Source organism: Eucalyptus grandis, chromosome 9 (genome assembly GCF_016545825.1).
Source record: "Eucalyptus grandis isolate ANBG69807.140 chromosome 9, ASM1654582v1, whole genome shotgun sequence".
In the NCBI taxonomy this organism is placed as follows: domain Eukaryota; kingdom Viridiplantae; phylum Streptophyta; class Magnoliopsida; order Myrtales; family Myrtaceae; genus Eucalyptus; species Eucalyptus grandis.
In genome coordinates this window covers 342417-452225 of record NC_052620.1, presented here as the reverse complement: position 1 = coordinate 452225, position 109809 = coordinate 342417, and the positions used below count along the sequence as shown (strand labels likewise).

At 39.7% G+C, this 109809-nt stretch overlaps 4 protein-coding genes and 1 pseudogene across 8 annotated transcripts; 4 read left to right on the top strand and 1 right to left on the bottom strand.

Annotated features, from left to right (window-relative positions):
- Positions 1-6599: 6599 nt before the first annotated feature.
- LOC120288172 lies at positions 6600-7943 on the bottom strand (annotated as a pseudogene).
- Positions 7944-38595: 30652 nt separating this feature from the next.
- LOC104418045 (CCR4-NOT transcription complex subunit 11-like) lies at positions 38596-59183 on the top strand. Its single transcript, XM_039301964.1, is given in 14 exon segments — positions 38596-38867; positions 39908-40018; positions 40742-40825; positions 41425-41478; positions 41648-41793; positions 41946-42096; positions 42164-42301; positions 42935-42960; positions 42962-43004; positions 43086-43159; positions 43257-43398; positions 44175-44253; positions 44593-44755; positions 58945-59183. Coding segments are annotated over 12 exon segments (1167 nt in total). The 5' UTR covers positions 38596-38867; positions 39908-39916; the 3' UTR covers positions 44721-44755; positions 58945-59183.
- LOC104417998 (disease resistance protein RUN1) lies at positions 47957-55831 on the top strand. Its single transcript, XM_039301840.1, has 6 exons — positions 47957-48202; positions 49013-50041; positions 51637-52735; positions 52828-53106; positions 54119-54919; positions 55265-55831. The coding sequence occupies exons 2-6, from the start codon at positions 49569-49571 to the stop codon at positions 55829-55831; spliced, it is 3219 nt and encodes a 1072-aa protein (XP_039157774.1). The 5' UTR covers positions 47957-48202; positions 49013-49568.
- Positions 59184-62426: 3243 nt separating the features above from the next.
- On the top strand, positions 62427-86705 carry LOC120288272 (disease resistance protein RUN1-like). Of its 5 annotated transcripts, none has more exons than XR_005546565.1 (8): positions 75263-76458; positions 77316-78379; positions 79981-81079; positions 81172-81450; positions 82452-83240; positions 83572-84362; positions 86199-86232; positions 86356-86705. XR_005546565.1 is itself a non-coding variant. In XM_039301961.1 (6 exons), exons 2-6 carry the CDS (start codon positions 77907-77909, stop codon positions 83887-83889), a joined length of 2958 nt encoding a protein of 985 aa, XP_039157895.1. In that variant the 5' UTR covers positions 62427-63027; positions 77316-77906; the 3' UTR covers positions 83890-84487. The 5 variants fall into 5 exon arrangements, 3 of the variants coding, with proteins under 3 accessions (XP_039157895.1, XP_039157894.1, XP_039157896.1); XR_005546566.1 differs by having other exon boundaries at positions 86195-86232; XM_039301961.1 differs by lacking the exons at positions 75263-76458; positions 86199-86232; positions 86356-86705 and adding an exon at positions 62427-63027 and having other exon boundaries at positions 83572-84487.
- Positions 63581-72199, top strand: LOC104446666 (disease resistance protein RUN1-like). The gene is made up of 8 exons (XM_039301963.1): positions 63581-63792; positions 63911-64925; positions 66528-67626; positions 67719-67996; positions 68919-69716; positions 70064-70845; positions 71413-71491; positions 71834-72199. The coding sequence occupies exons 2-4, from the start codon at positions 64456-64458 to the stop codon at positions 67800-67802; spliced, it is 1653 nt and encodes a 550-aa protein (XP_039157897.1). The 5' UTR covers positions 63581-63792; positions 63911-64455; the 3' UTR covers positions 67803-67996; positions 68919-69716; positions 70064-70845; positions 71413-71491; positions 71834-72199.
- Positions 86706-109809: the final 23104 nt, after the last annotated feature.

The window sequence follows — 109809 nt, the reverse complement described above, 5'->3', positions numbered from 1 at the left end:
TCACGTTATGCTAGTTCGGCCACGACCACCTCAGGCTTGGAGTGACAATTCAAGGAGAAGCCTTTCTCCCCCACGTAGATGCCAAGTGTAGAATGTGAAAGAAAGGAGGGGGATGAGGCAGACCACAATTCTTTTTCTTTATTTTATTCTCTCCTCTTTTCTCCTTTTGGGGGGAATGTTCAGTCGAAGGAACCCATTCTTTTTCCCTCACCTGCATTTTCTTTCTCCCTCTATCTACCAAGACACCCACTTCTTTTCTCCCATGTTCTCGCTTCGTTCCACCAAAACCCGACCCAATCTCTGCCCCTCGTAGCCTAGTGCCCTCATTCAGCAGCAGAGTCATCGCTACCCCGTCCCATTCGGAGCTCCCGCCGCCAATCGCAAAGACCCGACTCGCCCGACGCTTCCTTTCTCTTCTACCGGTGAAAAATCCAGGCAAGTGCGGCTGTGATTAGTGTCTTGGGTTCACGAAATGGCTATGCCTAGTTGTGCATGTGAAAATCGGGGTAAATTTCGAGGTTGGGTGCGAGAAATTTGGGAACCAAAGCTTGGTTTGGGAGCTGGAATGTGAGCAACTCAAGTTCAATTCCTTTGCACTAGACTAAGGAATTCTTTTGATTACTGGGTGAGGTGCCCTCGCACACTATCCAGTGGGTCTTCCTTTCCTTCAGTTTTGTTTTGGTTCGGCTTCGTTGATGGTGTGCTTTTTGTAAGTTGCTTGTTGGATTAATGGTCAACATAAGTGTAGAAACTTTGCAAGAAAGCTGTGATACGTTGTTTTACTTGGTAGAAGGCCATGTGTATTGTGAATATTTGCTTTGTACTGAGTTGTGGAATACTTCTTTATAAATAAAGACCTACTATGATTATTCTTAGATGTTGTAAAAGAGTGTCAAGATGCTGTAAAAGAGAGTGGTAGAGAAATTAATGGTTTGGTTGAGCTAGAAAAGAAGAAAATGGTTCAAAATGTTTATGTTTAAGAGAAATATAGGTGAAAAGCCTTTTATTTTGTGTCGCCTTGATTTTTAATGATGAAGATAATGAAAAGAACATCCATTAGATTGAGTTCAACTTCTAGTTATAGTAATATGGATGCAAAAATGTGTAGATATGAGTAGTTTTCTTGAAACAATAAGCTGTATTGTAGAAAACAGCAAGACCTTTGATGATTCCATGAATTTTCTGTAATTTTCTATATAGAATTGGACTTTGAAACCTTTATGGAAGTTGTAGGACACATCCTTAGGAATAACATATCAAAATTTGAGAACAAATGAACAAGATTTGGTTAGTGAAACGATTTTTCTTCTATAGGTACTACATCTGGAAGTTGCTGCAGAATTTTAGAAAGAAGACCGAAATTACTGCTCTTAATACATTGAGATATAGACTTAGTTTTCTTCACAGAAAATGTTAATCTATGTCTTTTATTTAACATACTGAAATTTCGTAATATTCCGATAAGGTTAGATATATTTTCTGTGTCTGTGATTGAAACTGCTCATTTCAGTCCATAGACTGCTTTGATCCGAGAATGTGCAGCAGTTGTGGTGTCGTCTTTAATGAGAGTTCCTATATACTTGAAGTATTTTATGATGTGTGTTTAGATCTATTTGTGTTTGTTCACATGCTGAAGTTGTTGGTGCTGCAGTAAGGGGAATTGTGAATGCGTGAAGTTGGCTAAGAGCCAATGTGAGACCTCGGTGTCGGATGCCTGGAGAGGGGTGACGAAGAGTAGTGGTATTCTCTCCAAAGGTCTGAGAAGGGTTGAATAGCTTCTCAGGGAACTCGTGATGCCAGATTGGGTGCAAGGGGTACAGGGTGGAGTGTCATCTCCCCCTGGGTGATCGTGGACCTCGTGATGCCAGGTTGGGTGCAAGGGGTTCAGGGCGGAGTGTCATCTCCCCCTGGGTGATTGTTGCAGCTAGATTTCTGTGGATTCAACAAATTGACAGTTTGTTTACTTATTTGTCGTGCTATTGATCAAATCCAAGTTAAGATTAACCGTCCACAAATTGAGTTTTTATTTTAAAAACTCACACTTGTTTATTGTGTCTTTCCTTCAGAGTAGGAGGCGGCTGAGGAGCACTCGATGTGTGGGAGAATTTTGTTTTTGGTTGTTTGATAGCATGTACATACTCAACGGGAGGCGAGATGTTTAGTGCTTGTGGTTCCTAGTGTTTTTTTTTTTTTTTTTTTTTTTTGTGTAGAAATTCCCCTCTTAACCTCATCCCCCTACGTGTAAAGAAACAAAGTTTTATGATAAATAGAGCCGAGTGCAGTTCAGTTTCTTATGATTAAGCTTGACTAAAATTTATTTTGTAAATCCTGAAATTCAAGCAAGTCATGTGACTTGATCTAAGATCCTGGGTGCGACAAAACTTTGTAACTATATCGTCTCATTTACTATAAAGGTTAGTGCCATGTACTCCGCCTCAGTCGAAGACAAGACAATGTGATCCCGTAAGGACGTTTTCCAACTAACTGCACCACCCGCTAGCATAAATACGTACCTTGCTAAAGGCCTGCAATCATCTAAGTCACCGGCGTGATTCGAATCCACAAAACCAGTTGTCTCACTGGCATTGCTGTCCCTCCGCTACACTATACCCACGTTTGTTGCCCCCTTCAAATATCTGATGATTCACTTGACAGCTTCCCAATGAGCTTTACTAGGACGCTTCATATAGCGACTAACCACGCTCACAGCTTGTGAAATATCAGGCGTAGTGCACACCATAGCATATATAATACTACCCACAACACTTGAATAAGGAACATGAGACATATGTTCATCCTCCTCCTCAGTCTGCGATGATAATTTATTTGAAAGTTTAAAGTGTTTCGTTAAAGATGTACTTACAGATTTTGCCGACTGCATATTAAAACGTGCTTTAATCTTCTCAAAATATTTTTTCTGAGATAAACATAAAACTCCTACAGTCCTGTCACGCAAAATCTCCATACCCAAAATTTTCTTTGTAGCACCTAAATCTTTCATCTCAAATTTAGCATTTAATCGCCTCTTCAACACATCAATATCAGATATATTCTTAGCTGCTATCAACATATCATCAACATATAAGAGTAGATAAATCAAAGAACCATTCTCCAATCTCCTATAGTAAATGCAGTTATCCATCTGACTTTTCGAATAGTTTAAACTAGCCATGAAAGTATCAAAACATTTATACCACTGCCTAGGAGACTATTTCAACCCATATAAAGATTTATTTAATAAGCAAACATGATCTTCCTTACCGGGAATAGCAAATCCCTCTAGTTGCCTTATGTAAATTTGCTCCTCAACTTACCGTGAATAAACACAGTTTTCACATCTAGCTGCTCTAATTCAAGATCTTGCGAAGCAACTAAAGCAAGTAAAACACGAATAGAAGTATGTTTTACCACATGAGAGAACACCTCATTGTAGTCAATGCCCTTACGCTGTGTATATCCCTTTGCCATAAGTCTCGCCTTATACCTCGCCGCCTCAACATCGAGAATGCCCTCTTTCCGTTTAAAGACCCATTTACTTTCGACGATCGTTTGGCTCTTAGGTACTTTGACTAGCTCCCATGCTTGATTTTGATAGATGATTCCATCTCTTCACTCATAGCCCCTAGCCACTGCGATGACTCTGAATTAGCCATCGCCTCAGAGTAAGACGAAGGCTCATCTGCCTCTACCTCATCACCTACCGTCAATGCATAAGCAATATCTATATAACCATAACGTATCAGTGATTTAATTTGCCTTCTCTGTTTATCTGCGGCTATAGTCTGCTGCGGCTTTGCTAGTTGTTCACTATCACCGACTTTAGAAATTGCGGCTTCATCTCAGTCTCAACCTCTGCTACCTTCGAGGTCTCTGGAGTCTCCACCTGAAGCTCCACTTCACTAATGACACCATGATCTATATTCTCTGCTAGTTGTGTCTCAAAACTCCTCTGTTGAAGCATTGCAATTTCGTCGAAGATCACATCTCTGCTAATTAGAAAACCAGGTGATCTGGGATTGATGCACCACATCTGGTAGCCTTTCACCTCATGTGCATAACCCAGAAATATGCACTTCTTCAGGTACAATTTTGGCTAGGGCAATGGTGAAGCAGCTCCAAGTTTGCGTAATTTTCAGGTAGAAATTGCTGCAGCTGAAACCTAATCCGTACCCAGTCACTGAACCCATCTCTGGTATTATCATCTTTGTCTGCATACAGCATGCTAAAAGACCCTTTATAGTCAGCCAAAGAAAAAGTCCAACAGATTCCAAGTGCTTCATAGATCATCGATTTGTCAGGAAAATAAACATGTGCATCTCGAACGATTTGTCTATGTATATATATAATTGGGCTTGGTCTGGTCCATCTCACCTACACGAGATTTGGGCACGCCTAGCTGGCCACCCAACCGTGATTCAGGTCTATCGACGCTAGGACAACAGCTTCCGAGTTAAGGTCAACATCCGTGAACCAAACTAAATAAGTTGACTCATAGGTTCTCATCTACCATCAATTACTTACACTTCCGGCTGCATGAATTAATGACTACTACTTCTCTCTTGGAGTGTTTGTTCACGTTAATAGCTATAGTCCGGATAACTAGACTTTATATATCACCCCTCGCAATCGAGTTGTAATAATTTTTCCAAAAGTACTCCAATCCTCTTTCCTTTTAAGCTTATTTAATGTGTTATTTTCTATAACTTTTTGCAACTTTATGTAATAGCAACCGCATTACTTGAATTGGAAATTGAAAATAGCCATTTCGCTTCTATTCCATCACAACCTAATAATCCGTATGTTACGTTGCAACAGTGTTCTATTATTCCCTATAAGAATTAAATAAAATGTTCTTTCCAATTCTTTATTTGACTTTGCTGTTCCATTCTCTGTTAGGAAATAGGGGGATGGCGTGCATTTGGAAATGAAGAGATCGCTTGCTTAATCAATCTTCGTTCTTATGGTATTCCTCCGTGACTACCATCTGTTTGCTAGAAACATTCTGGATATAAGGAGTTTTTGGCTACTTCTTCTTCTTTTGTTGATTGGTCTTACTGTATTTTTACTCTAATTTTTACTCAATTTTTTTGCTTTTGCTCTGCCTCCTAGTATGGCGTAAGAGTTGAAATCCATACATGAAATTAAATCGTTCCCACCCGAGTCCCCTAAGAAGTGGGAATTCAAAGCCCTCATCTCCCCATAGGAAGAGATCGAAAGACAACAACGTGCAGGCTGGCTCAGGCAAAAGTTGAATCAGCCGTGGGTTCTCGGAGTTTTTGTGGAGAAATTGCTGCAGCTGAAACCAAAGTATCGTCTTTGCTAGAAGACCCTATATAGTCAGCCAACAAATTCCACGCGCCTCATAGAGCATCAATTTGTCGGGAAAATAGCTCTGCGCCATTTATTCCGTGCCGCCTTTTGCTTCACCATTAATTCGGGTTACACACGGAGTCTGAGTCGATCTTCGGGGTTAGCTTGATGAAACCCATGCCAAGGCAAGGCATTCACATGTTCACGACGATTGACTCAGCAGTTCATTTCGTTTAATCAAAGAGGAACACAAGTGAAATCAGGGAATTCTCTCGGGTGGGCGCGCCTGAGAGCACGCCGCGCCATATTCGTCCATTCAAGTCGATTATTGGGCACCTCCATGGCGATCTGACTCGGGTGAACGAGACTGCCGTGCTCCTGGAATTACATCTCAAAGTAATTTTACGAAAGTAATGACGGATTAGAGGAGGGTAATTGGTAGCATGAGAAAAAAGGGAGCTGACGAGAAGTCAAACCACTACATCATCTAACAAAACAAACTCTAGTTTATTCAATCACCATCGGTGCCCATGTAGGGTCAGGATCCGATTGCCCCGACTCTAAACAACACATTTCCTAACAATGATTTCTCAATAGATTAAAAAGATTTGTTTTGTGGAGAGATGATTATGGTCGGGTTTGCGGAGTTTTTCAAGGAGAAATTGTTGCTGCTGAAACCGAATCAGTACACATTCCCTGAGCCTCTCTCTGGTCTTTATCGTCTTTGTCCTCATCCAACATCCTAAAAGACCCTTTATTCAGCCAGAAAAAAAGTCCAAGTGACAAGATTGCACGCCCTTAATAGATCATCAATTTGTCCGGAAAATAACTCTGTGCATCTCGCTCGATTCCGTGCCGTCCTTTTGCTTCACCATCAATTCGGGTAACATGCAGGGTCGAGTCGATTTTCAGGGTTAGCTTCAGTGGAAACCCAGGACAAAGCAAGGTACTCTGGATTCATGAGTATATTGATTCAAAGTTCGTTTCGTCTCATCAAAGAGGAAAACAAGTGAAAACAGGGAATTCTCCTAGGCATGATTAGAGAAATGCAAAATTTGCCCTCAACGTGATGACATTCTGGCAGGCCCGCCCGGGAAGCATGCCGCACCATATTCATCCATTCAAATCAAATATCGTTTACCTCCACAGCGATTGATTTGAGTGAAGAAGAAAGTTGTGCTACTGGAATTTTATATCTAAAATTAATTTTGTAAAATTAATGACGGCATAAGCAAAAAGGGAGCTGACGAGAGGTCAAACCGCTGCATCATCCAACAAAACAAATTCCGGTTTATTACATCGCCATCGGTGCCCATGCGGACCATACATAGAAAAACAAGAAGTTCTAAGACCTATGCTTTTCTGCCACCGGAAACTTGACGGGAACCAGCTGCCCTAGAACCGCCCGATCTGGTTCCTTGTTCTAAATTTTGGAGGACGGTTTCCTGGTTTCAGGTCGGGAACCTATAACCTCGACTGTAAACAACACAACTCCTAGCAATGATTTCTGAAAAGATTAACAAAGATTTATTTTGTGGAGAGGAGGTTATGGACGAAATCCTTGACCTTGAGGATCAACTGGGTGGACTGGGCCACCTCCGGGAATATGTAGAAGGCGTGGAACATGGTCGGGAACTCCACCAGTTCCGCCGCCTTGCCGGACTTCCTCAGCCACTCGCAGTACCTCTTCTGCCAGTCCCTCAGTGGGTCGAACCCCCCGACGAACACCACCGTCGCCGGGAATTCCTCCAGCCCCGCCACGTCCGCCGCGTTCGGCCCGCTCACGTTCACCGCCCAGTGATCCCGGTCCGCCCCCTCCGGCAAGAACGCCCTCCAGCACCAGTCCGTCCGGGGCACCGACACCAGCGGTGCTCCCGTCAGCCGGATCTCCGATTCCGTCCGCTCCTCGCCCCCGAAAAAGGGCTGGATCGCCACCAGCCCCACCACTCGGACCCTCGCGAGCTTCCGCTCCGACCGGGAGGCCATCACCGCCAAGTGGTGCGCGAGGTTGGCCCCGGCGCTGTCCCCGGCCAGGAAGCACTTGGAGACGTCGGCGACAGGGGGCAGGGCGGAGGGTTCTCGTCGAGGAAGCGGAGGACGTCGAAGCCGTCGTCGTACTGGGAGGGGAAGCGGTGCTCGGGGGCGAGGCGGTATTCGACGGAGACGACGACGGCGGGGAGCTTGCGGGCGAAGCGGCGGCAGACGGCGTCGTAGGCCGAGGAGGCGGCGCTGAGGTAGCAGAAGCCGCCGCCGTGGAAGAAGACGAGGACGGGGAGGGAAGCAGCGGGGGAGGCCGGGGCGGGAGGGGGTGAAGACGCGGAACCAGAGGGGGCGGGAGGGGTCGACGGTGACGTCGGAGGAGGAGACGCCGCGGACGGGGGCGGGGTTGGGAGGGGACTTGAAGTCGAGGAAGCCCATGAGGCGTCGGTTGACGGTGCCGTCGGAGCGGCCGCAGAAGTCGGTGACGCGGGTGAGGAGGGCGACGGCGACGCGGGTCTTCCAGGGCATCTCCGGCGAGGACGGGGCGGGTTTCTTCGCCGAAGTCGCCATTGCCGAGATTCAGGGCACGATGATGGTGGGGTTCTCTCTCCTCGGTTTATTGCAGACGACGACATGCGCGGGCGCAAGGGAAGCGTGGGGGTTGGGTACGTTGGCCATACTGCCACGTGTCGCCCATTAATGGGCCTGAGTCTGCAGGTGGGCCTCCCGTTGCGGTTGCTGATTGGTTGGTTTAGGAGGGCAGAACAGGTGATGGTGGGGCCCCATCAATAATCAAAGAGGAAACACTTGTCTCTTCTGCTTTTCTGAACCCATGCATTGTCACCGACAAAAAAAAAAAAAAAAAAAACCCATGCATTGTCAATGATGTCAAGCTCGTTCGTTGATCACGAGGGCTTCGCCGCAACGACCCGACTCTTAAAATTCACCGACCTGCATTTACGAATGATTACCGAGCAAACCCGCTTCTCGACCGTCGTCGCCTCTCCACTCTTCCACCGTCCAGCAACGACGACGGTTTGCTTCTGCGTCTCCTGGCTCCACTTCCCGATGGTCACGACGGCCTATCCTTCATATTCAACGGCTCTATTGCAACATGATCTCTAGAGGACATCATCAACTTACCCGTGTTAAATTTAATGTCTTGAATTTGAATTCGGATAATAATTTATTAAATCAAATTTGTTAATAAAGAATTTTCAAATAAAAGAAAATTCTCTGAATTTTTGGAGATTTATAATAGAAAAATATAAAATAAATGGAAGTAAAGTTTCTTTTTTCTGTGGAATCCGAAACGAAAGAATGAAATAAAATAAATTTTGGTGGGCCCTTCGTGAAGTTTGCCGAAATCCCTCTGCACGTTGAGCTGAAGCAAAGAGCTTAGGTGGGCTCAGGTCAAAGTTTGACTTGGGCACACGTGTAAAAGCAGAAACAATATTTGCAGTTCTCTCTCTCCCGAGAAAATATTGGGTGGGTTTTACCCTCCACGTAGGCAAAATGTATCACCATACAAAATTCGACACGTGGCAATTTTGGGCCCACCTGTCAGCGCCCACTCTCCCCCATTAACTTCGTCTCTCTCCCGTTTACCCTCTCTCCTCCCCTCCGTTTCTGCCCACAAAAACCAGCTGTCAGAGAAAGGATGTCGATTGTCCTCTCCCTCCCCTCTTTCTCTCTCGTCCCTCTTTCTCTCTCTTCTGCTCCCGATTTTGTATAGGGAAGAAACCAGCGTCCTCTCATGAACGGAGAAGGAATTTCGCCAGTGCCCATCTACGTGCTCTGCAAGGCTCGATCCTTCACTTCATCCAGTGCCCACATTCTAGAGAGAGAGAGAGGGAGTGCAGTAACGAACAAAAGGGAGCTTTTGCACCGTTCCTAGAGAGAGAAAAATGCGTGGGGGCTGAGCTTGGAGCCGCTGGACATGGTGGGCGTCCGGATCCCCGCACCATTTCCGAGTGCCCCATCTCGCCGGAGCCGATGCGGGACTCGGTGACGGTGTCGACCGAGCGGACCTACGACCTGTCCAAAGATCGAGCCCCGGATCACCGCCGGCAACACTACCTGCCCCGTCACCCGCACCCCACTTCTCAACTCCGCCCTCATCCCCAACCACACCTCCACCGCCTCATCCAATCCTGGTGCGTGTGCTGCCAACTGCCGCTTCGGAGTGGAGCGCATCACCACCCCGAAGCAGCCCGCCCACCCCTCCCGCGTTCACGCCCTCCTCTCCCAGGCTGCCTCCACGTCGTCCACCACCGCCGACCCCCGGCTCTCCTCCTCCTTCTGTAATAGACTCGCTCCAAGTGCCGCCGTCGGACTCGTCATCTTCCTCAAGCAAGACGATCATCAAGGTAGTGGCGGCCACTGTGGCCAGCCATGGACAACACTTGCTCGACCTAAAACTCGGAGCTTTGGTTAGCGCTTGAGTTTCGAGCTCGGCCTCAAGTATCTCACCACAAACGAAGCTCAACACGTCTCCATCTAGCGACGCGCCGTCCCTCCTTGACCTGAAACGGCCATGAGCCAACTCGAGCTCGAGCCATGGCAGACACAAGAAAAAAGAAAAGAGAAGTGGAGAGAGAAGAGGGGGAGAAATAGTTGTGGGCAGAAATGGAGGGGAGGAGAGAGGGTAAACGGGAGAGAGACGGAGTTAATGGGGGAGAGTGGGCGCGACGGGTGTGGGCCCAAAATTGCCACGTGTCGAATTTTGTATGGTGATACATTTCGCCTACATGGAGGGTAAAACCCACCCAATATTTTCTCCTCTCTCCCTCCCAAAAAGAAGCCGTCGAAGCCTACGTAGAAAAGAAGCCGCATGTCCACATCGAAGAGTACTTGCGCGAAAGAAAGAAAAGGAAGCTAAAGATCTTTTCTTTTTGGCATACGACTTGAACTGTCCTTATTTTTCTCATTTATTTTTCCGGTGATTTTACGTTGACATAAATTGCAAGATCCTATCGTTTCCGCATATTATATCCCAACAACCCGAGCGAATTGCACCCGAGATCATCAGACCCATTTCCTAGGCCCTATTGTTGATTGAACCGAGCTTTATTCATTGATCCTCATGTCTCGGAACTCAGTAATTTCTCTTTGTTCTCGTTGCCGGCGATTGTTTAGTCATCTTGTTGAACACACTATTTTTGCCGACTAAGAGCTCCCAACAACAAGAAAATTTTTACTTTCGCCGTGTCTTCCTTGGCCTCTCCTAATCCAAGTTAACGGACGGGAACTCAAAAACCATAGAGAATTCATGAGTCGAGCACCAATGATTTGCTCGTGCAAAATTATTCTTTCTCGAGAACATATGGACCTTGAGAAGTCAACGTGGCTATAGCTTCTTCACCCTTTGGCCTTTTTCTTGGTATATTAGCAAAGATAAGTTGTGGAGGAATGCTTGGTGGGGAACCTCGAGGCTCATAACTTTTTTATTTTTCTTTTGTTCAGAAAGAAAACCCTAATGCGTTCGTGTTTTTCTAAGGGAAAAGCATAGGTTCGATGGAGAGAGATCACCTTCTATTTTTGACCGGAAAGGCCAGGAGAATTCAATGACATTGTTGGCGCATTAAATTGACCTAGAAACGACTCCATATTGAGAAAGGTACATGCAGGGGTGAGCGTGGTTCCCGGATAGAACCGGGAACCGGAGAACCGAACAGCAAGCTCGGTGCAGTTCCCAAAGGGAACCGGCGGTTCTCGGTTCCAGTTCCAGTTCTTATGGGAATCGGAACCGGCCCCTTCCTAACTGGTTAGGGTTCCTTAAAATTTAATGCCCCCAAATCAACAGTTCAGTTCTCCTCTCTCATTCTCTGCCTTTGCCCCTTCCCCGCCGCCGCTGCCCGATGCCGCCACCGGATGCCGCTCGCCCTCGATGCCGCCGCCGAACGCCACTGCGCCCGTCGCTGGGCGCCGCCCCCGCTTGCCCCGCCCTTTCCTTCCTCGACGTCGTCGCCCCTCTCGCCCCGCGGCTCGCCGTTGGACATTGCTCGCCCTTGACGCCACTGCTGGACGCAGCTCGTTCCCCCAGTAGACACCGCTCGTTGCTCACCCAGCCACCCCTGACGCCACTCGCCCAGCCGCCCCCGACGCCTCTCGCCGCTCGCCTTTCATGTCGGTAATCTCTGCCGTCCCCTCTCTCCGTCGTTTTGCGAAGTGTCGCAAAATTGAGCAAAGCCCTTTGCCGTCCTGCAGATTTCAGTTCTCCTTTAGTGTCATTTTTTTGTGCTACCTATGCATTTCGTTCAGAAGAGAGGAGTGTGAAGGTGGGTATGTTCAAGGGAGCATTTACGGCATTCAATCAGGTCAAAATGTTTGGACAACGTGGAAATTGAAGGTGGGTATGAGACTCCCGATGTCTACGTGCATTGTCGGTACGTCAAGAAGCGTATATCTGAACAAGCTGAAATTATCCCCCCCTCCTCTGTATCTTTCTCAATCGTGTAGATTCAAAGCTAATTATTATGATGATTTCCAGGTACACCGAGTTTGGGGGAGCAATGCCTTATAGGCCAGCAGAGGATTTGGCATTCTCGATCGTGAGGTTCATTCAGAACAACAGTTCATTAATCAATTACTATATGGTAATCTTGACTTCCATAGCATCCGTGGCTCTGTATCAATCACTTGATTTTGCCTTTCCATTATGCTGCGAATTATAATCATTAGTTAACCTTCTTTTTTGTCTCCTTTTAAATGATTGCATACTTGCATGTTCTTTATATGGGTCTTGTTCGTTGTCTTTAGTATCACGAAGGAACCAACTTTGGCAGGACAACTGGTGGTCCCTTCGTTGCCACCAGCTATGACTACGATGCTCCTCTTGATGAATATGGTAGGTGACTTGGAATAGATTGTTAGTACCCTGGCGTGGACAAGGCTAACTTTGCTCATGTGCCTCAATTTGTTTCACTTTAAGCATTTGACGGATCTAACAACTTTAAGACTAGAGTAATTGGTAACACCGTCAGAAGTTTAACTGAGTGAAGGCAAATCTACATCTTGTTGCTTAAACATTAAACCTTTTAAAACTAAGTCTAGAAGTAATTCATGACATCCTATCATGGCGATTACTAAGTCATCTTCCTTACATCAGCATTTGCGTAAATGTTGCAGGTTTACTGAGGGAACCAAAGTGGAGTCACTTAAGAGATTTGCACAAAGCCTAAAGCAAAGTGAATGGGCTATGGTTTTTGCTAATCTAGCAGTGCTGTCACTTGGAAGTAATCAAGAAGTTTGGTTTCTCAATCCCCCTTAAAATGAATATGCATGAAAACACTCTCACAACCTTGTGGGTTGTTAATTAAACTTTTACCTGTCAAATTCTATTTTTCTTAGGCTCACGTGTTCAAAACTAGAAGCGGATGCGCGGCCTTCGGCAAACTACGGCACGAAGTATTCGCCGAATCAATTTTGGAAACGGGCAATATGACTTGCCGCCTTGGTCCATCAGCATTCTTCCGCATTGCAAACTGCTGTTTACAACACCGCAAGGGTAAGGCATAGACCATTTGGTGTCTCTTTGTTGAAGCTTTTTAATAAGTTTTGTCACAATTTTCCAAAGTAGGCAGATGATGAGTTGGCTGATTTTAGAGGATGCCTTGATATTATTCCACAGAAATGCTCTGAGATTAGTGTTTTTGAATGTCAAATTTTTGTTAGTGCTTTTCTGGACCTTGTTGTTTTGCCATTGCTATTTTGCCATCAACGATGCTGCTGCTGTTTGGACTTTGATGATGAGCAGTCCGCGTGTCAATGAGCTGCCATGGAAAAAAGTTGCACGTGTCGCTGTTCAGTTTTATTTGTTTTGTATTCTCTCTCATAAATGACAAACTTGTTTATTATTGTTGCGTTCATTTTCGTTTTGTTTAACTAAAAATGAAAAAAAAAAAACTGTTGGATCCTCGAACCGACCCCTGGAACCCGTGACGGGTAAGTTCTAGGTTTCGATATCGACGAGTAGGTTCCGGTTCCACAAAATGAGGAACTTGAGCTCGAGGGGGCTCCAGTTCGCCCGAAACCTATAAGGAACTTGGAACCGCTCACCCTTAGGTATGTAGGAGGCCATCTACATTTACTTTTTAGAGGTGAATTGCAGGTGGACCGGGGTTGGATCTAATGGAATTTTGCGGAGAAAATATTAGGTGAGTTTTACACTCCATGTAGGCGAAGAATATCACCATTCAGAAGGCAACACATGGAGCCACGTATAGATGGGGTCAGACATTCAAAATTCGCTCGAGCAGGACGTGAGCGAGGCGCCATTTTGAAATTTTTTTGCTCCTGTAGCTGCAGCAAAAGGACGACAGACCCTCTACTTTCTTCACGCCTCTCCTCTCCCTTCCGTAAGTAAATTCAAAATTTCAGGTTTCCTCTTTCCGGCGCTCGCTCGCTCTCTTCGGCACTCGTGCTCATGCTATATTTGAGCCAACATCGGTGGCAAGGCTCGCTTGACCTCACCTCCATCTTCACTGTCACTTTCGGCCTCTCCCTCGCTGCCGCTCTCCCTCCTTCGATCTTCCCCCCACCTAGCGCTGCCCCTCCGTGGATCATGCTCACAGCCATGCTATTCGAGAACTCGAACCCCCCGAAGTTGTTGTTCCGGAGGACGGCCTCCCCAAACGGCGACGCTGTCGAGGGAGCTGAGAAGGAGGCCACAGTGGAGTAGTCGAGGGACTTGACGTCGACGTGGCGAAGCTGAGCTCAGGGCTCTTGACACGGATGGTGAGAGCAAACCCGAGGAAGGTGGCGCGGAGGATGACAATCGGGGCGAGGGCGTAGACGAAGCACTTGCTGCTGCTGCGCCTCTGGTTGCGATGAGGCGGCGGCGAGGCGAAGTGGGCGAGCTCCATGTCGTCGCTTCGGAGGTGGGGTCCGGAGGGCACGATTGGGCTGGTTGGATCTTCTTTAGGCATCGCGAAAGTCGGAGTTCAAGCGAATGCGAGAGAGCACGGTCACTCACTGAGGGGGTTGATGTGTTCCTGTGTGTCGTCTGAGGTTTTTGCTGGTCGGATATGCGGGACACTGTGAAAGCTGGGTCTGAATGGGTCTGTGCTGTGCTACTCTATCGCTGTCGCTCTTTGAACCTCTGCCGGTGATGACCTGCGTAGCGCGTTCAAGGTGGCGTAGGAAGGTGCTAAAGCCCAAGGCAAGATTGATGGCAGCGGGGAGGGTGGAGGAAGAAGAGCAGATGGGTAGTCACTCACTCGAAATTTCAAGTGCTAGCTTGGTAGAGTGCAAGGCTTCAGAAACCAAAGCACATCAAGCGGCCTTGCGCCTCTTCCATCAACCATAGAAACAGTTTTTCCTTTGTCGGGAGCTTCCTCCTTTGCCACCGCCCCCTTTTCAACTTCACCTCTTGAAGGATTTGTCTCTCCAGAAAATTACAGCGTTTATGAATACCAACATAACGTGCACATATGGGGGAATCCGAATAGTAATCTGGTTTAAAACCAGATATTAGATATATGTGATATACGTCAGTTTAGTTGAGAACTACCCATAAAATTACAGGTTTAACGCATATGGCTGAGATATTCATAATAGGCCAAAGATGTGGCTGACATTTCTAGTCCCAATTTCCACAACCAACTTTTTCAAGTTGACCTTTGTTCTGCTTAGCAAGCACTTGAATTGTAGCCCACTGTGTCTTTGGAAAACATCAGTCCACACAAAATGGGAAAACAACAGAGAAGATCGCCCACAATTTTTTAGACTGGCATTCTCTGTTTGTAGAGGCATGTCCCTACATAAACAATGATGTTTAGCGTCCCTGTTGTGCATCAAGCTGGGTTTGGGCTTCCAGAAATTTCTGCATTCTCTCTTAGAAGATGCCGACCAGATTGAAATGGTTTGGAGCCAATCCAATACATTCTGGTGGTTAAAGCGAGGAAAAACATGTGAGTGCTTGATTAACATTTTCTATCTCGGATAGGTAAAGTTTGAGATTGGCCTAATCAAGTCACCCCTACTAAATTTTTATGTTCCAATCTAAATGAACTCAACAAAGCAAAACAACTCTAAATTGCTAATTATATGTTTCCGAAAGCATGGTTACTTGTTTTAAGGACCATGGCATATTCTTTTAAGTCAACAGAAGGATGGACTAGTAGGTGTTTTATGTCATTTTCTCCCGGGGGGGCGTTCTAGGATGATACATCCATGTTTTTGGCCCTAAGGGTTAAGTAATCCATGGAACAACCCACATATGACGCAAAGCGAAAGAGATCAAGCCACACATGCAGTCGCAAATGTTGCAGAACTCAAAGGCTCAGATCATTGCTCATTTATCTGCATCAATCTGGACAGCTCCTCTGGTGATAAAGATTGACCCTTGAGCGAAATTGACCGGAAATGATCTCCGGAGACAAATGATCTAATCTGCTATCCCAGATATAGATTGAAAAAGAACGAGAAACAGCAAGAAAAAGATTTGGAGAGGAAGATAGACCAGATATAGTATTATATGCCTTTAAAAGCTCTCTATTCATGATTTCTTGAATCGTATGAACATGATGACAATCATTCCACAAACCCAAAAAGAAAAGCGAAAGCACCACCATCAAGAACAGTGACCCATGCTCTATCGCATTCGCTTGAACTCCGACTTTCACGATGCCTAAAGAAGATTCGACCAGCCTAATCGTACCCTCCAGACCCCGCCTTCGAAGCGACGACGTGGAGCTTGCCCACTTCGCCTCGCCACCGCCTCATCGCAACTAGAGGTGCAGCAGCAGCAAGTGCTTCATCTACACCCTCGCCCCGATCATCATCCTTGCGCCGCCTTCCTCGAGTTCGCTCTCACCATCCACATCAAGAGCCCTGAGCTCAGGCTTCGCCGCGTCAACGTCAAGTCCCTCGACTACTCCACCACGGCCTCCTTCTCAGCTCCCTCGACCGCATCACTGTTTGGGGAGGCCGTCCTCCGGAACACCAACTTCGGGGGGTTCGAGTTCTCGAATGGCACGGCTGTGAATGTGATCCACGGAGGGGCAGCGCTGGTCGGGGGGAAGATCGAAGGAGGGAGAGCGGCAGCGAGGGAGAGGCCGAGAGTGACGGTGAAGATGGAGGTGAGGTCGAGCGAGCCTTGCCAGCGACGTCGGCTCAAATATAACACGAGCACAAGCGTTGGAGACAGCGAGTGAGCGCCGGAGAGAGAGGAAACCTAAAATTTTGAATTTACTTACGGAAGGGAGAGGAGAGGCGTGAAGAAAGTAGAGGGTATGTCGTCCTTTTGCTGCAGCTACAGGAGCGAAATTTTTTCAAACCTCACTCACGACCTGCTCGAGCGAATTTTGAATGTCTGACCCATTTACACGTGGCTTCACGTGTCGCCTTCTGAATGGTGATATAGAGTGTAAAACTTTCCTAATATTTTCTCGAATTTTGCGACATTCATAATTGGGTTTGATTGGACTTGAGATCAGGACTTGCTGTGACATTTAAAGGGTCCACGTAAAGTGTCAAAATTGAGCTTGTCTAGTCAAGCCTAGTTGGAGCTTTAATGAAAAGCCATTTTTGAAACTTGTCCAATGGTTGGTTATTTAGTCGAATCGAGTCCAATGAGCAAAAATCTTTGCCCAAGCCTGCCGAACGACGGCGGGGATATCTCCGGCAACATCACTGAGCAACCAAAAAAGGGCCGGAGTTTTGAAGTGAAGATAAGTATGAAATTTTTTTGATAAAAAAAAAAACGAAAGACTAGAAAAATGACATCAGTAAAGGAAGCTCTCTCATTCTAGGTTTGCTTGTATCTCTTAGTCTTAGAGAATCCCTGGTAAGGAGCTGTGAAAAGGGCCTGCGGACAATGACAAATTCACGATCGATTTTGTTTTCAATCTCAATCAAACAAGAAAGAGACTTTAGAGACAATGAAACTAATTGTTCATTGAACAATTGTTTGGCTTTGTAGCACGATTGGTCCACCCCTTATTCTTTAGGCAAATAAATTCTCTTTTTTAATCTAAGGAAAAGTAGAACTTTATTCATTCAACTACAGTACCTATTGGATTTTCTATAATCTTGTTTTTTTTATTCATTACTTCTCTTTCTCATAGATAATATAAAAATCAAGCCCATATCTATTGTTATAAACAAGCAAAAAAAATCCAATTGATTAAGGAGGCTCAAGATAAGGCTTCCATAATTAATGATTGAGACAATACTAATTACGTAGATTATAAACAGTAGCTTTGCCCAACTGTGCCTTGGGCAGCAAACTCGCATGAGCACAAGTCCATTTCTAATTTTCTACGATCCACCAAAGAAAGGTTCTTCTGGGAATTCATCGGATCATTGTGGAATCGCAAATTGATCCGTCTCGAACATTAATCGAAAGTCTTTTCCTATTCGGGGGCGACAAATTAAAGCAATAGATTCATTGAAATTTGAATCGATATAGAATAATATGCAAATGCCTTTTCCTAAACAATGGAAAGATCATAAGAGTGGGTGGTCCACAAATCAAAAGGATTGTGTGATCTTTTTAAGATTGGAAAGGGTTCTACATATTTGATTCACGTGTTTCCTTTATTTATTATTAGATTTAAGATATTCTAGTTTATCTGAAATATTCTGGTTTATCAATATCTTTTCAATTTTGTTACTAGATTTCAGTTATTTTGTTATTTTCTAGATGGCGACCTCCCTATAAATAGGCACCAAAGATATTGTAATCGGCACTTCCTTATTAAAAATAAACACCATCTTTTGGAATTCTTTCCAAGCATCGCTTTCTCTGCGTCATTTAGTATCAGAGCAGGTTTCTCCTGTCAGGATGGCTAATAATGTTAATGTCAATCTCCCCGTAGCTGAAGGCCGCAGAAACGAGCCTATTACACGGGATGAGTTCAACTAATTTGCGGAGCAAATCAAATGGAGGTTTCAAGAATTACTTGTCACCATCTAGCGTTTGTCTACCAACCCCATACCTGGTGTTCTTCCGGTTGAACATGCTCAGGCAGCTCGTGTCCCGGAAGCAGCTATGGAACGTGGGGCAAATCCCTGACAGAGGTGACAAGCCTATGTTGAGGACTCTGAAGGAGAAGAAGAGTTCCTGGATTAGCCTGTTCGCGGAGGCCACCGTAACTGGGGATATCGACGAGACCCCGAGCAATATCAACTTAAGGTTGACCTTCCGACCTTTAATGGCAATTTGACTATTGAAGACTTTTTGGATTGGCTTTGGGAAGTTGAGAAATTCTTCGATGCCATGGAGATTGAAGAGGATCGCCAAGTAAAATTGGTGGCATACAAATTGAAGGGCAGTGCCTTAGCGTGGTGGGAGCAAACGCAATTGACCCGACATCGACAAGGAAAAGCTCCCATCCGAACATGGAATCGGATGAAGGAAATGTTGAAGGTTTGGTTCCTCCCAACCGATTATGAGCAATAATTATTTCAACAATTTCATAATTGTAAGCAGCTAAGCCGATCAGTCCAAGCTTACACGGAAGAGTTTCTCTGACTTTCCGCCCGTAACAACCTGGCTGAGTCGAAGGCACAATAGACCGCCGGGTACATTAATGGTTTGCGACTTAATATTCAAGACCGTGTTTCACTATATCGTTTGTTCTCCGTTGAGGATGCTCAAGAGATGGCCCGAAAGGTTGAGATGCAATTAGAGAAAACTAGCCCCATTAATCGGGCTAACAATTATTCTGCTTGAGGATCATCTGGAAAGGGGAGGCAACTAGATGTTTCAGAATCCTCCAACTAGCAAACCAACACTATGAATCGAACTTCGGGAAGTAGTATTGGGGTGCGCAAGGAACCAGTCATTGCAAACAACCGTAACACCAATCAGAATGCCTAGAACCCATACGCTAAGCCACCACCAATCAAATACTACAAGTGTAACGAATTGGGACATCGTTCAAGTGATTGTCCACAGCGGAAGATGGCCAATGTTGTCGAGCACGACGATGACATATACGAAGATGACTGGATTGATGAGGAAGAAGTGGAGGATGAGGAGAGCGAGCATGTCAATTGCGTTGTTAGGAGACTATTGCTCACTCTGTGAAGAGAAGACACGCAGAGGAATAGTCTTTTTTTGTGCCCGTTGTACCATCAACAGCAAAGTTTGTGATGTCATCATCGATAGCGGAAGTTGTAAGAACATAGTGTCCAAGGCTTTGGTGGACCATCTACAACTAAAGATAGAGTTACATCCCTCCCCTTATACAATCGGGTGGATTCATAAATGGGTCGAACTCAAGGTGACGCAAGTATGTCATTTACCTATTTCAATTGGAAAGTCCTATAAGGACACCATAATTTGTGATGTAGTGGAGATGGATGCATGTCATGTCCTACTGGGGCAACCATGACAATATGATGTCGATATCACTCATAGGGCTCATGAGAACACATATTCTTTTGTGTGGAAAAAGACAAAAATTATTTTGAAGTCGATGAGTAACACTCCCCAGGCCCCAAAGAAGCAAAGTGCAGGGATTATGCTAAACGTTTGTAAACGTGAGGGCATGTATATGATTGTGGAGAAAGGCAATCAAGAAGCCATTATTCCAATTCTGGCGGCTCTTCAACCCTTATTGAGGGCATTCAGCGATGTTATTCCGGAGGATCTACCTATTGGATTACCACCTTTGAGGGATATCCAACATGAGATTGATTTTCTTCCAGGAGCGAGCCTCCCTAATTTGCCGAACTATCGGATGAATCCGAAGGAGAACTAGATTTTGCAAGACCAAGTAGGAGAACTTCTTCAAAAAGGCTTCTTGCGTAAAAGCATGAGCCCTTGTGCAGTACCCGCACTCCTCACTTCGAAAAAAGACGGAAGCATGCGTATGTGCATTGATAGCCGGGCAATTAATCAGATTATTGTCAAGTACCGATTCCCAATCCCTCACTTGGATGACATGCTCGACCGGCTTGCGGGATCAAAGGTCTTTACAAAGATTAATCTACGTAGCGGATATCACCAAGTACGCATCCGCCCTGGTGATGAATGGAAAACGGCCTTTAAAACAAGTGAAGGTTTATACGAATGACTTGTCATGCCGTTTGGCCTCACAAACTTGCCTAACACCTTCATGCGTTTGATGACTCAAGTTCTTAAACCTTTTATTGGCAAATTTGTGGTGGTCTACTTTGATGACATTCTCATATATAGTCTAGATGACCAACAGCATATGGAGCATCTAAGGGACGTCTTATCGGCCTTGCAGACGAACCAATTGTACATTAATTTGAAGAAGTGTAGCTTCATGACTGATCGACTCCGCTTCTTGGGGTATATTGTCGGAGCAGAAGGCCTTCAAGTTGATGCATAAAAGGTAGTTGCCATCCGCGATTGGCCGACTCCCAGACCATTGGGGAGGCGCGTAGCTTCCATGGGCTTGCGACATTCTATCGACGCTTTATTCGAAATTTCAATTCTATTATGGCTATGATTACCGAGTGCTTGAAGAAAGGAAAATTTCATTGGGGTGACGAAGCAGAAGCTAACTTTGCTCTCATCAAGGAAAAACTTTCCACGGCACCAATATTGATGCTCCCAAATTTTGAAAAGGTATTTGAACTAGACTGTGATGCTTCTAGTGTAGGAATTGGTGCTGTTCTTTCCCAAGAAGGTAAGCCTATTGCTTATTTTAGTGAGAAACTTAATGATGTTCGCAGGCGATGGTCTACTTATGAGCTGGAGTACTTTGCTGTAGTACAAACTATCAAGCATTGGTAGCCCTATCTTTATCAACATGAGTTTGTCCTTAACACTGACCATCAGGCACTCAAATACATTAAGAGCCAAAGACATCTAAATCGAATGCATGGACGTTGGCTCTGCTTTTTGGAGCAATTCAATTTTGTGCTTCGACACAAGGCGGGCTACTTGAACAAAGTCGCTGATGCACTTAGCCATCGTCACCATGCGCACTGACATTGTGGGCTTTGATCACCTTTGTGTTCTTTATGCTGATGATGAAGATTTTTAGGAAATTTGGGAAAAATGTTTTGAGACAGGTTCTCATGGCGACATGATTGTTCAGGACAAATTTTTATTCTTTGGTAGCAGGTTGTGCATTCCTTGAAGCTCTTTGCTGGAACAACTTATTCGAGAGCTACATGGTGGTTCCCTTTGAGGACATTGTGGCGAGATAAAATTGTTGCCTTAGTTCAGGAGCAGTATTATTGGCCTCAATTGAAATGAGACGTTGGACAATTTGTGAAAAAGTGCTACATTTGTCAAACTGCGAAAGGTCATTATCAGAATACTAGACTTTACACCCCTCTACCTATTCCTTTTGGACCTTGGATAGACATTTCAATGGATTTCGTGTTGGGGCTTCCTCGAACCCAACGAGGTATGGATTCTGTTTTTGTGGTAGTGGATAGGTTTACAAAGATGGCGCACTTTATCCCTTGCAAGAAGACTTCTGATGCTTCTCATGTAGTGAGTTTATTTTTTCAAGAATTAGTTTGTTTGCATGGTGTTCCAAAAACTATCACCTATGATTGTGATACCAAATTCCTTAGTCATTTTTGGAGGACCCTATGGCATTTATTTAGGATGGATTTGCAGTATAGCAGCTCCTTTCATCCTCAAACCGATGGGCAAACTGAAGTTGTCAATCATACCATGGCAGATATTATTCGGTGTCTTTATAGTGACATGCCAAAGCAATGGGACCAGTATCTTGCTCCTGCTGAGTTTACTTTTAACAACACCGTCAACCGTTACACGGGCAAGTCTCCATTTGAGGTTATCTACGGGCAAACGCCACAATATACACTGGATCTCGTGCCTTTGCCCAAAGTCCTAGGGTATAGTGTTGCGGCTGAAAACTTAGCAATAAAATTACAAAGAGATACAAGAGGGTGTGAAACAACAGCTAGAAGCTTCCACTGCTGTTTACAAAGTTGCTGCAGATAAACATCGTTGCCTCAAGGTATTTGCTGAGGGTGATGAAGTAATGGTCTACCTCCGCAAGGAACGCTTTCCTGTTGGTACATATAACAAGCTGAAGCATAAGAAAGTTGGTCCATGTCGAATCGTGAAGAAAATCCATGACAATGCCTATGTTGTTGATCTTCCTGGTGACCTCAACATCTCCCCGATATTCAATGTAGCGGACTTATTTGAGTATCATCCTCCAGATACTCCTCTTTATCCTAATCATAACTCGGGTCGAGTTCTTCTAAAGTGGAGGAGACTGATGTAGAACAATATGCAAATGCCTTTCTGGAAACAATGGAGCGTCATAAGAGCGAGCGGTCCCACAAATCAAAGATGATTGTGTGATCTTGAAGATTGCAAAAGGGGTTACAATATTTGATTCACGTGTTTCCTTTTATTTATTATTAGATTTCAGATATTCTGGTTTATCTGAAATATTCTGGTTTATCAATATCGTTTCCTTAATTTGTTATTAGATTTTAGATTTCCTAGTTTATCAATATCTTTTCAATTTTGTTACTAGATTTCAGTTATTTTGTTATTTTCTAGAAGGCGACCTCCTTATAAATAGGTGCCAAAGATATTGTAATCGGCACTTCCTTATTCAAAATAAACACCATCTTTTGGAATTCTTTCCACGCATCGCTTTCTCTGCGTCAGAATCAATTTCCGAAAATAACTCAAAATATCAATTTTCATTTCTACATTAATAGTTTTCGCTAAGTAAAGGAAGAGCTGGACATGATGTCAAAATATCGGCTTAAATGTATGCATTGCCAAGAGGAGTCTACTCACTAGGAGTTACTAAGGACGCGTTTGGTAATCTTTATATTTTCTTTTTCTTTTTTCATTTTTTGTTTCTTAAAACAAAAATAGAACATAAATCCGTTTGTATAGGTTTTATTCCTGGGAACTAATTTGGAATTAACAAGAAAAAAACTGTTTTTTTGTTCCGAGAATAACTCAAGAAACAAATATTTTTTATTTTATTTTCTTTTCTTTTTCTCTTCCTCCTCTTCTCCCCATAACCGGTTGCCGCCTTGGTGATGGTGACCATTGGCTAGGCAAGGTTGCCCCAATCTCGCCGGTCGCCGGCGAAGTCCCCTTGAGCCTCACCTAGCTACCGCAAGGTTGGCATCGCTTGGCTGGCCGAGGTCGTGTCACCCGGCCACGGTGAGGCCCATGGGGACCTTGCTAACAAGAAGAAGAAGAAGAAAAGAAAAAGAAAAAAAAAGAAAAATGCTCAAAATTCTTAATAAATTAAAAGAAATTTTAAGTTTTAGAGTTGTACTAAACATATTTCTGTTTTGGGAATATAAACTTTTTGCAATTCTCAAACGTTTTCAAATGTTTAAAAACCCGTCTAGGGAACAAAAATAGAAAAAACAAATGTTTATGAATAGAAATTATTCCCAATAACAGAAATGCTATCATATATGTACCATAAAGAATTTGCGCAAAGTTGTTTTCGGTGACAATGTAATATTTTATAAGGCTCACGTTATTTTCACCTCTTAAAATTTGCCTAGTTTTCAGGTAGGTTGGAATAGCTTATGCATTATTTTATAAGGCTCACGTTATTTTCACCCTTTAAGTTTGCTTCGTTTTCAAGTTGGTATAAGCAAGGAAGACTGGAAATAGTCCATGTGAAATTTTATAAGGCATAGATTATTTTCGCCTCTTCAATTTGCCTCATTTTTAGGTAGGTATAATCAAGAAAGATTGAAAATAGCATATACGATATTTTATAAGGCTCATGTTATTTTCGCCTCTTAAATTTCCTTCATTTTCAGGTGGGTATAAGCAAGAAATACTGGAAATAGTCGATAAAATATTTTATGAGGCTTATGTTATTCTCACTTCTTAAAGTTTGCCCAGTTTTCAAGTGGATATAAGCAAGAAAATCCAAAAATAGCAGATGCGATATTTTATAAGGCTCACGTTATTTTCGCCTCTTAAATTTCCTTCGTTTTCAGGTGGGTATAAGCAAGAAAGACCATAAATAGTCGATGCGATATTTTATAAGATTCACGTTATTTTTGCCTCTTAAATTCGCCTCATTTGTAGGTGGGTATGAGAAAGAAAGATCGGAAATAGCCCAATAAGTCGTGCAGGGATGAATGACTTGATCGGCAGTTTGGGACCCTAGGTTCAAGCAACGATATTTGGAAACAACTCCAAATGGACTTTGACCATTCGGGGTGCGTTTAAAAGTGCTTTGGCTCTGGACAATCTTTTAGGCAAATACAAAATCACCTGTTGATTTTTCGTTTTGTTTTGTTTTGTTTTTTTTCTTTTAAGAGTTAGGGGAGATGCATTGGCTTAAGGCAAGTTCAGAATTGCTTTGAACTTTAAATATGTTTGGCATGCAAAAACTTTTTTTTTCAGCCAATTTTGCTTTTGCTAAATTTTCATAATTTTAGAAATATCTCTACCTTACGCAAGTTACCAACGGGGATTCAAGCCACCAACGTGCAATTGGCAAGACTCTAGCAAGGCTAAATGTAGATGTTGGCAAGCCTTGCACGGTGTCACAATCTAGGCCACATCACCTAGGTGAGTAGGACTGAGACGGTTGTCGGCTGGGTTCGCGGGACCCAAGCGACGACCACATGGGTTTGTGCAACCCGGGCCGCATCACTTGAGGTCGCCGAAGCTAAGATGAGGCTACTGGCGTTAGATATAGCTCATCCATAACTATATTTGGCCTAATTGAAGTCTTGCTGACCACCGAGTCCTTTACTAGTTTCAAATTTTTTAAAGTAGAAGTTCTTTACAAAATATGAATTTTCCCAATGCCATATAAATCAAAATTAGATCTCGATGCTTTTTAAGTTACAATTTATAAAATTTTACTTGCATTTCACAAAACCACTTTGACCTAACGGTGTTTGTATTTTCTTTTGAAGAGATTCTTCAAAAGTCAAATCAAACGCATCCCATCTCTCACATACCTTTCGTAGTCATAGGTGAATACTGAAGTCCTTCGAATGAATACGTTTTCAATTGCTGGCTTTTAAGTTACTTTTCGTTTTCGAAAGCCACCAAAGATTGACATGGAATTTTGACCGTGAAGAATTGAAGGAGGTTGGGGTTGGGTCATCTGCAACACCTACGTGATCGGGTTCGATAGGACCCGAGGTGGGGCCTTAGTACATTAAAACGACCTGCCAAACGACAGGGTAACATCTCTTGGAGCCAACCATCTCGTTGGACAATGACAATAAAGACAAGAAAAATTGCCGACAAAGTTCTTTACTTATTAAACTTTTCTTAATTCAACTATAAACTTTTTAACTTTGCTCATTAAGTCATAAACCTTTTTATAATTTGTCAATTGAGCTCATCCGATTAATTTTAATCGGATATTGTTAATATGTACATCAACCATCTTATATAATACGGTCACTATTGACGTAAATAATTTTAATTTTTTGTTGATTTTTTTATTAATCAATTAGTATTTATCTTCCTTTTTTGTTCTTTTCTACCTTTTTCTTTTTCTTGCTTTTTTGGTTCAAAGGGCCAACGGAGCCGCGACGACCTTCGCCAACCACTGACTAAGGGCCAACATGGGCATCACAAGCCCTTGCTAGCCATGACAAGGGCAAAATTTTTGGCTCAACCCAATTGGCCAAAAAATGAAAGGGTGGAGCCCAAACTCCTTTTTCAATACTTTTTCAAGAAAAAAAGAAATTGTTAAGTTATTAACGTAAAAAAATAAAAAATGACATGAGGTCCCTTTGTTCCGTGGAATATAAATGATATTGAAATATTTATCTAAAAACAATCGTTTTTGTCACATATAACTGAATAAACAAAAAATATTTTCACAATTTAAGAAAATTTATGTAGAAACTAGTTGATAATATAAATATTTTTTATCAATTAATTATTTCAAATGATATTAGTGATTATTTTTAAGAAATGGCATTCCCATTTATATCGATATGGGAGAGAGGCCCGTTCAAACCATTAATTTTTCATGAAGAAACGGAGTTTAAATTAAAAAGAAAAAGAAAAAATAAAAGTTCTCGCTAACTTTGATTGAGCATCGTGACTTTTGACCCGGTTCGGAATGCTTTACCATGGGCCGAACATCCAAAGCGCATGGGCCATTTTCAGACTCGAAAACCCACTCTTTCTTTGGCACATTTGGGGCACTCCTTTCAAGTTTCACACCACCTGTTTTCCTCATAATCGAAAAGAATTCAATATCTTTAATATTTTGGAACGAAAATATATCATGTTTATTTTAGCAAAACTATAAAACTACAGAGAATTTTGGGGTTGAACCATCTGATGCTTCGTCAGAGCGATGACCCTTTCACTTGCTACCGTCGGATCACTTGAAATTTTGGCTTACTCATAACTTAACTATAAAATCCGCTTGAAGGCTAAATGACCATTTTAAGTGGCTTTTCCATGTTTTCGGGGTTGATTTCTCATTTGCACCCCTACCTCTGATACATTTCTTAATTTAAGTCCCTAAACTTCTTGTAAATTAGCTTAAAGATATCATCAATTTACACGTGTGTCTATATATATATTATACATATTTAGGCTCCATTTGGTTCAGCATTCTCAAGGGGCTTTCAGCCTCGAAAGCCCATTGAGAAAAAATTTTGGTGTTTAGTTCAGCATTTGGAGGTGTCCTTAGCCAAATGCCGACCTTTGAAATGCCGAAAGCCGGACACCGCTTTAGGCATTCAAAGATTTGCAGAATGCTAGTGCTCTTATTAATGAATTTCTTTTTTTTTTTGGACAAATATAACCATGTTTAATATCATGAAATGACTCTTTCTAGTCAAATTTGTATGAGAGGAACTTGGTTTTATTTTTCTTAATAAAGACCTCCCCTTTTATATGCGGTGCTTACTAAAAAAAATTAGCATCCACAATCGATCACTTCACCATCCACCGAATAAGTTCACTTTTTATTTATTTATCATTTTTATCTTTTGACAATCAATAGCCCAACTTTTTATCAATACACTGGAATGATCATTAATTAATAAATATGATTAATACTGCAATAATTAAAAAAAATTATTCAAAGTTGAAAACAAACCTAAAAGAACCCTAGGCCAAAAGTTGAGCTTTGCATCTAATTTATAATCAAATTCTTTTAATATAATTTTTAAATATGTTTACTAATATATATCTTTTACATTACTCTCAACATGAAAATGTAAAATGTTATATAGTCATTGTTTCTTTTTGCAATTTTAAAATACTAAAACTAAAAAAACTTAATTTGGTCACACCAAAGGGCTTTTCAAATATATGTTTACCCAACAGTCTTGTATTTCCCTAAAGCACTTTTTAGTTATAATTTATCAAACAGTCTAGTATTTCGGAAAACTCATTTTCTTTTAAGGTATTTGTATTTTTCCAAGGGCATTTTCCCAAAACCGAACCAAACGAACCCTTAATTGGGCTTGGCTCTTGTCCATCTCACCCCCACAAGATTTGGCCATGCCTAGTTGGTTGCCCGCCTTGTCAGTCAGGTTTATTGGTTAGGAATTAAGCAGTTTTGAGGGTCAACATAAGAGTATGAGCCAAATAGAAAAGGCTAAAGCATAGGTAGGTACCCATCTACCATCAATTGTCAACACTTTCGGCTGCATAAATTAATGACTAGTTGCAACCTTTTACAATGTTTGTTCATATTAATGCCTTAGCCGAGATAGCTAGACCTTATATATTACCTGTTGCAACCGAGTTGTAGTAACTATTATCAAAATACTATGGTCCTCTTTTCATTTTAGCTTCTATTAATTATTTTAAAGTGTTAATACTTGTCGGAATCGCAACAGTTGACTCGAAAAATAAAAATAGCCATCGTGCATTTATCAAGTCACAATCTAATAATCGTACATTATAGACTTGTTATATTATTGCAATTAGATGGACTGTCAATCTCTTTACTAATACACCAGGTGCATGAATATTGAGGGAGAAAAGAAAAGAAAGACCCTTTGATGTTTAGTGTTTAAAGATTGAAAATTTTCTGTAACTAATAAGGCTTTTTTTTTTTTTTGGCTTCTTTAATGTGAATATACCACTCGATGAAAATAGCGGTGAGCACAGGAACTAGGCCGGTTCTCGGTTCCTAATATTTGGAATTAGTGATAATTGATTTGGTTCTCTATTTCGGATGTGGACCATATCATCCGAATCACCCTAATAGTTTTTGTTTTTGGTATTGCCAAAAGGCCGGAGAATAGAGCAAAAACAACATCCATAGCCACACATGCACTCTGCAAGAGTGTTCTATCCCCTAGGAGAGTTCAAAAACAACATTCTTTCTAATCCCTTATTTGGCTCTGGCATTCCATTTCCTATTAAATAGGGAAAAAAGAAGAAGAAGTTGTGCCGATTCCTAAATTAATCTATGAATTAGGTTCCGTTTCAAGGTTGGGTTTTGTTCAACTTTTCAAATGGGCTTTGCATGTAATACAAAAGCCGTTTGGGAAATGTGAATTGTATTTAATAAAAACTCTTTGCAATTAAACTTTGAATTCAACAAATATTTGACAAAAAAAAAAAACTCATGTAATGGTTTGTGACCGTATTTTATATATTTTTTAATCAAAAAAGAACTCAAACCTTTTACTGAAGTTGGTAAAGGGCTACAACTGCTAACGAACTAAGTCTAGCTCTAGTGGCTGTCGGCTGAGGTTGCCTAACCCAAATGTTACGCGACCTAGGCAAGGGTCACTTAAGGTTGTGCGACCCATGCGGTAGTCATTCGAGGTCGCATGACCCTCACCAAGCCCTCACCAACCACTTGTCGTCCCTTGATCGATCGGCCCTATGACGTCCCAGTAGCATCATATACTAAACGCAAGCGGAAGCTAATTCCCAGTGTATTAATAAAACATATCTTAACCGGTAATCATGCCAATATATTCGAACCTAAATGATTACCATGTATAACATGAATATTACAAGGTCTTAGAATCTTCTAAGGCACAATCATCTCATCCCTTCAATTTCTGCCAACAATTCATCTATTAACATAAACGGTTCATTATAGATGGAGTGGCACCATTTCATTTCTCTAGCGATTATCACCTCTTCTTACTTACATAAACATGGGAAGCTTACATGTATCACGCATACATAGAGAAATTTTTACACGTTTTTAATCATAAGTGTATGCGTCAACCTTGAGAAGGGGTCGAAAGAAGCTTTAACTTCGCTACCCTTTAAGCTAACCCATGTCGCTTAAAAAGACAAAACATCCAAAACTTCCACTTGATCTATGTGCTCCAAGCACTGCCCGATCTAGGTGCTCCAAGCACTGCCATCGCCGAACCGAAGAGAGGTCCAAATAGCTCTCCCTCATGATTAATGAACCATGTCTCAAATGACATGGGGATCCAATCAACACACCCATCATCCATCCATAGAGTGGCTTCATATTGAGTGTAAGTCAAGTGAATGTCGGGGCTGAGAACATGGTGGAAGTACACGTTGATATAGGCAATGACCCCGTACCATGCCACAAGAGGAACATCACAAGAGGAACATCCATTCTAACAATCTGAAAAAAAAATGAAGGAATAAATAATGTTCAATAAAGAAATAATAGGATCCTAAACTAGGTGATTTATTACTTGCCAAGGGAAATGTAAGATTCAACAATAAGCAACATACATAGACTAGAACATACTATCACATAATCTACTCTTTTGTCACACTTATGCACCACAAGTAAAGCACAACAATATCAGCGCAAGATTTATATACAACTGACCAAGCCAAGATATGATGCAAACCACACACACACACCGAGTGTATTTAATTCATCATATATTTCAATATCCACCTTTGAATCAGATTTTCGTCGGATCACTAGCCGGTCCGATCGAGTCACTTTTAGATCTCTCGTTTGGACTTTCATGGAATCCCAACCATGGCATCTCATTCCGAGACATCTTAGTTTCACATTACTGAGGCATCCTAGTCAGACAGTTGGGGTATCTTATTTCGAGGCATCTCGGTACCATAAAGCCAAAGCATCCATAATCACACAGCATGGGCATCCCACTCCCCAGGAAAGCATCAATAATCATACAGCATGGGCATCCCACTCCCCAGGACATTTCCAGTATCACAAAACCAATGGAAATATTTTATATTCAGTTTATTCTACATATTTCATGCATCACACCTTAAAATAATCACACCACAGTAGCATGCTCATCAATTTAATGCACCAAATCACTCTATAATTCAATCCTCAAATGGACACATACGAGGTCTCATAGAACATCCCATCAATTGCATAAAACTCTCAACTATTCACAATTCAATGTCACCTTGTCACATGTAAGAGGGAAATATACCAAATGATAATGTATAAGACCATAGAAATCCCAAGGGGTTGCTAAAAATTTCAAACAAGTTGTCTACAAAAGTTTGTAAAAAATTCGGATTAGAACAGAAAGTAGGCAATTTTGAGCAATTTGGATATCGGGGTCAAAACACTAGTAAACCACTTCAAAAAATTGTGAAATTTTAATATGTTTTAGAAAAGACATTGAAAACTATTTTCCGTGAGGGTTCTAGACCTATTTTTCATTGTACAAAGAGCAGTAAGTCATTGAATTAACCACAAAAGCCTGTAAATTTTTCTAGACTCTACTGCACAATAAGAAAATGAATTTCAGTATCGAAAACTTAACCAACCACCACTAACTTTTAGTATGTTATACACAAGGACCAACCCTACAACTTTCATGAAGAGAGCAAGACCTGATTCTATCCTAAAAATAACAGAAAAATCAAATAACAAACCGATATCCCCTGTTTTTACCTATCCGCAGATTACCATCATAGAAAGCAATCACATTCTCAATTCTTGTGCTACCTCCAAAAAATCTAAGGAAAAGATACGATAAAGTATACTCAATTCGCTACAACTTCTATGAAGAACGTAAGTCTAATTCATGACAGATTCTTCGATATGAAATTTACAAAATTGCGAGACCAGAAAAGCTCGATTTTGGACATATCATCTATATCATTGAAATCCCTTCAACTTGGCCTTTATTTCTCTACACCTCCCTATACTAGCATTGTTCAAACCTTAAGCACACACATATGCTGCAATTAAACCCCACATCGAATACCAAAAGTCCTCCCCAAACCAGAATGGAGCTTGCAACCCACGAGCAAGCTACTCGCCTACCTAGATCGACATGCACAACCCTCATTATAGCACACCCAGCCATCTACTGAACCAACGGCGAAACCATAGCTCCTCTTCTATGCATATACTTCTTAAACATGCTGTGAAACCCACACGCAAGCTACAAAAAGACTATCTAACCTCACCACCAGCGAGCTAGACCCAAAAACAAAACCATCAAGGATTGTTTTTCCCTCAAACCCGCTCATCTCACACCTCACTCAACAACTGTAGATTATCCCAACTTAGTATCCTACCGCTTCCTTACCTGGTTGATCCTTGCCTTCCTCACTTGTTGGCTCTTCAAGATCTCAGATCTGTAGAGCTCGAAATCACAGAAAAATCGCAGAGGAAGGAGAAGAAGAAGCCGCCGAGCCAACAAAGAAGAAGAGGAGAGAAGAAATGAGAGGGAGAGAGGGAGAGAGAGAGATGAGTCGGAGGGGAGAGTGAGGGAGAGAGAACAATGATGAGTTTTGCCTTGAGAATGTTTTCTAAATCTTCATGAGTCCTAGGCAGCTCATAATTGAAACTTCTTTCAATCCTAAGGCCATGATGACTGAAGAGTGGCGGAAATGCCAAGGTAAGAAGAGGCCACGCGAGGTGGCTTCTTGCATGCAATACCATGCATACATACTTAGTGCAGGAAGGTTTTGGCGGTTGGAGATTTTCTTGCATTCTAATCATTAGTCCTAGTTTATCTTTATTTCATTCCAATTCTGCCCCCACTCATTTGTCCTTACAAGAAGAGATTAGGTCTTATTGATTTGCTTATGTCCAAAGTGGCATTGATGTCACAAATTGGACCTAAGATCAAAAACTAAGAGGAATTATAAGAAAGTGGGGAGAAGTACACTATTAATGCTATAAATTGTGTACAACGCTCACTTTGGTGTCAAAAAGTTCAATTGGATCACTTAAGTGCCAAATTGGAGGAAAAACGATTACTTTGGTGCCACTGGCGAGAAATTCCGGTTAAAATGATGACGTGACTTTTATATTTAAAAAAAAAAATCGACATGGCTTGAGAAATGATGTCGTTTTCTGTCCTCCTTAAGAAAATGACATCATTTTGTCATCCTAAGTGGATGGTTTCACCAAAAACGACGCCGCACGACTCATTTTGAGATTTTTTTATTTCGAGATTGAAATCGGGGTTTTGATCCTCATCGGCCGCCGTCGCTCGCCATCGACCTAGCTAGCTCGGTTGCCATTGCTTGGCAATGTGAGGTTCGCACTTGAGCGAGATCACAGCCTTCGACTTGGCTGCCAAGTGGCCAAGTCGGGGTCAGAGCCATGGCTGCCAAGTGGGGGGGCCGTCAAGGACAACGACTGGGCCATCATTGGCAGAGGCAGAGGCAGAGGCAAAGGATGTGAACGGTTGAAGGGGGAGGAGGAGGGAAAACCATCGATGTTAATGACGGTGCGGACGCCGGGGTCGCCGGGGGCAGGGGAGTAGAAGACATTGGAGTAGCCACAGATGTCGAGGCCGACCTAGTTGGAAGTGAAGTTGTTAGGGTCGGAGAGGATGGCCTAATTCAGGACCTGGAGGGCGACGTAGGCATTGCGGAGGCGCAGGTTCTCAAAGGAGGCGGAGGGGTCGACGGCAACTTGCTCACCGTGATCACTGAACTCGTTGAGGTAGTGGAAGAGGTGGTGGTGCTTGGCGGTGCCATGGGTGGCGGCGGAGAGGATGGTAAGGGAGGAGAAGAGGACAAAGAGGGTGGCGACGGCCAAGAATATCTGGCAGAATTAGGTTTTAGGGTTTTGAATTGGGGGAGAGACATCAAACGATGTCGTTTTTGTGGTTTACATGCTAATTGTACTCTCTGGCGAGCCACATCAGTATAAACAAAATTAATAAAAAAAAGTGTCACATCGGATTTCCGGTCAATCTGACTGGAGTTGGCACCAAAATGATCATTTTTCAAACTTTTTAGCACTTAAGTGATCTGATGGAAACTTTTGACACCAAAGTGAACACCGTACACAATTTATAGCACTGATAGTGTACTTCTCCCTAAGAAAGTGTTAAGATTAATCCTATGTTTGTGCATAAATTCCTAGATTAACTTAAACACGAGCAATCAAAACTTTTCATCGATGAACAAAAATCTTTTTTGCTCAAACTGGGCCTCACGCACACATCCCTAGTTCTAATGGCCCCAAATCATGGCTCACTAGGGCCTTTACTCGGCCCATTCCATGTCGGGCCTATCTTATGGTCCATTGCTTGTCCCATCAAGCCCATACTTGTGGCTCTCACATTAGGGGGTATGCAATAGGGCTAGTTTTACTTGGAACTTGGACCAAACCACTTGGAAAATGGGTCCGAGAACCGATTCCTAGTAGAACCGGTTCGTTTCCCTGTTCCGAGTGAAGACCCACCTAGGAACCGGACCGATTTTGGACTTGGTTTTCAAATATTGTTAAAAGAATAAAACCCTAAGCATTCGCCCCCTCTCTTAATCTCTCTTTTTGTGCAATTGCAATCTTGTCCCCCCCTCACTCTCAATCATAGCAATCATTCTCTCTCTCAATCTCTCTTCGAGCTCGTGCGATCTTGCTTCTCTCTCTCTCAATTGCAGCCTACGATTCATGGGAACCCTCTATACGTAGCAAGTGGCAAGCCTACGCCCAACAATAGTTGCTAGGCAACCTTGGTCAGAGGGAGGGAGTAGGGTAGAGAGACTTTCACGAGGATGGGTGGAGGGGGAGAGGAGAGGGACCGCTAACATTTGAAGTGATTTTTTGTTCAGTTCTGACTCCTCCTTATGAAGCCTTGGGCAACCCTAGATCCACAGCGCCCTCGCTAGTTGCCACCATCATTGCCAGCCGGTTCGCCTCTCATTGGTGCCCCGTAGGAACACACCTCACTATCGCCTCTCATCCACTTGTCACCTCTTGTTGGTGGGTTTGTGATTCTAATCGATTGATTGAGCTCGTGAAGTAATGGTAGGAGGAGAGGATGGATTTGGCATCAAGATACAAGGTAATTGTTGTGGTTTTTGGGTTTTTGGGTTTTTTTTTTAATCTTGTGTAGACATTGTACTTGGAGCATTTGCATTGGGGTTGCTGGGGTCACAAAATGTTGTTGAATGGTTGCTTGTCCTCGGTGATATCTATATTTGCGTTAAAAAAGGATTTTTGCGCAGGTTGTTGTCGAGCTTATTTTCAACAATGACAAATCTTCTTCAACTGAAGACAGGTAGGCTTCTCATCATTAGCCACTCGCTAGACTTGGAATTGCTACCATTGCCTTTCTTTTGCATCTCGCTACCTCCAAAGAAGCTATCTATAGCAAGGTGAGTTTGAAATTGAAATTTTTTTGATAAACCCTTTTTCCTTTTGCTTTTTGAGAGCAGGGTCGAAGGTTTGGTATGCTAATGTCATTAGTTTGCTGACTATTCTTAGTGGGATGTAGCAGGAAAAAAAAAATTAAAACTAGCCAAGTTGGTCATTTCAATGACATTTGTCTCCTCGCAAGGTCCAGTTGTCGGGGCTTCAAGTTCCTCATTCTCCTCACAAGACTTGAAGAGATTATTTTGCTGAATGAATGACGCATTTATTAAGCAATCATCTAATAGAATCAATAGAGAGCCAAGAATAATTAGACCCATCTTACAGTTCTTAAATATTTTGCCTAAGTTGATATGTGCTGCTTTATCTCCTGCACAACTTTTCTTAAATAGGTGTGTGAACATGTCCACTTTGATTGCAAATTATTCAACATACATGAGGTATTTTGCCGTTTTGCCTTTTCGATGCTTTCATAGAGAATTCCATTAACCACACTTAAAAGTAATTGGACGGGGGCATTCTGCAGGAAGGATCAATGACAAATTGGGTTAATAATTTTCAACAATTTAAGATACGCTTAGGAAATATCTACATAAATCAAAACGCAAAAACTTATGTCGAAACTATTCAACTTCATCATCTTTGAGATCTTTGTTGCCGCAAGGTCTGCATATCGACCTTGCTTCAATTTCTCCAGAGCTGATGTGAAGATTCTTATGATTTCCTTGCAGGTCTTGGTTGTCCTTATCTATGGTTGATTTGCTCTTTCTATTTTCAGTCAATGTATTAAGACTAAAAACATATTGATGGAAGTGGATGAACATAATGAAATAAGTCTGCTCATGGAATTGCCATTCCATGGAGCTGATGAAGTAGAACTATGATTGTCGATGCAACAAACAAGGTGAGGGCACCTAACTTTCATCATCCTCTGAGTAAAAAGCAAGCTAATCAGTCAATGGCTTGGGATAATTTTTCAAGAATCATAGATGAGAAAACATAGAAAACTGTTAGGTGAAGTGCATTCATTGTGGAGTTGAATATGTGTATAATGTTGATCATGGAACGTCAATTATGTGGAAGCATTTGAAAAAGTACAAAAAGTATCCTCATGCAAATAAAAAACAAATGTTGTTTACATCATGAAAGGGAGATGTGACTGGCGAGATAGGGAAAAATACTATTAGTGGTGATAGCGTCTTAACGACGTGGAAATTTGATCAAGAACGTTATAGGCGTATGCTTGCTCGGATGATTATTATTGATGAACAACCGTTTTCCATGGTTGGACGCGTTGGTTTTCGCGATTTTATTATTGAATTACAACCTCTTTTCCAACATCTTTTAAGACTTACAATGGCTAGAGATTGTATGAAATTATATTTAAGTGAAAAAATTTATTTGAAAGCTTCCTTTAATAAGCTTAAATTTAGGATTGCACTCACAACTGATATATGGAGTTTCATTCAAAATTTGAACTATTTATGTCTTACTATACATTTTAATGATAAAAATTTGAAGTTACATAAAAGAATCATCAATTTTGTGGTAATGCATAGTCATAAGGGTAGGGAAATTGGGATATGGTGGAGAAATGTATTTATAACTAGGAAATATAAAAAAATATATCCACAATAACTGTAGGTAATGGTAGTTTAAATGATATGGCCGTTGATTATTTGAAAGAAAAATTTTCAAGAGAAGGATTTTTTTATTTTGAATGGCGATGCATTACACATGAGGTTCACTGCTCACATACTTAACTTGATAGTAAGATATGTATTGAATAAGGTGCATGATTTTATTGCATATATCTAAAACGTAGTTAGGTATATGAGGAGTTCTCCTGCTAGAGCTAAGACATTCGAATTTTATATTTGAGAGTGAGAGGATTGCATACAAGAGTTCAGTCTGTCTTGATGTTGCCACTAAATAGAACTCCACTTATATAATGTTAGACATTACTATAAAGTTCATGAAAGCTTTTGAAAAGATGGAAGAATATGATTTATTTTTCTTAAGGGAGATTGACAATGATTCTCATCAAGATGAAGATTGGGAAAATGTCATCATTATTTCTAATTTTTGAAACAGTTTTATGATGCAACCAAAAGAATGTCAGGGAGTTCATATGTTAATTTGAATGATTATTTTGAGGGGATAGCTATGTTGTATAAATAATTTGAATAATGCGGCGAATTCCTTGGACCCAAAGCTTTAAGTTATGGGTATAAAAAAAAGAAGAAGTTTGACAAGTATTATGAGAGTCTGAATAAAGTAAATATGATGGTGTTGATTGCGATTATATTGGATCCTACTTAAAAGTTGAATTATGTGAAGTTTTATTTTGAACAAATTTATGATAATGAAACAAAAATTGATGAGATGCATAGTAAAGTGAAGGTTGCCTTGGAATGTTTATATATATCTTATGAGTAATCTTTTGATAGTTCTTCTAATAAATAAAATTTTAGTGGTTCAAGTGTGAGTAATAATAGCAATGCTTACACCATTGCTCTCAGCAGCGTAGTTGGCTCGGGCTCTCTCTCCCTCACGAAGCGGAGAAGTTCAAATACGAGAGACGTTATTAGGGATTCTTACCTATAGTACTGTGGTTGTGGGTCCTGCAGTCGCTCCCCTAGGGTTTGCTCGCCGGCTGTCAGCTTTCTGCACGCTTATCTTAAAGCTGAAAGTGAAGATGTTCTTAATCTTGACATTTTGATATGGTAGAAAAGTACTGGGTCAAATTATAAAATCTTATCTTTAATGGTTCGAAATATTTTGTCTATTCATGTGATTACCGTTGTTTCCGAGTCGACTTTTAGTACGTTGGGACGTGTACTTGACAGCTTTTGAAGTTCTTTGACTCTTAGAGTAGTGGAAGGTTTGATTTGCACTCAAGATTGGTTGAGAGCTATCGTGTGCCAATCAATGTTGAAGAATGTATCGAGAATGCAAAAAAGTTTGAAGCGGGTAAATCGTATGTATTTCATTCTATCTTGTAATTCATTCACATGACTATTTATTAAGTGAATGCTTTATTTAATAACTTTTTTCATTTTTAGATTTGGATTGTCTTACTGAAGACATTATCATTGGAAAATAGATTTAATTTTGTGGAAACTTCGATTTTGATAAGTAAAATAGATTGACCTTGGAACCGGATAAAAAAAACATGGTGGTTCGGATATAAAGTCTCATGCAAACAGGATTGGGTACATAGTCCAAAAATGGGGAACTGGTTATAACAGAGTCGGATACAGGGTCTAGGTCTCACACGGCCCACTAAGCCCTTAGGCTCGTGTCCCCCTTACGGCCCATTGGGCTCGTTACCTAGCCCACTTTCAATAATCCAAGCCCATACCGGTCCGTTTATAATTCTAAGATAAAAAAATCTAAGGCATCACATGCCCCTCGTTTGACCTTTGCTGGTCGCACTCACGTGAAGAAGATGAATAGTTACAAGGAAGGGCACAACCAAAACTAAAAAAATTGGCAAGAATAGTTTTAGAAGGAAGAAAAACATTTTAATCTTAATTTCAACATTTCACAAACGCTATTTCGAAAGATTGGGTGGGAATAGTATCAGGCTTTCGGTATTTTCAAGACTAGCATTTGGTTGAAAAGCTATTTAAAAAAAAAATACTTACAAAACGCTCCAACATCTCCTGTCTAAAGAGATTTTAGAGGCCGAAAAGCACCTCGAGAAAGCAGAACTAAACGTGCCCTCAGTATCGGAGGTGGGCCTGAAAACCGATCGCGCCTTCTTGGGCCGGCCTCTGCTTCGGGGAATCGAACTCCGCATCAATCAACAACAGCAAGGCCATCGCTTCCCCCCAGCTTGAAGAGAAAGGACTCGGGTCGCCTCGACTGTTGCCAGTCCACTCTCTCCCGCACGAACAAACAAACATCCACAGATCTGCCCCAACCCAAATCTCCCTCTCTCCGACCGCCTCGCAATCGAAGAAGAAGAAGAAGAAGAAGGAGAAGAGATGATAGGGATAGCGAAGGGGAGGAGTCGTACGAGCTGCTGAAGCTGCTGAAGCAGGACTCCCGCCCCTCCACGACCTCCTCTCCGACTTCCTCTCCTCCTTCCCTCCCTCCCTCCGCTTCCCTCTCTGCACCTCCCTCTTCCTCCTCCTCGAGGTATTCTTCATCACCCCCGATTCACCTGTTCCGTCCCTAGGGTTTTTGCCCTGTTGCTGGCTCGGCAACTCTGGTGTGCCGTTCCGCGTCGTGGAATAGGGATAGGATGATGGCTTGCGTTCCCAAATGGACAGATCGCTCGCTTCTTCGATCTTCGTTCTTCTTTTTGGTGTGGTTTCTGTGTGATTTAGTGTGGAGTACGCGAAGGCGTTCGATTCGGTTCTCGGCTGGCTTATGCTGCTTATCTTCGTCTCGATTAGGCGCTCCGACCGGCGTGGAGTATATAGCTACCTTCTATGCCGTCCTAAGAAAAGTCGAGATATACCTGGGCAAGACGATTTTCCCTTTTTTCTTGGCTTTTTAATGGTTTTATCCTTGTCCAGCCATATGGATGCTGCTGTTCCGTGTAAAATGGGAATGGATGCAGCTTAGCAGCCGCACAACAGTTCGCCAAGTTTAAAACAGTGTCGTGATGGAAAATTGGACTCTCATGTCTCTTTCTTTAGGAGAAGCAGGACCATATTCCTTATGTGAAACTAGCCATATTCCTTATGTGAAACTAGTGCTTGTAATTGATTTAGAAAATCTGCAAATTCCCTTCTTTCTTCGTCTCCTCTGGGGAATCCCTTTTCCTGCTTGATTAGTTGAAATTGCAAAACTGATCGTTATATTGAGGTGCTTTTTAAGTTGAAGTGTTTTCCCCCTAGATTGGTGATAAATTTGCCTTCCATAAGGAAAAATGCATTGAATTGCTCGAAAGAGGGGAAAAGCAGCAACCGGACCTTTTGTATGGGCAGCAGCAATCTGATGTCTTTGATTGACTGTGCCGAAATATTTAGGCTTATGCATTTGGGGTAGCATGGTTTTAGTTGTTGACTGTAGATAATCGCCAAACTCTGTGTCTGTGCTCTCAAGAGCACCGCATTTGGGGTAGCATGGCTGTTAACTTCGGTCTATTAGTAATTGCAAAAGTGGTACTTTTTGAGTTCTTACTGCTCTTATGTTTCTTTTTACTTACCTACTGATATCATGCCTAGCAGGACAAGATTATGCTCTCTCCTACCGAACGTTTGGTAGCTTTCTCTATTCTGCATCAGACATATGCCTCGCACCCTCCTTCTGCAAATCCATTTATACGATTTATTGTAATTGTAAGTGCTGCATCCTATTTTTACTCTGACGCTTCTTGGAAATTGCAGTATCTTTTTTATTCTTCCGCTTCCTATTTTGCACTCTGATGCTTGTAGGAAATTCTAGGATTATGTCATTTTATTATCGAGTCAAGAATCCTATGATATATTTAACTAGGTGACACTGTGGTCGTGGATTGACAATTCGGTTATGCAAAGATGCCGTGCCAGTACATTAATTTCTGGTAAACTTGAAGTAAAGACTTGTTAAATAAGCAATCTACAATGCCTTGGACCTGGGGATGGGATGGGATGGGAGAGAAGTGTTTCCTATGGAAGCTGGTGGCCCATTGCCTTTGCCCAGGGGGGAAGCTGAATTTTGAATTTTGTAATGTGTGGTTTGGGCATCTGCTGTTATAGTAAGTAATGCGGGTTTGAACATGTCAATATTCGAAGATAGTTTAATAGTAGGATGATAACAACAGCCTTGTAGATATGTACTTTTATGAAACTGTTCAACTATAGTGTTTGAAATAGAATGTCATATTGAACTATCCATACTTGTGTATTCAAGTGCTGGTGGTACGGCCTTGGAAAGATTATGTAGGTTTATATCTCTTTCTATAGTGGTTTTACCATTGATGCTTGATCGGTTCCCATGTCCCATTTGGACCTTGATTATGATACTATATGAAGATTCTGTGTAATGAAGTCCTGCAATCTCTTGTGTATTATCATGCACAGGCCGCATGTGATGATAGTGCCGAAAAATTCGAGAGGGCATTTATCGTCCAGTTGTTGGAATCAAGTTCTGGCAGTGCCAAAGAGGTGAAAATATCTGTTCAACTTTTTTTTTTTTTTATGGTGAAATCCGTTCAACTTTTCAAACTATGAATAAGACAAAAAAAAATAAAAATTGCAGTTTATCCTTACTATCTGTTGGACGTAGGTTGTGTAATTTAGTGCAATCGTCATTAGTCATGCTGATCTATTGTTCCGTTGCTGATTCTGTGAATCTGTGGCCAGGAGGGACATCTGTTATACGATGTAGGTCTTTGGTTGTTTATATTCGTCCCATGGATAAGGTCCTTAGACATTTTGCGCAACAACTCTTGACAGTTTAGGAAATATTTGTTAGGTTTGCGCATCTATAATATTCCTGAAATACCTTCTTAAAAAATTAGTTTTTTCCCCCTATTTTGCATTGTATTAAGTTGGACTATCTCATTGAAGTTTCGCTTTCAGGGAAAACCTATTTCTGTAGCAATTTCTTACATGTATTTGTTTTATCAGAGGGCAATTGACTCATACTGTGCTATGCCCACTAATATTTTAGTCCCTTCATCTTTCATGCTATGTATGAATTTGTGTTGATCGATACATTCATGCATTTGTATGAATATCTGACGGCAATGTCTCTGTTGCAGTTTTTTAAACAGTCAACTTCAGATTATGTGAAAGGTTTTGATCCCTCGACGCATGTAAGTTGTTTTCTTGCTTTTCATGTATCTTCTTAGTTGAGACATTGATGAATAAATCTGGTTAATCACCGGCTAATTTTTTGCCTCCCCCTATCAATTTTTTAGATTTGCGATGGAATTTTCTGCACCCACTGACAGATTGTGCATTCTCTTTCCTATTAATTGTCAGACTTTCCCAGCACTTGATCAGTTGCAGCAGCAGTATTGTGATGGTGCTCGTTCCGAATCATATAACTGCCTATTCAAGGATACGAAAGTGAAAAATGTGATGCCAGACCCGGATGTTCCATCTGGATGCAACAAAAATTCACCAGAGTATGTCCCATTTTTGTGAAGAATTTGTTCAGCATCTTTTGTTATCTTTAGAAGTTTTAGGTCACAGTTCTTGCACTGAGAATTGATCGGATTTCTTTTTGGGAGGACTTTGTTTGCTAGCCTTTGTCTAACGGTTTGAGCTCATGACCTAGGTTTGATGTGCTACCTGGAACCAAACCAAAGCTTGGGTCTGGAGATAGAGATGAAACAATTGCCGGGTTGCTATCTGATATATCACTAGAAGGATTGGGTCCTCAGTGGATTAGACCTCGGCCTCCTAGGCTTCCAATACAGGATGGGGAGGTAAGACGTAGAGGATATGCTATTATTAAATGGAGGACTTTTCATTTATCTGTCAATGCATTTCCAGCTAGTATGGCTAATACCTGACAACAATCGCGAGCTTCTTTGGGATTATGGGATGTGTGCCGATACTAGCAGAGGGGCAGCACTTAGGGATTTGATTGCAAAAGCTGCAAAAGGAGCACTTGTGCCTGCACAGCACGAGGTACTTGTTTATCTTTTCAATACTGTAACAAACAAATACTGAGAGACTGCATCTTTCCTGCATGGTGGTTATTGACTAGTTTGTATTTACTACTTAGCATGCTGATTTTGCCAGACTGGAAGAAACTCTTTGCCTTGCGGTTTTGTCGTGGGTTGGGTACCGGAATTTTCTATGCCTGTATCTTAGCAAATGAGTGTGGTTCACCAATTCCCAATTTTGAGGGATGAAATTGAGGGGGTCTCAAGATTCTGGAAAATTGGTTGAATGTCCACCTTCCGAAAAAATATATGATTATTTGAAGTGGGATATTTCAAAGTCGCAAGTAACCTTGGACTTTATTACTTTCCACCTTGTGAATGAATGCTCCTCGGCATTTCTTTCCCGTAGATTGTTAACCGAGGATTTTGGTGGGGAAGCTGCTTTTTAATGGCCCATTTAACATTTGGGAAGACAATGCTGTAAATGGATCAATTTGTCTTCAAGATTCATATAATTACTTTTTTAGTGATATCTCCAGTTTTGTGGCTGTTTGAGGGTTTGCTCAGTATGCAGTTACACTTATACCTGAATTGCCCTTTGAATCTGTGCTTCTTGTATAATTGATGATCTAAGGCTTATCTTCTAAATGGCCAGAAAGTGATGGCGGAGTTGGCTAGTGACCAAGCTTGTATATCACTGTGGACTGACACCAATGAAGCTACCAGTATGTGATTTTGTGTGGTTTTGTTTCTTGGCATTAGTATAAGCAAAAACTTGGATTTTTACTATCTGGTTTTGTTATCAGGATCTGGTGGAAAATAACCCTCTGATTGCTGTCGAGGTTCTCACCAAGTTGATAAATTCTCCTGAAATTGCAGAGTATGTTTAAGCATCTATGCTCTCTGTTCTATTACTTTTGCCTGTGAATACTTACGGATGTTCCAATTGTCATGCTTAATATGGTTATGATGTTCAGGTACTTTACAGTACTTGTCACAATGGAAATGAGTCTACACTCCATGGAAGTTGTAAACAGACTTACCCAAGCTGTGAAACTGCCATCTGAATTTTTAAGATTGTATATAAGTAACTGTATAGCATCCTGCGAGAGTATAAAGGTACATTGTTGGCCTCACTTCACCTTCTCCTCCCCCCTCTCTATTGAGCTAGTTATTGTTAATGCTGAACTTGCACTTGTGCAAACACGTCTGTGGATCCCCTGATGAATGTGTGATAATTGAAGCTATGCATTTCGAGTGGAGTGTGTTAAATAAACTACTTGAATGAACTTTTGGGCAGTGATTTTGGACTCTGGTCAGTGATGGTGAGAACATGATTTTATCAATCATGGGAGGGTGCATTTGATCGGTAGACCTAGATTAGTTGGTTTGGCTTACTAAACAATCGAGAATTGTTATCCTTGCTGGATGGTTGTGTTGTCATCATCAACTTGGAAGGGAATTGTTTGTGATACTAGATAGAGTGGTTCAGTTTTACAGATGAAGCAATGCCATTTTTCCAAACCACTTTATTTATTTATTTATGATATTCAACATAGTAGTACACGAGTAGGGGTATTGGTGTATGATAGATGGTGCTGACACTAGATAGAGTGGCTCCATTTACACATGAAGCAATGCCAATTGTCCAAATTGCTAGTTCTTTCAATGATATACGGTATAGTAGTACACTGGTAGTGGTACTGTTGTCTGATAGTGTTGATTAAGCTGGTGGAAGCACAGGTGAAGTGGAGGTCCAATGGTCTACCTCCGATGTTAGTATGTGCCCACAAAGCTCGTTGTCTTGTCTCTTTCTTTGCAAATGCCGATAGCTAGATAGCAGTTGATTTTTAACTACTGTCTTCATAGCTCATCTCATCTCATCTTTTTGGCAGGACAAATACATGCAGAATAGACTCGTTAGACTTGTATGTGTTTTCTTGCAGAGTTTGATACGGAACAATCACATTGATGGTACGTGTTCGCATTTACTCATGTTTTTCGTGCATTGGATTGTCCTTTATTTCTATTATTGTTTGGCCTTCGAAGGTGGAGTCCTGTGTGTTCTGCGTGCCTCTGCAGAATTTGATCTCTGCCGAAGATTGTGGACTCTGTTTTCTTTTCTACAATGAATCAAAATCCACGTGATGGAACGAAATCTGCATGCTGTTTGTTTTGAGTATATGCCTTCCAGCTATAGCGAAATGGATAAAGAGAATATTCAGTGTCATGTAGGACGATATTGGTGGGATGATCTGTTTCTTACACGATTTGTTTTTCTGCCTTCTTCTGTATGTTAATGATTTTGGGCAGTCAAGGAGATCCTGATTGAAGTCCAAGCCTTCTGCATAAACTTTTCACGGATAAGGGAAGCAGCTGGGCTATTTAGGCTTCTCAAAACGATGGAAGCACAAGCACAAGCACAAGCACAAAATTCTTAGTTTCTTCCGAAAGTTGCTTGTTGTAGATAATGATGGTTTCATTGCGAGATTTGTAGGAATAGTTGCGTCTCTCTCTCTCTCTCTCTCTCTCTCTCTAGTTGTAATAGAAAAGAGGAACATTTTGAGGTTCTGTGGCACCATCTGATTGGTTCAGCCAAACAAGCCATTCTTGCACTTTGATTGATCACAAACGACGGAGTCATCAATGTTAGTAGAATCACACAAGCTAATATTGTTATTGGCCTTGCCGGTGGCGATTTCGGGGTCATGGAAGTATTCTATCGTGTCGAATTAAAGAGCATATTGTTATATATAAGGTAGATCCGATTATGTGCAAAGACGCCTACGATCACTCCATTAACCAGGTAATTCAAGCTGACAGAAATACATCAACTGGGCGAACCAAATCGCTTTCTGTTTCATCTCCTTCACCGTTATTGGCACATCATTCTGCGGGCACCTCGAGCACTTTCACTTCTTCGTTTCTCAGTATTATGTTTAGTTGAGTGGATTCGACATATTCTTAGTCTTGGTGCACCATGTCGATATGTGGTTTAAGTCGTGCCACCGTTCATGGCATGCTTACTAATCCTAGTAGAGATGACTACCCACAACATCATTCTAGCCAATGGAGTAGCGGGGGGCTCGTGTGGAAGGAGATGTCGAATTACGCACGCAACCTTATTCGTGCCAGTTCTAATAAAGGCTTGTAAACTTCACACATCATCACAATTCGATTCCAATTTCCCTCCGTCTCTCCATTATTATAAACGCCTTCTCCATCCGCTCGTCGTATCATGTAATTCCACGTCATCACGATTCGGTTCCAATTTCCTCCCGTCTCTCCATTAATATAAACGCCCTCTCCATTTCCGCTCGCTGTCCCGTAATTCCACATCATCACGATTGGGTTCCAACTTCCCTCCCTGTCTCCATTATAAACGCCCTCGCCATCCGCTGGCCGTACAATAAAATTCCAAATCTCTCCCTCTCTCTCTCTCTCTGCCTCTTCGATATGGATGCGCAAAAGATGGCTCCATTACTTGTGGGGTTGCTTTGCATTCTGGTACTGACGACAATGCCTTTGGGGGCGGAGGACACGGCACGACGCTACAGGTGGGTAGCGAAGTACGAGCTCACGCCACCAGGGGGCTCCCGGAAGCTGTACGTCACCATAAACGGACGAACTCCCGGCCCGACCATATCGGCTTATCAAGGAGACCTGCTCGTCATCGAGGTCACCAACGGGTTGGGGAAGGAGGACCTCACGATCCAGATCGACGGAGTGAGACCGGTAAGTAACGAAGACATCAAGAAGCATGTATCGTGAAGGTGTTCAGTCCATGTGGGGACGATGACTGATGATGTTGGGGTTGGGTTTTTGCAGATTGGTGGGGCTTCGACGCACCCCATTCGGCCTGGCGAGACTTTTGCCTAGCGGTTCTTCGTCGATCGGGTGAGTCCCGTTACAAGGATCCACTTGACACTTATTTATGACTTATTTACTTAATATTATTATATCATATATTAACTTATTTAACATCCATATGGGTCAAAAAATGGATTTATGAGGCATTTTAACAGGTCTAATTGGGAGAAAGCAACTTTCACGATCCATTTATCCTTGGCGTCGGCTTCAATTTTCATGAGGGTCCCCAAAACATGAACTCGACCATCGCCTCCACTATGACCATCACCTCAACTAACCCCAATTCCATCATCCCTTGATGTTGTCCCGGCTATGTTTTACATTTTTGGTTCCACTTCTTTGTTAGAATAGAAGTAGATTTCGATTGCTTAGATAATTGAGTGATCTGGGGCTTGAATAAGTAAAAATTAGTTAACATGAGTAATAGTGCGCACTGCAAATTTTTTTTTTTTAAAATAAAAAAAGAAGAGAGAGAGGGTAAAAACTACTAGACACATCCTTAACATAGTCATGCGCTGTCTAATCTCTCATAATAAAGTAAAAGAAATGCACATGGTAGATAACTTATGCAATACTCATGGAGAAATTAGAAAAAATTACAAAAAAAAGAAAATCATAAACCTATTATATTACTTGATCTGCCATAGTTCAAGCCTTTGTTCTCAGCCATACTAACATTTATGTTATTCACTCTTCTCACATAATTAAATTGGAGCAAAGAGATGCGGGTAGGAAAACTAGCAAACACTACACTGTTAAGAGAATGCCCAGCTTCCTTCATTTCCATTTTTTCAGTTCTTTCAAGAATTTCCATTGATATACATGCCTTGCCAGATAGTCAAGAACCTTGTAAATTCAAGAAAAAGAAGATAGCAATGCTTCCTGACATCGGTTACTTCTTTATTCACCAACCATATCCATTAACCCTTCCACCCACAACTATTATTAAGGTACTATCTCGGATATGGGGGTTATTTCAAGCGTAGTGTTTTTTTAGGGTGATTTGGGGGTTGATTAGAGATTAAGAAATTAATGAAGGCGTATTTGGAAAAGCACATTGAGTGCATCCTCAAGAAAGATGTTCAAGTTACTTCTGTTGATCTATTCCATCCCTGTTGTGCAGCAATAACTTTATGATCATCAAAAGGTGACTAGTGGCTTCATAGCTTATCATTCTAAGTCTAATGACTACGTTATAGGCTTTTGTATAATCAGTTAATCATATGTCCTTTCCTCATGGCATGATTTAATATCATACTATTAGGTACATCAGAGATGCTTATTTTTCTGGTACATTTTGAAGTTTGTAAATTAAAAAATTCCCCGTGTGTATCTGCTATTTTTCATTTTAACTAGCATTTGGAGCATCTGTTCAGTCATTGAAAAATTTCATTTGTATTTTATTGCGTGTAGACAATAATTCCGTTCACTTTTCCACAGGTACGCTATCTCTAGGACAACTACGCATATTTTGCACGTGACGTAGATAGTGGGACGGTTGGAGTGATTGACCATTTTGAATCTCGTCCTATAATTGATGCTTTGAGTGGGAAAAACTGAAATCTCACCTACATATCACATACCCAATATTAGGGATGTGCAACCTGATCGGATTTACCCGGAACCCAGATCGAACCATCCGAAAAACAGGGCTGCGAAGCGGTTCCTGATAGAACCGGTTCCAGTTTTTTAGAACCGGTTGGAACCGGTCCGGTTCCGGGTTTCCAGTGAAGACTCACCCGTGAACCGGTTTTTAGATATAGTTTAAAAAGAAAAAAGGCGCCCCCAAGCCTACTGACCCCTCTCTCTCTCTCTCTCTCAATCGCAGCCTGCGATTCGCAGGAACCCTCTATACGCAGCAACCCTAGATCCAGCGCACCCTCGCCAATCGCTACCATCGTCGTTACTTAGCCGGTTCGCCTCTTGTTGGTGCGCCGCAGGAACGCAACCCAACTCGTTGTCGCCTCTCGTCTTCTTGTCGCTAGGCCCAGACTCGCCACCATCGCCTCTCTTTCGCAGCTCGCCCACTCCGACACAGCTATTCCAGAGCGAGGTGAGTCCGAAATTGAATTTTTTTGGCAAACCCTTTCTCCCTTTGCTTTTTTGGGAGGGACGGAGGTTCGGTTCCGAAGGATTGGCTGATCTAGGCTTTGCGGTTGTATGTTACTGAGCTAAAATATACAATCGTTCTGTTGAGAGAGAAGAGGGAGAGAGAGACTGGTGAGAGACCCAATGAGCAACATTTTACGAGGCCTCAGAAACCATAAGTGTTAAAGCTTAGAGACAAAACAAAGAGGATGAGAATTTAGGGATACGGTTGTGGTTGTATCTCTATCATGTGGAATAACCCAAAGAAATATATGACGACGAGGATCCTGTGGGTGCTCAAATTCTCATACGACACTCTTGTAAAATCTGGGAAATATGCTTTTTTTTGGACCTTTAGTGGTGGGTCTGTGTTTTTGGGAAGTACCTGGGGATAGTTTATTATTGAACCAAATGTTTGTGTAGCTCAGTGAGAGAGAGAGAGAGTCAAGGAAACTACACTTTGTATTTTAGCTATGTGTGCATATTGAAGCCATGCAAGTTCCACGTGCAAACTCTTCATGCTTAACCTATCTCCTCCATTCGACCAAAAAGAAAACCTATCTCCTCCATCACGCAAGCGCAGGGTTGATGATGATATATAAATCACAGACATTATCTAATCACCATACGTATCTTTATATACAGTTTTTGGAGTAGGTATGTTAGGAATATCCTGAGAAAGCAACTTTGATGAACTTCAGTTGATTCCTTACGGTTCATGTTTATCATCAATTTTTCCAAAGCTGGTGTGAAGATTCTTATGATTTCCTCGCAGGTCTCGGTTGCGCTTATCTGGGGCTGGTTTGCTGAAGTTGGTAGGTTCGATTCAAGGTCTCTGGACAGCTTGCACCCTTGAAGAATTAAAAACTTGGTCTGATCTTCCATAATTTTGTTGGACTCTGGGATTGTCTTGCTCTATTGGTCAGCACAAATAGAGCATTTGGACATTATTACAACTACATGCTCTAGAGGACATATAAACTAATGGGGTGTGGATTTCCATGTTGTTGATTATGCGGTTGCAGAACTACATTATTTGGTGCTTAATGTTTCAATACAAATTAGGAGAATTATGTTGTTTTCTCGCATATTAATGTAAAATTCGAAGCCGTATAGGATATCAGGCGGTTGTAAAATAGGTTTAAGTGGAAACAGGGTTGACCCTCGAATCGGACCAAACATGGTGGTTACAAAATAGGGTCTAGTGCAAACAAGGTCTGGTATAGGATCCATGTTTGGAACCTACCCATCGTGGACCCGATTACCCCTAGATAACACGGCTTCAAATCTTTAGCTCACAATTGTTGCCAATTGTTAAACTCCATTATTCAATGGCTTCTTCATTGAAACTCGAAAAGATTCACGACGTCTTCTTAAGTTTCAGAGGGGCAGAAATACGTCACAACTTCGTCGGCCATCTCTACCAAGCTTTAAACCAGAATGGAATACGCACTTTCCGGGATAGCGAAGAACTGAAAAAGGGTGACCAGATATCGCCGATGCTGATGGAGGCCATTGAAGAATCGTACATCGCAGTAATCGTTTTCTCTCAGGACTACGCTTCCTCAGAGTGGTGCTTGGAAGAGGTGGCGAAGATTATGGAGTGCAAGGAGCAAAGGAACCTCACCGTTCTGCCAGTGTTTTATAAAGTGGAACCAAGAGAAGTGAGAAAGGGAAGAATGAGTTATCAAAGAGCTTTGGATAAGCACAAGTCCAAGTTTGGCGAGGATTCGGAGAAAGTGAAGCGATGGGAGAAAGCTCTTTTCAACGCCGGTAGCTTGTCCGGTTGGCCTTTGAATGACGGGTAAGTAGAGTGGAGTCCATATTTTGTGTAAGAAACTAATCTTTACAAGTAAGTATAAATATTGTTTTCACAAAAATAAATAAATTAGTTAATCAACGCACACGTGATTAGAACTTTGTGAGTATATGCGTATATGTATAGATGCTTCATCTTATAAATCCTAAAAATTCTTAAGTTGCTTAAGTTAAAGTTAGTAATTTCGTACATGAGTTGGTAAATCTAAGATATAGTTAAAAGGATTAACAGAAATATGGCAAAATATAAGATAAGTTGATAATTAAAAGAAAAATAAACTTGGCGAGTAATTCAAATGAAAATTGATTCTCAAAATTTGTTGATAATTTAATGGTAGAAAAATATGTAAGTCACTCTAATTAATATTGGCAATTTTTAGAATGATTTTGTGAGTAACTCAAATGAGAGTTGGTTATCCAATATAAAAGTTGGGAAATTAAAAGAACAAATAGCATTGGTAATTATTAAAAGTTGGTAACTCAAACTAGTAGGTATTTTGTTAATATGACAAAAGTTGGTAAGTAGCTCTAATTTATGGTGGTAATTCCATATAAAAGTTATTAGATTGAAGGCCGTAAGTAATGAAAATCAAATTTGGTACGTTAGTAATTGGGTATCTGCTAATTATAAAAGAATTTGGTGATTTCATAAATTTAGTCTTTTTCCACTGACAATATTTTTGGCACTGAAGAACTTATTGAAATTCACCGGCACGGAAACAAAACATCTATTTTTGAGCAGGGAACAATATTATTCTGCTTTTGGCTGTTGCTAAGTCCCGTTTCATTTGGAAGGTCTATGGCTCTTTCTTTTGGATCCTTGTTGCCCTCCTCAAAGTATAACAAAAGCTCTAAACGTTTCATTCGTGGGCTATTTGAGTTGTTTGCATTTCGTTTGGGTCAATTGAGTTAGACATATTTTCAATTTTGGCAACCTAGTGTTAAACTCGTTACTCACACATGGCTAACCATGAAATAGACTCGACCAAAAAAAAGGAAAAATCATAGAATGGACACGTGGCTCTTTCCAGTAATAGAAATAAGACATTTGGACTTTATCAGCTAAAAAATTTACAAACTCAGTTGAAAAAGATAAAACATTAAAATTTAATCAACCAATGGACAAAATGTTTAAGTAGTGTTATTGCACTTACCCCGTTTCTTCTTCAGAAGGAATAAAGCAGTTAGCAACGCTTGATACAGGATAATTAGTCTATACAGACCGTGTAAGGGAATGACATCGTGCTTAAGGGTTTTTTAATAATTTTCGGATCGTAATCTTAATTGCCGTTCAAAGTTCGTCCTAAACAGCTCCTTTTGCTTAATAGTAAAAAAAAAAGAAGTGAATCAAGAACATGAATCACTTATGTAGATAGATACATGAATCGGTTGACTAAAAGTTGAAGCCTGAGCTTGTTGTCTTGGAGTTCTAATTCAACTAAGTGGGGAATATATATTGTTTTGGCTGTAATTATCTAAAAATGTGACACACTACTTTGTTATTGTTGGCCGGTGATTGCTCGTAATTGCTTATTCAAATTGCTAAAACGATGCTATAACTTCTTTTTCCGTTTTTATCAGAGATGAGTCGAAGCTTATACAAGAAATTGTGAAACGGATCTCCCGTCATCTTGACCGAATGCCTTTGCATGTTGCTAAGCACCCGGTTGGGATAGAATCTCAAGTGGTTATGCTAAAATCAATGTTAAACCTTGAATCTAATGATATTGTTGTGATGGTGGGATTATGGGGACAAGGAGGTATAGGGAAGACAACCTTGGCGAAAGCCCTATACAATTCTACTTTTAGACAATTTGAGGGTTCATGTTTTCTGGCAAATGTTCGAGACACATCAAAAGGTTGCAAGGATCTAGTTACTTTGCAAGAAATATTATTAAAAGATACATTATTACTGCAGCAAAGATTGGAAGTGTCCAATGTTGATCAAGGTATTAATATAATACAACACAGACTTGGTCGCAAGAAAGTTCTCCTGATCCTTGATGATGTGGATGACCTGCGCCAGTTAAATGCTTTAGCAGGAGAAGGCAAGTGGTTTGGTAATGGGAGTAGGATCATTATTACTACAAGAGACAAACATGTGCTGACTCGTCAGGGGATATATCGAGATCATGTGTATGAAGTTGAAGCACTAGATGACAGTCAAGCTTGTGAGCTGCTTAGTAAGCATGCTTCTCAGACGCACCAAATCAGAAAAGATCTAGTAAATGGGGCTCTGAATTATGCTAATGGTCTTCCTCTAGCACTTGAGGTGTTGGGTTCCTTAGTATGTGGTGAAACAGATGATGTATGGGAAAGTACACTAATGAAACTTTCTAGGAGTCCTAACAAAAACATTAATAACGTGCTCAAAATTAGTTACGAGGGACTGGATGAAAATGAGAAAGAAATCTTTCTCCACATTGCCTGCTTCTTTAGGGGTTGCACAAGAGAGTATATAAAGAAAGTTCTCGAAAGTTGCGATCTTGAGACAACTGTGGGATTTCAAATTCTTGTTAAAAGGTCCTTGATAAGAGTTGAGTCGGACATCCTAGAAATGCATGACTTAATTCAATTGATGGGTGAGGATATTGTGAACCAAGAATGTCGCGATGATCCTGGAAGACGGAGCAGACTATGGTTGTATGATGATGTTGAGGAGGTTCTGTCCAATGACAAGGTAAGAATTACGATTACGATCAAAGTTGTGCTCATTTTCTTTGACTTTAATTACTAATAATATGTATGACCTAAATAATCTTGTATATGCAGGAAGATTGTGCTGTAAAAGCCATAGTGTTGAGGCTACCTAAGTGGAAAAAGATGCGTATCCATCGTGATGCTTTTACAAAAATGAGGAGGTTGAGATTGCTCATCTTGCGCAATCTACAGGATTCTTTCCAAGGTCCTTTATGTCTTCCTAAGGAGCTTAGATGGTTTGAATGGCCTGGATGTGCTCATCAGATTATAGAATTTTCCCCTGGTTCGAAGAAATTAGTGGGAATTGATATGAGCAATTCCAGTTTTGGAGTAGTGCTTGAACAATTTAAGGTGAGCATTTACCTACATAGACCTCTTCACTGTCTACTTCATTTGTATGTGTATATGTGTATTACATGTGCTAGAACATGAAGTGAAGTGGCGTTCCCTAGTTTTTGAAGCCACTTCTCTTTTTTTCCCCTTTCAAAATGACCTAAATTACTTGAGTAGGAAATATGTTTACGTGCAGCAAAATTGCATTTAAAAATTAAGTGAAACAACTTTATTAGAAACTAATACACAATACAAAGAAATTTTATAAACATATGCCGAAGAAAAAGAATTTTCAAGGTTTGAATGCATTATGCTGTAAAACAAGGCATTCTTAAATGCTTAAATCAGTTTGTGAAGAGCAGCATTTCTAAGTAGACGAAATTAAATATATATTAGAAACTTTGCCCGTAATGCGTGTGCGTTTAGAAATAATTTGATATACAAGATCCACACAGTATACCGCTAGTTTCTTAATTGAAAGTCAAAGCTAGGTTTTGAGTTAAATATATGAACTTTTTTTCTTCAAAATGTTTTAAAATGTTCGTTTCATTGTCTTTAAATGGCTTAAAAAAGGTTTCTTAATTTTTGGGAAAAATTCATTGTGATAGAATATATATTTTAGACATAAAGCTATTATATATAGTCTGAACCAGAACAGAGAATGTTCACTTCGGTGCTTGCCACGTGACATTCACTTTACTTCTACAATTGGCACACGGCATAACATGTGGCTTAAATTTGTTAGTGGCCTGCCTTCACATGGTTGCCGCATGGCGCTTCATTTTATTTTTCTGATTGCCACATGGCATGAATCATGGCATACTTTCACCACGTGGCCCACTTCTAACCAATATCCATTAGCTTTTTTATTTGTCATTTCTAAATTCATTCTCTTACCACATGTATGTATAGATTTATAATTTTTAGTAAAGTTTCTAAGTGTTTACTTATTTCTCAATACAACGCGCAATTCTCAGCAAATGAGTTCATGGTAACTTTGACTGAGATGTTTGTTCCGCCACATTTGCAGGACTTCCGACAATTGAAGTACATTAATTTCAGTTATTGCGAGTCCCTAATTCGTATCCCTGACCTCTCATGTACTCCACATCTCGAGGAATTGGTTCTCTCTTCTTGTAAAAACATGGTAGAAGCCCATGAGTCAATTGGCTATCTTGAGAAGTTATGGAAGTTGCGTTTAGATGGGTGCTCTCAACTTGGTGTTTTTCCACATGTGCTCAAGACAAAAAGAATCCAGCGTCTTAATCTTACAGACTGTAAAAATTTGGAAAGGTTCCCTCATATTCCACATAAACTTGAAAGCCTGACACTTCTTTCGTTAAGAGGGACTGCTATTAAAGAACTTCCATCATCAATAGAAAATCTTGTTTCTTTGAAGATATTGATCTTATCTGATTGCAAGGATCTAATAAGTCTTCCGTCTAGTATATACAAGTTACATAACATTGAAGAGTTGGAACTTTCGGATTGCACGTCCTTTATTAGGTTTCCAAAGTATGATGATTCTGCTGATCCATCTATGAAGGTCGTACTTCCAAGTTTAAAATTTTTAGACCTTGCTGGAAGTGGTCTGACTGAATTGGAGTTTCTTGAGAATCATTCCTGTTGTCCCAAATTGAGTAATTTAAGTCTGACGAAGACCAAAATAACTAGCGTTCCAACATCCATCTTTGAGCACAAACATTTCGAAGTCTTGTATCTACCATCCCATATTTCACGCCCGGATCGCTATAAGATTCCCAATTCCTATTCCTTTCTTTCTGACGGTATAAGTTTTGTCGAGATGATTTTTAAATACCCGTATCGCGCAGTAAGACTCTCTCTCTCTCTCTCTCTCTCTCATTATTGTGCAGTGTATGCTGGATTCAGTGCGTGCTTGTATATTGCAACAGCAGAAACCGATAGATAGGAAGCTTAAGAAAAGCAAATAAATCTGTAGTGGTTCTACACGTGCATGCATATGATGGAGGTGGCTTCCGTTCTTTTAAGAGTCATTTCTATCACATGAGACTTGTATATTATTATAAGCAAGGATCAATGTATCTCCACTCATTTATAGAGCTCTAGTTAGAAGTGAAATTCGTTAGGATTACTTACTAAACTCAAAATTGAATTCTTCTATTCGGGTACTTTCTAACTGTTTATCTTATAACAGGTTTACGATGTTAGTTTTCCTGAAGCAAAGTTTCCAGAGTGGGTCCTCCCTATTGAAAATGGTTTTGTATCGTTTAGGGCTTCTAGGGACTTGTGTAACAAGTTTCTTGGATTCGTTATCTGTGCTGTTCATAGTACTGATGAACAGGATCATGGGTCACAATCATACCACATAGAATCAAAAGTTAATGGCCAAATGCTGTGGAAGCATGAATGGACTCCCGTTAAAAATCACACCTCGTTTCTATTATTCATAAGACGTAGGTGGAATACTGTCAATTTTGGTCAAATTTATGGGAGTCATGAACAATTTAGTTTTAAAGTATCAGGTGGAGTCCCAAAAAAGTGTGGATTCCGAATAATGTGCGAGCCACTGGAGGAAGATTTAAAAGTTAAGCTTGAAGATCTAATGGATCCAGCTTTACTCTTCGAGTATGGTCATGAATCGACATATTCGAAAGCCATGGGTCCACTTATGCATGGAACGATCAAAGCAGATATACAGAACGACTTGCAAGATTGTCCAGCAACGCTACTTTCAGCATCACGACAGCTCGTCTCCATCTGACAGCACCGAGCTCTGATGGATGTAAGATCGTCACCTACCAACGACGGAGGCGACGAAGAGAAGAAGTTTGTCTCCTGAAACAGAGTCCCTAGTGAACCGACGGCGACGGAGACTGAGAGCAGAGGCGATGGACTAGCATCGCCGACCGAGGCCATGGAAACTGATGACTTGAAGGATGTGTAGCTGAGGTTCTGGGCTTCATGCAGCTCGCTGAAGATCAGGTAACGCCTGGCACATCCCAATTGTATTAAGTTGATGTAATACTTGACCTGGACTTTGAATTCGATTCCTTGGTTCTACAATTGTGCGGGAACTTTGAACAATGTGTTGTTGAATTTGTTCGAGAGGCGTTGAATTAGTGTTTCTTCGTAAGTTTTGTCTGTGGATGCTTAGTAGTGAATTCATCACTAATCGATGTTAGACGCTGCAAAATCAGCAACAAATCCGTAGAAGGTAGCTTTTCTTTCTTTCTTTGAGTAGGTGGCAATTTATTGAAAGAAGTAGGTGAAGTCGAGAGAGGGGGATTTGGGTGCTTTTGAGGTGCCTAGCAGATGTGGATCTGGAGTATGTACATATCATAAAGATCGTGCAGCGTGTGATAGTTTTTTCAGGACAATTGAATTGCGAGAAATTTTGATAATTGGGATAGGACTCTGTCGCCATGTTTTACGAGGCGCTTGAAGAGGCGAAACCATAGAGGAATGAATAAGATGCAGCGACAGTCTTTTGCCACTTGATAATTTTGGCAACTATGGAGAAGTGAAAACCAAATTGACATGGAGCGTGAGAGTAATATGAACATCGGTTGTGCCCATGGATGATGACTGGTTAGGCAGTGATATTGTTTCGCGCCATGGACTGTGGATATGAAAAAGAAAAAATCACAATAAACACGAGTTTACATAGGTTACTCAGTAGAATAGTCACAAAAGCACAAGAAGCTAATTTTCTATTCTGATTTCTGAGGCCTTGGCAGCAGTTTAGGGTTCTTTTTTATCCTTCCGTGCCACTGCGTTTATGAAGGAGAATGACCTAGAAGCCAAAACTCCTGGAAACTTTTGAAGGTCTTGAGTGAAACCTGATTAATGAAAGATGAGCTTCTGAGGTACCAAATATAGGACACGCTAAACTGAGCACCATGTAGTTTCTCATATTAATTGCTGTTTTTGCTTTAATGTTGTTAGAGCCGTATCGGTTCAACAGTTACTTGGGATTTTCATCTGTATTACAGCATGAGTATGTGGTGATAATCATTGCTTGGAAGTTTGTGAGGAGTATATGATACAGGACCTGCAGGATCTTGATCAAAAAATATATGAGACCTGCATTCGTTCCATGGGTAGCTACATATTGATATTAAAATATTTCTACTGCTGGCAAGTTAAGGCTGATTTCCTCTTGAATTGCATTGTATTAAGTTGAACTATCTCATTGAAGTTTCGCTTTTGGGGAAAACCTATTTCTGTAGCAATTTCTTACATGTATTTGTTTTATGGGAGGGCGATTGACTCACATACTGTGCTATGCCCACTAATATTTTAATCCCTTCATCTTTCGTGCTATGTATGAATTTGTGTTGATTGATACATTCACGCATCTGTATGAATATCTGACGGCAACGTCTCCGTTGCAGTTTTTTAAAGTCAATTTCAGATTATGTGAAAGGTTTTGTTCCCTCGATGCATGTAAGTTGTTTTCTTGCTTTTCATGTATCTTCTTAGTTGAGACATTGATGAATAAATCTGGTTAATCACCAGCTAACTTTTTGATCCCCTGATGAATGTGTGATAATTGAGGCTATGCATTTCTAGCGGAGCGTGTTAAATATATTACTTGAAAGAACTTTTGGGCAGTGATTTTGGACTCTGGTCAGTGATGGTGAGAACATGATTTTATCAATGGATCGGTAGACCTAGATTAGTCGGTTTGGCTTACTAAACAATCAAGAATTGTTATCCTTGCTGGATGGTTGTGTTGTCATCATCAACTTGGAAGGGAATTGTTTGTGATACTAGATAGAGTGGTTCAGTTTTACAGATGAAGCAATGCCATTTTTCCAAATCACTTTATTTATTTATTTATGATATACAACGTAGTAGTACACTAGTCGGGGTACTGGTGTATGATAGATGGTGTTGACACTAGATAGAGTGGCTCCATTTACACATGAAGCAATGTCATTCGTCCAAATTGCTAGTTCTTTCAATGATATACGGTGTAGTAGTATGCTGGTAGTGGTACTATTGTCTGATGGTGTTGATTAAGCTGGTGGAAGCACAGGTGAAGTGGAGGTCCAATGGTATACCTCCGATGTTTTGAAGCCTGTAATATATATTTTGTGGTTGGGTGATAAAAACTGTATACTTGGAACACGAAAGGATGTTAGTATGTGGCAACATGCAGGAGTAAGAAATTTTGGCGCAGTCAGCATTGCTAGTGCCCACAAAGCTCGTTGTCTTGTCTCTTTCAAGGTAAAATGCTGATAGCTAGATAGCAGTTGATTTTAACTACTGTCTTTATAGCTCATCTCATCTTTTGGCAGGACAAATACATGCAGAATAGACTCGTTAGACTTGTATGTGTTTTCTTGCAGAGTTTGATACGGAACAATCACATTGATGGTACTTGTTTGCATTTACTCATGTTTTTCGTGCGTTGGATTGTCCTTTATTTCTATTATTGTTTGGCCTTCGAAGGTGGAGTCCTGTGTGTTCTGCATGCCTCTGCAGAATTTGATCTCTGCAGAAGATTGTGGACTCTGTTTTTCTTTTTCTACAATGAATCAAAATTCATGTGATGGAACGAAATCTGCATGCTGTTTGTTTTGAGTATATGCCTTCCAGCTATAGCGAAATCGATAAAGAGAATATTCAGTGTCATGTAGGACGATATTGGTGGGATGATCTGTTTCTTACACGATTTGTTTTTCTGCCTCCTTCTGTATGTTAATGATTTTGGGCAGTCAAGGAGATCCTGATTGAAGTCCAAGCCTTCTGCATAAACTTTTCACGGATAAGGGAAGCAGCTGGGCTATTTAGGCTTCTCAAAACGATGGAAGCACAAGCACAAAATTCTTAGTTTCTTCCGAAAGTTGCATGTTGTAGATAATGATGGTTTCATTGCGAGATTTGTAGGAATAGTTGCATCTCTCTCTCTCTCTCTCTCTCTCTCTAGTTGTAATAGAAAAGAGGAACATTTTGAGGTTCTGTGGCACCATCTGATTGGTTCAGCCAAACAAGCCATTCTTGCACTTTGATTGATCACAAACGACGGAGTCATCAATGTTAGTAGAATCACACAAGCTAATATTGTTATTGGCCTTGCCGGTGGCAATTTCAGGGTCATGGAAGTATTCTATCATGTCAAATTAAAGAGCATATTGTTATATATAAGGTTGATCTGATTATGAGCAAAGACGCCTATGATCACTCCATTAACCAGGTAATTCAAGCTGACGGAAATACGTCAACCGGGCGAACCAAATCACTTTCGTTTCATCTCCTTCACCGTTATTGGCGCCATTCTGCGAGCACCTCAAGCACTCTCACTTCTTCGTTTCTCAGTATCATGTTGAGTTGAGTGGATACGACATATTCTAAGTCTTGGTGTACCATGTTGATGTGTGGTTTATGTCGTGCCACCGTTCACGGCATGCTTACTAATCCTAGTAGAGATGACTACTCACAACGTCATTCTAGCCAATGGAGTAGCGCGGGGCTCGTGTGGAAGGAGATGTCGAATTACGCAAGCAACCTTATTCGTGCCAGTTCTAGAAAGGGCTTGTAAACTTCACACATCATCACGATTCGATTCCAATTTCCCTCCGTCTCTCCATTATTATAAACGCCATCTCCATCCGCTCGTCGTATCATGTAATTCTACGTCATCACGATTCGTTCCAATCTCCTCCCGTCTCTCCATTAATATAAACGCCCTCTCCAGTCTGCATTTCCGCTTGCTGTCTGATGTAATTCCACATCATCACGATTGGGTTCCAACTTCCCTCCCTGTCTCCATTATAAACGCCCTCTCCATCTGCTGGCTGTCCAATAAAATTCCAAATCTCTCTCTCTCTCTCTCTCTCTGCCTCTTCGATATGGATGCAAAAGATGGCTCCATTACTTACAGGGTTGCTCTGCATTCTGGTACTGACGACCATGCCTTTGGGGGCGGAGGACACGGCATGACGCTACAGGTGGGTAGCGAAGTACGAGCTCACGCCGCCAGGGGGCTATCGGAAGCTGTCCGTCACCATAAACGGATGAACCCCGGGCCCGACCATATCGGCTTATCAAGGAGACCTACTCGTCATTGAGGTCACCAACGGGTTGGGGAAGGAGGACCTCGCGATCCAGATCGACGGAGTGAGACCAGTAAGTAACGAAGACATCAAAAAGCATGTATTGTGAAGGTGTTCAGTCCATGTGGGGACGATGACTGATGATGTTGGGGTTGGGTTTTTGCAGATTGGCGGGGCTTGGACGCACCCCATTCGGCCTGGCGAGACTTTTGCCTATCGGTTCTTCGTGGATCGGGTGAGTCCCATTACAAAGATGCATTTGACACTTTTTTATGACTTATTTACTTAATATTATTATACCATATATTAACTTATTTAACATCCATATGAGTAAAAAAAAAAATTGGATTTATGAGACATTTTAGCAGGTCTAATTGGGAGAAAGCAACTTTCATGATCCATTTATCCTTGGCGTCGGCTTCAATTTTCATGAGGGTCCCCAGAACATGAACTTCGCCATCGCCTCCACTATGACCATCACCTCAACTACCCCCAATTCCATCACCCCTTAATGTCCCGGCTATATTTTACATTTTTGGTTCCGCTTCTTTGTTAGAATAGAAGTAGATTTCGATTGCTTAGATAATTGAGTGGTTTGGGGCTTGAATAAGTAAAAATTAGTTAATATGAGTAATAGTGCACATTGCAATTTTTTTCAATAAAAAAAGAAAGAAAAAAAAAGAGAGAGGATAAAAACTATTGGACACATCCTTAACATAGTCATGCGTTGTCTAATCTCTTATAATAAAGTAAAGAAATGCACATGGTAGATAACTTATGCAATACTCACGGACAAATTAAAAAAATTATAAAAAAATAATAATCATAAACCTATTGTATTTCTTGGTCTGCTATAGTGCAAGCCTTTGGTCTCAGCCATACTAACATTTATATCATTCACTCCTCACATAACCAAATTGGAACAAAAAGGTGTGGGTAGGAAAACTAGCAAACCTGTTAAGAGAATGCCCAGCTCCCTTCATTTCCATTTCTTCAGCTCTTTGAAGAATTTCCATCGATATACATGCCATACTAGATAGTCAAGAACCTTGTAAATTCAAGGAAAAAAATAGCAATGCCTCCCGACATCGGTTACTTCTTTATTCACCAACCATATCCATTAACCCTTCCACCCACAACTATTATTAAGCCGCGCTCGCAATGGGATAAAATTCGAGATATGATATGATTGATCTTATCCTACGTTTGGTGCTCGCTCAGGACACGATAAAATCAGATATAACAGGGATATAGGTAAGATAAAATTATCCCATGGAGGAGATAGAATAAAGTGGATATGATTTCTAATGTCCATAATAGAAAGTTATTTTTCTCGAATAACAAACTTATTAAATTAACAAAATTGAAATTATATTTCAATATAAATAATATTTGAATTCTAATTTAAGAAAATCTAAAATTTATTTTTAAGTAATCTTATTTTAATTTATATATTCAACTTTAATTCTTTCTTATATTAAACATTTAATCTATAAATTAAATATTTATATTTATTATATATTTTAGGTATTTTTGTATTTTAGGTATGTTAGTACGGTTTACTATTTGATAAATTTTTATTAAATAATGATGATGAAAGGGGAAAAATAAAATAAAAATAAATTAAGGAATAGTGTTACGAGAGATTTTTATCATCTCCGTTTATGAACATTTAGGTTCATTTATATACCTTTATAATGATATGTCGTTTATATTTTAAAAAAATATATTATATGATGTGAATATATCCGACTTTAATACTGCGGTTCACCAAATAATTGACAGGATAAAAAAAATCTAAGAATTTCATATCTTATCCTATCCGGTCCTATTCCAATTAGAAATCAAAACGATCAAACGTAACTATCTCGGATATAGGGGTTATTTTCAAGCGTAGTGTTTTTATTATTATTTATTTATTTATTTTAAGGGTGATTTTGGGGTTGATTGGAGATTAAGAAATCGATCAAGGTGTATTTGGAAAAGCACATTGAGTGCATCCTCAAGAAAGATGTTCAAGTTACTTCTGTTGATCTATTCCATCCCTATTGTGCAACAATAACTTCATGATCATCAAAAGGTGACCAGTGGCTTTGTTGTTTATTGTTCTAAGTTCAATAACTATGTTAAAACTCCTAAACAATCAGTTAATCATATCTAGTTATATGTCATTTTCTCGTGGCATGATTTGATATCATACTAGTAGGTGTATTAGAAATGTTTATTTCTCTGATACATTTCGAAATTTGTAAATTAAAAAATTCCTAGTGTGTATCTACTATTTTTCATCTTAACTAACATTAGGGTATCTGTTCAGTCATTCAGAAATTTCATTTGTATTTTGATGCGTGGAGACATAATTTCGTTCACTTTTCCATAGGTACCGTGTCTCTAGGACAGCTACACATATTTAGCACATGACGCAGATACCGGGACGATTGGAGCCGTTGACCCTTTTGAATCCCATCCTATATATAACTGATGCTTTGAGTAAGGAAAAATCGAAATCTCACCTCCATTATCACTCACTGACCCTTCTCTCTCTCACCATCTGCGTCTCTCTCTCCTGAGCTTGCGCGATCCTTCGCACTATCAATCGCAGCCTGCGATTCTCTCTTTCTCTTCGAGCTCGTGCGATCCTGCCTCTCTCTCTCTCTCTCTCTCTCTCAATCGCAGCCTGCGATTCGCAGGAACCCTCTATACGCAGCAAGCCTGCGCCCAGCAGCCCTAGATCCACCGCACCCTCGCCGGTAGCCACCATCGTCGTTAGCCGATTAGTCTCTTGTTGGTGCGCCGCAGGAACGCACCTCTCGTCTTCTTGTCGCTGGGCCCAGACTCGTCGCCATCGCCTCTCTTTTGCAGCTCGCCGACTCCGACACAGCTATTCCAGAGCGAGGTGAGTCCGAAATTGAATTTTTTTGGTGAACCCCTTTTCCCTTTGCCTTTTTGGGAGGGTCGGAGGTTCGGTTCCGAAGGATTGGATGGTCTGGGCTTTGCGGTTGTATGTTACTGACCTAAAATATAAGATTGTTCTGTTGAGAGAGAGAGAGAGAGAGAGGGAGAGAGAGACTGGTGAGAGATCCAATGAGCAATATCTTACGAGGCCTCAGAGACCAGAAGTGTTACGGCTTAGAGACAAATCAAAGAGGATGAGAATTTAGGGATACGGTTGTGGTTGTATCTCTATCCTGTGGAATAACCCAAAGAAATATATGACAGACGAGGATCCTGTGGTGCTCAAATTCTTATATGACACTCTTGTAAAATCTGGGAGATATGCTTCTTCCGGACCTTTGGTGGGTCTGTGTTTTTGGGAAGTACCTGGGGAATTTCTGCTTCACTAGGCCTCCTCGGACTAGTTTATTATTGAACCGCTGATTAAACAATGTTTGTGTAGCTCAGTGAGAGGGAGAGAGGGAGACAGTCATCCTTGTAGTCTCAAGGAAACTGCACTTTGTATTTTAGCTATGTGTGCATATTGAAGCCATGCAAGTTTCACATGCAAAGCAGTGGAAACTCTTCATGCTTAACCCATCTCCTCCATTCTACCAAAAAGAGAACCTATCTCCTCCATCACACAAGCACAGGGTTGATGATGATATATAAATCACAGACATTATCTAATCATCATACGTATCTTTATATACAGCTTTTGGAGTAGGTATGTAAGTAATATCCTGGGAAAGCAACTTTGATGAACTTCAGTCGATTCCTTACGGTCCATGTCCATCATCAATTTCTCCAAAGCTGGTGTGAATATTCTTATGATTTCCTCGCAGGACTTGGTTGCGCTTATCTGGGGCTGGTTTGCCGAAGTTGGTAGGTTTGATTCAAGGTCTCTGGACAGCTTGCACCCTTGAAGAATTACAAACTTGGCCTGATCTTCCATAATTTTGTTGGACTCTGGGATTGTCTTGCTCTATTGGTCAGCACAAATGGAGCATTTGGACATTATTACAACTGCATGCTCCAGAGGCCATATAAACTAATGGGGTGTTGATTTCCATGTTGCTGATTATACGATTGCAGAACCACATTATTTGGCGCTTAATGTTTCAATACAAATTAGGAAGATTAGGTTATTTTCTCGCATATTAATGTAAAATTCAAAGCCATATAGGATATGGGGTGGTTGTAAAACAAGTTCTAGTGGAAACGGGGTTTGACCCTGGAATCGGACCAAACAGGGTGGTTCCAAAATAGGATCCAGTGCAAACAAGGTCGCAAAGTCTGAAACCTACCCATCGTGGACCCGGTCACCCCTAGAAAACGCAGCTAATCTTTAGCTCATAGTTGTTGCCGATTTGTTAAACTCCATCATCCAATGGCTTCTTCATTGAAACCCAAAAAGATTTATGATGTCTTCTTAAGTTTCAGAGGGGCAGAACTGCGTCTCAACTTCGTCGGCCATCTCTACCAAGCTTTAATCCAGAATGGAATACGCACTTTCCGGGATAGCGAAGAACTGAAGAAGGGTGACCAGATATCGATGCTGCTGGAGGCCATCGAAGAATCATACATCGCAGTAATCGTTTTCTCTCAGTACTACGCTTCCTCAGAGTGGTGCTTGGAAGAGGTGGCGAAGATTATGGAGTGCAAGGAGCAAAGGAACCTCACCGTTCTGCCAGTGTTTTATAAAGTGGAACCAAGAGAAGTGAGAAAGGGAAGAATGAGTTATCAAAAAGCTCTAGATAAGCACAAGTCTGAGTTTGGCGAGGATTCGGAGAAAGTGAAGCGATGGGAGAAAGCTCTTTTCAACGCTGGTAGCTTGTCCGGTTGGCCTTTGAATGATGGGTAAGTAGAGTGGAGTCCATATTTTGTGTAAGAAACTAATCTTTACAAGTAAGTATAAATATTGTTTTCACAAAAATAAATAAATTAGTTAATCAACACACACATGATTGTAACTTTGTGAGTATAAGTATAGATGCTTCATCTTATAAATCCTAAAAATTCTTAAGTTGCTTAAGTTAAAGTTAGTAATTTCGTACATGAGTTGGTAAATCTAAGACATAGTTAAAAAGATAAACAAAAATATGGAAAAATATAAGATAAGTTGACAATTAAAAGAAAAATAAACTTGACGAGTAATTCAAATGAAATTTGATACTCAAAATTAGTTGATAATTTGATCGGAGAAAAATATGTAAGCCACTCTAATGAAGATTGGCAATTTTTAAAATGAGTTTGTGAGTAACTCAAATGAGAGTTGGTTATCCAATAGAAAAGTTGGGAAATTAAAAGAACAAATAGCATTGGTAATTAGTAAAAGTTGGTAGCTCAAAACTAGTAGATAATTAGTTAATATGACAAAAGTTGTTAAGTAGCTCTAATTTATGTTGATGATTTCATATAAAGTTAGTAGATTGAAGGCTGTAAGTAAAGAAAATCAAATTTGGTGAGTTAGTAATTGGTTATCTGCTAATTATAAAAGAATTTGGCGATTTCATAAATTTATTAGTCTTTTTCCACTGACAATATTTTTGGCACTGAAGATCTTATTGAAACTTACTGGCACGGAAACAAAACATCTATTTTTGAGCATGGAACAATATTATTCTGATTTGGCTGTTGCTAAGCCCCATTTCCTTCGTAAGGTCTATGGCTCTTTCTTTTGGATCCTTGTTGCCCTCCTCAAAGTATAATATAAGCTCTGAACGTTTTGTTTGTGGGCTGTTTGAGTTGTTTGCATTTCGTTTGGGTCAATTGAGTTCGACATATTTTCAATTTTGGCAACCTAGTGTTAAAGTCGTTACTCACACAGGGCTTACCATGAAATAGACTTGACCGAAAAAAAGAAAAATCATAGAATGGACACGTGGCTCTTTCCAGTAATAGAAATTAGACATTAGGACTTTATCAACTGAAAAATTTACAAACTCAGTTGAGAAAGATAAAACATTAAAATTTAATCAACCAATGGGCAAAATGTTTAAGTAGTGTTATTGCACTTACCCCATTTCTTCTTCAGAAGGAATAAAGCAGTTAGCAATGCTTGATACAGGATAATTAGTCTATACAGACCGTGTAAGGCAATGACTGCATGCTTCAGGGTTTTTTTTAATAATTTTCGGATCACCATCTTAATTGCCGTTCAAAGTTCATCCTAAATAGCTCCCTTTGGTTAAGTGCATAAATTAATCAAAAAGAAAAATAAGTGAATCAAGAACATGAATCACTTATGTAGATAGATACATGAATCGGTTGACTAAAAGTTGAATCCTGAGCTTGTTCTCTCGGAGTTCTAATTCAACTAAGAGGGGAATACATTTTGATTTGGCTGTTATTATCTAAAAATGTGACACACTACTTTGTTATTGTTGGCCGGTGATTGCTCGTAATTGCTTATTCAAATTGCTAAAACGATGCTATAACTTCTTTTTCCGTTTTCGTCAGAGATGAGTCGAAGCTTATACAAGAAATTGTGGAATGGATCTCCAATCACCTTGGCCGAACGCTCTTGCATGTTGCTAAGCACCTGGTTGGGATAGAATCTCAAGTGGTTAAGGTGAAATCAATGTTAAACCTTGAATCTAATGATGATGTTGTGATGGTGGGATTATGGGGACAAGGGGGTATAGGGAAGACAACCTTGGCAAAAGCCCTTTACAATTCTATTGTGACACAATTCGAGGGTGATTGCTTTCTGCCAAATGTTCGAGAAACATCGAAAGATTGCAGGGATCTAGCTACTTTGCAAGAGACATTACTAAAAGATACATTATTACTGCTGCAAAGATTAGAAGTATCCAATGTTGATAAAGGTATTAATATAATACGACGCAGACTTGGTCGCAAGAAAGTTCTCCTGATCCTTGATGATGTGGATGACCTGCGCCAGTTAAATGCTTTAGCAGGAGAAGGCAAGTGGTTTGGTAATGGGAGTAGGATCATCGTTACCACAAGAGATAAACAATTGCTAACTTGTCAGGGGATATATCGAGATCATGTGTATGAAGTTGAAGCACTAGATGACAGTCAAGCTCGTGAGCTGCTTAGTAAGCACGCTTCTCAGATGCACCGAATCAGAATAGATCTAGTAAATAGGGCTCTGAATTATGCTAAAGGTCTTCCTTTAGCACTTGAGGTGTTGGGTTCCTTATTATGTTGTAAAACAGAAGCTGTATGGGAAAGTACACTAAAGAAACTTTCCAGGAGTCCTACCGAAAACATTAATAATGTGCTCAAAATTAGTTATGAGGGACTCGATGTAAATGAGAAAGAAATCTTTCTCGACATTGCTTGCTTCTTTAGAGGGTGGACAAGACAGCATACAGCGAACGTTCTCAAAAGTTGCGATCTTGAGACTACTGCAGGATTTGAAATTCTTGTTGAGAGGTCCTTGATAAGAATTGAGTTTGACAGACTAGAAATGCATGACTTAATTCAATTGATGGGTAAGGATATTGTGAACCAAAAATGGCCTGATGATCCCATAAGACGCAGCAGACTATGGTTGTATGATGATGTTGACGAGGTTCTGTCCAATGACAAGGTAAGACTTACGATTACGATTAAAGTTGTGCTCCTTATCTTTGACTTTAATTACTAAAAATATGTTTAATCTAAATAATCTTGCATATGCAGGAAGATTGTGCTGTAAAAGCCATAGTGTTGAAGCTACCTGAGCGGACAGAGATGTGTATCCATCCTGATGCTTTTAAAAAATGAGAAGGTTGAGAGTGCTCATCTTGGACAACGTGCAAAATTCTTTCCAAGGTCCTTTATGTCTTCCTAAGGGGCTTAGATGGTTTGAATGGCCTGGATGTGCTCGCCAGATTACTGGAGATTCCTCTGGTTCAATGAAATTAGTGGGAATTGCTATGAGGGAAGCCAGTATCACAGTAGTGCCTGAACTATTTAAGGTGAGCATTTACCTACGTAGACCTTTTCATTGTCTACTTTATTTGTATGTGTATATGTGTATTACATGTACTAGAACATGAAACGAAGTGGTGTTCCCTAGTTTTTGAAACCACTTCTCCTTTTTTCCCCTTTCAAAATAACCCTAATTACTTGAGTAGGAAAGATGTTTACGTGCAGCAAAATTGGCATTTAAAAATTAAGTGAAACAGCTTTATTAGAAACTCATACACAATACAAAGAAAAAGAAATTTTATAAACATATATATTAGAAATTAAATATATATTAGAAACTTTGCCCGTAATGCGTGTGCGTTTAGAAATAATTTGATATACAAGATCCTCACGGTATACCGCTAGTTTCTTAATTGAAAGTCAAAGCTAGGTTTTGAGTTGAATACATGAACTTTCTTTCTTCAAAATGTTTTAAAAAGTTGGTTTCATTGTCTTTAAATGGCTTAAAAAGGTTTCTTAATTTTTGGGAAAAATTCATTGTGATAGAATATATATTTTTGACATAAAGCTATTATATATAGTCTAACCCAGAACAGAAAGAATGTTCACTTCGGTGCTCGCCACATGACATTCACTTTACTTCTTCAATTGGCACATGGCATAACATGTGGCTTAAATTTGTTGGTGGCCTGCCTTCACGTTGTTGCCGCATGGCGCTTCATTTTATTTTTCTGATTGCCACATGGCATGACACATGCATACTTTTACCACGTGGCCCACTTCTGACCAATATTCATTAGCTTTTTTATTTGTCATTTCTAAATTCATTCTCTTACCACATATATGTATAGATTTATAATTATTAGTAAAGTTTCTAAGCGTTTACTTATTTCTCAATACAACGCGCAATTCTCAGCAAATTAGTTCATAGTAACTTTGGCTGAGATGTTTCTTCTGCCATATTTGCAGGACTACCAACAATTGAAGTACATTGATTTCAGTTATTGCAAGTCCCTAATTCGTATCCCTGACCTCTCATGTGCTCCACATCTCGAGCAAATGTCTTTCTCTTATTGTGAAAACATGGTAGAAGCCCATGAATCGATTGCATATCTTGAGAAGTTACAGTTGTTGGCTTTAAGTGGGTGCTCTCGACTTGGTGTTTTTCCAAATGTGCTCAAGACAAAAAGACTCCAGCGTCTTTATCTTACAGGTTGTAAAAATTTGGAAAGGTTCCCTGATATTCCACATGAACTTGAAAGCCTGACAGCTCTTTTGTTAAAAGGGACTGCTATTAAAAAACTTCCATCATCAATAGAAAATCTTGTTTCTTTGAAGATTATGAGCTTAACTGATTGCAAGGATCTGGTAAGTCTTCCGTCTAGTATATACAAGTTACATAACATTGAAGAGTTGGACCTTTCGAATTGCAAATCCTTCATTAGGTTTCCAAAGTACGATGATTCTGCTGATCCATCTATCAAGATCGTACTTCCAAGTTTAAAATTTTTATACCTTTCTGGAAGTAGTCTGACTGAATTGGAGTTTCTTGAGAATCATTCCTATTGTCCCAAATTGAGTATTTTAAATTTGGTGGGGACCAAAATAACTGGCGTTCCAACATCCATCTTTGAGCGACATTTCGAAGTCTTGAATCTACCACCCCATATTTCACGCCCGGATCGCTATAAGATTCTCGATCCCTATTCCTATCTTTCTGACGGTAGAAGGTTTGTTGAGATGATTTATAAATACCCGTATCGCCGAGTAAGATTCTCTCTCTCTCTCTCTCTCTCTCATTATTGTGCAGTGTATGCTGGATTCAGTGTGTGCTTGTATATTGCAACAGCAGAAAACGATAGAGAGGAAGCTTAAGAAAAGCAAATAAATCTGTAGTGGTTCTACACGTGCATGCATATGACGGAGGTGGCTTCCGTTCTTTTATAAGAATCATTTCTATCACATGAGACTTGCATATTATTATAAGCAAGGATCAATGTATCTCCACTCATTTATAGAGCTCTAGTTAGAAGTGGAATTCGCTAGGATTACTTACTAAACTTAACATTGAATTCTTCTATTCGAGTACTTTCTAACTGTTTATCTTATAACAGGCTGACAATGCTATTTTTCCTGACGCAAAGTTTCCAGAGTGGGTCCTCCCTATTGAAAATGGTTTTGTATCTTTTAGGGCTTCTAGGGACTTGTGTCACAAGTTTCTTGGATTCGTTATCTGTGCTGTTCATAGTACTGATGAACAGGATCATGGGTCACAATCATACCACATAGAAATAAAAGTTAGTGGCCAAATTCTGTGTAAGGGTGAATGGACTCCCCTTGAAAATCACACCTCGTCTCTATTATTCATAAGACCTAGGTGGGGAGCTGTCAATTTTGGTCAAATTTATGGGAGTCATGAACAATTTAGTGTTAAAGTATCAAGTGGAGTTCTGAAAAAGTGTGGATTCCGAATAATGTGCAAGCGACTAGAGGAAGATTTAAAAGTTAAGCTTCAAGATCTAATGGATCCAGCTTTACTCTTCGAGTTTGATCATGAATCAACATATTCGAAAGCCATGGGTCCACTTATGCACGGAACGATCAAAACAGATATACAGAACGACTTGCAAGATTGTCCAGCAACGCTACTTTCAGCATCACGACAGCTCGTGACAACACCGAGCTCTGATGGATGTAAGATTGCCACCTACCAACGACGGAGGCGACGAAGAGAAGAAGTTTGTCTCCCTGAAACAGAGTCCCTAGTGAACCGACGGCGACGGAGACTGGAGAGCAGAGGCGATGGACTAGCACCACTGACTGAGGCCATGGAAATTGATGACTTGAAGGATGTGTAGCTGAGGTTCTGGGCTTCATGCAGCTTGCTGAAGATCAGGTAACGCCTGGCACATCCCAATTGTATTAAGTTGATGTAATACTTGACCTGGACTTTGAATTCGATTCCTTGGTTCTACAGTTGTGCGGGAACTTTGAACAATGTGTTGTTGAATTTGTTCGAGAGGCGTTGAATTAGTGTTCCTTCGTAAGTTTTGTCTGTGGATGCTTAGTAGTGAATTCATCACTAATCGATGTTAGACGCTGCAAAATCAGCAACAAATCCGTAGAAGGTAGCTTTTCTTTCTTTCTTTGAGTAGGTGGCAATTTATTGAAAGAAGTAGGTGAAGTCAAGAGAGAGGGGGATTTGGGTGCTTTTGAGGTGCCTAGCAGATGTGGATCTGGAGTATGTACCTATCATAAAGATCGTGCAGCGTGTGATAGTTTTTTCAGGACAATTGAATAGCAAGAAACTGTGGCAACATGCAGGAGTAAGAAATTTTGGAGCAGTCAGCATTGCTAGTGCCCACAAAGCTCGTTGTCTTGTCTCTTTCTTTGCAAATGCTGATAGCTAGATAGCAGTTGATTTTAACTACTGTCGTTATAGCTCATCTCATCTTTTTGGCAGGACAAATACATGCAGAATAGACTCGTTAGACTTGTATGTGTTTTCTTGCAGAGTTTGATACGGAACAATCACATTGATGGTACGTGTTTGCATTTACTCATTTTCTTCATGCGTTGGATAGTCCTTTATTTCTATTATTGTTGGGCCTTCGAAGGTGGAGTCCTGTGTGTTCTGCGTGCCTCTGCAGAATTTGATATCTGCAGAAGATTGTGGACTCTGTTTTTCTTTTTTTTACAATGAAGCAAAATCCATGTGATGGAACGAAATCTGCATGCTGTTTGTTTTGAGTATATGCCTTCCAGCTATAGCGAAATGGATAAAGAGAATATTCAGTGTCATGTAGGACGATATTGGTGGGATGATCTGTTTCTTACACGATTTGTTTTTCTGCCTTCTTCTGTATGTTAATGATTTTGGGCAGTCAAGGAGATCCTGATTGAAGTCCAAGCCTTCTGCATAAACTTTTCACGGATAAGGGAAGCAGCTGGGCTATTTAGGCTTCTCAAAACGATGGAAGCACAAGCACAAAATTCTTAGTTTCTTCCGAAAGTTGCTTGTTGTAGATAATGATGGTTTCATTGCGAGATTTGTAGGAATAGTTGCATCTCTCTCTCTCTCTCTCTCTCTTTCTCTCTCTCTCTCTCTAGTTGTAATAGAAAAGAGGAACATTTTGAGGTTCTGTGGCACCATCTGATCGGTTCAGCCAAACAAGCCATTCTTGCACTTTGATTGATCACAAACGACGGAGTCATCAATGTTAGTAGAATCACACAAGCTAATATTGTTATTGGCCTTGCCGGTGGCGATTTCGGGGTCATCAGGGTCATGGAAGAATTCTATCGTGTTGAATTAAAGAGCATATTGTTATATATAAGGTTGATCCGATTATGTGCAAAGATGCCTACGATCACTCCATTAACCAGGTAATTCAAGCTGACAGAAATACGTCAACTGGGCGAACCAAATCGCTTTCTATTTCATCTCCCTAACCGTTGTTGGCACATCATTCTACGGGCACCTCGAGCACTCTCACTTCTTCGTTTCTCAGTATTATGTTGAGTTGAGTGGATTCGACATATTCTAAGTCTTGGTGTACCATGTTGATATGTGGTTTAAGTCGTGCCACCGTTCATGGCATGCTTAGGGGTACATGATAACCAAAATTTCTGTTCTAGAAATAATTTTTTATTCCTGCACTGCTTTTAATGAAACCTGTTTGAATTTACTCAGTTTTTCTATTTTTGGAATAGATTTCTATTCCAAAAATTGATTTGGAAGAGAAATCAGAAATAGAAATTTTATACTTCTGATTTCTGGAAGAGAAATCAAAAATAATTTCTCTCACTAAACCTTAATTACCCTAATTTTGGTGAGTCCTCCCTCATCTCCTCTATGTCTCTGCCTCCTCCTCTTCCTTGGCCTCTCCTCATTTTATTAAAAATAAAAATAAATAAATATAAATATATTCATTTTAATCATTTAAAAATAAAAATAAATTTATTTTAATAAATTTATTACAAATAAATAAATTATTTTTATTTTATTAAAAATAAATTTATTTAAAATAATTCATTTATGACAAATAAAAATAAATTTATTTGCCTTGAATGTTTTGCCAAATAATTTTTTTTTATTTATTCATTTTAAAATAAATTTATTCGTAAAATAAAATAAAATAGAATAAATAAAATAAATTTATTTTTAAGGATATTTTATTTTTATTTATTTTTATTTTTTATGATTTATTTTATTTTATTTTATTTTATTCTTTATTTTTTTGTTACTAAATCATTTTTATTTTTATTTTTTATATTAAAGGTCGTCGCTTGTCGCCGCCATGGCCATCCGAAAGGAAGACATTTTCATGTCGTTATCAAACGAATTTTTATTTTTAGAGTAGAAATTTTGTGTCGTTATCAAACTATTATTTTACTAAACTCTTCTGAAATAGAAATGAAAAATCTATTTCCTGTTAAACTATTTTCGAACATAATAGTTGTCATGCGTGCCCTTATTAATCCTAGTAGAGATGACTATCCACAACATCATTCTAGGGGGTGCATGATAAAAATTATTTCTGTTCCAGACCAATTTCCTCGAATGTAAACTTGTTTGATAACGCTTATCAAATTTTCTATTTCGGAATAGATTTCTATTCCGTAAATAGAAATTGAGGAGAAATCGAAATAGATATTTTCTATTTCCGATTTCTTCTAAATTAATTTCGATTTCTCCTAACCTAATTTCACTCTTCTCCCTCGTACGCCTCTTCTCTTGCCTCCTCCTCCGCCTCTTCTCTACCTCCTCCTCCTCCTCCGCCTCTCCGCCTCCGCCTCGCATCGACGCCCTCCGCCTCGCACCGACGCCCTCCGCCTCTTCTCGCACCCCGCCGCTCGTTCCCCTGCGGCCGTGAAGCCCTCACCGATCCGAGCACCGACGCCCTCCGCCTCTTCTCTCCGCCTCCTCCTCCTCCTCCGCATCTGCCTCTGCTCCGCCTCCGCCTCCGCCTCCGCCTCTCCTCCGCCTTTGCTCCGCCTCTCTGCTTCGCCTCCGCCTCTCCGCTCCGCCTCCGCCTCCGCCTCCGCCTCTCCGCTCCGCCTCCGCCTCTCCTCTGCCTCTGCTACACCTCTCCTCCGCCTCTCTGCTCCGCCTCCGCCTCCGCCTCTCATCTACCTCTCCTCTGGCTCATCAAATGAATTTCTATTTTTGAAATAGAAATTCTATTAAGTTATCAAACAGTTTTTTTCCTTAGAAACTCGTCCAGAAATAGAAATCGAAAAATTCATTTCTGTTCCAAAAATAGTTTCGAATGAAATGTTGTCATGCAACCCCCTAGCCAATGGAGTAGCGGGGGGCTCGTGTGGAAGGAGATGTCGATTAACGCATCGCAACCTTATTCGTGCCAGTTCTAATAAAGGCTTGTAAACTTCACACATCATCACGATTCGATTCCAATTTCTCCTCCGTCTCTCCATTATTATAAACGCCTTCTCCATCCGCTCGTCGTATCATGTAATTCCACGTCATCACGATTCGGTTCCAATCTCCTCCCGTCTCTCCATTAATATAAACGCCCTCTCCATTTCCGCTCACTGTCCCATGTAATTCCACATCATCACGATTGGGTTCCAACTTCCCTCCCTGTCTCCATTATAAACGCCCTCTCCATCCTCTGGCTGTACAGTAAAATTCCAAATCTCTCTCTCTGCCTCTTCGATATGGATGCGCAAAAGATGGCTCCATTACTTGCAGGGTTGCTTTGCATTCTGGTACTGACGACCATGCCTTTCGGGGCGGAGGACACGGCATGACGCTACAGGTGGGTAGCGAAGTACGAGCTCACGCCGCCAGGGGGCTACTGGAAGCTGTCCGTCACCATAAACGGATGAACCCCCGGCCCAACCATATCGGCTTATCAAGGAGACCTGCTCGTCATCGAGGTCACCAACAAGTTGGGGAAGGAGGAACTCGCGATCCAGATTGACGGAGTGAGACCGGTAAGTAACGAAGACATCAAAAAGCATGTATCGTGAAGGTGTTCAGTCCATGAGGGGACGATGACTGATGATGTTGGGGTTGGGTTTTTGCAGATTGGCGGGGCTTCGACACACCCCATTCGGCCTGGCGAGACTTTTGCCTATCGGTTCTTCATCGACAAGGTGAGTCCCATTACAAAGATCCATTTGACACTATTTATGACTTATTTACTTAATATTATTATACCATATATTAACTTATTTAATATCCATATGGGTAAAAAAAATGGATTTATGAGGCATTCTAACAGGTCTAATTGGGAGAAAGCAACTTTCATGATCCATTTATCCCCGGTGTCGGTTTCAGTTTTTCATGAGGGTCCTCAGAACATGAACTCGACCATCGCCTCCACTATGACCATCACCTCAACTACCTCCAATTCCATCACCCCTTAATGTCCCGGCTATATTTTACATTTTGGTTCTGCTTCTTTGTTAGAATAATTGTAGATTTTGATTGCTTAGATAATCGAGTGGTCTAGAGCTTGAATAAGTAAAATTTAGTTAACATGAGTAATAGTGCACACTACAATTTATAAAAAAAAAAGAAAAAAAAAAGAGAGAGGGTAAAAAGTACCAGACACATCCTTAACATAGTCATGCATTGTCTAATCTCTCATAATAAAGTAAAAGAAAAGTGCATCGAGTGCATTCTCAAGAAAGATGTTCAAGTTACTTCTGTTGATCTATTCTATCCCTGTTGTGCAGCAATAACTTTATGATCATCAAAAAGGTGATTAGTGGCTTCGTTGCTTATTGTTCTAAGTCCAATAACTACATTAAAGGCTTTTGGATAATCAGTTAATCATGTTTAATCATATGTCCTTTCCTCATGGTCTAATTTGATATCATACTATTTCGTACATTAGAAATGCTTATTTTTCGGGTACATTTCAAAAGTATGTAAATTAAAAAAATTTCCACTGTGTATCTACTATTTTTCATTTTGATTACCTCTTCAGTCATTCAGAAAGTTCATTTGTATTTTGTTGCGTGAACCCAATTCCGTTTACTTTTCCACAGGTAAATAAGAGCACGTGATGATGCGCGTCCGGACTTTCCTGCGACGCGCATGATCATTGAAAAATTCCCAGTGTGTATCTACTATTTTTTGACTTTTGTCCCGATCCGGACTTTCCTGCGACGCGCATTCCTACAAAAAGAGAGCGAATGCAATGGCTTGAAATTTCACCTCCATATTACCTCTTCAGCCTGCGATTCTCTCTCTCTCCTGGAGCTCCTGCGATCCTGCCTCTCTCTCTCTCTCTCTCGCTCTCAATCGCAGCCTGCGATTCGCAGGAACCCTCTATACGCAGCAACCCTAGATCCACCGCACCCTCGCCAATCGCCACCATCGTCGTTACTTAGCCGGTTCGCCTCTTGTTGGTGCGCCGCAGGAACGCAACCCAACTCGTTGTCGCCTCTCGTCTTCTTGTCGCTAGGCCCAGACTCGCTACCATCGCCTCTCTTTTGCAGCTCCCCCACTCCGACACAGCTATTCCAGAGCGAGGTGAGTCCGAAATTGATTTTTTTTTTTTTTTGGGTAAACCGTTTCTCCCTTTGCTTTTTTGGGAGGGTCGGAGGTTCGGTTCCGAATGATTGTCTGATCTGGGCTTTGCGGTTGTATGTTACTGACCTAAATTATAAGATTGTTCTGGTGAGAGACCCAATGAGCAATATGTTAGGAGGCCTCAGAGACCAGAAGTGTTACAGCTTAGAGACAAAACGAAGAGGATGAGAATTTAGGGATACGGTCGTGGTTGTATCTCTATCCTGTGGAATAACCCAAAGAAATATATGATGACGAGGATCCTGTGGGTGCTCAAATTCTTATATGACACTCTTGTACAATCTGGGATATATGCTTCTTTTGGACCTTTGTGGGTCTGTGTTTTTGGGAAGTACCTGGGGAATTTCTGCTGCACTAGGCCCCTCGGACTAGTTTATTATTGAACTGCTGATTAAATAATGTTCGTGTAGCTCAGTGAGAGAGAGAGAGAGAGAGAGAGAGAGAGTCATCCTTGTAGTGTTAAGGAAACTACACTTTGTATTTTAGCTATGTGTGCATATTGAAGCCATGTAAGTTTCGCATGCAAAGCAGTGGAAACTCTTCATGCTTAATCCATCTCCTCCATTCTACCAAAAAGAAAACCTATCTCCATCACACAAGCGCAGGGTTGATGATGATATATACCTCACAGATGTTATCTAATCATCATATGTATCTTTATATACAGCTTTTGGAGTAGGTATGTTAGGAATATCTTGGGAAAGCAACTTTGATGACCTTCAGTTGATTCCTTACGGTCCATGTCCATCATCAATTTCTCTAAAGCTGATGTGATGATTCTTATGATTTCCTCGCAGGTCTCGGTCGCGCTTATTTGGGGCTGGTTTGCCGAAGTTGGTAGGTTCGATTCAAGGTCTCTGGACAGCTTGCACCCTTGAAGAATTTAAAACTTGGCCTGATCTTCCATAATTTTGTTGGACTCTGGGATTGTCTTGCTCTATTGGTCAGCACAAATGGAGCATTTGGACATTATTACAACTGCATGCTCCAAAGGACATATAAACTAATGCGGTGTTGATTTCCATGTTGCTGATTATATGGTTGCAGAATCACATGATTTGGTGCTTAATGTTTCAATAGGAGGATTATGTTGTTTTCTTGCATATTAATGTAAAATTCGAAGCTGTATAAGATATGGGCCGGTTGTAAAATAGGTTCTAGTGGAAACCGGGTTGACCTTGGAACCGGACCAAATAGGGTGGTTCCAAAATATGGTCCAGTTCAAACGGGGTCTGGTATAGGGTCCAAAAAAGAAAAACCGGTTCTAACAGGGTCGGGTACAGGGTCTATGTTTGAAACCTACCCATCCCGGACCCGATTACCCCTAGAAAACACAGCTTCAAATCTTTAGCTCACAATCGTTGCCGATTGTTAAACTCCATCATCCAATGGCTTCTTCATTGAAACCCAAAAAGATTTACGACGTCTTCTTAAGTTTCAGAGGGGTAGAACTTCGTCACAACTTCGTCGGCCATCTCTACCAAGCTTTAATCCAGAGTGGAATACACACTTTCCGGGATAGCAAAGAACTGAAAAAGGGTGACCAGATATCGCCGATGCTGATGGAGGCCATCGAAGAATCGCACATTGCAGTAATCATTTTCTCTGAGGACTACGCTTCTTCAAACTGGTGCTTGGAAGAGGTGGTGAAGATTATGGAGTGCAAGGAGCAAAGGAACCTCACCGTTCTGCCAGTGTTTTATAAAGTGGAACCAAGAGAAGTGAGAAAGGGAAGAATGAGTTATCAAAAAGCTCTGAATAAGCACAAGTCCAAGTTCGGGGAGGATTCGGAGAAAGTGAAGAGATGGAAGAAAGCTCTTTTCAACGCTGGTAGCTTGTCCGGTTGGCCTTTGAATGATGAGTAAGTAGAGTGGAGTCCATATTTTGTGTAAGAAACTAATCTTTACAAGTACGTATAAAGATTGTTTTCACAAAAATAAATTAATTAGTTAATCAACGCACACATGATTGTAACTTTCTAAGTATATGTATAGATGCTTCATCTTATAAATCTTAAAAATTCTTAAGTTGCTTAAGTTAAAGTTAGTAATTTCGTACATGAGTTGGTAAATCTAACATATAGTTAAAATTAATAAACAAAAATATGGCAAAATATAAGATAAGTTGATAATTAAAAGAAAAATAAACTTGACAAGTAATTCAAATGAAATTTGATACTCAAAATTAGTTGATGATTTGATTGGAGAAAAAATATGTAAGCCACTCTAATTAAGATTGGCAATTTTTAAAATGAGTTCGTGAGTAACTCAAATGAGAGTTGGTTATCCAATAGAAAAGTTGGGAAATTAAAAGAACAAATAGCATTGGTAATTAGTAAAAGTTGGTAACTCAAAACTAGTAGGTAATTAGTTAAAATGACAAAAGTTGGTAAGTAGCTCTAAGTTATGTTGGTAATTTCATATAAAAGTTAGTAGATTGAAGGCCGTAAGTAATGAAAATAAAATTTGGTGAGTTAGTTATTGGTTATCTGCTAATTATAAAAGAATTTGGTGATTTCATAAATTTATTAGTCTTTCTCCACTGACAATATTTTGGCACTGAAGAACTTATTGAAATTCACTGGCACGGAAACAAAACATCTATTTTTGAGCATGGAACAATATCATTCTCATTTTGGCTGTTGCTAAGCCCCGTTTCATTCGTAAGGTCTATAGCTCTTTCTTTTGGATCCTTGTTGCCCTCCTCAAAGTATGATAAAAGCCCTAAACGTTCTGTTTGTGGGCTATTTGAGTTGTTTGCATTTCGTTTGGGTCAATTGAGTTCGACATATTTTCAATTTTGGCAACCCAGTGTTAAACTTGTTACCGGTGTGGTTGAGTTCGAAAAATCACACATGGCTAACCATGAAATAGATTCGACCAAAAAAATAAAAATAAATAAACCATAGAATAGACGCGTGGTTCTTTCCAGTAATAGAAATTAGACATTAGGACTTTATCAGCTGAAAAATTTACAGACTCAGTTGAAAAAGATAGAACATTAAAATTTTAATCAACCAATGGACAAAATGTTTAAGTAGTGTTATTGCACTTGCCCCATTTCTTCTTCAGAAGGAATAAAGCAGTTAGCAACGCTTGATACAGGATAATTAGTCTATACAGACTGTGTAAGGCAATGACATCGTGCTTCAGGGGTTTTTAATAATTTTCGGATTTTAATTGCCATTCAAAGTTCGTCCTAAATAGCTCCTTTTGGTTAATAGTCAAAAAGAAAAATAGTGAATCAAGGACATGAATCACTTATGTAGATAGATACATGAATCGATTGACTAAAAGTTGAATCCTGAGCTTGTTATCTCGGAGTTCTAATTCAACTAAGTGGGGAATACATTTTGTTTTGGCTGTAATTATCTAAAAATGTGACACACTACTTTGTTATTGTTGGCCAGTGATTGCTTGTAATTGCTTATTCAAATTGCTAAAACTTTTCTGTTTTTGTTAGAGATGAGTCGAAGCATATACAAGAAATTGTGAAATGGATCTCCAATCATCTTGACCGAATGCCTTTGCATGTTGCTAAGCACCCGGTTGGGATAGAATCTCGAGTGGTTATGCTAAAATCAATGTTAAACCTTGAATCTAATGATGATGTTGTGATGGTGGGATTGTGGGGACAAGGAGGTATAGGGAAGACAACCTTGGCGAAAGCCCTATACAATTCTTCTTTTACACAATTTGAGGGTTCATGTTTTCTGGCAAATGTTCGAGAAACTTCAAAAGGTTGCAAGGATCTAGTGACTTTGCAAGAAATATTATTAAAAGATACATTATTACTGCAGCAAAGATTAGAAGTGTCCACTGTTGATAAAGGTATTAATATAATACAACGCAGACTTGGTCGCAAGAAAGTTCTCCTAATCCTTCATGATGTGGATGACCTGCACCAGTTAAATGCTTTAGTAGGAGAAGGCAAGTGGTTTGGTAATGGGAGTAGGATCATTATTACTACAAGAGACAGACATTTGCTAACTTGTCAAGGGATATATCAAGATCATGTGTATGAAGTTGAAGCACTAGATGACAGTCAAGCTTGCAAGCTGCTTAGTAAGCATGCTTCTCAGGTGCACCAAATCAGAATAGATCTAGTAAATGGGGCTCTGAATTATGCTAAAGGTCTTCCTTTAGCACTTGAGGTGTTGGGTTCCTTATTATGTGGTGAAACAGAAGATGTATGGGAAAGTACACTAATGAAATTTTCTAGGAGTCCTAACAAAAGCATTAATAACGTGCTCAAAATTAGTTATGAGGGACTAGATGAAAATGAGAAAGAAATCTTTCTCCACATTTCCTGCTTCTTTAGGGGGTGGAAAAGGGAGTATACAAAGAAAGTTCTTGAAAGTTGCGATCTTGAGACAACTGCAGGATTTGAAATTCTTGTTAAGAGGTCCTTGATAAGAATTGAGTTGGACATCCTAGAAATGCATGACTTAATTCAATTGATGGGTAAGGATATTGTGAACCAAGAGTGTCGCGATGATCCTGGAAGACGCAGCAGACTATGGTTGTATGATGATGTTGACGAGGTTCTGTCCAATGACAAGGTAAGAATTATGATTACAATCAAAGTTGTGCTCCTTTTCTTCGACTTTAATTACTAAAAATATGTATAACCTAAATAATCTTGCATATGCAGGAAGATTGTGCTGTAAAAGCCATAGTGTTGACGCTACCTGAGTGGACAGAGATGTGTATCCATCCTGATGCTTTTACAAAAATGAGAAGGTTGAGATTGCTCATCTTGCCTAACCTGCAAGATTCTTTCCAAGGTCCTTTATGTCTTCCTAAGGGGCTTAGATGGTTTGAATGGCCTGGATGTGCTCGCCAGATTACTGAATATTCCTCTGGTTCAATGAAATTAGTGGGAATTGATATGAGCAAAGCCAGTATCACGGTAGTGCCTAAACAATTTAAAGTGAGCATTTACCTACATAGACCTTTTCATTGTCTACTTCATTTGTATGTGTATATGTGTATTACGTGTACTAGAACACGAAACGAAGTGGTGTTCCCTAGTTTTTTAAGCCACTTCTCTTTCTATTTTTTCCCTTTCAAAATGACCCTAATTACTCGAGTAGGAAATATGTTTACGTGCAGCAAAATTGGCATTTAAAAATTAAGTGAAACAGCTTTGTTAGAAACTAATGCACAATACAAAGAAATTCTATAAACAAATGCTGAAGAAAAAGAATTTTCAAGGTTTGAATGCATTACGCTGTAAAACAAGGCATTCTTAAATGCTTAAATCAGTTTGTGAAGAGCAGCATTTCTAAGTAGACGAAATTAAATATATATTAGAAACTTTGCCTGTAATGCATGTGCATTTAGAAATAACTTGATATACAAGATCCACACGGCATACCGCTAGTTTCTTAATTGAAAGTCAAAGCTAGGTTTTGAGTTGAATATATGAACCTTTTTTCTTCAAAATGTTTTAAAAAGTTGGTTTCATTGTGTTTAAATGGCTTAAAAAAAGTCATTGTGATAGAATATATATTTTTGACATACAGCTGTTATATATAGTCTAAACCAGAACAGAAAGAATGTTCACTTCGGTGCTCGGCACGTGACATTCACTTTACTTCTACAATTGGCACATGGCATAACATGTGGCTTAAACTCGTTAGTGGCCTGCCTTCACATGGTTGCCGCGTGGTGCTTCATTTTTTTTTTTTTTCCGATTGCCACATGGCATGACACATGGCATGCTTTTACCACGTGGCCCACTTCTGACCAATATCCATTAGCTTTTTTATTTGTCATTTCTAAAATCATTCTCTTGCCACATATATGTATAGATTTATAATTATTAGTAAAGTTTCTAAGTGTTTACTTATTTCTAAATACAACGCGCAATTCTCAGCAAATTAGTTCATAGTAAGTTTGACCGAGATGTTTGTTCCACCATATTTGCAGGACTTCCAACAATTGAAGTTCATTAATTTCAGTTATTGCAAGTCCCTCATTCGAATCCCTGACCTCTCATGGACTCCACATCTCGAGGCATTGGTTCTCTCTGATTGTAAAAATATGGTAGAAGCCCATGAGTCGATTGCATTTCTTGAGAAGTTACAGGTGTTGACTTTAGATGGGTGCTCTCGACTTCGTGTTTTTCTGAATGTGCTCAAGACAAAAAGACTTCGGCATCTTCTTCTTACAAATTGTAAAAATTTGAAAAGGTTCCCTGATATTCCACATAAACTTGAAAGTCTGACACTTATTTCGTTAAGAGGGACTGCTATTAAAGAACTTCCTGCAGCAGTAGAAAATCTTGTTTCTTTGGAGAAATTGAGCTTATCTGTTTGCAGGAATCTGGTAAGTCTTCCGTCTAGTATATACAAGTTACATAACATCGAAGAGCTGGAACTTAAAGGTTGCAGATCCTTCATTGGGTTTCCAAAGTACGATGATTCTGCTGATCCATCTATGAAGATCGGACTTTCAAGTTTAAAATATTTAGACCTTGGTGGAAGTAGTCTGACTGAATTGGAGTTTCTCAAGAATCATTCCTGTTGTCCCAAATTGGGTAATTTACGTCTGATGGGGACCAAAATAACTAGCATTCCAACATCCATCCTTGGGCGCAAACATTTACATATTCACGTGGCGCCCCATGTTCATTTTGGAGGCTGGAAGATGCTCGATCCCTATGCTTCTAACGGTAGAGATTATCTCAAGTTGGCTTTGCAAATGCCGCCTCTCCAAGTAAGATTCTCTCTCCCTCTCTCTCTCATATTAATGTGGAGTGTGTGCTTGTATATTGCAACAGCAGAAAACGATAGATAGGAAGCTTAAGAAAAGCAAATAAATTTAAAGTGGTTCTACACGTACATGCATATGATGGAGGTGGCTTGCGTTCTTTTATAAGAATCATTTCTAACACATGAGACTTGTATATTATTATAAGCAAGGATCATTTTGTATCTCCACTCATTTATAGAGCTCTAGTTAGAAGTGGAATTCACTAGGATTACTTTCTAAACTCAAAATTGAATTCTTCTATTTGGGAACTTTCTAACAGTTTATCTTATAACAGGGTTACCATGCTACTCATCTTGGAGCGGAGTTACCAGAGTGGGTGCTCCCTATTGAAAAAGGTTTTGCATCCTTTAGGGCTTCTAAGGACTTGTGTCACAAGTTTCTTGGATTCATTCTTTGTGTTGTTCATAGTACTGATGAACATGATCATGGATCACAATCATACTACATGGAAATAGAAGTTAATGGCCAAATGCTGCATAAGCGTAAATGGACTCCCGTTGCAAATTATAACTTGTTTGTATCATTCACACCATTTGAGCAGTTGCAGGGAGCAATCAATTTTGGTCAAATTTATGAGTCATGTACAGTTTAGTGTTAAAGTATCAGGTGGAGTCGCAAAAAAGTGTGGATTCCGAATAGTATGCAAGCAACTAGAGGAAGATTTTATAGTTAGGCTTCAAGATCTAATCGATCCAGCTTTACTCTACGAGTTTGGTTATGAATCAAAATATCCAACAGCCATGGTTCCACTTATGCATGGAACGATCAAAACGGATATACAGAACGACTTGCAAGATTGTTCAGCGACGCCACTTTCAGCATCACGACAGCTCGTCTCCCATCTGACAACACCGAGCTCTGATGGATGTAAGATTGCCACTTACCAACGACGGAGGCGACGAAGAGAAGAAGTTTGTCTCCCTGAAACAGAGTCCCTAGTGAAACGATGGTGGCGTAGACTGAAGAGCAGAGGCGACTACCACCTCCGACCGAAGCCATGGAAACTGATGACTTGAAGGATGTGTAGCTGAGGTTCTGGGCTTCATGCCGCTTGCTGAAGATCAGGTAACACCTGGCACATCCCAATTGTATTATGTAATATTTGACCTGGACTTTGAATTCAATTCCTTGGTGCTACAATTGCGTGGGAACTTTGAACAACGTGTTGTGGAATTTGTTCGAGAGGCGTTGAATTAGTTTTCCTTCGTAACTTTTGTTTTTGGATGCTTGGTAGTGAATTCATCACTAATCAATGTTACACGCTGCTAAATCAGTAACAAATCCATGGAAGGTAGCTTTTCTTTCTTTCTTTGAGTAGGTGGCAATTTATTGAAAGAAGTTAGGTGAAGTCTAGAGAGAGGGGGACTCTTTGAGTGCTTTTGAGCTGCCTAGCAAATGTGGATCTGGAGTATGTACCTTTCTAAAGATCGTGCAGCGTGTGATAGTTTTCTTAGGACAATTCTCCAATAATTGCGATAGGATTCTGTCGCCAAGTTCTACGAGGTGCTTGAAGAGGCAAAACCATAGAGGAATGGTGAAGATGCAGTGAGACTTGAAGAAGCCACCAGTTAACAGTTGAGTTCTTTTATCACTTGATAATTTTGGCAGCTAATGGAGAAGTGAACCAAATTCACATGGCGCGTGAGAGTAATGTGAACATCGGTTGTGCCCATGAATGACTGGTTAGGTAGTGATATTCTTTAACCCATGGACTGTGGATATGAAAAAGAAAAAAGTCACGAGAAACACGAGTCTACATAAGTTATGCAGTAGAATAGTCACGAAGCACAAGAAGCGAAGGCTGCGCATGACAATGCTTCTTGATTGTGGAAGAGTTTTTTTTAATAAATAGTTATTTTCTATTTTTATTACAGGAACAATTTCGAGTAAAAGAACCTGTTTTAACTATATAAAATATCTACTCTTGGAATAGAAAAAGAATAGAAATGCATTTGGTAACGCAACAATTTCTTTTTTTGTATTATTTACTTTTTATTCTTGCTCTCGGTTTTTGGCGGCGGTCGCGGTGACGGTCAGCCATGGGTGGTTGTGCGGCGGTGGCGGTGGTTGGCGGTGGCTTTGGGCGATTGGAGGTGGCTGCAGCAAGAGAGAAAAACAAAAGAAAAAAAATTGGCTTATTTCTAGAAATTGTTCCTGGAACAAGAAACTACTTTTTTTTTTCAAAACTGTTCCTGAACAAAAAAATTAGAGAAATTGTTCTCGGGAACAAATGTTTTACCAAATAGGCATTTGTTCTTTTTTTTTTTTTTTTTTGTTCCGGAAAACAAAAGAATAGAAATTGGGAGAAACATAAACGTTACCATGCGTTACCTAATTCTGTTCCGATTTCTGAGGCCTTGGCAACAGTTTAGGATTCTCTTTTTATCCTTCTGTACCACAATGTTTATGAAGGAGAATAACCTAGAGGCCAAAACTCCTGGAACCTTTTGAAGATCTCGAGTGAAACCTGATTAATGAAAGATAAGTTTCTAAGGTACCAATGATAGGACACACTAAAACAAGCAACATGTAGTTTCTCAAATTAGTTGCTGTTTCGCTTTAATGTTGTTAGAGCCATATTGGTTTAACATTTTGGGGGGACTTGCATCTGTATTATAGGATGAGTATGTGGTGATAACAATTGCTTGTAAGTTTGTGAGGAGCATATAGTAAAGGACCTGCAAGATCTTGATCCGAAAAAAAAATAAAAAAATGAGACGTGCATTTTTTCCATTAGTAGCTCCATATTGATCTTGAATTATTTCTACTGCTGGCAAGTTGATGCTGATTTACTCTTGAATTGCCTGTATGCATGCATGCATTAAAGAATTTCTGACTTTTATCCTCACTTTTCTTTTTTCCTAACAAGTAACAAGACATTGCTTTTTTTATGTAAGGCAGAGCTTTTGTTGGACAGCCTTGAAGTTCCAGCTGGGTAAGATGCTAGTTTTCAGTAACCTGGTGCATTCACATATGTTACTTAATTAACTAATTAAGATGATTAGTGTTTCAGTCTTGGTTAGTGAATGATTTCATATTGTACTCTTTGATTGAACAGCTGTGTGATTGTTGAGGATGGCAGCGTTGTTGCAGCAGGAAGAAACTGGACCGATGAGACGCAACAGCACTTTGTTATAGTTCTGAATGGATACCCTCGAATTATCCACTCCCAGTTTATTATTGATCATTTTATGTTTCACCCTTTATTTTTATTTTTCTTTTATAATATTAAGAGAGGTGTAACTGACTTTGACATGAAACTTGAATAGAGTAACGAACCGTGAACGGACATTTTCATTTTTGCAATTGAAAAAGTAGGTCCTGCAGATGGTACTTTGGAAAATAACAAAATCTACCATGCAGTACTAATCAAGACGATGTACAAACTCTTGAGTCCTGTAATTTGTATGATTAAATTTTTGGCATCTCTGCTACACTTCTTTTCCACAGCCTATACCTATAAGAGAGTTTTGAATGACTTGAATAGAGACACAACATTAAAGAGCATGAGTCATATATTCTGCTGAACACTTTTTTGCCAAGGTTGCAAACGAGTATTCTTTTCCAGCTATCCAAGCCCCAGTTTGTGACCACTGCACATCTTCTTAGTCCAGATTCTCCTCCAATACCTATTCAAGAAGGGTAGATAGATCGATGTTAAAGTTTGGGCTCCTATCACTCTTTTCTCCTGGAAAAAAATTACTTTATTTCTTGTGAGTATACTCTGCTGCATACTTATATCACCAATTTGACAAGCATCTGAATTAAGAAACATGAACAAGGACCATGCACACGCACAGACTATAGCTAGCAATACTTTATCCTCCAAGTTAGACGTTTAGTTTTGGCAAAATGTTACAGAAACCAGTGAGAAATGACATGAAGAGAAGTAGTGAGGATTTCACTTTATGTGACAGCTAAATAGTGAGGGAAGAAGAGCACGTGATTTCTCTAAGCTTAATGTAACAAGGTGAGATATGTCCTGGAATGTCGAAATTGGTAAAAAGTACAAGGAATCTTCCAAGTCCAAGAAATGCAAGGCACACATGCAAAATCCAAAGGAAGGAAACTAAAATGATGATGATGATAATAGTAATAATACCTCTAGATAGTCGGGGGTAGGGGAATTCTTGTTGGATGCAAAACATGTAATCCAAGATCTCCATAACCAAAACAAGAGTATGGATAATTGAGTAGAAAGATTAATGCACCTATTTTAGAATCTATCATTCTTGATGCGGAAGCGGAAAAGCGATATCTATATGCAAGTCCTTTTCTTCTATTGCCCTCTGTATCACTGGCTCAACGAGACGGCTCCCTCACCCTTTAGCGCTAGATAAATGCTCCTTATGTGAGGATACTAGTGAGAATTCAAGTTAAATAAGAGACTTGAACACTATTTATAGAGTTTCCAATTAGGCTCTCTCATTACGGGTCAAGCTCAACTTGGCCCACACTAGCCAGCCCCATATTATATAAATTAAGAAACATTCAATCTCATCTTAGACTAACCCCGTAAAAAGGTAAATTACAATATCAATAAATGTAGTTCATATTAGGAAAACTCTTACATTCTCTCACTTTGATTATATTAATTGAAATTGTACTGTATATGCACACCTTGGTATGAAGATAATTCTTAATAGTCAATCCTATATCATAGAGTCTCAAACACCAAATCATAGCGATGACTGCATGTATATACACAGAGCATTTCATGATCATGAATGCTTTCAACTTTATTGATATGGATTCAATATGGCAGTGTGGTAAATGGATAACATCTTTCATAAATAGATCTCATTTGTCAGTCACAATCCTCTTACCTTAAGCGTCACAAAAAACTTGTGCCATTAGAGAATGTCTTTATGATTTCAATGAACCCATATATGCATTGTCTTTACGATTAACATTTCTTTATGTATAACAAGATATATGCACAAGGCTAATAACCAAATGCTCATAGCTTTCACTCAAAGTTTATAAAATACCTTGAGACTTTTATTGAGACTTTTATCAATATGCATTCAACATAATGAAAACACATTCAAAAATACTTTATTGAATGCAAAAGTTGATACATATCAAACCGTTACTAAGTGTAATAAACACAGAAATAAACTTTATTAGAATAAAGCCAAAATAGCTCCCACTAAACAATAACATCTTATGATGCTCTTAAGCTCATATTAATAACATGTCATTCAAGAATAGAAGAGCAAAATCTTTTAGTTAGTGGATCCGCAACCATATCATCTGTGGAAATATGTTATATTATAACATCATCTTTCTGTACCATTTCTTTATGGTAAAAAATTTGACTATCATATATTTAGACCCCTTAATACATCCGTTATTAATAATATTACAAATTTATTGTCTCAATACAACCGTATGGGTCTATCCATAAAGTTAAAAACGGTCAACTCCTTAATGGGGTTTCGGAGTCTAATAACCCAAGTAACAGTCTAAAAGAATGTTACCAACTATGCTTACATAGTAGAAGATGATATAGAACTTTATTTATTGCACTTCCTGCTAACATGAATATATATTATGTTATTGATATCATGACATCCTAATAGCTAGCAAAGTTTACATCTATATACACTACTAGTTGCAAGAATTAAACATATTTGTAAATCAGCATATAAACTCTTGTCCTATTTAAGTATCTTAAAACTTTCTTGGCAGCAACCCAGTAATCGCGTCCTAGATTTGACTAATATTTGCTTAGAAATCCCATCGCAAAGGCGATATTTAATCTAGTACAAATTTGAGCATACATTGTACTTATAAGTGCACTGACACAAGATACACCATTTAACTAGATTTTCTTAATATCTGAATAAGAAGAATGTAATAGATTCGGTCCAACACCCTTAATGACAAGAGCAATTCCTGGCTTGCAGTGATGTATATTGAATATTTCCAGCAAATGTCCTCTGAGATAAATCCTACATATATGGCGAGAACAATCCTTACGGACCTCAGTGTGAAGGATAAAAATGCCTCAAGGTCACTACTTGGAAGCAAAATATCACGTACATAGAATATAAGAAAAATAAATTTCCTCCCACTGACCTTGCAGTATATATCTACTGAATTACTTTGTTCCCAATTGAACGGAATGACAACACTATAAAACTTTAATAATATTATCTGGAAACTTGCTTAAGATCAAGAATAAGACTTTTCAGTCTACACACAAGTTTACTTGAATAATTTGCTACAAAATCCCCCGATTGCACTATATAGATTTTGTTATCAACGTATTCATTTGAAAAGATAGTATCTATTTGGCGTAACTCCATATCAAGAAGAATTATATATGACATGTTAACTCTAAAAAAATCTTTAAAAATACTTGAAAGAAATAATTATTTCTTCACTATTAACTATCCAACTCTCTTAAAGTGAAAACTTTAACTACCAATTTAGTTTTAAACTCCACAATCTTTCTTTGAAATCCTTTTAGTTTTGTACACCTATTTGCAACTAATGAATTTGTGATCTTTAGGCAAGTCAGTAAGTTTGCATATTGCCTTTTATGGCATCTAATCACATATTTGAGTGATGATAAGAAACAACATTTATATAAGTCGCTAAATCAACCATGTAGTGAATATTGCAGTCATGCTCTCATAGATAGAATATGTAATCTGATGCTATAACCGATTGTCTTTCTCTAACAAACCTCCTGAGTAAAGTTACAACCATTTCATTCTACACTTGAGAGCTTTGAGAAATTTCATCATAAATTATATTAAGAATAGTACTTTGAACCTCAATAAGTATAGCTTATGGTATAAGAGATTCCATAATTATCTGTATAAAGACAAAGACACGGTGATCTCCATCGTACTATTATCCTTAATAGTTTGAGAGCAGCTATCCTTTACAACCACGTCGAACTCTAGAAACTTTATTGTCTGTGATTGCATAATGATTGTATCTTCATTAAGGCCATACAATCGATACCCCTTTGAATAATCTGGGTAAGATACAAAATAATTCCAAGTGGATCTGAATTCTAACGCACTTAATATTAGGTTATATGACCTCACTTCTGCATGATACTTCTAAATATTAATATGATTCAAGTTAAATTTAGGTCAAATCCATAACACAAAAATTTTTTTAGGGAACAACTTTGGTAAGAAACATGCTTTTGTATGTAAGAATGTTGTTTTCAAAATATCAACCCATAGAAGACCGGATAAATTAGTCTTACTAATTATACTCATCACCATGTTCATTATGGTGCAATTATGCCTCTTGGCCAAATCATTTTATTAAGATTTTTAGGCATAGTAAATTAAGTTACTACCCTAGAATTTACCAAGTATTTGACAAATGACCCTTTAAGCTATTCAACATTGCCATATTTGTCAAAATACTCATCGCCACGATTAGGCCTGACAACCTTTAAGACTAATTCTAACTGTTTTATTCTTTATCTCGGTCATTGTACTTCCACAATATTCTATAGAAATCTTTAGATAACCGTTAAGAGTAGATAGAATATCAACATTGTCAACTTTTCTATTCTTTCTCTAGACATGTGTGAGATTATTCCTTAGATAGAAAATTTTTGGAAACAACATTTTTAACCGTATACAACGTATATATATCATTATGTTAAAATGTCCTTGCTTATGTATCCTAATTTCGGTATTAGACAAGACATAATTTCAAGCCACTAAGGCTTCCATCATTTTTTAGCAGTGCAATCAGTTACTAAACCACTTTTTAAACGTTCTTAAATGAAAAGCTTGATGAATAACAAGCAAATCCAATTGCTCTTTTACCAAATAGAAAATTATATTTCCACTACTTAAATTTTGAAGCAGTAAAAACTCAATAATAGTAGAGTTATTAATTACAGAAAATGTGACTGAAAAACAATCAATGTATATAATTAGTATCATGTGAGTACCGTGTAACTTGACGTACAAGTACATATCCAGAGAGTTACATGCAAAATCATATAATCACTTTTAGGTAGAATACATGATATGTAATTGTACACTCCTCACATGATAGCGATTATGATAATATATTCTAATCTTCGTAAGTTCATCACCTTTGGGCGTATGAACCACTAGGATAATCACTCTTCTACCACTTCATCATGTATCTCTCCATGAACTAATACATAATCATCTCCTTTGGGAGTATGACTACGCATTAGACTAGGAGACATACCAATCATCATACGAGACCGATATTTCTCAAATCCAATTAAGTATGCCACTTTGGTGATCACTACTCAATTGAATCCTTGAAACTCTCTCATACCAAGGATATAAACTTTACTTCTCACATATATCATATATATGTGATCTTAACATTAGTGATATGGACAATTTATTACTAAATTCACATATCATGCTAATTACAATGTTTTATTCATTCAGGAAAATCAATCATACATAAAGAAAACATCTCTTGTGCATCCAGATTACAGATTACTAGAACATTATAAATAATAAAAATGCTGATCCAGAGGATCTCTCACAAGTTAACATCAATAGCAATACATAGTACTCTAGATTGACAAGCCTGACAGCCCACCACTATTGCTCATGAGTTTCATAAGGTGAACTATGTCTCTAAGGTCAACAGCTGATTTATTAGCCAATTTTAAGTAACAAATTATCGTTGCATCAACCAGTGGCCTATTAATTGAGTCAAACCATAAAACCAAATATCTAAACTATAACAGTAGATACTATTGCTCTGCATAATTGTCGTCATACTTCTTAACCATCAACAAAAATGTTCAACTTGATAGACATTAACTAGTGACCAGAATAGTTTAGGTATAATATCCATTAGTTTAATTGTTTTGCATTACCCACATTCAGCAGATGTGTTAAGTAGTACAACCAGTTTGGTCATAAGTTTTTAAGACGTCCATCATGTTGGAGAAAACTCCTTTATTGTTCTGCAGTTGACAAAACCTTTCCTCAGTCTAGTCTGAAGACCCCAAGACTTTAAAGTCAAAGTCTGAAGACCGATAGACTTTAGGATCAAAGTCTACTCATGCTGATATATTCCAGACTGAACGACATTGAAGAATGAAGACTTATTCAGATGCGAGATTATCTTTATTTCTTCAAGAATTTGATTCGTACAGCTTGTGGAAGGCCTTCTGGTTGGATACAACACCTACTTGATTGATTATCTTTTTTGAAATCAAATCTTTTGAAAGGCGAGTAAAATTGGAAAGTTCTACTTATGGAAACCAAGATCCTAATTGGATGGACGAACATAATTAACGGGCTTTCATCGCAATCATCAAACAACTTGAGATCTCCTTAATCGATTCTGTCCAATGGGTAAATTGGAAGAATTCCCTTTGAAAATACCAATGGTCGTGAAGGCATGAAGGAGTATTTAAGGCAGACTCTTTAATTGTTTGATATAGAGTGTGAAAGATTAATTTCAAAGTCTAAATTTTTCCAATTCCTTGCTATTTCATTTGCTGAGCTCAAATTGTACTCAAAAGAGATAGCAAACATTTGTGAGACTTCAAAGAGTGTAGTAGAGTTTCTACACTGTGAAGTCAAGATCTCGTGACTGTAGAATCTCTTTTGATTCATAATGGAATTTAGTCAGTAGCTTGTCAGCGTTGAAGAGTAGACATAGGCATGATCTAAGCCGAGCCACTATAAATTTTGTGTTCTTATTCTTTTCCTTAAACTCCTTTGCTTATTCGTAATTTTATTTAACTCTTAGAGATTCAAAACTCACTCAAGTTCGTTGGCTTTTAGACTTTGTTTCCAAAGAAAAGTATTTTACAAATGTTTTCACAAAAATTTCTCTTAACACCTATTCACCCCCCTCTAGATGTTCATACTAGCCCTTTTAATTAGCATTAGAGCTTGTGTGCTTATTTTATTGAAGTGTTTTACTTCTAAAGCTAATTTTGGCTCCAGGTTTGGTTGAAGGTTAAAGTAACACCAAACCTCCTTACTTTGATGGGAAGGAATACAACGTGTGGAAAAACAAGATGAAAGTGTTTCTGAGATCGAAAGATCTCCTGTAACGGGATGTGGTAGAAAAATGAATTATTCCCAAAGCCACATCAACCTCCGAAAGAGAAAAGGAAGTTGTAGATGCTATTGAATAACACAAGCAGAAATATCCAAGAGACAATCTCTTGATGCTAAAGCCATCTACTTTTTATATTGTGCATTATCTCTTGAGGACAATGAAACTAGCCAAGATGTGATATGCTTCGAATGTAAGAAAAATGGGCATATTAGACCCAACTGTCATCTGTTGAAGAAGAAGAAAGGAAGAACTGATAAACACAAAAAGGCTCTCCAAACAGAGACATGGAGCGATACAGAATGCGAGGAAAGTGATGAAGAATATGCCAATATCTGTCTCATGGCAAATTCAGAATCAGATTCAGACTCTGAAACATATTCAAACTCAGACTTAGACAAAGAAATTGAGGTTAGCAACTTAAAAATTCCTATTAAAGTCTCGAAGTATATAGATGAACTTTGTCTTAGTCTCAAAATTTCTCTTGAGAGAATTTTCGAACTAAAAATGGAAAATTCTAAACTCAAGCGATAGGTAGCTCATTGGAAAGAAAAATTTTAAATTCTAGATAAAAGTTTTGTTGATTTAAAAACAAATTCTGATTCTCTTACAAAAGAGAATGCCTTTTTGAAAGAAAACATTTTAAATGTCACAAAAAGATTTTCAAAAGGATCCGAGAAGTTGGAGAAAATTCTTTCAAGTACAAATACCTTACTTTAACAAGTCTGGTTTGGGAATGACTTTAGAAACTGTTCCTTTAATTGATTTTCCCAAGTTTAAAGAAAAGATCAAACAAAGACTTACAAAGGCATTTTACAAAAATCACTTTCAAAAAGTTTTTGTAAAACATGTTGGCAGGAGTGCTCTCAAATGTTCAAAGTGTAACAGCTCGGGACATTTCGAGAAAAAAATGTCCCAAGGTTTGGAGACCTGTTAAGAGGGATTGGACAAAAACAATGTTTAATACTAATTCCTCTAGACCCAAGAAAATATGGGTACCAAAGAAAGCTTGAGTTCTTCTCTTGATCACAGGTCACTATCAAAAGAAAGATCAAATGGTATTTGGATAGTGGCTGTTCGAGGCACATGACGGGAGACTCTGGCTGCTTTATAAAGATTGTTCAAATAAATGGTGGAAAAGTTTCTTTTGGTGGGAATAGCAAGGGAATAATCGTTGGATGTGGAACTGTGAAGATTGGAAGCCTGACTATCAATAATGTCTCCTTGGTGGAATGACTGAATTATAAACTACAAGCTTGGTCATGTCAACATGAAGCAAATTGCCAAGATTTCATTCAAGAAGCTCGTTCGTGATTTTCCCAACTCGACTTACCAAAAGTCTGATTTATGCACTTCACATGTTTTGGGAAAACATGTTAGAAGCTCCTTTAAACTTGTAAATCAAGTTTCTACCAATCGAGTTTTGCAGCTTCTACATATGGACCTCTTTGGACCAATTAGAACTCAAAGCATTGGTGGAAAGAGATATTACTTAGTAATCGTGGATGATTACTCTTGCTTTACTTGGGTCTACTTTCTAGCAAATAAGTCTGAAGCCTTCTCTCGCTCCTCAAAGTTTGCCAAGAAGGTTCAGAATGAAAAAAAAATGATATGTCATTTTGAGCATACGAACAAATCATGGAGGTGAGTTTGAAAATTAAGACTTTGCAAGATTCTGTGATGAATCTGGTTTCCAGCATGTTTTCTCTTCTCCATACACTCCAGAAAAAAATGAGGTTGCAGAAATAAATGATAGATATTTGTAGGAAAATGGCAAGAACCCTCTTTATTAAATGTGAAATTTCCTCTCGATTTTAGACTAAAGCGGTTTCTACAGCCTACTATATTATCAACAGTGTTCTTGAGGCCTATACTAGAGAAAACTCCTTATGAAGTGTATAAAGGGAAAAAGCCAAATGTTTCTTACTTTCATGTGTTTGGTTGTAAGTGTTTTGTTTTGAAAAATGCAAATGATCGAACTGGGAAGTTTGAAGAAAAGTCAGATGAAGGAATTTTTCTTGGCTACTCAACCTCAAGCAAACAAAACAGAGTCTTTAACAAAAGGACTCAATCTCGTTGAAGAGTCTATAAACGTTAAGTTTCAAGACTTAGTAGAGAATCAAGAAGATTATACTCAACTTGAAGAGTTTGAACCTGCTCCAGACTTTACAAAGTCTACTTCCCCCGAAGTGGTTCAGACTTTTGAAGATCAACAATAAGCAGAACTAGAAGATTCAACTGAAGCAGAGGATCAGCAGACTTTCAAACCAACCAGCAATTGGAAACTCAAGTCAAATCATCCCAAACAACTCATCATTGGCAACACTGATGAAGGAATTCGCACCAGATCCAAAATGCGATAAGAGTCTAGCGCACTAGCACTTGTTTCTGAGATTGAACCCAAAAGTGTAGAAGAAGCTCTGAATGATGAAAGTTGAATCGAAGCTATGTAAGAAGAGCTCGGAAAATTCAGCATCAACGATGTTTGGGAGCTAATTCATAAACCAAAAGGTAAATCTATTATTGGAACTAAATGGGTTTTCAGGAACAAGGTGGATGAAAAAGGAAAAGTGGCCAGGAACAAAGTAAGACTCATGGCCAAAGGATACACGCAAGAAGAAGGGATAGACTATGATGAGACCTATGCACCAGTAGCGAGGTTAAAAGCATCAAGATTGTTACTAGCTTTTGCTTATTATAAAAATTTCAGGTTATTCCAAATAGACGTCAAAAGTGCATTCCTAAATGGATTTATCAAGAAGAAATCTATGTGGAACAACCACCTGGTTTTGAATATCCAAGAAAGCTGAACTCAGTCTATAGATTGAAGAAGGCCTTGTATGGATTAAAACAAGCACCTCGAGTCCGGTATGAAAGGTTAAGTAAATTTCTAATCCAAAATGGTTTTGAAAAGGGAAAGGTAGATACTACTTTATTCATAAAGAAAGAAGGAAAAGATTTTTTATTAGTTCAAATTTATGTCGATAATATTATTTTTGGATCTCCTAATGAAAATCTACGCAAGAAGTTTTCTAAGTCTATGCGGGGATGAATTCGAGATGAGCATGATGGGTGAATTAACTTTCTTTCTAGGATTACAAGTCAAACAATTGAAGAAATGAATTTTCATTCATCAAGAAAAGTATGCAAAAGATCTCATCAAGAAATTTGGATTAGAGAATTGCAAAAAGACAGAGACACCAATGTTAAGTTCTTTGAAGCTGGACAAAGATGAAGGATGAAAGAAAGTTGATCAGAAGCTTTATAGGTGCATTATCGGTTCACTTATTTATCTTACTGCTTTTAGACCTGACATTTTGTTTAGTGTTTGCATTTGTGCTAGATTCCAATTAGATCCCAAAGAATCTCATTTAAGTGCTGCAAAATGCATCATCAAATATGTTGCAACTACTCCAAAGCAAGGTCTGTGGTATCCTAAAGAATGAGACTTTACTCTCCTTGGATATTCAGACGCAAATTTAGCAGATTGTAAAGTTGATAGAAAAAGTACTTCTGGCGCTTGTCAATTGCTTGGCAACAAGCTGGTATCGTGGTTATCAAGGAAATAGAGTACTGTAGATTTATCAACAGCAAAAGTAGAGTATGTGGCTCTTGGGAGCTGTTCTTCTCAAATTTTGTGGATAAGACAACAGCTAAGAGACTTTGGAATTGAAGAATCGTGTATCAAGAACACCAGTGCTATTAATCTCACGAAGAACCCAATTCTTCTTTCAAGGGTAAAGCATATTAGGATTCGACATCATTTGATAAGATATCATGTTCAAAATGGAGAAATTATGATTCAGTTTAATGACTCGAAAAATTAGCTGGCGGACATTTTCACAAAGCCACTTGAGAAAAGTTTATTTGAGTCTATTCGCACCAAACTTAATATTATTTCTTTTATAGGCTAAAGTCTAAAGTTGATTAGACCTAGAATGTCCAGAATTGCTTCGTAAGTTAATATTTCTTAAATGCAGGCAATTTAATTTTAGTATGAAGTTCTAAAAGGTACATTGGTATTTAAATCGTTGCTTGCCTATTTTATTTTTAGAAATTTTCTTTTCGAATTTTTGAATTTTTGATAGTTTTCATTTTTCAAAAAAGGCAATTTTCATGTGACGATTCATTTCCATACGACGATTCGTATAACCTATTTCATTTGTTTTTTTATACTTGTCGAGTCTTTCTTCTTCATTTACGCTTTCACAAACCCTAGAATACAAAATTCCTACTTTCTCACTTTTACTCTCAAGTTTGTTCTCCAAGTTTTCATATTTCTCAAACGGACAAGTTAGAGAAATCCTCCTCGACTGCAACAATGTCTTTCCAAAGAAAGTCGTCTCGGATTACAAGCAGGGGACCACAAAGCATGCCTGAGGGTCCTACTCATTTTGACTTAAGCGATGAAGAAGATTCTCCTCAACAATAGCAACAACATTCTCAACAGCGTCCGACTCAACATCCTTCGCGTCAACTAGCAGAAGAAGAGATCGTGGAAAACGTTGAACCCATAAGAACGCTAGAACCTGAGTTCCTCTTTAAAATCTACAATCAGTTGAAGCAGGGTGGTATTGCGATGACTTTCATCGATGAGTTTTTGAAAGAGAGAGGTTACAAGAATGAGACTCTGTTCTTGAGATCAATGGAAAGGTTAGGCATTGCGCCTGAAGGAACGGTAGACAGGACTTTTGCAAAATTTCCAGTTGATTTGCGCTTTAGTTCCTTTAGTCAGCCTGAGATTAAGGATGACGATGAGAAGTTGTACGCGAATTTTCAGCCTAGGATGGGCGTTATTGCAGATATGCGTAGTGAGGGAACAAATTTGTTTTGGTCCAAAGATCACCAAAGAACTTACTCCAAATTGCTAAAAGAGGGTGATGAACCCTCGAACTGTAGATTTTAATTTTTTGGACTCTTTGAAGGTGAACCTGACGGAGAAATTTGCTCTTGTTCAACTTGAAAGATTTTGTTCGGAGACCGCTGTCGCTTATGCCAAATTAACTGTTTATTTTTATTGGAATGTGTCATTTCTTGACGCGAATAGATTTTGTTTTACTATAAGGGATAGAGAGTTTGTGGTGGACGTATACACATTGGCGGATGTTATTGGTGTGGAAAGAGGGAGTTTCCGACGAATAAATGTGACTGTTGGTCATGCTACAAGTTTCCTTGTGAAGGACAGACTTTCTGAGGGTGGCATCATTTATCAAAGAATGATTGCCTCCAACATCTTACTACGCAAGGTCGTGATAAACTGCATTCGACCCAAGTCAACCTCCAAGACTGATGTTTCTCGTTCTGAAGCAAAACTGATGTTTGCCATCAGTAATGGGATGAAGTTCTCGCTACCACACACAATCCTGATGCACATGTACATGACTGTTGTGAAAGATAAGGGACAACTCCCTTACTCTGCGCTGGTTACCAAATTGTTTAGACACTTTCAAATTTAGCTTCCTACATCTCTTTATGCCCGAATCATTGCTCCTGTGGTGATAGGATTGAAGATGGTGTCGAAAATAAGACTGGAGGAACTGAATAGGGTCTTAGAGCGCTTTAAGGAGAAGTCCCCGAGCAAAACAAAACAAAACTCTGCTATAAAGAAAAGAAAAGAAAAGGCAAGGAGCCTATGATTGAATCAACAAAGAAGAGAAGAGCTCTTATCCTTCAAGATGAAGAGGATGAAGAAGAGCTTACTCTTTCTGCTTTTACCTTGAAAAATCTTTGGAGTTTTGTTAGTTTTGAGCAGCCAGAGGATAGAGAGAAAAGAGGACGAGAAGAGATAGAGCAGAGAGGTGAAGGGAGAGAAGAGAGAAGAGAAGAAAGTGAAGAACGAAGAGCAGAGGAAGGAGAAAGAGAAAGAAGAGAAGAAAAAGAGGAAGAAGGAAGAAAATCAGGAGAAGAAGAGGATCAAAATGACTCTTTTGAGCCAACTTTAGTGATATCTTTGTCAGAGGATTTTAAGAAGACTAGGAGTGGAACCTGCAGAGATGGAAAAGAAAAAGAACATCACTTGGGTGTTGATGCTGAGAAAGAGCAAGAAGAAGAATTCTTTTCTTTACCTATAGGCATGAAAACAGGGAGAGCTACTGAAAAAAGAGGTATTTCTTCACCTGTTTTTACTAGTGATGATGTTAGTCGTTGTCCTGCCGATCCAGAGGATGTATATGCCTCTCAATTTCCTGAAGCTGTTGTTGAGGCATCCTCTCCAAGTCTTGGTGATCGAATGGCTGATGTTCCTTCACATCTCAATACTCTTGAAATTGATTTGGTTGGACCTAATGCACCAACGAACCAGCAAAGCAGACTTTCAAAGGCTGTTAGAAATCCTTCTGGATTTGAAGGCTCAGCAATATGGATGGAATTTGAGATCAAGAACCTCAAAACAACTTTGGCGTCTACTTCAGATTCTCTACACGAGTAGGTACAATCCCTTAAGCTTCAAGTTCAAGAGAATGCCAAGGGTGAGGATATTGAGCAGCTAAAGGAGACTATGAGAAAGCTGGAGGAGACTGTTAAGTCTATGGGGGATTTCCAAATCATTCGTATCCCCAAACAGCCCTGATTTCATCAAACCTTTTTATTGTTATCCACTTTTTGCTGTTGACAAAAATGGGAGAATGGTGCAGATTTGATTTTTTAATTTTACTTTTTTTATCTTTGGTTTGGACTTTTGTTATTGGTGTTTGACTTTTGGTGTTTGACTTTTGAACCTTTGTTCAGCAGCTTATTTTGTGATAATGATTGTTGTTGGATAGTTATTTGTTTTATCTTTTCAAGATTAACATGTTTTCTATCGTTGCAGAATCGATGCTATCCAGGTCGTAATCAACTTATTTTTATAAGATATCACTTATTACTCAAAATTTGTTTTGCAGGACAAAAGTTCTTAAATCTGTAGAAAAGTTTTGTCACCATAAAAAATAGAGAGATTGTTAGAGAAAACTCTATTTTTTTGAAGTTAACAAAATATTTCCTCAATCTAGTCTCGAAGACTCCAAGACTTTAAAGTTAAAGTCTGAAGACTCAAAGACTTTAAAGTCAAAATCTAAAGACCGACAGACTTTAGGATCAAAGTCTACTCACGCCAACAAATTCCAGACTGAACAACACTGAAGAATGAAGATTTATTCAGATGCGAGATTATCTTTATTTCTTCAAGGATTCGATTCGTACAGCTTATGGAAGGCCTTCTGGTTGGATACAACACCTACTTGATTGATTATCTTTTTTGAAATCAATTCCGATAATCAAATCTTTTGAAAGGCAAATAAATTTGGAAAGTTCTACTTATTGAAACCAAAATCCTGATTGTATTGGCGAATAGGATTAACGGGCTTTCATCTCAATCATCAAACGACTCGAGATATCTTTGATTGATTCTGTTCAACGGGTAGATTGGAAGAATTCCTTTTGAAAATGCCAACGGTAGTGAAGGCATGAAGGAGTATTTAAGGTGGACTCTTTAGTTGTTCGATATAAAGCGAGAAAGATTAATTTCAAAGTCTAAAGCTTTCCAGTTCTTTGCTATTTCATTTGCTAGCTCAAATTGTACTCGAAAGAGAGAGCAAACATTTGTGAGGCTTCGAAGAGTGTAGTAGAGATTCTGCACTGTGAAGTCAAGATCTCGTGACTGTAAAATCTCTTTTGATTCATAATGGAATTCAGTCAGTAAGCTATCAGCGCTGAAGAGTGGACATAGGCATGATTTAAGCCAAACCACTATAAACTTTGTGTTCTTATTCTCTTCCTTAAACTCCTTTACTTATTCATAATTTAATTTAATTGTTAGAAATTCAAAGCTCACTCAAGTTCGTTGGCTTTTAGACTCTGTTTCAAAAGAAAAGTATTTTACAAAATTTTTTACAAAAATTTCTCTTAACACCTATTCACCCCCTCTAGGTGTTCATACTAGCCCTTTCACATCATTCAAAGGTTACCAAAAGAAACAAAAAAATACGTCAAGATACATGTAAAGGAGTAAGCTTGAACAACAAAAGCTTCATAACCTTTTATTGTTTCACACCACCTCAATACATAGTTCAAATACTATCCCATAATGGTTATATTTCATTAAGCCAGTTTCAGTTCACAATAAAGTTTAGCTTTTATTAATGAATCACACTTTTATAATATTTATGTAATAATATACCTGTAATTCGACACTTGTATTCTGACATCCTAATTTTCAGGTTTTGTTTTCGATTGAATAAGTTGGGCTTTTTATCGACGCGCCTATAGTTCTATTCTTTGAGCTGATCACTCATGTGATAACTAGTGTATCTGGTGAAGTGATTAAGGGATTTTAACGCAATAGACTTGAGAATTCGACTAGAAATCGACTGCTTGACCGTGCTAATTTGCAAGGGTAATTATGGCACCGTCAAAATTGATCACAGACCGGAGATAGGTCGATTCGACAGAGGTATGTGGTTAGTGTGTGGGTGATTCCACCTGATTGTAAAATTTATGTCGAACGGCACTAGACTGATTTTTCTATCATTTTTGTACTCTGTGCTCGTATTTGAAATCTCGAGATTTTCATGATAACCAAGGGTTGCCAATGTGTCGAAGATGCATAATGTGGCTCGAAAATAATCGACCACGGGCCAATTACACTAAAAATTCCTAAAAGCTACCCGATAGGCTAGGTCACGCTAAAATCACACTCGATTGAAATTAACTGCGAAATTGAAATTTTTGTCATGTCACGATTCATTTTAGGAACATCAACTCATCCTTTGAAGATTTTTCTGCAAACCCAAGATTTCGGCAAAAAATCAAAGTTGGGTTATTTTGGATCGGAAAAATTATAAGGTCGTTTTTTGTCGCATTTTTAGCCGTCAAGTTGGTCCAATTGACGAGGAAAATCATGAGATGAACAATGACACATTGATTGATTTTTTTTGGACTCCAATTTGAGCTCAATTGGAGAAGAATTGAAGTGGATTTGGAGGGAAATTGTTCCAAAATCGTAGGCCAAGGAGGGAGCAACATTGTGGACCTCTTCAATGGCTTCTAGGGGAAGCCTTGGGTGTGCAAATGGCTAAGGTTGAAGGCTGAAGAGGTGGGGGCCAAGAAATGAGCAATTGGAGATATTTATGTGGTTTTGGGGCAATTGGGCCCCCTTCAAGCTTCAGCTAGCTTCTTCTTCTTCATTGAGCCTTCTTTATCCATTGTTGAGGCATTTGAGAGCTTGAGAGAACTAGAGAACAACCTTCTTCTTCACCGTCAATCGCCGCCCGAAGCTGCCGGACCTGTCCAGTGCCCGCATGCCGCTCGCGAGCCGTCTACTTGCCCCTGCTCACATCTCACTCGTCCCGCGGTCCCTCGCTGTCCCTCGCGTGCCCTAGTCACCGTCGAGACCTTCTAGCCACCGTTCGTCACTGTCCAGCCACCGTCGAGCACCGCCGTCACTCGCTGCAGCGACCGCCTCCCGTCTCGTGCCATTTCAGCCGCTCAACCCAGCCCTCTCGGCCCAAAGTAGAAGCCGAACCTCAGTTGTGGGTTGAGGTCTTCTAGGCCCGTTTTAAGGCCCGTCTGGTCCTCTGTTGGTGTCGTCACAGGCTCAAGTGTCACTCGCCTCCGCGTCGCCGTCGCTGTGGACTCATCGGCCCGCTAAACCAGTGAGTTTACTTGCTAAACTCTGCTTAGGGAGTTAATGACGCTTATTGGATAATTAGGTTAGGTTAATTAGAGATTAGGTGATTAGTGAATTTAGATTAGTGATTTAATCACTTAATTATGCATGTTAGGTGGTTACAATAGATTGATTAGGGGCTAAAGAGGTTATGCTATTTATCTTGATAGGTTCGAAATTTTTTTAGGTTCGTTTAGATGGTTAAATTAGCATATTCGGCCTAAGTTAGTATTTATTGTATTTAAATTTAATTATGTAATTATTTTATATTTTCCAAAATTATATCGGGGTAGTCGGTGACCGGAATTTCGTGCTAATTGCAGTGGTGTGCTTAATTTATGCAATTGAGTGTTAATTTATGCAAATTGAGTGATGATTGGAATTTTGGTTATTTATTCCAAAATTGTGAAATTTCGAAATCCTGGGTGGCGGGTTTTGACATCAAAAATGATTTTTAATATTATATCAAATAGTGGGATTTTAAAATGAATGATATCAATTTTTCTGGTTGAAATTGACAGTGTACCTATACACGATTATTTTCACCATGTGCTTTTAATAGGAAGAAAATTGGCCAAGTCATTATTTTAATTGAGGCATTTGAGTGCAAAGCACAATGTCCTTGGCCGGGATTGATTGATAGTGTGATGGTTAAGTGAACCCGTCCCCGATGTGCATTAGTAGGACGTTGCCCCTATATAGGATGCCCCTGGACAATGGAAGCCGGTCGCAGTAGATTCTGGACCGATGCTCCTTCAGGAATGCTGTCTATGATGTGTGTCAGTGGATGTTGCCGTGCTCAAAGGAGTCAGACGAAGCCTGGCTACGCCAGAAGACCGATGTGCATCGGTATATTGTGCTTGTGACGGTATGATTATCTACTTCTAATTTCAATTGAATAAATCAAGCTTTTTATCGACGTGTCTATAGTGCTATTCTCTAAGATGATCACTCATGAGATAACTAGACGAGTTCGGGAAGTCAGTAAGGAATTTTAATGCAATAGGCTTGAGAATTCGACTAGGAATCGACTGCTCAACCGTGTTAGTCTGCAAGGGTCATTGCGGCATAGTCGAAAATTGATCAGAAACCAGAAATAGGTCGATTCGATAGAGATTCCATCTAATTACAAAATTCTCATCGATCGGCACTAAACTTATTTTTGTGTCGTTTTGGTACCCTGTGCTCGTAATTGAAACCTAGAGATTTTCACGACAACTGAGAGTCGCTAATGAGTTGAAGATTTACGTCGTGGCTCGATAATAATCGACCATGAGCCCATTGCACCGAAAATTCCCAAAAACTACCCAATAGTTTAGACCGCGCCTGAAACCGTGTTTGATTGAATTTAACTACGAAATTCATTCTGATTTCAGAAATTGAGAACTTTCATGTGTCACAATTAATCACAGGGATATTGTTGCATCTTTTCAAAATTTATTGATGATGGGAATTGTTCGTGAAAAATTTAAGAGCGGCAAATTAAAAGAATAAGGGAAATGCCAAATTTTGAATAGGTTTTGGACCTTTATTGTGGAACATTTGGAGAAGGGAATTGTAAGGACTTAAACAAAGAATTGTCCTTATAACTAAGATGGTGGAAATGATAAAAATGGAAAAGGAAAAGTTATGGGAATTAGCTCCAAGTTCATATGCCTGCACATTACAAGGGATTCCACTACCATTTGCATCTCATTTGGACAAGATAAGGATGTATATGATGTGTGGGCTACTTGAGAGTGATGTGGTTTAAAATTTCCATGGAAAAAGTACCACAAGACTTGGAAATTAGAGAGAGAGGGGCCCTCCATGAACTGTTTTTCTTTTCCTCTCACCTCCCATCCGTGCGTCCCTTCTCCCCTCTCTTTTCTTTGAATCGTGCAACACTTATCCCACTCCTTTCTCTTTCCTTTCTTTTTCTTTCCTTTCCTTTTCACAGCCATAAAAAGTTTTGTCTTCTTCTTCTTTAAGCTAGTTTATTCAGCACTTCCTGCTCCCTCTTGGATGACAAACCAGCGACTACGAAAACAGAGGAAAACTCTATTTTGACGTCACAAGTTTTCTGGACCCACAGAAATTTCGACCCAATTACCCCATGTTTCATTTTTCTTGGCTGTGGCCTTTATTTGCTGAGCAACCCTCTCCACTAGCAAGCCCACAACCCTCTAAAATCAACACCGCCATTTCCTTTGTTCGCAGGAAACTCTTCAATCCAGTTCACAGCTTTTGCGGTTGCTGCTCTTGCATTACTCGACTTCCACCGACCAAGAGCAAGACTTCTCAGCCCTGTTCCAAGCTAACCAAAGCCACTCCGGTGTCCCCAGAGGTTACGGCTTGACCATTGTTGCTCAACCAACACCGGTAGCTTTGAAATTCTAGTTAGGTGAGTTGTTTTCCTAAAACTTGATTAGGGGCTGTGTACTTCTGTTAGGGGTTTAAATGAGTTAAGAAAGGATTAGATGATGTTAAATATAGTTTAATGTTAGTTTAGAAAGGTTATATTAGCTATGGAAGAGTTTAGTTTAGTTTAAATAGCAAGATTCGTGCTTTAGAAGACAGTTTAGCCAAAGATGGGCTATTCTCCAAAACTGCTTTCGAGACGCGTGCGGCTTGTTATTTTTATAGATTGAGATATGTTGTGATTTTGAAGTGAATTCCTTCTAAGGAAATGTTTTAAACACCTTCAATAATAACATATAATTTTCTCAGAATTTTTGGGAATAAAAAAAATGATTTTAGCTCCGTAATCTTTAAGTAGAAAATCGGACTACACTGGAAAACCTGACCTGTTAGGATTCTAGGGGTCATTATTGGCCCTTAGGGTTCGAATTTCCATGTGGTTCCTTCACAAAAGTTTTTTTTATATCCTCTAGTTTAACATACTTGAAATTCAAATCAAACAGACCTGTTTTGGACCCCGAACTAAGCTGATTTCAAAAAACAGACTCGCTGGAAACAGACCAGGTTTTGGTGCTGGGTTGAGTGAATTACTGGGCCGAATCCAGGGGGATCTAGGCCTTGGTGTCTTCATGAAAATTGTTTTTTGACGTGTTCTTTATCACATTTCCAAGTTTGAGAATTTTTCGAGTTCATCCGAGTTGATTTCTGGTGCTAAACTCTAAAGTGCGCAAATGGGCAGTTTTACCGGTTAAGGCAGGTAGTGGCGTGTGAGTGTTTTTAATGACATGTTTGCTGGAAACTTGCTTATTTAGTGATATGGCTGAGCTGCACATCTAATTTTTGAATTGTGAAATTGGATAAATGCATATGCTACATAAGATACCGTCACGAGCCTTTGGGGCTGGACGATGCTCCTTCGAGGATGCCCCAAGTTAATGGATGCCGGTCGCAGTGGATGTTGGACCGATGCTCCTAATTGGAATGCCATTTAAATATAGACGTTGCCGAGCTCGACGGTGCGAGACGATGCCCTGTTATGCCGGAAGACTGTTATCTGTTGCATTGACTGGGATCCGTGTGCTTACGTTGATATTTATGTCCTTGCATATACTTATGTTAAGGTATTCATCTGATGTGTGAGCTCAATACTGTTATATATGATTTGATCGACACTAACATGTAGGGAAAGGCTGGTATGAAAGGAGTTGTGAGAAACGTGATTAGGTTGCATGTAGAGTGTACCCTTCTCCTAATTGAGATTTAGGGATTGAACTCGCTAAGATGTGATCTCACCCCGTAATGAGCTAAAATTTTTCAAGTCCCTAGATGGAGGGTGGACAGGCAAGGAGCAGAGGACTGCAAGCAATGGAGTATGAATGCCTCAGTAGTTTCTGCTAGATATTGACGGGTTTGCCGTCTGATTTGAATAATGGGTGACCACTCACCCTAGTCTATCAAAGAGTTTGGTAGGGTCGTAAGTAGAGACTTGACCCAATGGACGAGGAGCTCAGAGCGTAAATAGCCTAGAAGCTCTTCATTTTGAAGTAGGCTATATTGTGCTAGACTCTTTTGTACATAGTCACTACTGTAAAAATATGTGTGGTTTGGAGTTTAACCTTATGTTTGCTATCCCATTTTTGTGATGTTTGGAGTTTATGATTACGCTTCTGCATACTTGGTAAAATGAATGGGTCGATAATAGTTCCTGGGATGTTGCAAAATTGTATCGACCACGGGGGATGTGCATGCGCTTGGAGTTCGGGTCGTTACAGTGCCTGTGTAGGCAGTAATCAAGTTGGGACATGTGTTTGATTGAAATTGAAGTGTCGGACTATGGGGCAAAATTGTGTGGCACGGTAGGGGACGTGTCATAACCATTTGGCCTTATAATCGGGACTCCTGTATTGATGGATTGATTGATGGATGGATCGATTGTATTGATTGAATTGATTGTTTGACAGATCAATTGTATTGATTGAATTGATTGATTGATTTAGTATATGAATTGTATTGACATGTAGGATGGAACTAAAGCGAGGTAAATCCTCTACTTTGTGTGTATAGATTACCTTTAGGCGTATCATAGTTGGAGTTTAGGGGGTGAACTTACTGAGACATTGTCTCACTCCATCGTGGGCTCAATTTTTTCAGGTCCTTAGATGGCAGCTCCTCTAGTACGTTATGGTCAGCCTCAGAGGGTTACTGAGCTAATTATTGACTTCCTTGTTCGCGGAGGCCACTAGGTCTATGAGCTCGTAGTGATCACCGTCTGGGTCGATGAGGGCTTACCTCAGAGGGTACCTCATCGATTTAGAATGTGGTTTTGCCGCGAGCTCAATGGATACAAAGTTAGTCCCCTCCAGGGTTTTGAGATCTCCGCTGTGGTAGTCGACGCTACTTTAGGCATGGGTGCAGCTAACCCTCCTGATGGTACTATGGAGGATCTGGTGCCCCCGGAGCCTGTGAAGTCCGAAGGATCGATGAATGTGTCCAATTAGTGGGTCGTAGGACAGTTTCCTTTTTGAGGGCCGGTCTTTTTGGTAGACAAACTAGTTTTGTATATAAACCCAGTTTGTTTATAAAGCGTGTTTTAGTTGTGAATTTGTTATCCTGCTTTTCTATCCCATGTTGTTTGCTATCATATGATTTGTTTATTCATTTCTGCATGTACAATAATATGAATGGGTCAACAACGCGTCCTGGAACGTTACAATTTTATCGACTATCGAGGGATGAGCGCGTGCTCGAGGTTTGGGGCATGACATGTATTTCCAAAATCATAAAAAATATATACAAAAATACAAAAAAAATACACGTATTTAGGGTTTCGTATGTATTTTCACATTCATCAAATCATCAAATACATAAAATAAATACACCACAAGATAGAGAATGATCATACAGACCTGGAGCCGCTAGCCATGCGTCGATTGATAAAGGTTTAAATTTCGATGATGAAATTTTTATAAGAGGAGAAGAGTTGTGACATCCAGATTTTTGGGTCCTGATTTCGATTAGATAAATTGGGCAGCTCATCGACGCGACTACAATGTTTTTCTCTAAGATGGCCACTCATGAGATAACTAGACTAGCTGAGTAAGCTATTAAGAACCTTAAGGCAGATAGGCTTGAGAATTCGACCAAGAACCGACTTCTCGACCGTGACTATTTTTAGAGGCCATTGCGGCACAATATAAAATCAAATTAAGATCGAGAGATAGGTCGGTTCGACTCGGATGAGTGACCGATCGTTGGTGACTCCACTAAATTGGAAAACTCTCGTCCACCAGCACTAATTTGATTTTACTATCGTTTTGGTACCCCTTGTCCATATTTGAATCCTCGATATTTTTACGATAACCGAGAGTCGCCAATGTGTCGAGTGGGTTTATTGTGGTACGAAGAAAATTGACCACGGGTCATTTGTCCTAAAAAGTTCTAAAACTACCCGGTAGCCTAGGTCACACTAAAAATGCGTTCGAGTGAAATTAACTACCAATCTAAGTCCAATTTCAGAAATTGAAGAGTATGTCATGTCACAATAAATTTTAGGAACGTTGACTTAGTCTCAGAAGATTTTTCTGACAACCGAGACTTTTTGAGAAAAAGTTGAGTTAGGGCCGTTTTATCAGAATTTGCAGATGACCGTTTTTATTGTGAAATTGGGATACAAGTGGGTTATATTGGAGAGGAAGAAATCTAGTTTGACCAAAAACTCGACGGTTGAATTTTCAACGGCCGGATTAAATTGTTTGAAGAAGGATTGGGGTCCAATTTGTGCCATTTTGCCTATAAATTCGTATGCCACATATACCCAACATTTTGGCCTACCTAAATGCTTCTAGAAGGGGCATATTTGGTCAAGAAAATGTGGGTGGAGGACAGCTAGGTGGTGGGCCAAGTTGGTGGGACCAAAGAGAGAGAGAGAGAGAGAGAGAGAGAGAGAGAGAGAGAAGAAGAGGAAGAGTTTCCCTCTCTCCTCCGTCGAGCACTCCTTCATCTCCCTCTTCCTTGTGTGTTGGTCTTCAGCAGCAACCGAAGAAGTTGAAGACCAGCGAAGACGGAGCTACCATTGCTGTCACGCCGAGCCAAGGCCGTCGTTGCCGCCTCACGCCGCACGCCGTTGCTGCTCCTTGGCCACGTGCGCTCACCTCCATCTCTTTCTCTCCATCTTGCATCGTCGAAGCCTTCTCTCCTCCATCTACGGTTGCTGCTCGAAGACCCGGCAAATTTGAGGACGCCAGAGCAGCTAGCAACCGCACATGACGCCATCGCCCTACGCCATTCGCCGCCGTGCTGCCACCCTTGCACGCTACTGCTGGCCGCCCTCTTGCCCCTCGGTCCATCTAGGTCCGTTGTCGCCTCAACCCGAGCCCGAATCAGGCCCCAACCAACAAGTGAACGAGATCA

What these genes read in the sequence shown, in the direction of transcription:
- LOC104417998 (XM_039301840.1), top strand. Translation starts at nt 49,569, where the DNA reads ATGGCTTCTTCATTGAAACTCGAAAAGATTCACGACGTCTTCTTAAGT. An exon ending in GGTTGGCCTTTGAATGACGG is followed by an intron (nt 50,042 to 51,636) that starts GTAAGTAGAGTG and finishes CGTTTTTATCAG; the next exon opens with AGATGAGTCGAAGCTTATAC. An exon ending in AGGTTCTGTCCAATGACAAG is followed by an intron (nt 52,736 to 52,827) that starts GTAAGAATTACG and finishes TTGTATATGCAG; the next exon opens with GAAGATTGTGCTGTAAAAGC.
- LOC104446666 (XM_039301963.1), top strand. Translation starts at nt 64,456, where the DNA reads ATGGCTTCTTCATTGAAACCCAAAAAGATTTATGATGTCTTCTTAAGT. An exon ending in GGTTGGCCTTTGAATGATGG is followed by an intron (nt 64,926 to 66,527) that starts GTAAGTAGAGTG and finishes CGTTTTCGTCAG; the next exon opens with AGATGAGTCGAAGCTTATAC. An exon ending in AGGTTCTGTCCAATGACAAG is followed by an intron (nt 67,627 to 67,718) that starts GTAAGACTTACG and finishes TTGCATATGCAG; the next exon opens with GAAGATTGTGCTGTAAAAGC.
- LOC120288272 (XM_039301961.1), top strand. Translation starts at nt 77,907, where the DNA reads ATGGCTTCTTCATTGAAACCCAAAAAGATTTACGACGTCTTCTTAAGT. An exon ending in GGTTGGCCTTTGAATGATGA is followed by an intron (nt 78,380 to 79,980) that starts GTAAGTAGAGTG and finishes TGTTTTTGTTAG; the next exon opens with AGATGAGTCGAAGCATATAC. An exon ending in TAGTGCCTAAACAATTTAAA is followed by an intron (nt 81,451 to 82,451) that starts GTGAGCATTTAC and finishes CCATATTTGCAG; the next exon opens with GACTTCCAACAATTGAAGTT.